General features: G+C 42.5%; 1 protein-coding gene across 1 annotated transcript; it reads right to left on the bottom strand.

The window, feature by feature from the left end:
* Positions 1-21929: 21929 nt before the first annotated feature.
* On the bottom strand, positions 21930-68798 carry SMS (spermine synthase). The gene is made up of 11 exons (XM_036840949.1): positions 68491-68798; positions 52287-52407; positions 48388-48478; positions 47743-47807; positions 42279-42454; positions 41086-41240; positions 40549-40638; positions 31095-31209; positions 30154-30233; positions 23804-23919; positions 21930-22447 (listed from the first exon to the last, which is right to left on the bottom strand). The coding sequence occupies exons 1-11, from the start codon at positions 68537-68539 to the stop codon at positions 22408-22410; spliced, it is 1098 nt and encodes a 365-aa protein (XP_036696844.1). The 5' UTR covers positions 68540-68798; the 3' UTR covers positions 21930-22407.
* Between the last annotated feature and the right edge of the window lie 42823 nt (positions 68799-111621).

Genomic DNA, 111621 nt, shown 5'->3' with positions numbered 1-111621 from the left:
TTCCTGCAATCTCAGCCCAACTCCAGTGGCCGGGAGGACAACTGAAAACGAGTCTATGCTAGACATGAGTGCATCTGGTCATTACTTGGATGTTTGGGGTCTTCTGTTTCCGGCAGTAAAATCCCATGTGGGCCACAATTTCAGTGAGAAGGAAGGAAATGATTCAAATCCTGAAAAATGTACTCATCCATCCCCTGGAAGGAGGAGGGAGGGAGTGAAGGGAAAAGAGGGAGAGAGAAGCTAAATGCTGAAAACTCAGAGCTGGGAGCTGTGGCAGGGCTCTGTTATTCGTTGGCAGGTCCATCAGATTAGGGAAGGTTCAAGTCCCAGGCCTTCCACTAAAGGGACTCATTACTTACATTATATCTGATCTTTTTAAACATCTTTCTTAGCTAGGTGTTCTGTGTCCTTTTGCAGATGAGGAAACTCAAGTTTGGAGCTATTAAGTGATTTGCCCAAGGTCACATAGCAGGTATTTGTCTTAAGGCCTGAGGGATTTCAAATTCCAACCTCTTTTCTCTGTGCCATGTTTCTTGATAACTTTGTTTATCTATCTCAGGTAATTAGCAGAGGTAGGTATAGCATATCAAAAAGACACTTGAGCTGAGGAAAAGCGATGATAAACTATGCTTCCTCTAATTCTCTTGTTAAAAAGATTAGTTATCACGTTTTATTTCCTTAACAGGAACAGCAGGCATAACTTAATATGGGGGAAAAATTTTTTTTTGAGTTGGGGAACAAAAATAGCAATACATAAAATATCTCCTGATTTCCTGCTGCTAGTAACTGAACATTAGGAAAGATATATAAATTTGAAAGGTATCTATCCATGAATTGTACTTGTTTACTTCTGAGCCTAAAGGGGACTTTTATTCCCTGATTTTCTCACCTCCTGGACCATACAGCTACTATTTCTTCAGTATGCCCTCCTTTTATGTATATTATCATCAGTCCTTATGGCAGTTCTATGATATAGGAATCTTTTCACAGGTTTTGAAGATAAGGACACTGAAGCTGGCAGAAGATAAGTAATATTCCCAGGGTCACCTGATGGGTAAATGACAGAGCCCAGCTGGAACTCAAATCTATCTGGCTCCTGTTTTGAGAGGTACCCGGGATTTTTTCTAAACACGTATGATAAGATGAAGGACACGGAGACAGGCTTCAAAAGAAGAGTGTTACTCACAGTTTTCAAGAGGAAGTGGCATGCCACGTCACAGAGGGCTGCAAGAGGAAACACCAGGGTTGGTCAGACGGCAGAAGGGGTGAGGGGAAAGTATGAGCAAAAGCCTTTATTGTGGTTTTCAAGGGAAGAAATGGGCGAGGCAGGGTAAGCAACTGAGCAGGTTTAGAACTGGAATAATTTCAGCAGGCTCTGGTCTATAAGAGTGGGCTCTAGTTGCCCAGTACCCGGCCCTGGGGTGAATTAGGGCAGGGGGACAGTGTCCTGGATACTGCACAAGCCTGATAAAAGGAGGCAGGTGGGGGCATGGACTTGGGATTGGTTGGTTTGCATTTCAGAGGCATGGTAGAAGGCAAGTCATTCACTATGTTTAGGAATTAGCTAACCCTTGGAGGGGCAGTCCCTCCCTGGGTCTGAAAGGAGTCAAGATGTCAAAAAATCATAAAATATAGAGAATAAAAAAATGATTAACAGCTACAAAACCCATGAGATTTTTTCCAAAGCACTCTACTGCATAACGCTTCTATTAAAATGTAATAACTATTCATCCAACTAGTGCTTACATACTACATCCTCAAATTGATCAGACCCACTCTGACCCCTCAGTTAGACTACTAACCTATAGAAGTTTGAACGTCTTTGATTAATTACAGACAACTGCTCAAGGACGGCTTACTCAGATGTTTATGAAGGCAAGAGGCATATAGAGAAGCGATTCTCAAATGTGAATGGTCAGGCACCAGAATCTTCTAGAGGGCTGGTTAAAATGCAGACTGCTGGGCCCTATCCCTAGAGTGTCTGATCCAGTAGGTCTAGGATGGTTGGAAATCTGCATTTCTAACGAGTTCCCAGGCGATGCTAATACCATTGGTCGGAGGACTACATTTTGAGAACCACTGGCTTAGAGAAACCACTGAATCTCTTTACAATGTATCAATAGTAAGGTGAACTCAAGAACTAACAAAACTAAACATTAAACTTAGGTACTGAAACCAAGGATGACATTCAAAATATTTAACAACCAGTATGGCATGGTGCTGACCAGGCGGCTGGGGCCAGTCTCAGTGGCCCCTGCTGTGGCAGGCTGTTATGACTCTGTTAACAATTGTGAGGTAGAGCACAGCGTGCCAGAGGGTTCAACAAAAGACCACAAGAGGAAGTACACAGCACACCTCGAGGGGCCGCACTGGGGTGTGTGCCTCTTAGGGTCCTCGGGTAGAGTGCTTTGGGGTTCCTGAGTAAGGCCAGATTGATCAATTCAAACCAAAAAGAGCAGGGTTGTGGTGAGCTCCACAGGGGTCTTATCTAAGAGGCAACAAGGGGGCCGGCCCTGGGAGGCAGGGAGACTGTTAATCACAAAGGCTGCTGGGGAAGTCATATCAGGAACTTCCCTTTGCTTGTGTCTCTGCAGGCTGTCATCTAGGGCACGCACTTGTATGAGGGGCGAGTATCAGTTTAAGGCTCCCACGGGCCACTAGGCTCTAAGAGTGAATGCTTCAGAAAGCAAGGCAGGGGACTTCCCTGGTGGCGCAGTGGTTAAGAATCAGCCTGCCAATGCAGGGGACACGGGTTCGAGCCCTGGTCCAGGAAGATCCCACATGCCATGGAGCAGCTAAGCCCATGCACCACAACTACTGAGCCTGCGCTCTAGAGCCCGTGAGCCACAACTACTGAGCCCATGCACCACAACTACTGAAGCCCACGCGCCTAGAGCCCATGCTCTGCAACAAGAGAAGCCACCGCAATGAGAAGCCCACCCACCGCAATGAAGAGTAGCCCCCGCTCGCTGCAACTAGAGAAAGCCGCGTGCAGCAACGAAGACCCAACGCAGCCAAAAATAAAATAAATTTATAAAAAAAAAAAAATCACCCAAGAAAAAAAGTGGACCAAAGAATTGAACAGACACTTCAAAAGGAGGTTATCCAAGGGACCAATAAACATATGAAAAAGGGCTCAACTTCATTAGTCACTAAGGAAATGCAAATGAAAACCACAACAAGGTCCCTCTTTTCTGGCCTCTTCTCTTCACCACAGACCCTCGCGGTTCTCCAATCCTAGTTGGTTGTGTTCCCATTGGTAGTAAGAACAGCCAGGTGAGAACATACACCTGTCTGCTTCCTCTCATCTCTGAGCTGCTTGAGGGCTGGGATCATGGTCTGGACAGCTTTTCACCTCTGGGACCGGAGGGAGAAGGCATTTAACATTGCAGGTTGAATGCAGCTGAAATCCCAATGAGATGACAGAAGCTGGAGATTTAGAATGTGATTCTGCAGCCGGATGAAGAGAAAGGACTAGAGAGGAGAAAGAACGGAGCCTTTCGCTTAAGTTACTAGACATGATCAAGGACAAGAGGGAAATCATTTCTTTCAAGATATTCGCTGACGCGTCTTGTTCACATCTCCTCTGCCATAACTCACCGTTGGATTCCTTAATGTCAAGTGCTCTCTGGGTGCAGCAAGCCTGGTTTTTATCAAATGAAGACATATCCCTGTTCTCTAGAACTTTCTGCCAATAGAATTCTCAGTGGAAAGGAAAAAAAAAGATGGGTGCACATTAAATAGGGTATCTTCTACAAATGGAGGAAGGGAACTAAGGTAAGATTTTGACATTTCAACTGATTATTTTCAGTTCTGTAATGCATTTGAAAGTTTACTCTAAAAAGAGCTTGTTGACACAATATAATATTTGCCATTATTCTTCCAAACATAATGAGTACTCACTATCCGTATTTTTTAAAAATTATAATACAGTTCCTCAAGCTCATTTCTACATTGTGAGACAAGAGTACAAATGCAGGTCCATCCACATATCATTTAAAGCTGGAAATCAGGCTACAAACTGTTAAATCAAGTACATTCTGTCCTCCTAACTTGTAAATATACCTCTTACCCACCTGGAAAGCCACGCTCCAATTCAAAATTCACAGACTGTGAAGTTCCATGCAAAAACACATTGGCACCCCCTTTTCTCTGCTCCCACCCCCACCACCACCAGAAGCCCCCCGAGTGCAGGCAGAACCTTCCATCATCCATCAGGCTGTGGGATGATAAACTGAGGAGGCCCCCACGGGCCCTGGAAATGGGCACTAAGCAGTTTGGACAGGACATTTCATGTCTCGGGGATACAAACTGTGTTCTAGAAGGGGGCAGAGGCACAGCCCCTTGGCACTTCGGACCCGTCCCTGGTGGCGAGGGGCACAGCTGGAGGAGAGCCAGAGTGAAGCCCTCTTGAAACCAGCACCCAGGGCAGGTCCCCTCTCGACCAGTTCTCAGGGCAAAACTGTAGTCCTTATCACACAGCTTACAATTTAAACCCTTTCACATCCAACCTACCCAAATAGATTTAAACTACAAGAATTTTTTTTAAAGAAGAGACATATAGACCTCAGGTATTGGGGATGATCTACCAACTGCAACTGAGGGCCTTGACAGTGAAAGGCAAAAGGAAAAGACCTCAGTTAGGCATTCTTAAATAATTTATGCAAGTTCATTTGTTTAAGGAGACAGTGTTTTTCAACGTGTCGAATTCCAGGAACATTTTATTGTGTCAGTATTGTATAAAATTCATCAGGTGATATATGAATTTCAAAAATGTAATACGTTATGCCAACAGGAAAGATAATTTGTCTTCCTAAGGAGGTGATAAATACGACATTACACAATAGACTGCCTCGCTGATATTATTAGCCATGAATTCCATTTGGAGTTTACTGCTCATCTCAAAGGCTTAGCATTATTTAACTGTAATAACTCCCAGTCATAACCACTCAGACGATCGATTCTGTTTAATCACTGACGTTCCTGTAATGGTGAAAAGGCTGCATTATTTTTGTTTGAAGCTAGCACACCAAGTCCCATGGTATGGTATAATTAAGAACAACTGTTTACTTTTTCTTAAATTCAACACCCCTCACCCCCACCTCAAAAGCTAGACATTAAAGTACTAAATATAATGATCTCGGTAAACCAAATTGCTATGTTCCTGGCAGCCCTTCCCTGCTGTTTCCCTTAAACATTTCTATCTGAAATGATGATGAATAAAAAAAGAAAAAAAAAAAGAAACCTGGAAAATATACAGCTATCCCTTCACTGTATCATCCACCTAACCATCAGAGTTTCCGTTCCAGTGCTGAAAAACACTCCCTCCCTCCTTTCTCTGTCCCTTTCTGGCCATTTTAGATTGTTACTTGCATTGTTTCAAATGTCCACGGGGCACACAATGCAGGATCATGAAACACCAGCCCGTTATTTTATGTCTGTGACTCAGTCTCCCCAAGTAGATTGGGGAACATTTTTGAGGGCCTTCAATCATCTCGGTTTGCTCGGTACCCCACCAGGGCCTGACCCATGGAAGTACCCATAATTTTATTGAACAAACAAATGATCACCTTGTTGCCCTCATGAACTACACAGTATTGAGTGTTATTCTGGCATACAGAATATCAGAATCAGTTCCCCACAGAAGTGAATTAACCCAGTGCATTACCACTATAGAGTTTAGAATCTAAAAATTAGAAAGTCTAGATATAAGATGATCCTGGATGATTTCATTCAAATCCCACCAGGTAGGGACTGACATACAGAGAACTCCCAGAACTTAGTGGCAAAGACAAGACTGACGAGGCATGCCCCTGTGAAATCTTTTTTAAGAGGCACTTTGTTTTAATTACATTTTGTAATCATCAGGAGACTAGCTTTGGCTATGCTTTGAGAAACTGTACAACACTGCATTTAATCCAAGGTTATTTTTCAGAGGCGAAATTGAAAAGACATCAGATCCTGGAAATGCTTAAGAGGGAATCATTCTGAATGGCATTGCTATAAGTGGTCAACACAATATGGCAGCTGATGCCTTTCATCTCCTCTTTTAAATGCGTTTCAACACTGTGAGCGGCCTCTGATCACTTTTGGGAATAGATGGGTTATAAAGTATGAACAAAGACAGATAAGGACTTCCCTGGTGGCGCAGTGGTTAAGAATCCACCTGCCATTGCAGGGGACACGGGTTCGAGCCCTGGTCCGGGAAGATCCCACATGCCACGGAGCAACTAAGCCCGTGCACCACAACTACTGAGCCTGCGTTCTAGAGCCCGCGAGCCACAACTACTGAGTGCACGTGCCACAACTACTGAAGCCTGTGCGCCTAGAGGCTGTGCTCCGCAACAAGAGAAGCCACCGCGGTGAGAAGCCCACGCACTGCAATGATGAGTAGCCCCCACTCGCCGCAACTTGAGAAAGCCCGCGTGCAGGAACAAAGACCAAAGGCAGCCATAAATAAATAAAATTAAAAAAGAAAAAAAGACAGATAACCACGTGGATTTTGTTGCTTAGCTAAGCACAATTTCGTGATCATCACCAACCAAGTCATGTTTCTTTTTTAAGATGGTGCATGGGGCCTGGCTTAACACATTTACTAGCATTTGAATTGTTCCCAAGATACAGCTTCTTTTTGGTAGATTTCATATGCTGAAGTGTTCTGTCCACAAACTTAATAATCTCAGGTATAACTACAACATTTGATCAAATGTTTTATTCAGAGCATCTTCGGTAATTTGTTATAATGCAATTATTTAGCCTATAACCGATCCCATGTAACTTAGCTGTTCATTTAAATGTTTACTGTTTAAAAATAAATTGTATAGTAGGCCATGATAAAAAAATTTCATCTAGACTGTGCTCAACATATTTTTCTTTTTTTTAATATTCTAGAAAGAAATACAATCCATTGGCATTCTGTGGCCATCTGCATATCTTTTAAAAGTACATTTCTGGCATAGTCCCACCAACTATCACTTTCTCAAAAGTGTTGGACCCAGAAACAGGCCCATGAATAAATGAGTAACTTAATGTAGGACAACAAATGCATTTCAAATCACTGGGGAATGAATGGACAATTTAATCAAGGGTATTGGGATAAGTAGTGATCACAATGGAAAAAAAATACCCTTACAATTCATAGCATACCAAAAACACAAAACAAAAACAAAAAACCTTCCTCACATGCTACCAAAAAAATGGGGTGGGGAATGCCAGCTAAATGAAAGACCTAATTATGAAAAGCAGAAGTTTAAAATACTGGAAAAAAAAGAAAAAAAAAATATATATATATGATAAAATCAGACTAGGTAGGGAAAGGTTTCTTAAAAAAAACACAATAAACAGAACCATAAAGGAAACAGACTGACAAATTTTGACTACACTCAAATAAAAAACTCGTGTGCATCAGAAAATACCATTAAGAAATGAAAAGACCAAGCATAGCCAAAGCTAGTCTCCTGATGATTATAAAATGTAATTAAAGCAAAGGGCATCTTAAAAAGATTTGACAAGGGCAGATTGGGAGTAGATACTTGTAACAATATAAGCAACACAGGATTATCATCCTGAAGATGTAAACACAATAGATCAATAAGAAAGTAAAAACCCAATAGCCAATGGGCAGAAGACAGGCATTTTTCCAAAGAGGAATACTGGCTGGCCAATTAACTTATAAAAATGTGCCCAACCTCATTCAAAATCAGGTGATGAAAATTTAAACCACAATAAGTTACCATTTCACACCTCCAGACTGGCAAAAACTTAAAGTCTAACAATGCCAAGTGTTGGCAATGGAGCAACTTCAATTCTCATGCCCTGATCTTAAGTGTGTAAATTGTTACCCCAGTTTGGAAAGCAATTTGGCAACATCTAATAAAGTTGAAGCCTGGAGAAGCAAACGTTCCATCACCTGATTTCTCTTAAAAGCAGCAGTAGCTTAACATAGCAGGCAGTTTGGTTGCATTAGTATAATTTCTGATTTTGAATTTACAAATGAAATTTTCAAAAATTTCATTTTTGAAAGCTGATACTTGCTGGTAAATAATAAAAGCTAACATCTGAGCACTTAGTCTGTGCCAGGCACCACTCTAAGCATGGATTCTTTCATTTGATCCTCATAATGATCCAGAAGAAGGTTGCTATAGATTGAATATTTACGTGTCCCCCAAGTTCATATGCTGGAAGCCTAACCCCCAATGAGATGGTATTAGGAGGCGAGGCCCTTGGGAGGTGACTAGGTCACGAGGGTAAAGCCCTCATGAATAGGATTAGTGCCCTTATAAAAGAGACTCCGGACAGCTCCCTTGACCCATCTGCCGTGTGAGGGCACAGAACAAAGACAGCCATCAATAAGGAAGAGGGTCTTCACCAGATGCCAAATCTGCTAGCACAACATCTTGGATTTCCCACACTCTAGAAGTGTGAGAAATAAATTTCTGTTATTTATAAGCCACCCAGTCTATGGTATTATTATAGCAGCACAAACGGAATAAGACAAAGGAGCCATTATTATTCCTATTTTACAGATGCACAGAGGGCCAAGGCCCCAGAGCCAGGATGTGGGAGAGCCAGGATATGAATCCAGTGGTCTGGGCCCACTTTCACATCCTGCATCCCATGAGTAAATAGTTTTTTTCAGGAGTCGGCATGGCTTGTCCTGAATGTGATGAGTAAATTGTAACATCACTAAGTATGTGTGAAGCACTACTGACTTTATGTCTGGAAAATTAGGATGATTTCTCAAGCCAGTCTTGATACTACTACAAAAGCAAGGAGTGGAGAGAAGGAAGAATGCTTGTAACTCTTGACTTCCATGTCCAAGGAGCAAATACAATTCAGTCTTCTGTTTCAGGCTTCCCAATTACCAGGAGAATATGTTCTCCAAATGGCACCCTTCCTAAGTTTCCAGAACAACGTTCCTTCCAGGAAGGCACAGACTTTGACATCTCATACCAGTGTAGGATGTCTGTGAAATTCACAGTATTATTTTACTTATGAGGTACCTGTTAGTGCTTTTGGTTATTTGCTTCAAAGGCTTTAGTAATCTCTTTGCTAATAGGAGGTCTTCTCTTGACTGCTTCACTCCAAGTGCCATACAGGGCTATAAGATTCAGTCTCCACATATTTGTCAGAGTCAAGGTGGATAATCTGTGCTCTCTCTCAATAAGACATTTTCTTCTTTCCTTAAACACCATGAATTCTGAACAGGAGACATAAAGCACTCCTTGGGTTTTACATTAAATTCTTAAGTCAAATGTGGTAGATTAAATTATTGTTCTCAATTCCTCACTCTCCTGTCATCCATATCCTGGCCACGGCTTCGTGGTTGACAGAGCATACTTCCTTGCCTCTCAGCCTTGGGCTTGGCCATGCAATGTGCTTTGACCAATGGGACAGTGACAGACACGGCACAGAGAGAGGCTGAAAATATGCCTGCATCATGGTGCTTGCCCTCCTGCACCCCCATCTTTCACCAGGAGAACATGTCTCAGGTAGCCACTGGTCCAAGGAGGAGGAGACACATGTGGAGCAGACCTCGACCCAACTTAACAGCTTAGAGCAGAGCCCAGCAGAGCCCAGCCTGGGTCAGCTGAACCCCAGCCAACCACAGATGGGTGAGAGAGAAATCAATACTTGCTGCTATAAGCTGTTGAAATTTCAAGTTTGCTTGTTATGCAGTATTACTGCAATAATAGCTGACTAGTACATAAACACTCCTCCTTCTGCCATCTATTTTGAAGATCACCTGTATTACTTTCCCGGGGCTAATGTAACAAAGTACCACAAACTGGGTGACCTAAACAACAGAAATGTATTGTCTCACAGTTCTAGAGGCCAGAAGTCAGAAATCAAGGTGTCGGATTGGTGCAGCTACTATGGAAAACAGTATGGAGGTTCCTCAAAAACCTAAAAATAGATTTGCCATATGATCCAGCAATCCCACTCCTGGGCATATACCCAGACAAAACTATAATTTGAAAAGATACATGCACTCCTATGTTCATAGCAGCACTATTTGCAATAGCTAAGACATGGAATCAACCTAAATGTCCATCGACAGATGAATGGATAAAGAAGATGTGGAATATATACATAATGGAATACTACTCAGCCATAAAAAAAAATGCCATTTGCAGCAACATAGATGGACCTAGAGATGATCATACTAAGTGAAGTAAGTCAGAAAGAGAAAAATACCATATGATATCACTTATATGTGGAATCTAAAATATGACACAAATCAACATATCTACAAAACAGAAACAGACTCACAGACATAAAAATCAGATTTGTGGTTGCCAAGGGGGAGGGGGAGGGGGGAGGGAAGGAATGGGAGTTTTGGATTAGCAGATGCAAACTGTTATATATAGGATGGATAAACAACAAGGCCCTACTATATAGCACAGACGATCTTTAGTACCCTATGGTAAACCATAATGGAAAGGATATTAAAAAAAGAATGCATATTTATGTATAACTGAGTCACTTTGCTGTACAGCAGAAATTAGCACAACATTGTAAATCAACTATACTTCAATAAAATTTTTAAAAAAAGAAATCAAGGTGTCGGAAATAACGAATGTTGGTGAGGATGTGGAGAAAAGGGAACCCTTGTACAGTGTTGGTGGGAATGTAAATTTGTGCAGCCACTGTGGAAAACAGTATAGAGGTTCCTCAAAAAACTGAAAATAGAATTACCATATGACCCAGCAATTCCACTCCTGGGTATATATCTGAAAAAAATAAAAATACTAATTCAAAAAGATACATGTACCCCAATATTCATAGCAGCATTATTTATAATTGCCAAGATATGGAAGCAACCTGTGTCCATCAACAGATAAATTGAAAAGATGTGGTATATATATATACACAATGGAATATTACTGAGCCATAAGAAAGAAGGAAATTTTGCCATTTGCAGCAACATGGATGGACCTGGAGGGCTTTATGCTAAGTGAAATAAGTCAGAGAGACAAATACTGTATGATATCACTTATATCTGGAATCTAAAAAATTAAACAAACTAGTGAATATAATAAAAAAGAAACAGACAACAAATGAATGTATATAACAAAAACAGAAGCTGAATCATAGATATGGAGAACAAACTAGTGGTTACCAGTGGGGAGAGGGAAGAGGGAGGGGCAAAATAGGGGGAGGGGAGTAAGAGGTACAAACTGTTAGGTATAAAATAAGATATAAGGATATATTGTACAACATGGTGAATATAGCCAATATATTATAATAACTATAAATGGAGTACAACCTTTAAAAATTGTGAATCACTATATTGTACACCTGTAACATATAAGATTGTACAGCAACCATAGTTCAATAAAAAAAAAAGAAAGAAAAGAAATCAAGGTGTTGGCAGGGTTGATTCCTTCTGAGGGCTGTGAGGGGGAATCGGTTCCACGCTTTTCTCCTTAGGCATTCCTTGGCTTGTAGAATGGTATTCTGCCTGTGTTTTCACATCATACGTGTTTCTTGGTCCAAATTTCCCCTTTTTATAAGGATACCAGTCATTGGATAAGGGCCCACCCTAATGACCTCATCTTAACTCGATCATCTTCAAAGACCCTATTTCCAAATAAGGTCACATTCACAGGTACTGGAGGTTAGGACTTCAACATCTTTTGGGGGGACAACTCAGCCCATAACACCATCCCAGATAACTTTCTGGTGGGGGAGAAATAAGACTGGAGGGGCCTGATGGCCTTTTGGTTAATGGAAAATCTAAGAGTTTCTCTTTTTATAGAGCTGTAGAAGAGAAAAATAGTACAGCTGACCCTTGAACAATACCTTTCAACTGCACGGGCCCACTTGTATGCAGATTTTTTCAGTGGTAAATACTACAATACTACACCGGAGTTGGTTGAATCTGAGGATGCAGAACTGCAGATACCGAGGGCTGACTCTAAGTCATACTTGGATTTTCAACTGTGTGCGGGGTCAGAGCCCCTAGCCCCCACATTATCAAGGGTCAACTGTATTAGGTTTTGCTGTCTTCTTGTAAATGTTTGGTGCTTTATAAAGCACTTGCAGTAAATCACCTCCATCCCTACTCATCCCTTACCTGAAACACGTGTGCTTTCCTTATAGCCTTCACCTTAGTCTACACTTACTCCTTCATGCTTCTATTTCCAGCAGCCCTCACAGTGCCCTGTTGCTTTTGAGCTGCTGTTTTCTGCTCATTTTTCTTTGCTGCTTAAGAGGGTGCCCACATGTTCTTTCCTCTACACATTGCCCTAAATATATCCCAAACATTGTGTTCTAGGACTCCCTCCACGGAGGCTGCGGCAAAAGTGGCCAATAAGTGCTCCTGAAAGCTGTTCCAGTACAACGTCAGGACTGAATCGTGTAACCTCTAATCCTTCCCCTTATTCTTCATTGTATTTTGAATAAACTTGCAAAAGACCCAAGAACGAATTAAAATTTGTTCTGGTTTTACCCTCCACAGAAATAAACAAATTTACCTAAACCCATGAAATCAAAGCATAATCCAGGCTTCAGTAAATTGCATGTTTAGCTGAATAAAAAGTATAATCCCTCATCCTTGTGTTTAGAAACTTCTAGCTGTCAGGGCAATGTCTGCACACTTAACAGGGTCTCCACATCCTTTCAAACTGCAGGGAGAACTTGAAAATATCTGCACTGATCACTGCTTCAAAGTCTCCACTAATTGGCCTCCATCCACCACCAGTTTTGTAATTTTTCAAATGCTGAGGGTGTAGATGCCCTTTGGTGAGTACTGGGAGGTTAAACTTGAGCCCCAGATTAATGGTTTATCCAATTGCCTTTTTAACACAGCCCATGAGAACATTCCTAACCCTTGGAAGTCAAACAGGAACTCATTTTAGCAATTACCGTGGCATCATCTATTGCTTTGGAGGCCACCTGTAACAATGCTGATATTTAAAATATTTTGATTCAGCAGTGATTCATGCAACAGCTTTCTGCGAGTTTTCCTGCAAGGCCACCCACCTGATTTTCCACTTACCAGTGCTCCAGCTCAGTACCACTCAGAGTGTGGTCCACAAACCAGCAGCATCAGCTGATGACTGTGAGAAATGCAGGCTCCCAGGCCCTGCCCAGACCTCCAGAACCAGACTGTGTTTTAAGGAGATCCTCGGGTATTCATCCAGTCAAGTTTGTGAAGTACTGCCCTCATTTTTCTATTCCTGTTTCTAAATAGCAGGGCAACTACAGTTCCAGCTGAACCTTTTTAAGTCCTCAATCAGTTTTCTCGTAAAACTAATTGAATAGTTTTTTTTTTTTTTTTGGCCGTGCAGCTTGCGGGATCTTAGTTCCCCGACCAGGGATCAAACCCGTGCCCCCTGTAATGGAAGCACGGAGTCCTAACCACAGGACCTCCAGGGATTTCCCTGAATAGCTTTTTTTTTTTTTTTTTAATAAATTTATTTATTTATTTATTTATTTTTGGCTGCGTTGGGTCTTTGTTGCTGCGCACGGGCTTTCTCTAGTTGCGATGAGTGGGGGCCATTCTTCGCTGCGGTGCGTGGGCTTCTCAACACAGTGGCTTCTCTTGTGGAGCATGGGCTCTAGGCGTGCAGGCTTCAGTAGTTGTGGCACACAGCCTCAGTAGTTGTGGCACACGGGCTCAGTAGTTGTGGCTCACGGGCTCTAGAGCTCAGTAGTTGTGGCACACGGGCTCAGTAGTTGTGGCTCACGGGCTCTAGAGTGCAGGCTCTGTAGTTGTGGCACACGGGCTTAGTTGCTCCACGGCACATGGGATCTTCCCGGACCAGGGCTCAAACCCGTGTCCCCTGTGTTGGCAGGCGGATTCTTAACCACTGGGCCACCAGGGAAGTCCCTGAATAGCTTTTTAATGTGACCCTATTTTCAAATTTAAAATTTTAAAAAACCGGTTTTGCCTTAAGTAAAAAGAAGACTTCAGTCCCACTCTCGCTCTCCATTCCTCTCTTCTGCCACATACGTGGGGAAAGAAAAAAAAAAAATCTAACCCCTCATGCCCTGCAGTGTATTAGCAGAAGCTCAGGAAGAAACATCTAACAGCAAAGAAACAGTGGGGTCTTTGAAGCAAGATCTTTGCCGGGGGCCTTCTGTCTCTAAGCCAGTGGGAGCCCCAAGAACCCGAGTGCAGACCCAGAGCCCAGTGGTGCGCCCTCCTCTGAGTCTTGCTGGCATCTGCATTTAGCTCCACCGCAGCAGACATCCCGGGCAGAGAACCGCTCCCCTCGGTCTTCGTGATCTCCTGAGGGAGCCCTCACAGGTACGTTTTCTTCTTTGTGTAGCAGTCAGAAAGCCTGAAAGACGTAATTTAGCCACTAGAACTTCTGCTGCCTCACGAACATCACATTTCACCGTCTCCTGTGCTAGATCTTAAAAGCAGCACATGCTTATTTGGGTGCTAGACAGGCCCCTTAAGCCTGGTTCCTCTGAGGTTTCTGATTCTGCGTCCAAAAATTTTGCTGTCACATCCCTCAGGCAGACAGCAGACCAACTGTGTCAACAGAATTCCTTTTTCTTAATGTTTAATGTTTTACTTGGAAATACTTTCAAACTTAGAGGAAAGTTACAATTAGAACTCATCAAGTTAATACAGATACAATACTTTATCAAAACTACCATTCGTATACCAATTTGTCAATTGATGCAATTTTACAGGATTTTTCCTCCAATACGGGATCCAGTGTCGGGTCAAATAACGCATTTATTTGCCTTGTCTCTTTAGCCTCCTTTAATCTGGAAAGCTTTTCACGGCCTTTTCTCTTTTTTGACATTGATACTTTTAAAGAATACAGGCCTTTTGAAAATAGAACATTTCTCATTTGGGATGTAATGTTTCCTAGAGGTTAGATCCAGGCACCTGTTGCCAGACCGGAGACCGCTGCTTGCGCTGAGAAGCCTCCTGTGGACTCTCCTTGGGTTGGTTCGTTACCCTCTTTTCCCTACTTTGACTAACCTGTGTTGTGTGCTAATTGTGTACAATAAACCAAGTGATTCGTGAATTGAAAAAAAAAAAAAAAACAAAGATCAGCTTCAGGTAATGCATTCTTAGCCTAATGCTGCATAGGTGATGACGGACCCTTCTCACGACACTGGAAGCATAGGATGTCCACCTGCCCCTTGTTGATTTTGATCACCCAGCCAAAGTGTTGTTCAGTTTCTCCACTAAAAAGTTATTTTCTCTAGCAACGTGTGGTAAGCTGAATAATCACCCCCTATGGATGTCAACATCCTAATCCAAGAAACTTATGTTACCTTATATCGCAAAAGGGACTTTGCAGCTGTGGTTGAGCTTCAACTGGGGAAGAGTATCGTGGATCATCCAGATGGGCCCAATGTAATCCCAGTAGGGCCTTACGACAGGGATGAAGCAGGAGTCAGAAAGACAAGGTAATGTGACTACGGAAGCAGAGAGATTTGAAGGTGCTGTGCTGCTGACTTTGAGACTGAAGGGCCCAGAAGCCAGAGAACGCAGGTGGCCTCTAGAAACTAGAAAAGGCAGGAAACGGATTCTCCCCTAGAGCCTCCAGAGGGAACCAGCCCTGCCAGTGCCCAGATCCGAGCCCTGTAAGACTCATTTCAGACTTCTGACCTGAAACATTTGTGTTATTTCAAGGAACTAAGTTCTCAGTAGTTTGTTCAAGTGGTAATAGGAAACTGATACACAACTCATAAGCAATCTGTGGGAGACACTTTAAAGCCACATAAATATGCTCCTTGTCAAAATTTTCCCACAGATTTGACATCAGGGGATGATTCTTGCCTAATTCAGTCTTCATTATGATGATTACACAATGCTGTTTTCAACTCCAGCACTCCCTCCCCCTTAACTAGCTGACACCCAGCTTTCTATAGTAAGTGTCTCATCTATATTTGTGTCCTCCACTTACTTGTATATTTTCCATATACCCTCATGACTTCCAATTTTTTCTGATGGTTTATAATTTATCATTCTGCTTAATTATTTTAAGGCATAAACACTTCTGGATTTATCCAGTGGGAGCCAAGGGTCAGGCTCAAACTAAGCGCAAGTGGCCAGGATCAGGGTCTAGTGCGTGGCCTTGCTGCCTGGTCTCCACGAAAACCCGAGCGACATTCCCCTGTAGGCTGACCCAGACCGAAGTGGAGGCCTGGAGTAAGAATTTCATCCAATGGGTAGGGAGTCACCAAGGGCAGAGACGTTCAAGGGTGATAAACGGTGGAGCGCAAACAAACAGGAAAGGAAGACTCGCAGCAATGGCTGACACCCAAACGGCCGCAGATCCTACACGTCGTTCCGGTTTTCTGGTGTGAGTGCTTGCTCTACACCTTTCTGAGTTTCTGCTCCTCTTCAGTCTTTGGGGGCACCAAGAAGGAAACCAAAAGACGCAAGCCCTGGTGAAAGGACCCTTCACCAACACAGCGCTTTCACCCGCACTGAGACTGCACCCTGCTAGGGCAGGCTGGACGTTCTTCCTCCTTCAGCACGTGAAGGTGGGGGGACTTCTCCCTTTACCATCACGGGCTGCTTTTCTTCTTGAACATGCCCAACCCTCTGTCAACTTCTTCACACCAGCCTTTCCTTGTACATTCCACTTGGAAAATGCAATTCTAAGAGTTCCCTTTTACTCTGCACTTTAACTTCATGCACAAAACATTAGACAAGCTGAGCAAGAGGTACCCGGTGACGGCCTTGGAGCTTATATTCTAGCCGTCTGTCAACTGCCCCCACCATGCTTCAGTTAAATGCCTCCAACCCTTACCTGGCAGGGTCAGAAACCACACTCAGGCGTGTTCTTTCCACCAGGACTCACCGTCTCTTCAGACATTAAACATTTAAATGTATGCGGACAATAGATAAGGGATGACGACTGTTGAATAAGACTGAGGAGAAAAAACGGAATCACTGAGTGTGAAGGGACCATGCAATGAATGCACAGGATATGTTGACAGAAGCTCCCCCTTAGCCCTGGGAGGAAGGACAGGGGTAATTTCATGTATCAAATTTAACTCAGACAACTGAAAGCAGGCAAAGGCAGAGTTGTCTAGAAAGTAGAGGACACGGAATGTCATCCAAGGAGCATTTCCATCTCTCTGAAACAAACTTAGAGCTGTCAGAATCACTTACTGAGAACCTAAGTCACCAACATAATCATCAACCGATATGTAAGACTATTTTAGCCCTAAAACAAGAAAAAAGGATTGCCTAATAGGCAGAACCAGGAATGATCTCTAACAAGTCAACTCCAGTGTCAAAGCCCATATCTACAGAGAACTGCCCCTTGCCCATCTTTACAATCTTGGGCCTTCATCTCTAGGCCCCATGGGGTAGGGCAACCCCCCCCCAGTCCTCTCTCTGGATACTGGAGGGCTATCAAAACAGATCTGGCTTAAGCTTACTTTACCCGGGAGAACCCCTGACTCATTTATTCTGTTACATTCCCTGCAAAGTTGCCCAAAGAGGGACCCATTCATCTGAAAGGAATCACTCATTGAAATGGCCACCACGTGACTGGTCATTGCCCCGGGATGTGGTCTGCATTAATGAACTGTGGCTGGGACCCCTAGATACAGGAGATAAGCACACCTGTCCAGTCACATTTATCATCTGATTTCCCAGGGAAATCACATCCAAGAGTATTCAAATAGCCTTCCAAAAGCACTGGGCTGTTTCTTCCCGTGTTCTACTTCTCATTTTTGAAATAATGAGTAAAGCAGAAATCAGTGGAACGACTGCACTAGGTAATTGAGATTTTAAATGGTTCTGGCCGAGGAGAACTGATCTGCCAGTACTGATTTGACGTTGTGACAGCAGGGTGAAGGGACCCAGCTACCCTTCCCCACCACCTAAATACAATGAAACAATGGAAGCAAAAACTGTGGGTCAGGGGTTCTTAACCTGGCATCTATGGACAGAATTCTTTGTGGCTCTGAACTTGGATGGGAAAACCTTTCTATCTTTATTTTCACTAACCTCTAACTGAAATCTAGCATGTCCTTTAAGCATGAGCATAGGTCACAATCCATGTTAGCACAGACAGTACCTATGACTTTGTCAACAAGAGAAGTCAGATGCGTTCTTAGCACATTTCAGTTGCTGCAGATCTTCTATTTATGCTCATTATGCTTCAAAATTACAATATTTGACCCACAACTAGATCCAGCTATGTAACAAGTTATTAAAGCACAAATATTAAATCAGACGTCTTTGAAAAACATTGTAACCTGTCTCCTTGTAATCATATCTACTTTATGTATTAGAAAACATGCTTCTGAGGAGGGGCTCACAGGTTTCACCAGGTTGCCAGACTTCATGGTGCCAAAAAGGCTGAGAAAGAACCCCTAATGTGAGCTTTCCGACAGCAAATTCAGAAGGCTGGAACCTAAATTCAGACTGCTACTAGCCACAGGACCCTTGGGCATGTTTCAAATTTTGACTGTTGGCCTACTCAGTAATAATCATAACTCACAAAGCTATTTTAAAAGCAAGAGAATGTAAAGGAAAGTTGTGTATTAACCCAAAGCACAGCACCGTAAAAGATTATGTGGTACAAAGACACTCAGCAACAGGGTGATACAGAAGGTTAAGTGTTATTTCAAGGCCACGTAGCAGCTCAAATCAAATAATGCTGCCAGGCTGGCCTCGAGGACAGTGCTACTCACAGTGCTGTTCCAAGACTGGGTGAGGAGCGCGCCCTGCGGTGGAGACCGACGTAATGCTTCGTTCACTGACGAAGGCTTGCTGCGAACAAAACACTTCAGCTGAAGCAAACGAAACAATGTGCTTAGAACACAAAGAGCTGGTTGAAGCACCACACTTTGAATAATACTGCTCTAGAGTCTTGGGTACAGGCCAACGATACATCACACACACACACAACCTTCACTCTCACCCTCGCCCTCACTCACACACAAACACACACACACACACACCCCCTTCACCCTCCACCCTCCACCCTATCCCAAAAGTCATGGGAACAGAATAAAACTGATCAATCTACTGAGACAAATGTAAACTCTGATGTCAGCAGTAGTTAAGCAAGAAGGTGTCTAGTCAACGGCACAGGAAGGCGCAGCACAGTTTTCTGTCGCTTTAGTAGCAACACTGTCAGCCCAGCCTTCCTCCCGCCCAGGTGGACCAATCACCATTAATCACATTTTTAAAATATCCAATCACATTTTCAGGAGAGGGCAGCATTACTTTTTTTAATAAACGAGTTCTTGACATCTGCTGATGTGTTGACTAGAATTTAAACTACAGCCACATTTGTCTTGTCTTTAATTAAAAAGCAGCTATATATTACAGTATATTCTATTTTAGAATATAAAGGAGACTACAACAGTAAATAACACTACACCCATTAAAGTAACGTAACAGTGCTTGGATCTTATAACATTTCCTTAAAATGCAGCAAAAGTAGAGGTTGTTTTTAGTTATCGAGTTCAGTTTGCATGCTTACAGTTACAAAGATGTTCAAAAAAACCAGGCATCCTTTCTCTACTAGAAAGTAATGATTGTGCTCAGAATTCACCATTATCACACAGAATAAAAAATTTCTTTCCATTCCCTTCTTCCTCCCATACCGCATCCCTTAGTCTCTCCTGAATGTGTCTTCCACGGCCTGGCCCAACCTGATCCATCTCATTCCTAACTCTCAGCTCTTGGCAGGACCTACCTGTGTGTCATGAAATTCATCAGCAGATTTCGCCTCAGCCTCAAGCTAGTCTTCAAGTATAAAGTTATGCCACATATTAACAATACCATAGCTAGACAGCAGATACACTTGCTTTCTTTTCTAAAGTGGAAAAAAAAAAGAAAACCCTGGGACTTCCCTGGTGGCGCAGTGGTAAAGAATCTGCCTGCCAATGCAGGCGACACGGGTTCGATCCCTGGTCCAGGAAGATCCCACATGCCGCGGAGCAACTAAGCCCGTGAGCTACAACTACTAAGCCTGTGCTCTAGAGACCGTGAGCCACAACTACTGAAGCCCACGGCGCCTAGAGCCCGTGCTCTACAACAAGAGAAGCCACCGCAATGAGAAGCCCGCACACCGCAACGAACAGTAGCCCCTGCTCGCCACAACTAGAGAAAGCCCGTGCGCAGCAACAAAGACCCAACGCAGCCATAAACAAAAATTAATTAAAAAAAAGAAAACCCTCTAATTCTATTTACCCCAAACTGTGTTCTAACAGTAGTAGTATCATCATTTTTAATCTTACACAGTATACAGAGACTTTGAAAGCATTATATAAGAGTCGGAGAGCGGGGGTTGAGTAGGATTCTTAGTGTCTATCTACCAATGCTGTTTTTAACCTCTATCACAAGAAAAACATTTGCTGAAAGCCAATCTAGTTCCCCCGTGAGTCTAACTCCTTTATTATTTTTCCCCCATGCCAATCCAACAAAAAAGAAAAAATGGACATATATTCATTTTTAAAGAATATCTGTTTCATACCATGAACCTATCTCAGGAGGAGGAATGTTCTCGGTTGACACTTACTGTCTCAAAACAGACACTGGATATTTCATTTTTAATGCTTTGCCTACTACAAATTCATCGTAAATGAACTCATTCCATTGATAAAGCATAAAACCTTTTAAAAAACAACAGGGGGACTTCCCTGGTGGCGCAGTGGTTAAGAATCCACCTGCCAATGCAGGGGACACAGGTTCAATCCCTGGTCCAGGAAGATCCCACATGCCGCGGAGCAACTAAGCCCATGCGCCGTAACTACTGAGCCTGTGCTCTAGAGCCCACGAGCCACAACTACTGAAGCCCACGTGCCCTAGAGCCCACGCACCGCAACTACTGAGCCCACACGCCACACTACTGAAGCCCGCGCGCTCCAGGGCCCGCGTGCCACAACTACTGAGCCCGTGTGCCGCAACTACTGAAGCCCACACGCCTAGAGCCTGTGCTCCGCAACAAGAGAAGCCACTGCAATGAGAAGCCCGCGTGCCGCAACAAAGAGTAGCCCCCACTCGCCACAACTAGAGAAAAGCCCGCAGGCAGCAAGAGAGAGCCAACAAAGCCAAAAATAAATTTTAAAAATAAAAAAAATTTAAAAATTAAAAAATTTGAAAAAAAAAGCAAAACAGGATAACCCAGGGCTTCCCTGGTGGCGCAGTGGTTGAGAGTCTGCTTGCTAGTGCAGGGGACACGGGTTCGAGCCCTGGTCTGGGAGGATCCCACATGCCGCGGAGCAACTGGGCCCGTGAGCCACAACTACTGAGCCTGCGCGTCTGGAGCCTGTGCTCCGCAACAAGAGAGGCCACGATAATGAGAGGCCCGCGCACCGCGATGAAGAGTGGCCCCCGCTTGCCGCAACTAGAGAAAGCCCTAGCACAGAAACGAAGACCCAACATAGCAATCAATCAATCAATCAATCAATCTTTAAAAAAAAAAAAAAAAAACAGGATAACCCAGTGATGTTCAACAATCCAGGTCAATATAACCTCACCTTTGATGTGGATTGTGACCCACAAGTACACTACCACGCTGTTACACGTACTTCCTTAGGTGAGTTTAAGCTGCTCTTGTGGCTGTGGGCCTCTCCACAACTGTCATCTATCTATGCATAAAAAAACTCAGAAAACGTCACAGCAGCATTCCAAAGTGGACTTTATTTTCACATCTAATATACCAATAAGAGTTGGAATAGAAAGAAGCTTCTGACTTTCAACTTTACAGTAAGGCCAAATCTTTTCCTATCCTTAGGTCAATTTTATAATGAAGAACTGGTGAATGTAATAGGTTGTGTGTCATTTACCACGGTGGTAAATGAAGTCATTACTGCTGTTCAAAAAAGGCCCTAAGGCCATCCTATTAGAAAGAGATAAATGGCACCGAGTGATATAACAGAACTAAAAAAAGACCAAGGAGACATCTTTGTTCTGTGAGATCAGAAGTGAGAAAGAGAAGACCTGGCTGAAATAAAACAACAGACACATGAAATTTCTCATTTGTAATTTTAATCGAAGCATTGCTATTTATTTTTTAAAGTCTTTCCTTATAAGCACCAAATTGTAATACCTAAGTCAATTTGGGGGGGAAAGAAACTCCCGTCAAGAGCTTCCCTCCAGAAGAAAACAATGATGTTCATTCCTCCAAACAACCAAATTCGAAGTCTACCAAAACAGAAACAAAAAAAGCCCACACAGAAAAACAAAAACAAAAATCACATTCTAGGGGTTCAGTGCATTTAGCAGCCTTCACTGTGCTGTCTAATCATCCTTCAGCTGACTTTCAAAAAAATAACACCCTAGCTCATCAAAATATACATTTTGCATTTGATTTTTAAATTAAAAAATAATTAAAAAAAGGAAACTTGAAGGAATTCACAATCAATTGCCTGACTCCTTTCGATGTCATGTACAGCATACGAAGGTCAGGAAGGCTATTTGCAGCACACATGATTAGGGGAAATTGATTTTCAAGGTTTAGCTTTCTTCCAAACAGTGTAAAATACCCACCTGGACAAGGAGTCAAGGAATAAGCACAAGTAATTCAAGGAAGAACAGGCATCACTTAAAATCTGTTTACTGGCCTACAAACTGGAAGATGGATGAAAGCTTCAGAGCTTACAGCACTGTGGTAATGAGAATGAAGGCCTCTTAAACAAGGGCACTTTGCAGCCAGGATGCCCACCACCTGTGACGTCGTGGGGGGGGGTTGGCGGGTGAGCAAAGAAAAGATTAAAGGGACAAATATTCTCTCAGGTAACACTTCTGCTTCCAAGGACTCTAAAATGTTTTGGGGAATTAGTACGAGAATGAGGAGGAGAGGAGACACAAAGACAAGAGGGGGGTGAGAAGTGGGGTGGGGGGATGGGAGGAAGAGAGAAAGGAGGGAGGTGGGAGAAGGAGAGGGAGCTAGGAAGGGGGAAAAAGGTGGAAGGATGGAGAGGAAGAGGAACCAGAGGGGAGCCAGAGGGCGAAAGCCTTTTCTCCAGGTGTCATCAACTGCCTTCTAAATTCTTTCAACGTATAAAGAAGAGCTGGCTATAACAAATGCTCGCCTGTTCGCCAGGGAGAGGTGTCAAAGCTCTCCACAGGCCAGGAGGAACCTGGCCGCCCCTCCTCCTTGGGGGGCTGTCATGGTCACAGAGCTCAGGCTAGCAGGCAGCCATGAAACCTGCTCTCACAGGAAGCTAGACCCCGCCACCTCCGGTAAGGTCTGCAGACCACAGTCCAGTTTTTAGGAGGAAGAAATGCACTATAAATTTCCAATGATAATGCTTTCATTTGGCTTTTCTCTGGGTTCTTTTCTTATTTCCCTGGACTAACTTTACTAAGTGGAACTAATGGAGAACATCAACATTAACTTTGTGATGCCCACCATTATTTTTAGCTCTATCTCTACTGCAAATCAGAATCAAGTGAAGTGTAGAAACTAATATTAAAGTAGGGTAATTTTAACATAAAAGGACAATGAGCTTCTTCAGTCAGCCTGCTCCAGCTGGGACCGTGTCTAGACTGGGGCTTCTGAAGCTTTAAAGTGCACATGAATCTCCTGGCAGGCTGGTCAAGACAGGTCACCGGGCCCCACCCTCCAGTGTTTCTGATTGGGCAGCAGGCTGGGGCAGGGCTCGAGAAACTAGTTCCCAGGGGATGCCACAGGTCTGGGGACTGCCTGTGAGAACCAGTGGTGCCAGACCATTAAAACCACCTGAGAAGCTGTGTCAGGCCACACCCCAGCATCTAGGGGGGGTGGAAATCAGGGCCTTACATGTACTATACAACTAATTCTGTTTCTTTAAAATGTTAAACAGGCATGGTATTTACATGGAGGTTCTGATTTGGCAACACAGTGATGTGGTCAAAGGATACAATTCCAAGTATGAAGGGACACAGACGATCTCCTTCGAGAATTCCACAGGACAATACAGGCGCCCCAGTTGTTCTTCATAGAGTGACAGGGCTTCCGTCAAATTGACACAGTTCCCCTAAATCAAAGAGAGAAAAGCAAACAATAGGATTCTTAAGTCCTACTGAGGGTCCCACTCATTTGAAGGTCTCTAATAAATGAGCAATTCTAGCTTTAGATAAAAGTTCATCTCTGAAAATGAGATAAGGCTTCTGTACTTTCACAAATTGCACTGAGTTCTATTTATAGATCCATTAGCTCATTATCCTTCTACCTCATTTACCAAGCCATTTCAAATTATTCGAGTATGAAGCAACAGAAAGCAGGAGACCAATTTCTCATTAGTGACACAGTCATTGTATCAACACCATGCAATTAGCAAAGATTCATACACATAACCCATTCAAAATAAGTTTTCCCAATAGTCACCACTGTGTTGAGAATGAAGTATCAAAAAGATAATGTTCTTGATTTCCAGAATAGCTTAAACTACAACCCTCTTAAGAGTCTAAGATGTTGACACAGAACTATATTCACACCTCTGTGCTTTTCCCCAAAATCTGTGATTTAAGGCATTAGAGGACAAAAGTCTATTCAGGATGTATACACTAAGGATATTCCCCAGTTCTACTCTTTATCAAACATTTTCTCTTGACTTCATTGTTCTAATTTTTCTCCCTTTTTTGCCACCCCTTTTCTGTCTCCCCAGCAGGTAGGAGTGCTCAATGAAATATAGTGGAAGTCTGCTGGGAAAGATTTATTTTTTGAAATGTGTTCTTTTTTTTAATTGTTGAAGTATAGTTGATTTACAGTATTATGTTAGTTTCAGCTGTACAGCAAAGTGATTCAGTTATATATACTATATATATTATATATAATATATATTTATCTTTTCAGGTTACTTTCCATTATAGGTTATTACAAGATATTGAGTATAGCTCTCTGTGCTATACAGTAGGTCCTTGTTGTTTATCTATTTTATATACAGTAGTGTGTATCTATTAATCCCAAACTCCTAATTTATCCCTCCTCCTCCCCTTTCCCCTTTGGTAACTATAAGTTTGTTTTCTATGTCTGTGAGTCTGTTTCTGTTTTGTATATAGATTCATTTGTATTATTTCTTAGATTCCACATATAAGTGATATTTGATTCTGGACAATCAAGGATAAATACAGGGATCCGGCTCCTTCAACTTTCTTCCAGCCTCCAACTTAGACGGGATATGTGGAGCTGCAGCAGCCACTCTGTGACCATTAAAAAAAAAAAAAAGGTGAAGGGAATCAGAAATGCTGGCCAAGACATAGGAGAGCTGCTGAATGGATACAGTACCTGCCTAATTCTAGAGCAGTGATTCTCAATCTTTAACGTATGTATGAATCATAGGGGGACTTATTAAAATGCAGATTTTCATTCAGTAGATCTAGGGTAGGGTTTATCATTCGAGCACAATTTCCCCCAAGAGCTTTTCATAATGGATTTAGAAAACAAGATGGGTATTTAATACCAACTATTTCCTCTTAACCTCTAAAATTCTTATATTTATTTATTTATTTATTTTATTTGGTTGCGCAGGTCTTGGTTGTGGCAGGCGTGCTCCTTAGTTGCGGTACATGTACTCCTTAGTTGTGGCCAGCAGGCTCCTTAGTTGCGGCTCACCAACACCTTAGTTGCAGCACATGTACTCTTTAGTTGTGGCTGGTGGGCTCCTTAGTTGTGGCTCGAGGGCTCCTTAGTTGTGGTTTGCTGGCTCCTTAGTTGCAGCTCACAGGCTCCTTAGTTGCAGCATGCGAACTCTTAGTTGCGGCATGCATGTGGGATCTAGTTCCCCGACCAGGGATCAAACCCGGGCCCCCTGCATTGGGAGCGTGTAGTTTTAACCACTGTGCCGCCAGGGAAGTCCCAACCTCTGAAGTTCTTAACATTTGGAAGACAACTGAATATATGCGCTGATCACATTCCTTCATAAGAACTTTGCTATCTGCCTCAAAATAGCCAAGTATAACGTAAGATGAAAATTATTCACAAATAAAGCAGCCTGTGATATAAGCATTCCTGAGGATGGCTTTCAAAACCAAAGAACCAGTCAGTCACGGGCAAGTGCGTAGACAGAACTATTCCAAGGGCTGGCCCGGGCGGTTTTAACCTAGCACATTCGCTCAGCACATCGTCATCTGTCAGTGCCAGCCTGTTTAGTAACCCATCATCTAGGGTCCTGCAGTGGGAACTGGCCAAAGTGCCCTTGGCCAGCATATAATTTGGTTTCAACATCAAGTTCACCATGAGAGTATATAAACACAAGTGTAATTTAAGATTCACAAATAGAAAACACTGCCCGGTTGTTTTTAGAACACCTCACTACCAGGGAAGCTACAGAATGGAAATGCCACCAAGGTTCACAGTTCAAGGTTTTCCTTGCCATCTTAAAAATGACACCATGCTCTCTCTTTATAGAGGGTATATGGGAAGTCCTCCTTACAAAGAATGTGGTAAAGAAATAGGATAGTTTCAATTTATGCTTCCCCAAAATTGTCAAAAAGCAGTTTAAAAAAGAAAAAAAAAAACCCACAGATACCTACCCAAAAAAAGTAATGTGATACATTTCACTTTTCTATATATTTAAATGGAACTACACTGTTCTTTTCTTAAGACACATGGGGGATGCATAATAACAATCTAATAGCAAAGAATTAAGAAGTTTCTCCTTGCCTCATGTTAGCTGTAGGTGACACTTGCTTTATTACTTTATAGATTTTAGTTCTGTTTGTATCTTTTAAACAGCTTGTGTGATTTCTGTAATATAAAAAGGTCTGGACTTCCCTGGTGGTCCAGTGGCTAAGACTCCACGCTCCCAAAGCAGGGGGCCCAGGTTCGATCCCTGATCAGAGAACTTGATCCCACATGCATGCCGCAACTAAGAGTTCGCATGCCGCAACTGAAAAGATCCCACATGCCGCAACTAAAAAAGAAGTCTGGAAGAACACCTCCTTAATGACACCATTTTTATCTAGTTCAAAAGCAAGCAAAAACAATATGATGATTTAGGAGATCACACGTGTGTAAAACATCTATAAAGAAAGCACAAGAGTAACTGAAACAAAAAAATCACACTAAAAATGGGTTACACTTCCAGAAGGCGGGAGGGGATTAGGGAGGAATGCAGACGAGTCAAGCGTACTGGTAACATCCACGACTATGGGGGGACGGGGGAGTTAATATCTTTGTATCATAACCAATATGAATGTCACACACATATTTCTGTACTTTGAAATAACCTACAGCTTTTTTTTTTAATGGGGGGGGGGGGCGGGGAACCTGCCTCCTAGTCCCACAAAAGCACTTCTCCCCTGGGTTCAAATTCCCCTGGCCTGCCCAGAGGTGGATCGATGGATCCCCACACATTCCAGGACGCCTTCCCCAGCTTTGTGGCCCACAGACAAGGCTGTCTTCAACCAGCCACAGTGACACTAGTGACATCATGAACTTGCCATTGTGATGCAAGCAGTTTTAGGCAGGAACATTTAGCTTTTGTCAGTCACCAAGTTAACAAGCCAAACGACATTTTTGTCCCATCTTTAACCTTACTCCATTTCTAAGCTACAGGCTCAGGGAAGGGGGGTGGGTGTGAATTAAAGGTATCTCCTGAGCATACCACGTGGTAGTTGAAGAAAGTATTACACTGTGGGAATGACATCAGTACCTACTGAGTCAAACCACACTGCAGCTCTTGACTACTGCTTCTTCAAAGGCCTACGCCCCCTTGGTGCATATGACACATTCAACCACCCAACATACTGTGGGATTCCCGGGTATCATAAAGAGAGATCGCCTTGAGTTTCCAACTATAATGAATGTGGGGGTGGGAAGCATGTCCTAATACATCTTTTGGACAATTGTTAGAAACCAGCACAACCTTGAGTATTTAAGGTGATTTTTAGTAAAAGTTGGTTGGCAAAGGCCAGGTTATCAAAGCCTGAATCATTAGTATTTAGGAATGGGCGGGGATGATCTGTCAAGTAAGCCTTTCTATTAGTTGTCCATACTGAGAAAGCAGTTCCCCAAGAAAGCAGTCTACCAGGTAAATACAACAAAAGAAAACAGTCGTGCTTTCTTCCTAACTGTACCTATTCTCTACTCAAACTGACTGGTTTTGCAGTAGATCCAAATTGTTTTCAGCCACTTTTGATTAAAGATGCCAGAGCCTCACATTCTCCCCAACTTAAGCTCCATGAGACTTCTATTTGCAGAAACATAAAAAGAACCAAATTCTATCAATATATGCTCTGCTTGAGAAATATCCAACTCACTGAATTTGGGTTGCTTTTATAAGAATAAGACCACTTGGTTTGAGCAGGTTTCATTGTAGAGTTCCTGTAAAGCAGGGGTCAGAACCCTTTACAGGGTTCCTGTAAAGGGCCAGACAGAAAATATTTTAGGCTTTGCAGATCATATAGTTTTCACCAAAAGTGCTCCAAAGCTGCCGCTGTAGCAAAAGCAGCCATGGACGCTCTATAATGAATGGGCATGACTGTGTGCCAAGAAAACTGCAAAAACTAGCAGTAGATGAGATCTGGCCCGTGGTTTACGGACCCCTGGACCCCTGGCTTTTAAAAAGTCAATTCTAGAATGTGTTTTAAAAATCATTCTTAAGGATCGGGGTAAAAAAAAGTCCATTCGTAGACAGTTGTCTGTTCCCTTGAAGCTTGCCAACACTTTCACCAAGTGCAAGGTCCAGGATTAATTACCCGTGCAGGGGGAGGAGGAAGAAAACAGGATGGGACGGAAACTAATTTAAGGTGTCTCTTAAGTTGCCAAGCTGTTTTCGGCACTATGAATCTCAGATCCCGTAAACTGTCTGGGGTCTGCTTAAAAATGCCTCCTCGGGAGAATAAAGTTAGGACCTTTCTAGTAGTTCTTGACATTTAACTATAATAATGCTTTAAAAAAGTTGGGGGGGGAGGTGTGGAATTCTCCTGAAAATGCTGAAGAATTAATTACAGGGACCAGAGTACAATCCTGTTTATCTTCTGCTTACGAATCAAGGGATTTTTGTACCAAGTAAAAAGACGGATCATCAATTAGCTGCTTTTGCTGTCATTTTCGAAGTGTTAAGGACTTTAGTAGGTTATATATATATGTATTTTTTACATATCAAGAAATACTAACTTCAGACCTTTTAAAATTAAGAATCCTCTAGAAAATGAGGAAAATACAATTTGCTTCCACCTGGTGGCAGCAGCTCATACTACAGCCAGAGCAGTTCATGAAATTAGGTTGATGGCTTTTCCACTAAGAATCTCCTAGAGGATGAGGGGAAAAACCACGGTCTGTGTCTCCATCTAGTGGCAGCAACTCATACTACAGCCAAGCCAAAGCAGTTTATGAAATTATGCTGATGGCTTTTCCACTAAGAATTTCCTAGAGCAGCGGTCCCCAACCTTTTTGGCACCAGGGACCGGTCTTGTGGAAGACAATTTTTCCACGGAAGGGTGGGGGGATGGTTCAGGCGGTAATGCGAGCAACTGGGAGCGGCAGACGAAGATTCGCTGGCTCACTTGCCACTCCCCTCCTGCTGTGCAGCCCGGTTCCTAACAGGCCACGGGCCGGTATGCCCAGGAGTTGGGGACCCCTGTCCTAGAGTTTGGGGATGGGGGTGGAAAATCACAGTCTGTGTCTTCATCTGGTGGCAGCGGCTCATACTACAGCCAAAGTCCAAGTTTAATAAATCGGAAGGTTGTGGTAACAGAACACAACAGAACTCATTAATACTCTAAAAATGACAGGCCAGCTATTTACAAACTTACTGCTTGAGAACATAATCCAATTATACTGGTCTGTCCTTGAAATTTTTCTCAGTACAATACGGCTTTATTTATCCACTTCTCTATTACATCTTCAACTACTTCCTTCCATATTGACAATGTTGGGGGTGACAGAATTAAAATATTGCATAATTGCTCAATTGCTTTATGCCACATTACAAATATAACAACCTCAGAATAACAGTACTAATACCATCACCACCAACATGATTACTGAAAATACACAAAAGATTTTTGCATATACTTGTCCCAGTCTCCCCCACTCACCACTATTTTTAGTAGTTGTACTATCCCTACATCGTCAGAGCATACAGCCATTACATACTATACGCACTCCCTTTTAACCTTCATTTAGTCTTAATTTTACAAGTAACTAAATAGTTAGTGCTACCATTAGTCTTTATGTCAATGTCTCCTTAAGTATTCTGGCTGTGTGAAGCACAAAACATAAAATTTGAGAATTCTGGGGAAAAAACACTTAAGTAAGTCTATACCTGTGTAAAATATTTCCCATCCTGTTTCAATACTTTCATTGAGAGGTCAAGAATCAGTCTGAGAAACTCCCATGTGGAATCTGGATGTAAAAAAAAAAATTAAGTTTTATAAATATGAGTTTACATACATCAGAAACAACATCTAAAGTCAAACATTCACATTAATATCAACAATACAAAAAATAAAAAAAAGAAATAGCCATGAGCTTCTTAAGATCCAATATTTGAGGGCTTATTCATGAATGACAGCATACTGTCACATATTTTGTGTCTTGGACACATGTGCACATTCACGCATACACAAGCAAGATCAAAAGCAAATGTGCATGTACGTAGCAGTGTTCTCACCATACCCATAAAGATTTGACACAAAGGCAGTGGTTGAAATCTGAAAGACAACAGCTTTAAGTAAGGGGGAAAGCAGCAACATCTCAAGAGAGAAACTGCAAGGGTGAGGGTCAGCGAGGGTCATCAGGTGGTGATCCGAGTCTGGAAACTCAGCAGGAAGACAAGGTAATAGAAGAAACATGAACACTGAAATCCTAAGCTAGCAGTGATTTCGAGTTGTGGTCTGAGAAGGGGAACTGTCTCTGGTGTTGCTTAGAAAGGTCACCATATTGTCCCAGTACAGGTTAAAAAAATCACAGTATGTAAAAATAAGTTATCCAACAAGCTAATGTCTCAATGGTATGATTATGAGTTATTTTATTTCATGCTTATTTCAAACAACTGAATTAATTTTGCTCATTTAATGGCAAAACAGGATTTGACCAAAGCCAAATCTAGCCATCTTTCCACCTCTGGCCTCCGTTTAACTACCTTTAATAAATGAAGGAACTTCACTAGACAATCTCTTAAGATCCTTTCATTCTCACATGGTGCCAAGAAAAACATTTCCATGAACATTATCTTGGTTAAAAAGAAAAAAAACAGAAATCTACCTTCTTCCGGAGATGTGGAGATTGGAACAGCTGTCAAATCATTAATCACATAATCAAACTCTCTCCCTTCTTTGGCGTACCTCTTCAGTACTGGAATACAGTCTTCTATTAGAACCTTCCAGAGAGAACAGGAATAGATGCGGGTGAGCCAACACATATGGAAGTAGTTAAACACTTGTAGAAGGAAAGGGGAGACGCATGCGGGGGCTGAGGGCCACAGCACCCTGCCGCACAAGCAAAAATGACTTCCACCCATACCTGCTAAGAGCTAAAATTCAGGACCTACTACTGCATGCTTTACAACTCCTCGCAGGTACTATTACCATCCCCATTTTACAAATAGAGACACAAATGAGAGAGGTCACAAAGCCTGCTCAAAGGCACCCAATAAGAAACGGACCCAAGAAGCACACCTAGATCTGAAAACCAAGTTCACACTTTTAACTCTCATCTATACTGCCTCTCCTACTACATGTATTTTCTTCTACTTTTAGTTTTTCTTTTGTACTAAGCACTGAATGACTTTGTTGTCTATTGATTTATTTTTTGCATCTTACCTCTAATACCTCAAGTACTGATGGTAATAAAGCCATGTGATAAATGCCAGCTCTCACAATCACAGAGTTATTAACAAGCAGAGTATAGCAGGTAGGAGCTGGAATTCTCATACAGACCCTTTACAGTAAATACAGGAAATAAGTTTGGGGTTTGCCGTATCTTTGGAGTATTGAAACTATGTGCTTAGGGACCCACCTAGCTGTAGGCAAATTCCTGAAGAAGAAAGGGGTTATTCTCCTTGTCTTTTCATTTTTCTACTTACAAAAAACATGTTCGTGTTAAACAAAAAAAAAAATGACATGTAACAAGTCAGAAATCGAGCTTGCCGCAATTCCCTAAGATAAACTATTCCAGATCTTTTCCTATAAATGTTCTTACACATATCCTCAAAACCACAATTCTTGAAGAAACTGGATCTTCCTGTCCAGTTGTTACATAACTTGTTTCATTTAATGCATCAAGTGCAACCACGCAAAGATCTAGAAGGCACTAACACCTCAGCTGCCTCCAACTACATATCAGTCTTGTTTGATATGCTCAGTTTTCCCTTGTGCTCAGATGAAGTCTTGTGCACGTTCACCCGCACATAAACACAAATGCTTGTTCTCGTTTGTATAACTAGGATTACACACATCGTTCTGAACTTGGCAACTTTCACCTAACACCATTCCAGGTAATGTTTTTTTAAAAATGTAACATACCACTAAAAATGCTATATATTCTTACCATCTTCAAGTCTTGGTCTCTACAAACACAGCCATAACAAACCTCCTGTATAGATGACTGTTGCCTGGATGCCCAAACACTGGGTTGCCAGAACAAAAGGCACGTGTACTTTAATTTTTAATTCTGAAGGCCATTCTTGCTCCAAAAAGCACCTGTGTCCTTGCAGCCTTCCCAGTACTGGATGTTGACCCTGTTGTTTTATTTTGTCGAGTCCCTTGCTAACTTTTCACAAGAACTTCACGCCACCAATAGGGGTAAGCAGCCTGTCATAAGTTTGCAGGCTATTTGACTTTCGTCTTCTGAAAAGCACCAATGAAAGCGAGTCTCCCTAAAGCCGAAATCCTCTGCCAATTTTATGATTAACCTCTCTATCCAAAACTTTATTCCCTTTCTTGTCCCACACCTGTTCCCCTCAAGTCTGAGGAGTATCAAAAAAGGTGGGGGTGGGGGGGTGTTGAAACTGAGCAGGGCCCTGCGGGCCCTCCTGAGTACAAAACCTTTCTGTATCCCTACACCTAACAATCTGATACTTAACTCTGGGATCTTCGAGACGAACTAAGGCCCCCACCCACGTGGAGGCTGGTAACTTCAGGCTGAGCACAAGCACATGGACCCCAGACTGGATGGAACCAGAAGACTGATGACTGAGAATCCAGTACCACCACCCACCGGGTTACCACCACCAACCAATCAGAAGAAAACTACACACCCTGCAGCCCTCCCCTCAAATTTGCCTTAAAAAACTCTTCCCTGAGGGGCTTCCCTGGTGGCGCAGTGGTTGAGAGTCTACCTGCCAATGCAGGGGACACGGGTTCAAGCCCTGGTCTGGGAAGATCCCACATGCCGCGGAGCAGCTAGGCCCGTGAGCCACAACTACTGAGCCTGCGCGTCTGGAGCCTGTGCTCTGCAACAAGAGAGGCCGCAGCAGTGAGAGGCCCGCGCACCGCGATGAAGAGTGGCCCCCACTTGCCGCAACTAGAGAAAACCCTCGCACAGAAACGAAGACCCAACACAGCCATAAATAAATAAATAAATAAATAAAAACTCTTCCCTGAAAACCCATTAGAGCTTGAGCTGCCTGTCCTTGCTTGGCCCTTGCAATAAACCTTTCTTTGCTCCAAACGCTGAAGTTTCAGTTTGTTCCGCCTCACTGTGTATCAGGCACACGAATTTGGTTTCACCAGTTTTGATGAGCCAGCCAAGAGCCTGTGTCCCTGAGTCCCCAACAACCACCAGAGCTCATTTCACTCAGAGGAACTTGGAGGGACTCTCCCTGGCGATGCCAGATGCCAGCCCTTTCGGCACAGGACTGTTTAGAACCAAGAAACATTCTGACCTACTGCCCACCTTAGGTATCGGTTTGGGGTGAGTCTCTCCAGCATGCGTGAGCTAGGAATTCTACCGGCTCCGTCTAGGTTCATTCCCTTTCAGGAAGTGAGCCACTCTGGGCTCATTGTGAGTCAATCTGATTCTCTTTTGGGAGTCAGACCAATCTGTTTGGAGGCCTCCATCAGGGAGTGGGAAAGCAATTTTGAACTATACCTCATCTGATCTCTTGTCTATGCGACCGTATTTGTTTTTTATATCTGTGTATCAGTCAGTACTTGCATTGGCTGGTTGAGATATCTCTGGTAATGGAGCTCACACTGACACCAGGGTTATTCTTCCCTATTGCACTGGCTTTGCCTACAGCAAAGAAATCTTCCCTTCTAGTTACAAAAAACATGTTCATGTAAAAAAAAAAAAAATCATATGTAACAAGTCAGAAATCGAGCTTGACACAATTCCCTAAGATAAAGGGACTAGGCTTGGTCATTTGGCTTCACCTCTGATAGGGCATTGGTTGGCTATCTCCCTTTCTGGGGCTAGGGAACTGTGACCCTGAGAGATTGCTCTGCATTGCACTGGTTTGCTCTTTGCTTGGTATTTGACACCACCAGCCATGAATAACTGTGGATGACCACAGCTCTGCACCATCCTGTAGTCCCCTAGAGTACATTTTGCAGAACTGGGAGATCAGCTTTGCTCCCATGAATGAAAGAAAATGATATTTCATCCTAACACTGCCTGGCCTCAGTACGCCTTGGGATCTGGACAACAATGGCCCTCTAAATTATAACAGCATCTTTCAACTAGAACTGTTTTATAAAAGGGAAGTGAAATGAGGTGAAATTCCTTATGTATAGGCTTTTATGCTATGTTGTATCTAAGTGAGCCTTTTGGAACTGGTTTGGCTTTTATTTTGGGTGTGGCTTTTATTTTGGGTGTGGGCATGAGTGTCTCGGTACACGAGTCCCAATCCTGTTCTCTCTTCCTGGTTTTAACCCTCATTAAGGGAGTCATGGTGACCTGAACGCTGATTCAAGTTCATCTGGGAAGGGAAGCATGTGAATGTGCGTGAGTGATATGTATTACTGTCTATTACTGTTATTGATTTAAACCGAAATGGCTACTTTAAAACTGAAGGAAATCGCACCCTGAAAATGGCTAAGATGGGGCTCTTTTGACATTCCAAAACTGGTTTCTGTGTGTGCAGTTAGTAGAGGTTAGCTACTACCTTCAAGATGAAAATGATCTACCTGGGCTCTCAGAAACTTTAATCGTCTGTGATCCCTGAGACCGGGGTGGAGGCGGGGGGGGGGGGGGGGGGGGTGGGGACACGACAGGGACAGGGAAGGGGGCTTTTTAACACAAACAGGAAAACTTTTACATCTGTGTCTATATAGGCATATGTATGTCTATGTGTACATTATAAATATGTGTCTATCTCCAAATGGCATTGCCAAGATTGGTTTGTGGATGAGTTCCATTTAACTGACCTAAAAGAAATTATGTGCTTATTTAAATTCTCAGAAATATAAAAAACTAGTTAGAGTAAATTTCAGGTTCATGTGATCTGGGAAATATTATTAAATTGATATTTGGTATTAAATCTAGCTTAAGCATGTTGGTTTAATATACACGTCTTTAGAGTCATCAGTATTAAGTATAATACTTTTATGGCATCTAGGGTTACTGCAAGTCAGTAAGTTCATATTGTTATAAAATTTGTCAACAAGAAAAACAACTTGATGAGACATTTGAGTAAATTAAATGTAAATTAAGTAAGTTTTCTAGGTGAAATTTTCTTTTCAAATGTTTAAAAAATAAGGGAAATATTTCAACATACAAGGAAAGTAGGATGTGTTTACAGTAAAAGAAGGTATGAAGAATGGAAGTGTGTTTTGTTAAAGGGAAAAAGGTAATTTTGTCCGAGAGCTGGTTGTTTCTGAATAGAAAAGAAAATAAAGGACAAAATAACATGGGTACAGAAAGTTTTAGAACGTTTGTGAAAAAGAAACACTTAGAAAAGTTTTGTACATGATCAGGATTGGCTAAGATTGGATTAAATTTAAGTAAATAAATTTTGTTATCAAGAATAGGCTGATGCAAGACTGGAGTTTGGTTTTTTGGTTTTCTCTCTCTGCTGGCAAAACAAAGTTTTCTTAGAATGCTAAACTGCTTTCAATAACAGATTGTGAGTTTTTTTGCCTTTCTGAGGGATCTGACTGTAACTTTCTATATTTGCCTTTGAGATCTTTTATTGTCATTTTGGTTAGGTGAATGGGTATTGTTTCACAATGACCTATGATCTTATTTGACCAGGTGTTTTGAAACTTTTTAATATTTTTGACAAACGTCCCAAATACCAAACTCTAACCGAAGTTAGAGTTTCGAAGTTTTGACCTCCAGCTAACTTTAGGATGCTTCAGAAGAACCCTAAGGCATCTCAGAGATTAAATGAACTAGGATACTTCAGTATGTTAAATTACATGGGAAGCATTGTCAAATGAATGTTAAGCCTTATCAGGTTATACGGTATGGGCAAATGTTTTTATATTCTTAAAATTATATGAAACACAACATTATAAATCAACTATACTCCAATAAATTTTTTTTTAATCATATGGAATTTCTCAAAGTCTGGTATGTCCTGATAAAATGTTACTCATAATTCTAGTTATTATAACCAAGTTTTTTGTCAATTACATTGGGATCAGGTGTTTAACTGTACCTTTTAAGTCTTGTCACTCAGACAGTTACTGTTTTACTGTTTTTGCAAAAGTGCTTCATCTTCATGAAGATTCATAGAAAGGACTTTTTGACATGTCCAAGTTTCATAAATTTCAGATCATATCGATGAACTGGATAAGCAATTACAGAATCCTAACAGAAAAACCTGGTGGCTTCATAAACACTGTTAACAAAAAGGATTACTGAGTGAACTGGTGAATATGGTTATAATTTTTATGGTTTTTGTCTAAAATACTACTGGTTTTGATCTGTGTTTTCCAGATATAAGGAAACACTTCCCCTCAAGCTAATTATGACTTACAGCAATGAAACAATGATTTTTTTTTTCCTACCTGAGCCCTCCAAAAATTGGCAACTCAGATTTCCCAGCAACCTTATCAAGGTGAACAAGAAAGGTCACTACCTGACAAGCGCAGGAGTCTCAAGATGTTTTGGAGACCTCTAGAAGAGAGGAATTCACCCAGGTCTACAGACATGGCAGGCAGAATCTGTGGCAAGCCCGTGGCATAGCTTTCCTGGCCCTGAGGGGCCTTTTAAAAATTCAGTCTGGGATTCCTTATGAAAAGTTCCAGCACAGCCAATTTAAAGGATCAATTTTGGCTTCTAGGGTTAATTTTGTTCTCATGCAGACGGACAGCCCATTATGTCAACATTTACTAAATCAACTAAATCTTTTCCCAAACTGAAAACACCTTAGTCCATATATTAGCTTTGTGTCTACACATACACCAAGGTGTGGGCAACTCTGTGCCATACTTCTATATTTGTCATCATCATACTTCCTATTTGCTTACTGTACTTCACAGTAAATTAATAAGAGGGCAAATCTCCCTTCACTGTGATCATTTTTAAATTTTTTCTTGGCTAGTCTTAGATAATTATGGTTTCAAGAGAACTTCAAAATCATTTGGTCTAATTCTAAAAACCCCCTTGGGGATTATGGTACTTTTTCATCTAAGAAATAACTTGTCTCTCCACATATTCACACTTCAGTTGCTTGTCTTTCAATAAGATCTTAACATAATTCTATCAGTCTCAAAATCATTCTTGTTAAATTTATTCCTAGTATTAACTGGTCATTATTTTGAAAAGGATTTCTGGCCCACACTCAATTTCCATTCAAACTTTTGCATTTAGAATAAGGAAAAAAGTTTTAGTCTGCCTTTCTCCTATCACTACACCAAATTCTCATGAATTCAACTTGTTTTCTAGATGAGTTTTCTATATTTTGTGAGCATTCATATACTCTGCAAGTAATGTGATTCTGTCTATGTTTATAATGTTTTCATTTTCCTACCTTACTGCATTAAGGACTCAAAAACAAGCTTAAACAGAGCATCCTCTTCTAGTTCCTAGTTTTAGTGGAAACCGCTTATGTATTTTGCCATTTAATACAGTATCTTTACATTTCTGATCGTTTCTACTATGTTTAGGTAGTTTCCCTTCTCTTGCAATTTTCTTACCAAGTTTTTATTAAGACTGCTAAATATTCTCAAATGGTTTGTCACCTGTTAATACCAAATTATTTTATTATTTTTATAATGGATTGTGTTGATAATAGATTTATGGATTGTGTTGATAACAGATTTAAGATTCATATCTTTATACTTAACTAAATTTTTTTTGAACATAATTGAAAATTCTTTAAACTGCTAGATTTACTGCTTGTAAATCTATTTTCTCAAAAAGGATAACATTAATTATGTTTTATAAATGATAAACAGTTGCAAGGACCTGGTATTTTTTTAATGGTAGTATTTTAATGGCTAAGGGGCTTGCGTACTGCTGTCCCATAGACCAGGAACCCCCACCTCTTTAGAGCTCCAGGAAAACTCTCAGCCTCAGAAGAATTTTTCAGACTCCCCCTGGTGGCTGTTCTGTTCCCGAAAGGGAACTCCACAGTACTGAAGGTTTAGGTTTGCGGTTCTTGTTATATTTTTTTCTTAATCCATAAGTCAACCTAAGGAGCCACCAGGGAGACATGAATTTGAAACATTCCTCTAAAGTTACCCTATAAATTGCCCTTTAAACTCTCTAAACTTACTGTCTTCATCTACAAAATAGAAACAGTAGCCGCTTGATACAGATGTGAGGATTAACACTTTAGGCAGAGGGTCTGGCTAACAATGCAAACATTTGCAAACAATGGTAATTTTTAGCTCATTGTGAAAAGTCTGTCATGCTCTGAAGAACCTAAATTCCCCCTCTTCTTTTTCATGTGTACAGCATTATATTTTGACTTCCGTGTACACTACAGTATGCTCACTGCCAAAAGCATAGTTTCCATCCATTACCATACAGTTTGATCCCCTTTATCCATTTCACTCTCCCTTACCCCTTCCCCTCTGGGAAGCACTACTCTATTCTCTGTATCTATGTATTTTTATTTGGTTTGATTTGTTCCTTTATTCAAAATTTTTTTATATTCCACATGAGTGAAATCAGTATTTTTACAGTATTTTTCTTTCTCCATCTGACTTTATGCTAAGTGGAAATAATACCCTCAAGGTTCATCCATGTTGTCACAAATGTCAAGATTTCATTCTTTTTTTATGGCTGAGTAGGATTCTATTGTGTATATATACACCACATCTTCTTTATCCGTTCATCTGTTGATGGACAGTTAGGGTGCTTCCATATCTTGGCTATTGTAAATAATGCTGCAATAAACATGGAGGTGCACGTATCTTTTCGAATTAGTGTTACCCTTTTCTTCAAATAAAACACCCAGGATTGGAACTGCTGCATCCTCCCTCCCTTTTTAAACTTTCCAACAGTGTAAGTAAAATATGTACTTTCTTTCCCTTTTGCCCATAAAACTATCACAACTGCATTTTAACATTGATATAATTTCTCTCTGTTTAAAAAATTAACACATGTACCATGAAATCAAATTTGGATACACACATATTAGAGAACATGGGTAGGTGTAGGTAATTTACATAACAAATGAAAGCATTCATCTATATGTTTATAAAACTAGAGGTACACATTTAAGATTCTGGTCAAACAAAAATATGCATTTGCTTAGTTATCTTGCTCTACCAAATAATGTAGGTATGGGCACCTAACATATGAATCCTCAAAATACAAAACAAAATGTATCCTACAAACTATAATGATCGGTCAACTTACAAGCACAGTAGAATTTAGGAATTTATTTGCTTAGCAAGAAGCAATTATTCCTACATCAAACATCGTCTACACCCTCTAATTAAATACCTGAATTCCTTCTCAAAGACCCAGACACAGAGAGACTCAGGCTAAAGAGACAAAAGTCAAAAGTGGTGGTTGCCAGGTCATAAAAAGGTACAGGGCATCTTTTATACAAGAATGAATTAATGTTATTAAATTCAAAGAATCTGGAGTTAGCAACTTCTTTCTTTCTTTCTTTTTTTTAAACTATATGTACACACCTTCCCTGAATACAAATGTATATAGAACTCCCATAAAGAGAATAAAGGATAGCAGAACAGGCTACCTCAAAATACGGTGCTTTGGCATATTGAACATTTTGAGCTGTAGGCACTTGAAAAACAGCAAATGTAGGGAGAGGCTTTCTCTGAACTCCCCTTTATCTGCCTAAAGACAGATCCTCCAAAAGGAATTCAACTGTCATAGATCCCCTGGCCGAGGAATTCAACCAGGGAAGATGGCCTCTTATCACAGCAGACGAGGCTGACACCACACCCAGACAAACTCTGTCACAAACTATCTCTTTTTCTACTCTTCTAAGGGCCCCTGTTCATTTTTCCTAAGTCATCTACTCTCCCTTAAGACACCTACGTCCCTCTGTCCCTATTAGGATCGTATTTAAGCCTCTGAGTTGCTCATTTTTCTGTGCATCTCCCATAAATACATGAGTTTAAAACATTTAATAACTTGTTTTTCCTCTTGTTACTCTTTTATTACGGGGGTCTTAGGCAAGTACTAGAAGGGTAGAGGGAAAATTTTTCCTCCCCTACAAGATGACCTATCATCTGGATTATTTATCTTCTTAACCAATTGTACTTAAAGCTGTTTTCAGAAGGCACATTTCTGATCAACATATTATCAATTGACATAATAAAAAACATTATCTGGTAAATATAATTACCTGATAGCAGTCTCCTTTAAGATTGTCTAGGACATCACCACATGTTTTTCGCATGTATTTCTTACATCCGTCAATCACCATTTGGTCAATGTTCGAAATATGTTAAGGAGAAATTTCCCCTGGATTTGGATGTATCAAAGAATTCTGAAATACACTTTTTAAAAAGGTTAAGATGAACATAACATTTTTTTAACACTAATTTGGGTATCATAAGTTTAAAAAACGATAAATGAGACAATGACTTCATTTGTGCACCAAGGACACTCAAAAGGAACTCAATTTTCTTCTAATGAAGAAGCCATTTCAGCAACTGCTGAACAGTAGACACAGTACAAAGGTTACTTGCTCTTGAATTCTCAACTCTGCTTCTTTGTTGGTGGCCATATAAAAAGGTACTGGTACTAAGTGGAAATGTTTGTTCAAGGTAGTCTTTATAACAAATTTACCTCGTAACATTAACTTGAGTCTTAAGACAAAAAATGAGGAAGAAAACAAACAAAGCCCACTTAACTTGATCTCTTATACAACAAAGGATATCTCTACCATAGTGACCATCTTTGGTTTCAGTTTGACTATTTCACATAATATGCCCCCATCTCCGCCTCCTAGAATCAGTACATCTTTGCCAGTGTAATCTTCTTTGCCGCTGCCCATGATGGCCCGGGTATACGCCAGATCACTTTCCGCCAAATCTAGGGAGAAGAAACATCCAAAATGGTGACTCTAACCAAAGCCATACACCACCTGACTTATCATACCAGAAAGTGCTAGAATCTACAAAATTCAGAATTTTTCATTTTCAATCTTTAAAAACAGCAGTATACAGAGGTGTTGTTTTTTGGTTTTTTTGGACTGTGGACTTTCATCAACCCTACTCATCTAACACCCAACATAAAATGTTCCCTACATAGATTATATACATATATACTTTAGTCAGTAGGAAGAAAATTCAGTCTTCAGCCTGTTCTGATATGATAATTAAAAAGCAATTGCATGTTTCCAGATGAAATATGAAGCAGAGTTGCTTCAAAAGAATATGAGAGGGAGAAAAGTAGACCAGAGTTCAGGGGAAACAAGATTGGCCAGGAGTTGATAATTGTTGGCACTCAATGGTGAGTATATGTGGGTTCATCGTACTGTTTTGTCTACTTTGGTTTGAAATTTCCCATCTAAAAGACTTCTTAAAAAATAAGCAATATAAAACAGATAACCAACAAGGACCTACTGTATAGCACAGGGAACTCTACTCAATATCTTGTAATAACCTATAATGGGAGAGAATATAAATAACGAAAAAATATATTTATATATATATGTATAACTGAATCACTTTACTGTACACCTGAAACTAACAACATTGTAAATCAACTATACTTCAATAAAAATTTTTTTAAAAAAAAGGCAATTACATTTTCTTTTGAAATACAATCTAAATACTAATCACTAAGAAAACTAAGGAAAAAAGAGTAACAAGACAAAATTTTCATGGCTCTACTATAAAACATGAAAGCCCAGACAAGCCACAGGGTTAATCCAATGTAAATATTCATCTCAAAAAAAAAAAAAAAAAAAAAAAAAAAAAAAAAAAAAACAAAACAAAACAAAACAAAACAACCCAGCAGGGCCATGGACAAATCTGGACAAATCCACAACGGTGGTATCTGTCAGGAAAACACAATCTAACACATTGTCACTTTGTCATGCGATTGGGGTAGGGATGGAATACTTACTAACATCCCCACTGAGGATGAGAATATTTCCAAATTGTTTTGAGTGTAAAATTTTAATGTTCTGGTAAGGTGAGTCTTCATCATATACCACTTCATCTATGTCGTACTCAACCAGGCGGCCATCTGCAGTGGGCCAGTATCTGTCAATGGCCCCTCCTCGAACTATGGGTGGTAATCTGGAAAAAAAGGAAAACAGGAATGAGCCTTAAAAGAAAGGCTGCTTAGGTGAGGCTGCCTTAAAAGAGGACCTGGGAACAAGCATGCACAGAAGCCACATGACCCCAGGCAGACTCCTCAATAGTACACGACCAATCTAAAACTTGCGCTTTGAGGTTTATACAAACATGGCCACTACCAAATTTCAACACTGTTGTACATTAAGAATTTACTTTTTAAAAAACCTTTCTGGCATACTTTAAATTTTCCCTAAAAAAAGCTGGAGAAAATGGCCATTGCAGACATCATCCTTCACCCCCAAATACTCCAGCAGGAATCTGTTAAGACTGCCTACATAGCTACTTTGTCACTACCACATCCATTCAAGTCCACATGGATGGAATACCAGCACCTAGTAAGGAATCCATGTTCAAGTATCCCCAACTGCCAATTATCTCCTTCAGAGCTATTCTACTTTTTTTTTTTAATATTTTATTTATTTATTTATGTATTTATGGCTGTGTTGGGTCTTCGTTTCTGCGTGAGGGCTTTCTCCAGTTGCAGCAAGTGGGGGCCACTCTTCATCGCAGTGCGCGGGCCTCTCACTATCGCGGCCTCTCTTGTTGTGGAGCACAGGCTCCAGACGCGCAGGCTCAGCAATTGTGGCTCACAGGCCCAGTCGCTCCGCGGCATGTGGGATCCTCCCAGACCAGGGCTCGAACCCGTGTCCCCTGCATTGGCAGGCAGACTCTCAACCACTGCGCCACCAGGGAAGCCCAGAGCTATTCTACTTTTGAATGAAGAATCATATACTGTATTTTGCTGTTGTCCTTTTTTACCCTCATTTAATCGAAAATAGTCCGTTGCAGGAATAGACACAGACAGAGAATGGACTTGAGGACATGAGGAGGGGGAAGGGTAAGCTGGGATGAAGTGAGAGAGTGGCATGGACATATATACACTACCAAATGTAAAATAGATAGCTAGTGGGAAGCAGCCGCATAGCACAGGGAGATCAGCTCGGTGCTTTGTGACCACCTAGAGGGGTGGGATAGGGAGGGTGGGAGGGAGCCGCAAGAGGGAGGAGATATGGGGATATATGTTTATGTATAGCTGATTCACTTTGTTATACAGCAGAAACTAACACACCATTGTAAAGCAATTATACTCCAATAAAGATGTCAAAAAAGAAGACAGTCTGTTGGCGTCATCACCCCTTCCCTGTGTGTTTCATGACATTCACATCACAGCAAAGTCCAGACCAGGTGTTCTGCAGGAAATCCCTCAAGTGGGTTTGCCTGAAGATCTCTTCAACAGAGTCAAGTTGGCATATTATGCAAGCATCACATCAGGGGCACGAGGTGTGTTCCTGTCCTATTACTGGTGATGCTAAGTGTGACCACATGGTTAAAGCGGATGCCCACGAGATCCCTCCACTTGCAAAGGTACCTTTTTTCCCTCTGAAATTACTAAGCAGGGTGTGGAGCGGTCCTGTGAAACTGGGTCAAGGTCCTGATCTCTCAACACACCTTCACCAGTGGCTTTGGCATCTAGAAGATTCTTGCCTGAACCAATTATTACGAGAATAGCTGCAAACTGATGATTTTCTCATTCAGTTCTTTTTGTTAATACTGAGTATTTTAGATAGGGTGAATGTACTAGAAACTAACAGCAGAGGACACTACATGACAAGGAAAACCAGACCTGGAAAGGGGGCTTGGCAAATCAAGTGGAACACAAACAAGATGAGAACTCACTGCATACATAACACAACCGTGGGCAAGTCCTGTGTTCTCAAGTACAGTGGGGTTTACAGTAAACAAGCCACAGGTACCTAAAATGCTGGGCTGGGCTACCTCTGACCCACTCTGATAAGTCTTTGCTCTTCCGCTCACCTGTTTCCAAGAATACAGTCTGAACCTGTTAAAGGTTCATTCTATGAGGAAATACTAACATCTGCAAAAAGCACTGACTTTACAAAGCAAATTCCCATAAACTGTCATTTAATCCTAACTCCTCCTAATTTAACCACTTCTTCATCTTCCAGGAGAACAAACTCAGCTGTTGGAATTAGGCAGATCAGAGGTTTTTCTTGTAAAATGTGGCACCCCAAACAGGACAAACCCCGAGAGTAGGCAAACAGGACTTGGGGGAAGCCTCTTCCACCTCTCGCTGATGGGTGGTGGGTGGCATGAGGTGGGAGCATGAGCTTACCTGTGACACTGGATGAAAGTAACAAATAGCAACTCAAGGGCTTTCAGGGGAGGAAACCCACCCCTCGGGGTCGACAGCCAGCCAGCTACAGGCAATTACTGAACTATGCACAAACCCAATGAAAACAATGTCCATTCTCAATTGTGTCAATGGTGCCTTGGGTGCAGGTAAGAGCTCTTTCCTCCACAGCAACACAGTGGTTTTTAAAGACATGCAAAGAAGCAAGGATCTTTAAGGATGGGGAAGCCATCCCCTTGATCATACCGAGCAGGACCCTGTGGGGCTCCTGGGCACAAAAGCCTTTCTGTGTCCCCCATTTCTTGATTACAGGAAACCGGGCTTCATTCAGCCTCCAAGACCTTCCCTGAGTGCCAACGGGCAGTTCAAACAGATGCTAATTAGGGAAGGGAGGGGATACAGAGACAAGGGAGGAACAGTCAAGAGAAACAATAGTGTAACTCTGGGGCAGGGTCCTGGTTCCCCCCAAGGGATACACACACTGTAACAGTATCTTTGAGCTGCTTTGCAGATACTGAAGCCCCCACCAGGTGGGAGAAGTTAACTTCATGCTGCCCACAAGCACGTAGACCCCAGACTGGTTGGAACCAGAACGTGGATGATACTGACGCCCACTTACCTCCACCAGCCAATCGGAAGAATGTCCATGAGCTGATCACGCTCTCCTTGAACCATTACTATAACATTTCTCACTACCCCCTCCAAGCTGGGACACACAGTTTTGAGGGCATTAGCCCGCTGTGGCCCCCTTTGCCTGGCAAAACAATAAACCTATTCTTTTCTACTTCACCCAAAACTCTGTCTCCAAGATTTAATTCAGTGTTGGGGTACAGAGGCTGGATTTGGCTTCACTAACATGAAGCGCATCTCCCTGAAATGGGCTTTGGGAGATATTCTGGAGCCCTACATAACTCTCTTTTCAACCTTCACTACAGAAAATTGAAAATAGATGGTAGAGAGAAAGACAGAATATGTCCTGGGCCTCAGGTACACCGTGTAAATTGCAAGAATTTTTCTTTTCAACAAAACATTACTGATGTAAGCTTGCTTTTCCTGTTCCTTTTCTTTTGAATAGTAGGATATGAAAATAAAGTTTCTAATAAATCCCATGGCTTCTTAATTCAGATTTAAATCATTGGCCACAGGGGAGTAATCATTTCAGATGCTACTGAGTCATTTGTCAATGATTCAGTCTCTAACAATGTCATTCCCCAGACAGAAAAGTGGCACCGTTCTTGTCCTTTTGAGGCCAAAAACAAAGGGCCTACAACAAAGTATTCCCAACAACTTCCTTCCCGCTCCACCCTGATTTTATGAAAAGATGTAAAAACAGTGACAAGGAAAAACAAGGCCTGTGCTGTGTTTTGAACTGAAAATCGGAAGTATAACTGCATTCTCAATTCAAAAACTCCCATACCAAAACCACGAAGGAACCAGACTTCTCATGAGTGCGGAAGCCCATAAATGCATTCCATCTATTTGCTCACTCCTAGAAGTAATCCCAATAAAAACCAGACCAATTTAAAAAAAAAAAAAAAAAAAATCAGGCATTTTGATGTTGGCCAATTCATTATCACCGAATTAAAGACACAGTGGGAACCAGTTCAATTCAGATGGACCAGGAAAGATTAGGAAAACTCTGTAAGCAGGAAAAGAGGGAAATTCCAGAAAAGAGTGTAGGTGTGGACAAGTTCTTTAAGGATGGGGAAGGGCCCGAGGACACGTAAGCTGAACTTGGGTGGGGTAAACAAGTCTGGGTGCTCCGACAGATTTCAATCAAGTGGCTGAGTTCTACACTGTGTCCTGCTCTCTTCACATGCAGTTTCCTGCTTTGTGTCCATGTTGGAGGTTAAACAACTTTCCAGTTATCTTACATCTGCCCTGGGGCTTTCCTCTAGGCTGATCAAATTTAGCAGGATGAGCCATTAAGTACTTAAACGTCCTTAAACAGCCAATAAGGACGCCCTCTGGTGGGAAGTGCCCTGAAATGGAGAGGTCTGTATTCTGGATGGTCACTTCCATCGGTGACGCCCCAACCTTACTAAAGTCTCTCTGTGTTTCTGCATCTGTGTGTTTGCCTTTATGAGCAACGGACAAGCCCACTTTTGAGGGCCTGGTAAGGAGCCGCCCAGGCAGGGCAAGGCCGAACCGCTCAGAATTACCTGCTGTGCAGCCATGATTAATTCCCAGGACCTACCAGACTCTATCCCTCCCAACAAATGTCAAAACTATTACTTTTATTTTTTATTTTACTATTACAAAACTATTATTTCCATGGAAATATGTTAATAAAAAAAAAAAACAAAAAAACTATTACTTCTATCAAAGCTCTTTTAACATCTGACACCACTGACAAATACCTCTGTTCTGTCCAACAGAACATTTCTGTCACCACAGAAATGTTCTTTATCTGTGTTGTCCAACATGGCAGTCACTAGCTATTAGCTAGGGACATGAGGTGAGACTGAGGAACTGAACTCTTTTTTATTAACTTAGTTTTAAATAGTCACATGTGGCATAGTGGCTGCACTCCTCAAGAAAGGTTAATGGTCTTCGTTTTCATCTGAAAAGAACCCACCAGGGGCTGCTCAAGGTGGGTGGCCTCTGAAATTCTTAGTACCTTACAATATCAATGTCATCTTACCTGAAAGCACTGAGGCAAATTTTCTATCATCCCATGCTGTCAAAATCTCTTAAAACTGCTTAATTCTACTCTGGGGCCCAGAACTCTGAGGAAAGACAAGACAATCTTTTCTCTTTACTGGACAGGGTCGAGGAGGAGTTTTCTAGCTCCCCTTTGAGGTGCCAGCTCCACCTAATTCTCTGCGTTATACAGTTCCAGCCCCTTGGAATCACTGTACACTCCCTTCTGCCTTTGTTCCACTTTGTCTAGCATCTCTCTCTCTCATATACAGTTAGTCTTCTGTTGTAAGGGCCCACTACCTCAGTCTACCAAGTGGCCAGAAGCAGGACTTTGATCTCTTCTATATCTTAGACACTGCTCAGGGATAACACCACCATTCTGATTATTTTATCGATTAACCAAATATAAAAGAACATTCAGGAGTGGACTTACCGCTTCACCCGCTCAGTACTGTCCTGACTCAATTCTTTCATTCTTTCTTCTACTTTGTTCAAAAGCTGCAATTAAAAGAAAAGAAATGGGCTTATCGAATAAGCTGAGTGGAACAGCTAAATTCCAGAACAGACCAGGAGGTTGAGGCCGTGTTGACAGAGCTGTGACACTGGTAGATGCCCAGATACACTTGTCCTCCCCAACCCCTAAAGCAGCCTGCAGGCCTGGCCCAATTCCACACTCCCACGCCAACTAGCCCAACATAGTGCCAACCTCACTTCAGCCTAAGGTACCAACAAAATAATGGCAAAGGGAAAGGCTCAAGGATATTGCAGCTGTAACATCCTAGATAAAGGTTTACATTCCCTCCAGTGCAAAGTAAAATCATAACTCAGTACTCAAGCAGTCAAGGGAAAGATGACAGCCAGGTTCCTAAAAACTACTGAGGAACAACTATTTTTCTTCTAAAATCACTTATCTGAAGGGAAGCAAGTTTAAAATTAAGTGAATATTTAAGATAAAATAGAAATTTTATTGAAAAAAAATTAAGTGAAAGTCAGCAAATAGGTGAAAATAATTTTTTCATTAAACTGAGCAGATTTTGTGATCCTCAAATACTTGAGTAAATAAAAGTGGAAAACTGACACTGTCAACTTCTTTGCCTTGCGCATCACCGTCGTAACTCTGAAGGTCCAGCAACACCAATCCATGCGGGTAAATTCTCAAATTGGCAAAGCTACAGAGGAAAGCATAATTTTAAGGTTAGGAATTGTATCACGGCACTCAAAAGAAAAAAGACACCAACCCAGTTAAAAGGCAAAACCACTGCTCTTTTTTTCCCTAAATTACATAATTATCCCTGTTGCTTTCTCATTAGAGCCTCTTCATGGGGGCAGGGAAGCCAATCATTTAGGGAAGATTTTAGAGAGAGCCATCAAGTGCTAAGGTTTTCAAAACAGGTTCTTGGGTCCAGAAAGTGATTCAGCAGCAAGTTCTATGAATCTGATTTTTAAGAAGGTTCCTCAGCAGTGATTGACTCCTCCTTAAAAGGAAGGGAGGGTGGTGAAGAGCAAACTGGGTTCTCCCAATTACCCTCAGAGTTCAAAACAGAGCCGTGGTTTTTCTTTTGTTTGTTTGTTTGAATAAATTTATTTATTTATTTATTTATGGCTGTGTTGGGTCTTCGTTGCTGTGCGCAGGCTCTCTCTAGTTGCGGTGAGCAGGGGCTACTCTTTGTTGCGGTGCACAGGCTTCTCATTACGGTGGCTTCTCTTGTTGCGGAGCACGGGCTCTAGGCGCACAGGCTTTAGTAGTTGTGGCACGCGGGCTCAGTAGTTGTGGCTCGCGGGCTCTAGAGTGCAGGCTCAGTAGTTGTGGCTCGCGGGCTCTAGAGTGCAGGCTCAGTAGTTGTGGCTCACGGGCTCTACAGTGCAGGCTCAGTAGTTGTGGCACGCGAGCTGAGTTGCTCCGCGGCATGTGGGACCTTTCTGGACCAGGGCTCGAACCCGTGTCCCCTGCACTGGCAGGCGGATTCTTCACCACTGCGCCACCAGGGAAGTCCCCAGAGCCGTGTTTTTCTGACTGCAAGCAGGTGGTGGCTAAATTCACTGAGCTCGGGGCCTGCAAGCCAGATCCAGCCCCCGGCATGTTTTGTAAAGCCTGCAGATTAAATATGTTTTTTTACATTTTTAAAGAGTTGCTTAAGAAAAAAGAGGGAGTATGTGACAGAGACCTTATGTAGCTCCTTACAGGAAAAGCTTTAACCTCTAATTTAGTGTATCTGACCAGCTTTTTTATGAAATAAAGAGTCTATCACACATGTGTAAGAATTATCTGAAGAAACTTTTCTTTCAATTAGACATGTATATTTGTATATATGCAGATGTGTATGTGCACATCTGATATAAAATCACTTCTTACTAAAAGGTGTGGTTAAAGAAACGTTTGAATGATACTAAATAAGATGAAGAGTTCTGTTTGGAGAATACGGGCAGTGTGCTTGGATTAAAAAATAAATACAACTGTGGGACTTCCCTGGTGGTCAGTGGTTAAGAATTCACCTTCCAATGCAGGGGACACAGGTTCAATCCCTGTTCGAGGAACTAAGATCCCACACGCTGCAGAGCAACTAAGCCCGTGCGCTCTAGAGCCTGCACAGTACAACTAGAGAGCCTGTGCTGCAACAAAAGATCCCGCGTGCTGCAATGAAGATCCTGCGTGCCGCAACTAAGACCCGATACAGCCAAATAAATAAAATAAATAAATATTTAAAAAAAAATACAACTAGTTAATTTTCACCTTCAGCCCTTAAATGGCCTCAAAATCAAGTTCAGGCCCAGGACACCACAAACTCATCTGCACCTGCACGAGCTGACCATCCCCACCCACCACCACCACCAGCCACACAAAGGAGAGGGGCCAGGGGTAAAGGAAGGAGAGAGAAATGCCACCTCTTAACCAGCTAGGTGGTTCTAGCAAAGAATCCCCCACCAGAGAACCTAGGAACACAGAGAATGCCGAAAGGTAGAGTCAAACCTCACCGGATTAAAACCGGAAATAAAGAAAGAGGAAGAGTTGCAAGGGGGAGAAAATGGAGACCAAGAAAAAAGGTGACTGAGGACCAGGACCACACACAAAGGGGTCATTAACCAGAAGTCAGGCCAGAAGCCCGGCTGGGAGCTGCAGTCCCTATCCTGAGCCGACAGGTGCCTGGGCGTGGAAGAGAGGAGTGAGGTTTCACGACAGGCCGCATGGGGATGGGTCCCAGCTAACCAACTGAGAGGAGAGGAAGACCAGTGTGGAAAACAAGTTTTTAAACTAAGCATATTAGGGAATTCCCTAGTAGACTAATGGTTAGGACTCCGTGCTTCCACTGCAAGGGGCCAAGTTCCATCCCTGGTTGGGGAACTAAGATCCTGCAAGCTGTGCGGCACGGCCAAAAAAAAAAAAAAAGTAAACTAATAAGCATGTTAATTTTTCTCTTTTTTTTTTGCTTTCAGAACCAACTTCCAACAGCTCTCATTACTCAAAAACTCCCTTCCAGGAAGAATCCTAAACCTTCTAGAAAACTGGGATTGGTGTCTAGGGCAGAAGATTCAAGAACTGAGGTAAAGAGGTTGGTCGCGCCCAGCTGCAAAGGCCTTTAGGAGGTGGTAAGAGATGCAAGGCTTCACCTGGAGTGGAGGAGGAACCTACCGAGCTGGGAGAGAGGCAAGGTCTGATTGCTGTGTCCCCAAATGACGGACCACAGCTAGGACAGTGAGACATGGGGGCAGGGAGGATGGAAAAGAGAGGCTGGAGGGTGCAAGGCCAGCTGCAGACCTCCGCTTCTATGGGACTCACCATTAACTGGGCCAAAGCCCGAGGACGGAGGCAGTAGAGGGTTTGGGTCACCCTTGAGAAGAAATCATTTTAGATACGTTGGAGGTATCTGCTACAGGCATATATGGACGTTTGCTACATAGTCAGAAACAACAATCACCACCACAGGGGTGAACCATGTACCCTTATAAAGAAAATAATGGAAGCGGGGCTGAGCTCAAAAGTACAAGTTTCCCTCACCTCACAGCATTGTCTTCTGGGCCTCTGTAAGATTGGGGGGGGGTCTTCTTTTAATTAGAAAAACAAGGGAGAGAATATAAGACATTAATGAAGCCACGTGGAATTCTAGAACTTAGAGAACGGAATGAAAGCCATCAAAAATACCCAGAGTTCACATTTTAAAATTAATAGTGCAAATTACTAAGAATCTTAACGGTTTTACACACAAGACAGTCTAGAAGATACAAACCAAGACTTATGGAAATGCAAAGAGCTCAATGCACCAGTGTCTTCTGTTATCAGTCATTTCCTTTCCCAGTCTTAGGTTGACTTTCATTTACATATTGATCAGGTAAAAAGTCTAGATCATCTATAAAGTCTTAAGGAGAAAAAAAAAAAAAAACAAAAACAGCACCTGGATCCCTTCAGCTTCCTGTCAAGCAACTTGCAGACTTTCTCATCCTGAATTTGACTGCGGTCTGCGTTAATTGATAACCACTTATTACAGGCTTCTCACAGTGGGGTCAGCTGACCGGCAGCATTGACATCCCCTGGGAGCTTGTCAGAAATGCTATTTGGGGTGCTGCCCCAGACCTGCTGCAGCAGAAACTCTGGAAGTGAAGCACGGCCATCTGGATCACTGCCTGCCGGTTCACACTGCTTATGCTGCCCAAGGGTTCTGGGTCTTGGCCCCACAGAATCACCGGGGGGTGTTTGGAGAAACAGCGATGCCCAGTGGCCTCAATCTCTGGGGGGAGTGCCTGGGCATGGATTTTGTGAAGGCATTCCCAGGCAATTCTACTGTGCAGCTAGAGCTGAGAGGCACTGAATTCTAGCCCCCTCCTCAAAGATGCCAAAGGAGGAAAGAAAAAAACCAGGACACCACCCCACCACCGCCCTTTACACACACATCCACCCACACACACAAACACACATCCCCCCCCACACACACACACACTGCTGAAGTGCTCAGACCTGAAGAGGAGCACTCAAGGCCGCCTCACCTGCCGTTTTTGTTTATGTAGGTCGCTAAATAGCCATGGTCCTGCCAGGTGTGCACCGACTCCGTCATCCCCCGCTCCTGGAAAATGGACTGGAGGCCTTTCAGAATGGTCTCACCATCAGCTGGAGAACAGGGGGAGAAGGCAAGATGGTCAGAGTGAAACATTCAGAAGCAAAGCCAGCGAGGCACAGTTTGATGAATGAACTTTTAAGAAAACCTGAACAGAGCTGCCAGCGTCGTTTATCGCCTTTGTCATGAACGTTCTGAACCCTACAAGGAGAGGCTTCAGATTACCAGGGAACAAAATAAGAATGCCAACACCAACCACAAAATAGCTGTGCCAAAAATGCAGACAGATATTCAGCAAACTAGAAATAGCCTAACAAAATATTCAGGCTAGCCAGAAACCAGAAAGACAAACACAATAAAAGACATTCCACTTTAGCTTAAGTAAGTTAATGAGAATACAAAGTACTAGAAAAAGAATTCCATCCACTGTTGATGGGTATCATAAACGACTTCAAAACTTTTGGCTTTGTGTTCCAGGTGTTGTACAATAAGGATGGCTTGCTTTTATTATTGGAAAAAATAAATGGCGCCACTCAGTAACCTATCTCTAACTGGTAGAAACTGAACAATTCAATATGGTACAAGCTGCTAGGCGTTGTGACCCCATCTCCCATCCCACCCCCTGCTACCAAAGTGGAGCTCTCAGGTCAAGGACTGAGGTCAAGGTTACAGAAATTGCATTAACCGCTGTAGGTTCACTTGAAGCCACAATCTTCAAGAACATCCATCATTATGATATTTAGGTAAAAACAAAATGCAATTTATTCTTATCTAGTTGTATCTGCAAAAGTGCTCACTCCCTGAGAAGGGTAAGATAAAGAACCAAGATGAGACAAAAGGAGCCCTCCACAGGCTGGTGCTTCTTCCACATGAAGGAAAAGAGTAGGGGCTGCAAAGCACCAAAACAAAGCATCCCTGTGACCTGAACCGAGGGCAAAAGAAAAAAAAACAAGATCCACAGCTGACCACAGTGTGGTTTCACAAGAAAATTACACTAGAATTCCTTCCATAAACTAAGGAGTGTCAAAACAGACTGGAAGGATTTCCTCAATCTATGCAGGAGTCCATCTCCAATGACATCTGAACTATGCTCCCAACACCTTCCGGTGCACGATAAGAACGAAGGCCACAAACTGGGTTCAGAGGCCAAACTGGGCAGCACATGTGTCTTATTCTGGCCTACGCAGACATTTTTAAAAATGTAAATTGCCACTTAAAAAGCAGATGATTTCATCCACCCCAACTGTCGTTGGTGGAATAGTGGCCCCCAAAAGATACGTCCACACCCTAAGCCCCAGAACTTGGGAGTGCGACCTGATTTGGAAAAGGGTTTTTGCAGATGTAGTTAATTTAAGGATCTAGAGATGGATCATCCTGGAGCATCCAGGTGGGTCCTAATTCCAGTTAAGTCCTTATTAGAGACTGAGGCCTAGAAGACACAGGGAGGAGGAGGGGGGAGGAGGAGGGGGGAGGAGGAGGGGGGAGGAGGAGGGGGGAGGAGGAGGGGGGAGGAGGAGGGGGGAGGAGGAGGGGGAGGAGGAGGAGGGGGGAGGAGACAACGACGACGACAACAAAGGTAGAGACTGGCGTGAAAATGGCCACAAGCCAAGAACACGTGGAGCCAACAGAAGCTGGAAGAGGGAAGCAAGGACTCTCCCCTAGAGCCCTTAGAGGGAGTGAGTGTGGCCCTGCTGATACTCTTGTTTTCAGACTCTAGCCTCCAAAACTGGGAGAGAACACGTTTCTGTAGTTTTATGTCACCCAGTTTACAGTACTTTGTTACAACAGCCCTGGCCGACTAATATACCCACCAAAAGTCCTATTTTAACTCTGCTTAACAAACAAAAGCAAATGGAGTAGCAAAAATGGCAGTGAAGGAGTAGTGATTTTTTTAATCTTCTCAACCTCCAAACACGGAGCAATTAGGATAGCACAACCAAACCTCACAGACAACATTTAGAACAAAACTAAATGACAGACTGCATCCCCCAACAGCACACCAGGAGTAGGTAGAGACAAGTAGCCCCGGCCCAGAGACCTGGTGGGGTACCAGCAAGTGTGAGAGAAGTGAGCAGAGTGAAGGGAATGCAACCCCCCCATAAAAATACCAACAGGGGTTCACCCAACAGGGAAGGCAGCGAGCGCCCAGCAGGCCGCGGGGACCTGGGCAGGGTCGAAGAGCGTGGGGGGAGCCACGCCCTGTGCCCGGCCAAAATGACCTGAGGCCCCTTCAGGAAGAAGCCCCGCATCGGGAAGGGACCACCGGAGCAGCGCCCACACCGCCGCCCCACCCAAGCACAAGCACCGCCCAGCACGAGCAGCGGCCTCCTGTCTCATTTGGGTCTCCCTCGTTCCCAGCAATACTGTGCCTTTGGGAAACTCATTTGGCAAAGAATAATCTAGCTGGCTTTGCTACTCTGGAACTGGTTTCAGGAAATTAAAAGGGGGAGGCCTGAATTATATCCCCCAGAACTGTGGTTTTAAGACTGAATTCAGCCCCTGAAAAAAATTTCAATTTCAAACTTGATACAAAGAACTGACCTTGTTCCATTTGTGTTTGTCAACGAAGCCTGGTGGGGTCGGGCCACCGTGGAAGTGACTGAGCTGCGGGGCGGTGGAGACAAGTGCGCCCAGCAGTACTTGAATTGTGACTAGGAAAGCCACTATGCAATTATTCAATCCCTCCCTGGCCAGAACAGATGTTTTCTGTTTTGAAAGTGTATAAAACAAATCATCACTCCCGGTAAACGGCCTCAAGACCGGGTTCAGCTGGCACATCACAAAACAGGACACAAAACCCCCATGCTGGTGAAGAGGGCTGTGCAGGCAGGGCCACCCTGCGGATCGCTGGCCAGGCTGTGCACCGAATGAGGGCCCTGGAGCTGAGCTGGAGCAAACTCTGTCCCCTGGGCAGGAAAAGGGGGTGTCTTTGTCTGATACACGCAAAGCCCTTGACTGCTGGCCAAGCCCAGCGTGGCGACCATCCCCTTTTTCAAACTGGCACAATTAGCAGAAAGGCACTGAGTGGGCTAATGGAGGCCCTCCAGCCAGGTTTCAAACTGAAGGAAAACACATTACAAAAGAGATCCAGTTTAGTGCTCCCTTATTCCTATACTGTGGGCTTACGCCCCCAGTTCAGTACAAACAGCCCGGGTCTGAATGATCCTGCTGGCTGTCGCCACCGCCCAGTCCCTGTGGCCAGAGTGTGCCGGCCCTGCCAGGGACATGGGGACCATGCCGTTCTGCCCACTGTTCACCTCACTTCATATTCACCTTCCTCCTGACCTGGGGGCTCCCCTGTCACCCAAGCTGCTCCCAGCCCTTGGAGAGGACTCCAGAAAGCAGAGCTGGAGCTGAAACAACTACCTAGCATCTCTTTTCCAGAACCAAGGTTTTAAGATGAAAACTGGAAACCAAAGAAATGAGATCCACTAGCCTTAACAAGGTAGCTTCCTTGGTCATCTTGATCTCAAGTGCTCAACAAATGTTTTGTGGGTAAATGAAAATCTCATCTAGCTAAATTAATCATCCTTATTCCTGTATCTCTGCAGAGCTTCTGGAACACCTAGACCAGTGGTTTTCAATCCTAGCTGTGCATTATAACCACCTGGGGAGTTATAAAACTTCTGATGCCACATCCTAGACCAATTAAAGAAAAATCTGGGGGTGGAACCCAGGCAACACTTTTTTAAAGCTCCCTGGGAAATTCTAATGTGCAGCCACGTGTGAGAACCACTGATCTAAACCACTAGATAAAAAAAGAAAAATAAACCCCCACTAACTCCAAGCTAACTACACTCCAGTCACCAAAAGGTTATAGAAAATATTCAACACAACAGGAGGCCTGAAAAAAGTCCAAACTCCCTGCCAGCTATAGCCACAGGTAACCCATGACAGGCCCCCAGAAAATGCTCTGAAATTAATTATCCAATTTCAACCTTTATGCCTGTCTAGTAAGGAGCACGTAACACGACCAAACAAAATGGGCTTGCTCTATCAGGGTTCCTCGACGCGGGTTGAAAATACAGTGTAAATGACTTTCCTGTTCCTTACAGGACTTTTGATAATCCCAGCCATACCCACTAAATACAAGAAGAGCCCGCCTTTGTTAAAATAAAAAAAAAAAAGACCCCACACCCCAATTTCCCAGGGGCAGAAGGGAGGCGGGCAATGCAGTCCCTTGAGAACTACTAGATGCTCTACACATGCGTGAGCAGGAGCCTGGGGTCAGAGCGCACCCAAATTTGGGAACACAAAATAGAGATGTCTAAGTGCCTATGAATCAGAAAATATGAAAATAGATTCAATGCTAAAAGAGATATAAAAGCACACTGCTTTCAGGTAGACATGGTAATCTAAACTAGGCTAATAAAATGTTGCTTGGCACAACTTCTTAGAAAACTCTGCCCAGGCAAGAATGATGTGCAACTAGTGAAGCACTCAGAGCCTTCCAAAGTGCTCAGAAACACAGAGACCTGTCCCAGGGCAAATGTGTCCTTTGTCCAATGGGCAACTCAGTGTCCTCGTTTCCAGACCACTGCCCACTTTGTGTGTGTTTATTCAACAATAACTTAAGAAGAATCAACTTGGAGGTCTATTGGAGGTCTAGTCCAAATTAAATATACCACCGTCAAAAGAAGACAAGGGAAGACAAGGTTTCATCTCCCTGCCTCATTTTGTCCCAGGGATCCATTTATAGGCCTCTCTTGGAGAATGAACCTCATTCCTCTGACCCTGGCCATCAGCTCCAGACAGCCGAATCCCAAACCTGTACATCCAGCTGCAACCTGCCTCTCACCCAAATGCTCACCACACTGTCCAGACTTCCCCACTCCTTCCCACCAATGGTTAATACCCCTCTGCCACTTAAGATCCCCCTTAACGGTCCCCTGAAGCTTCTCCCACAAGTCCCCCACCACAGCCTCTCTGCACCACTCAAACTCACTGGCCTCACTTACAGACCTCATTTCATCAAACATAAAATGGAGGCACCACTTCACAGGGTTCCTATAAGGAAGCCAGCACCAATGTTCGAGCCCTCCGTCCCTCACAGTCAGGCACTGCCATTTAATCATTACCCATCAGGTGGGCAGCCCTGTGGACATAAGTAGATTAGCTGTGCCCCCCAACCTTACTAGCCCAAGTAGAAAAGAGAGTCCCACCCAATAAAAATCTATACCAGGCGCCCTGCTTCAGTTAGATTCCCTCTTCCTCAGCTTCAAGAGGCTAAAATACTGTAACCTCCTTAACTAAGTGAATTCCACTAGAGAGGCTGCCCTCAGGAAATAAGCAATTCTCACACTTCCAGAAAAACTCTGGGACTCTCCACCCCGTGACCATGACTTGTGCCTTTAAGTCTTTTCCAACTTCAAACACTTCAACTAAGAAAACTCTGGACATAAAGTATGAGGGCTTTAAGCTACACAATGCCAAGTCTCTGCCGCTGCAGGGTCATCACCCTGCACCAGCTGCGGGCCAGAGCCACACTAGTCCCCTCTGCAAAATTAGGTGGCTGCATTCCTCTCTGCTCTCTCACATTTAAGCAGCACCTGGCTTATAAAATTAGAAGATGAATTTCTATTCTTGCTAAACGTTATCTTTATATGCACTGGAAATGCCACACTTCACCATCAAGGACCACCCCCCCCAGTTGTACTGTCTCCTAGGTCTCTCTCTCCCACAAAGCTCGGGCAATTTAAGCTCCAACAGGTGGTTAATTATTCCCATGCTTGCACCATGCCCAAGTGGTGAGGCCCAAAACCCAGCCTCCTTCCATCCCACCTCCCACTCCCCAGACCCTGGAATTTCCAGAGCCCCCTGATGTGCCTCCTCCATGCACACTTCCCATTTACCATCCAGGTCAGAGGCCCCACCCCTCCTCCCGACTCCCCCTCTCAGAGATCTGCGCTCAGTGGGAAGATGGCCCCGAAGCTGTTGGCAGATCCGTTTGCAGCTCCCTGCAAGGGGAAACATAAATGCAGGTATCCTTTCCCAAAAACCCCAGACTCTCATGTCACAGAACCTATGAGCCAGGCTTGGGTTGTGCAGTTTACCAGCTTTCTGGTCTTCTCGACAGACCCCTAAACCTAAAAGAGGAAGATAAGGAAAATGGACTCCAAATACAGTTTGAAATCATTCAAGTATCTGCTTTAAAAATCCTCTCAGATATTCTCATCTTCACAGTGGTGTGTTCACAGGACAGTATACATTGGTCAAAACTCAGAACTGTACACTGGGGACTTCCCTGGTGGCGCAGTGGATAAGAATCCACCTCCCAATGCAGGGGACACGGGTTCGAGCCCTGGTCCGGGAAGATCCCACATGCCGTGGAGCAACCAAGCCCGTGCGCCACAACTACTGAGCCTGCGCTCTAGAGCCCGCGAGCCACAACTACTGAAGCGCACGCACCTAGAGCTTGTGCTCCGCAACAAGAAAAGCCACCGCAATGAGAATCCCGTGCACCACACGAAGAGTAGCCCCCGCTCGCCGCAACTAGAGAAAGCCCGCGCGCAGCAACAAAGACCCAACGCAGCCAAAAATAAATGAATAAATAAATAAAAATTTTAAAAAAAAACGTACAACCAGCATCCTACTTAATGGTAATAGACTGAATGCTATCAGTAAGGAGACAAGGATGTCTCAATAAGGCCTAGAGGTCAAGATGTGCCCAAGGTTACATACACATTTAAGGCTTGTAAGTGGTAGAGCTAAGAGCTAGGATCCAAACTCAAGCAGCCGGGCTCCAAAGATCCAGTGCTTTTAATCATGACACTGTGTTGCCCCCTGATTAGTTAAATATGGGACAATAAGCCATTTGTCCCAGACACCAAAACATCAACAGGTTATCTACTTGTGATAAGATGAGAGATCTGGGTTTCCCCCTTTCTATTTCCCTACACCCTGCAGGTAGTCTAAAATGAGCACATAACTTAAACAAAAACATGTAAAAAGACAAATGCATAAACCATTATTTGAACAGCTTCTGGAGTTTCTTCAAGCAAAGCCATATCCTTCATCAAAAGAAAAAAATTACATGGGAACTCTTAACAAACAAAAAACATTCACAAAATGCCTTTTTTTTTTTTTTAAGACCTATCATATTCCAAAGGGAATAAACTGATAGTAAGCTCTTTTTCTCTCCAACCTAGACAAACCCCACTTAGGAACACTTGGACTGACAGGCCCATGATCCCCTTCCTCACAACCCCAGACCAACTGGGCCACTTAGCTGCAGCATTAAACAGTTCAAAAATTCAGTGTTAAACCATTTATAAAACCTACACCACTACTGTTTCCCCAAGTGTGATCCATGGCACTGGTTCTAAGAAAAAGGGTCCCATGAGTAAGTCATAGGATGTAATGTACAGCATGGTGACTATAGTTTTAATACCGTACTGCATATGTGAAAGTTACTAAGAGTAGGTGTTAAAAGCTCTCATCACAGGAAAAAATAATTTTCAACCTATGGATGGTGACAGATGTTAACTAGACTTATTGTGGTGATCATTTCACAACACATACAAGTATCGAATTACGATGTTGTAATTAGTTGTAGCCTGCAATACAATATTATGTGTCAGTAACACCTCAATAAAAAAAAGAGAACGGGCCCCATGTTGAACCCAGTTTGAGAAATCTTCTAATATTTTCTAGAAATTCAGAATGCCCATTATCCTATCGGTCTTGCTTGACCACTGTGATCTGCAGTCCTTCAGGAGAGACAATTTGGTGCTAAATGTAACAGTATCCTAGAAATTGCTCAGGATTCTCACAGGAGAAATTTCCATTCCAGGGAAAACAGTCATGCAACACAAACCCATGGAAGTGTTATCTTAAAAATCAAAATGTCTTCATAAAATTCTGCTTTAGTAACTTAGAGAGGTCCTTTAAGTAGACCAACCTTCAAATCACATGCCAACCCTTTATTTTCTGCCTCTTCTTCTGCCAGCAGAACTTTCCTTATCTTTCAGTAAGTGAAATTCACACCTCTTTATAACAGATCATCTTTACCCACTGGCACAATTTCAAAGTACTCAGCGCTAAGTACTGCAATTAGTGTTAAGTGTTTTATGTATCATTTGACACTCTTCCAAACATTTTATTGGACATCCCACCCAACAACACAGTGTGTGGGATATTGGTATCACTGGTGCCTTCACGCAAAGGGCGAAATTAAGGTACATGGGAAACTACCCAGAGGGTCAAGTCAGCTCAGGAACCCAGAACATGCTCCTGGCTCTTACCAGCTCCTTTTGACTTTGCCGCTTAGCCCATGAATGCCTTTGATCACAAGTGCGGCCACTAACTCAGGGGCTCATTCCAGAACACAGGTGACATCATCAGTTTAACGAACTGCAGGCCCACCACAACTTTGGGCTCCAGAGTTGCCTTTTTCCTGGGGTCTGGAAAAATGCCCAGTCGTAAGGGTTTAAAAGAGCATTTGTGCAATGGTTTACATACTTGGCTGGCAGAATTCAACTGAGGAGGTTTCCTGACTTTTCAAAAGAACTGAGCCTGTAATTAAACTACCATGAAATGGTGGTTGGAGCCGCAGCACACACCAGCAGGCTTAGGTTACAACTGCAGTGAAATGGTGGATTAAAACGCGCAGAGCATGCGTGACTCCAAAAACTAAACTCAATAATAGCTTTCTTGAACACGTTTTTAAACAGAGGCCCAACCACAATCCAGTAACTTTCGAGCTAATCCTTACGTGCCAAGGGTTAGTATAAACACGGTGGTCTCAATTCAAATTATAAAGCCCATAATGCCAAATCTTACCCAGGGTCCCAAGTCCAACACCAAAAGCTCTAACTTTTCAAAGCTATGAGAGACCACAGCACTTCAGTCTACCTCCCAAGAAGGTAGGGAAGGCCTTTGAATGCTGATTCAAATATGGCCAATTTCATTATACAATTAAGAGGATACAAAGATTCCAGGACTTCCCTGGTGGTCCAGTGGTTAAGAATCAGCGCTTCCACTGCAGGGGGCACAGGTTTGATTCCCTGGTGGGGAAACTAAGATCCCACATGCCAGGCAGGGAGGCCAAAAAAAAAAAAGAGGATACAAAGATTCCAAATTGGTAACTCCTCCAGTGCAAAACAAAACTGGCTTTCCCCCACAAAAACAAAACAGACAAAACACCCTAAAGACAAATCATCTACCAGTTGCTTATTAAATTGGAAAACACTCTTTTTAAGAAACATCACCTGCAGAGCTTCAGATTACTTGAAAAAATACCTCCCTTGTTAGCTGGGGTGATTGTTCCTAAATGCCTGGATTATGGAATCAATTTCTTAAACAGCTGTTATCCCTTCCAAAGCATTTAAAACAATAGAGAACTACCAAGTAGGAACTAGATGAGGCTTTTTGATATAAAGCACAAACTAATTTTACCATATACCACCTCTACAGGTTTAAAGACAGAGGTATAACTGCGGAACTATATTCTAAAAAACCATTAAGGTTTACACAATTTTTTAATGGCAAGCTCACAAAATGAATTCCCAGCAATGTGCAATTATTCAGCCTGGGGTCAAATAGAGCATGATCAGTGCAATTAAGAATCTTGCAGAGTTGGGGAAAAGGGAGTTTTTTTTTAAATCCCAACAAAGCAAAGGAGCATGCCAAATGTAGGCAGACTCTAACAAGGGACCTCCCCCAAGCAATCCAGAAAACATTTTCAAAGACAATTAAGGTATGAGAGAACACCTACGTCACACAGAAAAATACCTTCCCCAGAGCTGTTAGAAAATTCTGAGTCCAGGTTCTACTTGGAAGCACAAGGAGTGTGAGACTCAAGTGTGTGTTGGGTGAGGATGGAGAATCGGGTAGAAATGGACCTTCATGGACCTTGGAAGTGCTGATAAGGAGTTTCAACTTCATCTGTAGAGTAATGAGGACTCACAGGAGGGCTTTTAAATGGGAAAAGGGACAGGGATCTGTTGCGTTTCTGTTGACTGAGCCCTTCCCAAACAAGGGAGGGAGACAAGTACGGAGACTGTGGCCAAGGGCTGTAGCCAGGAAAAAGGTGAGCAAGGAATCTGAGAGGGCAGCAGGTAGAATCCATAGGACTTAATGACGTGGATGGGTGCCTCGAAGGTTTCTGATACACGGGGGTTTTTTGTTTTTAATGAGGATCCTATTATACTGGTTCTCATATAATCAGCATCAGAATTGCTGGGAGGAAAGCTGGTTAAAAATGTAAATTCCAGGTACTACCCTCCCCTCAAAGACTGTGATTCAAGTCAGTCTAGAGTGGGGCCCACGCATGCATTTTCCCATTCATCAGCCGCCCAAGGTTTCATCGTTAAAGCGGGTGTGGGTGTTCTCTATCACAGTGGTGGATAAAGTGTGATGGGACAATCATAATGCTGAGGGGGTAGGGAGAAAGCTTTTTCTACTCTTGAACAAAAGAACAAAAAAGCTAGATGCAATCAAAACTTGTTTAGGTTTTATGCTTATAGTTATAGCTATTTAAAATACACGAAGGTGGGCTTCCCTGGTGGTGCAGTGGTTGGGAATCCGCCTCCCAGTGCAGGGCACACGGGTTCAAACCCTGGTCCAGGAAGATCCCACATGCCGCAGAGCAGCTGGGCCCGTGCGCCACAACTACTGAGCCTGCGCTCTAGATCCCGCGAGCCACAACTACTGAGCCCACGTGGCACAACTACTGAAGCCGGCGCACCTGGAGCCCGTGCTCCACAGCAAAATAGGCCACCGCAATGAGAGGCCTGCGCACCTCAACGAAGAGTGGCCCCTGCTCGCCGCAGCTGGAAAGGGCCCGCGCGCAGCAACGAAGACCCAATGCAGCCAAAATAAATAAATAAAATAAATTTAAAATACACGAAGGCAGTGGGAGGGAGACGCAAGAGGGAGGGGATATGGGGATATATGTATACATATAGCTGATTCACTTTGTTATACAGCAGAAACTAACACAACATTGTAAAGCAATTATACTCCAATAAAGATGTTAAATTAATTAATTAATTAAGTACATGAAGATGATATGCTTCCGCCAGAAAGGAGCTCAATAAATACATGGAAGAGCGGGAGCTTGGTGGAGAGGTCCAAGATGGTTCAGGAAATGGGGGGGGGGGTCACCTGAAGCCACAGGCTTTGCTCGGTAGGAAGTGCTAACTGGCCCCAGTGCAAACCTCAGGGGAAGGTAAGGCCCATCCTCCTTCCCTGCACCACGGACACTTCCAAAAAGAACCAGGGAAATTTTGCTGATGATTTGTCATCCAGATCACTGCAACAACCCGGTTAGAACTTACACCGGGGATTCTCTACCCCAGCACCACAGATATGTTGGCTTGTCAATGCTGTGCACTGTAGGATGTTTAAAATCACCCCTGGCCTACTAGATGCTGGTAGCACCTCCCAAGGTGAAGAGACAAAAAAGGTCTCCATATAGTGATAAACTGGGGGGGGGGGGGCGGGGGGGGGGGGCGGGACACGCAGCCATTGCCTTAACTAAGAGGCTTCATGGTTGTGGAATTAACAAAGGACTTGGAATCAAATAGACAGGGCTTTGAATCACAGGTAGCCCACTTAAAAGGAGAAAAACTTCAATGGGCCTATTTATTCATCTTTAAAATGGGGATAAAACCCACCATAGGGCTGTTGTGAGGATTACATAAAATAATGTGTTATGCGCTTAGGGCAATGCGTAGCCCAGGAAGCAATTAGTAAACACTGGCTTTTTTGTTTTCAAAAAGATGTTTTGAAGAAGTGGGGACATTTGCTTACAGCTTTGGCCTGAGTGGAAACCTCCTCCCAAAAGGAACAATATAGAGAAATGACAGTCCCAGTTCTCTCTCCAGCTCCTGGGGGGCCTGAACCTGGGGTCTATGGACTCCCAAGGGCCAGGGGACACAATTCAGGGGCTCTGTGAACATGGATGGCAAAAAGTATACATCCTTATTTTCACTAATTGAAACTTAGCATTTTTTTCAATTATGCTTGTAAAACCACACATTATCAACTACCTGGCCATTGTCACAACAGAAGCACAGCTTTTCCTGATCAAATGACAGCTGAAATACTGATTTTCTCGGCTCTACTCCGAAATTACGGAAATTTGGAAATTATGAGGCCTGCAGCTAGACTGTATTTTAATATGTTATGAAAGAAGCACATATTACTATTTACTATGTCACATATTAGGGGTTTTATTTTGAGAATGTTATTTTAAATAAATGGGTTATTTTATGCATTTAAAATTCTTATTCTGAGAAGCGCTCCACAGGCTTCCCCAATGAGGGCCAAAGGCACACAACTTAAGAACCCTTACCCTCAACATTTTTCAGCTAAGCCCATAATTCCCAAGCAGGCTTATGGTTTTTTTGTTGTTGTTTTGTTTTGGGTTTTTTTTTTTTTTTGGCCGCGCAGCGCACTTGTGGGGTCTCAGTTCCCCGACCAGGGACTGAACCTGGGCCATGGCAGTGAAAGCCCAGAATCCTAACCACTAGGCCACCAGGGAACTCCCGTGTCCTTAATTTACTAAATAAATTTCTGTTATAAAACTAATTTGTTAATTTGAATGACACAAGTCACTCTGTTTCCCTACGTAAACTATAACTCAGTGATCCAAAGGACAGACACAACAGCATCAGTCACATCTCCTCACTCAGGAACCATCCTCTCAATTCTAAAGGTAAATGTGTGCCTTGTTTTCCCCTAGTGGACTTGAACTAGCTTTCCACCTTTATCATAACATCAATCAGGTCCATTTAACCAGTACTTCTCAAACATCTATGATGTATCAGAACTGTGTCCAGGATACAGACCCTGGAGGTCACCCTTCAAAGACACTCCCAGCCCGGGGAAGAAATGGACATGGAAAGGAAGACTGCAACCCTACCCTTCCAGGGTGGGCAGAGGTCGTGCGTACCTCACTCGGTCTACGCAGAACACTCGCTGGCTGCCTAGCATAAACAAACCACGTGTCCTCCACCTGCCCAGAGATGCTTAAGCTATACTAATGTGGGACATGTTTATTCTTGCTAGCCTCAGGCTGAGAAGTCACAAAATGTTTTCTGGGCTCAAGAGCCTTCACAGTCCAATACTTCACTTATGAGAGGATCAAAGGTGAGATTTTTTTTCAGCAGAAATTAAAATTTCCTGAGTTACCTCATCAGCCAGAACTAAACAGGCACCGCCAGGCCCAACCTATAATTGCCCTCAGTGGCCCAGTGGCTGCTGGGTACTAGCTGGCTTGCACTGGTAACCAAGTTATACAGAATCGCAACATAACATAACTAAGTGGTTCAAGTTTAATTCCATTAAAATCACATCATGGAACTGGAGCATGAGGAAGGATTACTGACAAATGAGAAAAAGAACATAATTCCAGGCTCCACAGGCATTTGACTCACCCTTGAGTCACATCCAATACTCACATGCCAAGAGTAATGCCTTTTGACTCATTATTATCAATTAAAATAAATGTTTTTGAAGACCTCACAGGTGGTAGACTTCTCACCAAGTGCCCCTTAATGAAAACCAAAAACAGATCCTAGTTTAGCCAGATCCCCTTATTCTACAAGGGTGGATACCTACAGACAGCAAGGGCATCATGCCTCCCCCCAAAATCAAGTGATGGGGGGAATACAATAAGAATCAGGGTCCTCTTACTCCCAAAACAGTTCTGTAGGGACTCAAGATCTAATACAGATGCATACATACATGTCCCCTTAGGATCTCTTTCTAGAATGTTCACCTTGTCATCAAAACTTTCTCATCTTTGAAAACAAAAAACAAAAAACTTTCTCATCTTGAAGATCAACAATCTGGGAATTAAGAGTAACTGGCTGGGGGACTTCCCTGGTGGCGCAGTGGTTAAGAATCCGCCTGCCAATGCAGGGGACATGGGTTCGATTCCTGGTCCGGGAGGATCCCACATGCCACCGTGCGCCACAACTACTGAAGCCCGCGCGCCTAGAGCCCGTGCTCCGCAACAAGAGAAGCCACCGCAATGAGAAGCCCGCGCACCACAACAAAGAGTAGCCCCCGCTCGCCTCAACTAGAGAAAGCCCGCGCGCAGCAACGACGACCCAACGCAGGCAAAAAAAAAAAAAAAAAAGAGTGACTGGGAATTCTCAATTTTTTTATTTTTTACTTTCTCTTCACACGACTAAATTATTTAGATGCCACTTCCACACCTCGCCAACTTCGAGCCCGCCAGCTTCTCCTGCTCCCTTCCAAACTGCACGTCCATGGTTCTCTCTCCCTCCCTAGCCGGTGCCTGCCCAAAACGTTCAAGTTCTCTCACTTTTTCTTCATACAATTAAGGGAAGGTTTTCCCGGCTTCTACAACAGAATACAGAAGTCCATTGGGAGCAACCATTTCAACAGACAACACCTGAATTTAGCTGAAAGCTGTTTAAGGCTTCAGGCAAGGACACTCAGGCTGAGGGAAGGGCCAGAATCTTCCGGCCTCATCGCTACCCTCCTTAGAGCCTGGAAAACCCACACTCAATAAGCACAGGTGAGCGCTCACACAAGACTGCCACCAGAAACTCAACTCAGCAGCTGAGTGGCCTTGAACCACTATTTCTTACTCAAGCCTCACCCTGCCAGTGAAACTGGCAGGCTAATTACTCAAGAAAACCTTTCAGCCGGCTCCAATCACCATTTTATCTCCTGATTCTCCCCAGCCGCCTCCCTTCCCTCCAGCCTCACCTAAGAAAGGAGGGAACTAAGAAATGCTTTTTCTCCTAGTCACTTCCCCACCACCCAAATACACTGATATTACTTCACAACCCTGTAGCGTTTTCCAGCAACTCCATTAACATTAAAAGCCCCGGGGGATGGGGGTACCCAACGAAGTGCGCCCTACCCTTCCCCCTTTTTACCACAGGGAAGAAGCAGCTCAGACAGGTTGAGAAATAAAGCCAAAGTCACAAGCAGAGCCAATCAACACAGGACACAAAACTAGGTCTTGTCCAAATCCCTGAGGTCTTTTTTTTTTCCCCTCATCTTATGCCTTCGAAAATCCTTTAAACTGGAGGAGAAAATGCAAAGTGATTACTCAGAAGTTTAAAAAAAGGGGCAGGGGAGAAAGAAAGTGTGAAAGTAATGTTTTCAATGGTAACAGAAAAGGTGGCTCCAGCCAATTGGAGAAAGACACTGAAAAAGCAAGACCTGGGTGAGACGCTCCAAGTGGGACAAACCGGAAGCGCAGATTCAAGTCTGCGGCACTCACAGGTTTAAAAGCCACCAGAGGGACTTCCCTGGCGGTCCAGGGGTTAAGACTCCGCACTCCCAATGCAGGGGGCACGTGTTCGATCCCTGGTCGGGGAACTAAGATCCCGCATGCCGCTGGGCCCGGCAAAAAAAAAAAAAAAAAAAAAAATCCACCAGAAAAAAGACCAGCAGTCCTACCCCTCCCCCCTCCCCCTTAGACGCACCCAGGAAAAAAGGACGCAAAATACCCTTCCTCTCCACAATTTCTGCAGTCGGTCCCGACTTTCCCAGCCCTCTGTTCTGGCCGGCTCGCAGTCTCCCGAGCCTCCCCGATTCGGAGACTTATAGTTCCCGCGCTGGGACTTCACCCCCCACCCCCCCCCCCAATAATAATATAATCATCGTTTCCTTTTCCCGTGCCCCGTCCCTTTCCGGGGGATCTGTCTCCTACGCAGTCGGCTGAGAATTCTGCGAGCGCGGCGCGGTCCTGCCCCAGCCCCGGCTCGCACGAGGGGAGCCCCCACCCCCGGGGGAATTTACCCGCCTCGGGGAACGGGGAAAGCCCCAGGGGGGGCCGCGGCCACCCGGACTCTTCCTCCTGCGCCCAGGGCGCGAGGGGACCCCCGGCGGGGGCGGCCGAGCCCGAGGAGGGCGCGGGTGGGCGACCCGGGCCCCGGACGGCGGCCCGGTCGGGGTCGAGGAGGGAGCCGGCGCGGCCCCCCCGGGCCCCGCGCTGCCGCCGGGACGGAGCGCGGCGGGAGCAGGAGCGCGGCCTCCACGCGAGCGCCGGTGCAAGCGGCAGCCCGGGAGACGCCAGCGCCGGGGCCGGGGCCGCGCGGCCGTCCGCATTGTTCGGCCCGCGGCGCGCGCCCCGCCCGGCCCCGCCAGCCCCAACCCGCCCGGCGGCGGGAGCGACGGGGCAGGTGGCGGGCGCGCGCCCTCACCTTTGGCGCCGAGCATGAAGTCAAGGGTGCTGTGCCGTGCTGCTGCCATAGTGAGGCGAGGCCCTGGGCCATGCCTGGGGGAGGCGGCCGGGGAGACTGGGGGGCCGCGCGGCGTGTCAGGCTGCGGCCGGCGGGGAGTGCGCCGCGCCGGGGAGGCCGAGGGTAGGAGGTAGGAGGGACCGCCGGGAGCCACCCGGGGCGCGGGGGCGGGGTCGGGCCCGCCTCCGGGAGGGAGGAAGCGAGGACGCCCGCAGCCCCGGACTCCGAGCGCCGGGTGTGAGGCCGCGCTAAGGCAATGGTGGAAACGTGGGCGCCGTGCTCCCCGGCGTGCGTCACCAATGGCCGCGCCCCGCGCTGAGGATCGGGCGGGCGCTCCCGCCATCCGTTAGGTCACCTTAGGTTTAAACCACGCAGCACGACTTCCGGGGGGCCCACCCCCTGCACTTCCCCCAGACCGGCCCCCCGAGCCCAGGCCCCTCTGATTTCCTGGCCAAGCCAAGAAAATAAAATGCTGGGATCCACCCTGGAGTCTAAAAGTACTGCCGCCTTTTCCTTAACTCTTCAAATGCTACAACTTAATCTATTAGAATTGTCATTTCCATCATCTGTAGCCAGGGCCGGCTCTGCGTTTCGGCACAGAACAGAAAGCTCTTGGGTATTCAAGTTAGTTGCCTACGTTTTTGCGAAAAATGGGAATGGGGAAGAAGCAAGTGAGAGGAAAACGTTGTTAATGTTGACTTGAGAAATTACAGCTTCTAGAGTTGCTCGTCCACCACTGATGTCTACATTCGTGGCAGTGAACCTTTTCGCTGTGAGCTTGTCTTTGACTTCGGGGTTGTAGCTGGTGATCAACAAGATGTGACAAAGGAGAGAACATCAGTGTCTGGGCACTAAAGCCCTCTTTATGACACTGACAGTATCACTGGGCAAATGCCTCCATCATCCCATCAGTCCTCTGTGCCTCTCTAGGCGTTCCCAGGCTCCTCGGGAATTGCTGTAATGGCTGGACAAAGTCTAGATCAGTGAACTCTTGTACCTCCACAAGGGCAGGAGGAACCTAGATATTAAGCTTAATCTCTCCTGCAAACAGTCCCTAGTGGCTGTTTTGCTGAGTCCTTCACCTTTCCACAGGAACTGGGCAGTGTCTTCAGAAGTGTCCTTTAATAGACCATCCTGTTAAGAACCGGGGCCCCTTTTCAGCCCCCACATTAATTTTCTCCAGCCCAGGCCACCTGTTTGTTGCCCTGCATGTTTTCCTTTCTTCTGTGGATCCCAGGGTCCTCAATTTCCATAGCTCTTCTGCTATCTCAGCCTTCAGTCTCTATTCTTCAGACTGCAGCTCTTGCTTGCTTCCTGGGACGCTCTCCAGTTCTGGCCATTCCTCCGGAGTCAGGTCCCCGGGAGCCCAGTTGTCCTTGTCTGCCACACTGCAGGGGCAGCAAGGCTCCACAGGCCTCCTCAGGCTCAGAACGACCCTGCACTTGGTTTAACTTTCTGCTCTCGCTGTCTTGAAATTGTGAATAATTTTTGAACAAGGGGCCCCGTGTTTTCATTTTGTACTGGGCCTGCAAATTATGTAGCCGGTCCTGCTCAGCAGCTTGTGTCCTCCAGGGCAGGTGGCAGTGACCAGCGATAGTGCCCCGCCTTGCTTCTGCAGGTGCAAAATAGATGGAGATAAAAGTCCCTGAGATACTCTGCCATTAACTAATCAGAAAGCCACAACAAAACCCTAACGCTTCATAATGTTAGCATAGCATCAGAGATAAATGGGCCTTGAAATGGAGCCGGCACTGTTGGGTAATTTTAAGCATGTTCACAGTGCCTGTATTACCTACCAATGACACAATCCTGGCGAGACTGTTACAGGTAGGACATGGACAGGAATCAAGGGCTTGAGGCCTTTTTAAATACCTCCAACTGGGCTGTGGGTACCTATTTGGATTCTGTAACGTGTTCTCTTTGCCTGGGTTTTATAATCTAGGCCCCTGGCTTCAAGGCCTGTTAGAGGACAAATAATCACTTTGTTTGTGGGAACTGCTTGTGTTAGAGTTGACCAGTGTATCCTGTGCAACTGTTACCACATCAGAGAATTCAGCAACTTATCCTGCAACAAAAAAGCAGGAGAGACTTACCCAACGCCAGCCTGCATTTCCTCATCAACAAAATCCTGGCAGTGGTGAAAATGTAGATATCATGGATTAATGTCCTCTTGCCTGCCCTCGTCTGCTCTTGGCCCAGAGGAGGCCTGAGACAGAGAAAAGCAGTACCTGGCATCCAGCAGGAGCTGGCCAGGTGCCCTCCTGTTGAACATAAACAATTCCCCAGAACCCTGACATCAGACAAGGCCACTCTGTGACCAGGATGGGACGGAACAAGAACAAGACCACTCCGTAATCATGTCAAAACACGGACAAAGCAGGAACTTGTCCAAACCACCAAAGTCACCCACCCAACGTCCCTGGGTCCTGGCTCCTAGGAGAGACTGCTGCTTCTTCACCAATCCCAGCCTTTGTCTGGTCTTCCCCGCTTCTCGGGTGAGATGACTTAAGACTCCTGATAAGGACTCACCCCTACTTCCTGACAGCATCCAATCCAGAGCGACGCCCGGCTTCCTTAAACGCTCCCCAAAGCACCAGACACAGGCCCCACTGCTACGTGTGGTCCTTCCTGACCCCTCTCGCTGTGATGCCCCGCGGGTCCCCATGGTACACGGCTGTTCCACTGCAGGTGCTCCTGAGGGGTGGGGGGGAGTGGCTGGAGGGCAGTGAAAATAAGCTGAAGTCAATACTTAGAGCGGAAAAGTGACCTCTTAGCAAAATCCTACTCGATGTTAGATATTACTCTTATCCAAAACTCACATTCACATGGGCCCATCTGCTTATTGGCAGTCAGGCCAACTTGCACGTCTGCAACAGTTTTTAAAAACTCAGAGAAAGAGCCACACTGTCCTGCACAGTTAGCAACAATAACTATCTCCTGGGAAGAAGAGGATGGAAAACAGAAAAGATTTCTGTTAAAAAGGAGAAGATAGTGGCCGTGGTAGGGTAGTTGGGGTGCTATCTGGAAACTTCCCCAGCTGGAAGAATGCACAGGCCATTCTTTTGGGCTGCAGTCCAAACCTCCCTTGTGAAGAGAGGTGGGGGAGAGGCAGGGACAAGCGCTACCCAGTAGCCGTTTGTTCTACTGTTTTGTTTTTTGCTTTTTCACCAGTTCACTTGGGACCCTAGGAGACATTCTGCCTCCCTGCCCCCTGTGTGCAGCTGTGGTGAAATCACTTCCTCTCTTAAAAAAAAAAAAAAAAAGAAGAACTGGCCTTAGCTGTTAGGGTTACAATGTCTGACAGATATCTGGATCACTAGCCCACCATTTCTCAGATGAATGTGGGCCTGGCCTAGCTAGTTAAACACGATTTAAATTTCTGATTAAAAAGAGCGTATAACCGAGAGGTGCCTGGAATCTTTGATACAATGATTCTCAACTTTGGCTGCACACTGGAATCACCTAGGGAGCTTTAAAAGCTATTGCTGCTGCCTGGGCCCGGACCCAGGTGCAGCTCAGGCGTTGGATTGTTAAAATAAATATATAAGAACCCAGGAGATTCCAGTGCAAAGTGAAGACTGCCGCTGCCAAACCCCAAAGCAGTGTGAACCCCAATAGATAAAGCCATGAGGCTGGCTCTGATACAAGTAAATAAATACATTTTAAAAGCGAGAAAATAACAAGTGTTGGCGAGGATGTGGAGGGATTTCTGGTAGGAATGTCAAAGAGCACAGCCACTGTGGAAAACAGTTTCCATGCAACCCAGCCGTTCCCCTCTTGGGTGTATTGTATACCCAAGAGAATGGAAAACAGCTGTTCAAAAAAAAAACTTGGGGGCTTCCCTGGTGGCGCAGTGGTTGAGAATCTGCCTGCCAATGCAGGGGACACGGGTTCGAGCCCTGGTCTGGGAAGATCCCACATGCCGCGGAGCAACTAGGCCCGTGAGCCACAATTACTGAGCCTGCGCGTCTGGAGCCTGTGCTCCCCAACAAGAGAGGCCGCGATAGTGAGAGGCCCGCGCACCGCGATGAAGAGTGGCCCCCGCTTGCCGCAACTGGAGAAAGCCCTCGCACAGAAACGAAGACCCAACACAGCCATAAATAAATAAATAAATAAATAAAAATTTAAAAAAAAAAAACAAACTTGTACACAAATGTTTATGGCAGCACTATTTACAATGGCCAAAAGGTGGAAACAAACAAATTTCCATCAACAGATGAATGGATAGACAAAATATTTTCAGCCACAAAAAGGAATGAAGTACTGATACATGGCACAACCTAGGTGAACCTCGAAAACATTATGCTAAGTGGAAGAAGCTAGTCATAAAAGGACAAATACTGTATGATTCCACTAGAAATGTCCAGAATAGGTAAATGCACAGAGACAGAAATCGGGTTAGTGCTTGCCAGGGGCTGGGAGAAGGAGGGAAGTGAAGTGACTGCTTAATGGGTATAGGGTTTCCTATTGGGGGGGATGAAAATGTCTTGGAATTACATACAGTTACCCCAAATTGTAAATGTACTAAATGCCGGTGAATTTTTCACTGTAAAATGGCTACTTCCATGTTATGTACATTTTACTTCAATTAAAAAAAGAAAAAAAAGACATGTAGCCAAACCAAGTTTGTAAGGTAAAGCTGTATAGAAATTAAGTGAACTTCATCACCTGTAGCAAATTCCAAGTAAATGCCTGATGGGGTGGACTTGAAGTGAGATGTTTGCAAAAAGGAGCAGGATTGAAGGCGGCTGCGAAACCAGCCTCGTGGTTGTGGTTTTCCCAGAAAGAAGCATTCTTCAGCCTCGAATGCTAACTTATTTAATCCTTACAATAGCCCTAAGAGGTAGGTGCAATTATCCCCATTTTACAAATGGATTAACTGAGGCACAAAGAGGTTAGGTAGCTAGAAAGTGCTGGGGCCAGGACTCAAACCCAGGCAGGTGGCTCCAGAGTCTGGCTACTCACCCCTTCATGGTGCTGCCTCTGACTGCCCTGCCTGTTGCCTCAAAGTGTCCCCGCTTTTCTTATACCTCCCCAAACCCGAGGTGTGTGAGTCTGCCCGCCTCCCACCAGCAGGCGCCCCCTCCCCATCACGGAGTGTGTGATTGGAGAGGGTGTCCTGCCCCCCTCCTCTCTGGAGCCATCGCCTATCTCCACCAATTTCTGAGCTGAATCCCTACCCAATCTCTTACTAGCTGTGTGACAGTGAATAGGTTCACCGACCTCTCTGTGCCTCTTTCCCCTCTCTGTAAAATGAAGCTAATAACAGTAGAGCTGTGTGAGGATTAAATGAATAACTATATGACAAGCGTAGAGGGCAGTATCGGACACATGACAAGTATTCAGTAAATGGCTGTGCCGATGAGGATGTTTGATGTTATTACTAAGGCACGCCCTACTCTGGGCACTGAGCTCCTTCAGGGCTCTTGACCTTTCATCCTTGGGTTCCCAGTGCTTAGCACTGTGCCTGGCACACAGCAGGCGCTCCATATCTGTGTCCTTTGAAGTGAACTGAGGAATAGAGCATCATGCTCAACACCTCAAAGGAGCCCAAGCAGAGACCCAGTTCTCAGGAGTCCTATGTCGGGAAAGGGAGATGATGGTGACAGCCAACCCACTCTGTTCCCCACTCTGGACTTCCCCACTCTCCTCCCAGTCATTCAACTCATACAGTTGGCCCTCCGAATCCGTGGGTTCCACATCTGTAGATTCAACCAACCTCAGATTGAAAATATTAAAAAAACAAATTCCAGAAAGTCCCTAAAAACAAAACTTAAATTTGCCTCTGTCTGGCAACTATTTACATAGCATATACATTGTATTTATAACTATTTACATAGTATTTACATTATATTAGGTATTATAAGTAACCGAGGGAACTCCCTGGCAGTTAAGACTCAGCGCTTTCACTGCCAATGGCCCAGGCTGGATCCCTAGTTGGGGAATTAAGATCCCACAAGCCTTGGGGCACGCCCAAAAGAAAAAAAAAAAAAAGTAACCGAGAGACGGTTTTAAGTATACTAGAGGGTATGCCCAGGTTGGTTAAATGGAAACACTAGGCCATTTTATATAAGGGACTTGAGCATCCTCAGATTTTGCTGGGGTGGGGGGGGGTCCTGGAACCAATCCTCTACAGATACCGGGGCAAACTGTATTCCTGACCCCCTGGGTGCCAGGCAGTTCACAGCCCATTCAGAACCTCCTTAAGAGTTTGTTGGTAGAACCCTCTGGATGATTATTTAAGAAAAGTAAATGACAAAATAGGTTTTCCGCAAGACATTTCAAGCCAGCACCCCGAGTGCCAGTCATAATCCTCATTTGTGTCCCCGCTGACCCTTTTAGAATTAGCATGTAGAACACAAAAGGATGAGAAGTCGATTCCTATTATTACCCTGCAGCCACTTTCCTCACCCTTGCAGAATCGCAGTGCCCTGAGATATGTCCGCACACCGCCCGCCCCACCAAAGGGTTCCTCCAGTTTGAGAAAGCCTGACTTAGAGGGAAGATTGGCAGCCTGAGGCTCCATCACTCAGCCCAGAGAAGACACACTGGTCCAGCCTTCCTTAAGAGAATCTCCACTTGAGACTCTTTACAAAGCCCACATTGCTCCAAGTAAAATGCTGTCCAACCCATTCCACTTCCTTCTTTTCTCTCATTTCCAACAAAGAATGGCGCATTAGGGGGAGGGGAGACTGAAGTGTTGTAAGGCATTACCTAAGCGCCTATGCTAATGACACAATCAAAATTGTTACCAAAGCAAATAATAGAGCATGTTTTGGTACCAAAAGTAATGCCCTGGCTTCTCATCTGAAGGCAGCATTTCCTACAGCTATACTCAAAGATGTGACTAAATTCTCAACTGTTAGTGCTAGTTAAATATATACTTTTCTGTTGTAAAACAACTATACTTCGATTAAAAAATTATGATATATATATATATAAATATATATGTTTTTTATTTTATTATTATATTTCTCTGTAACACTGATTCCTTACTTCCTCAGTCTCTAGGGAGGCAGCCTGCAGAATGGTTAGGATCAGGGGGCCTGGATCCTAATTCTGATTCTTCCATTTCCTTGCAGGTGACCTTTGGCAAATGATCTAATTTTTCTAACTTTCTTTATCTGTGAAGGAAGTAACACAACAGCACCTCTTTCACACGATTGTTCTGAGAATTAAATAAATTAATAGAAGTATAGCACTTCAACAGTGCCTGACACATAGAACACACCATGGAACGATTCGTTATTATTATTAGTGAGTTAAGACTTATGTTTAACTGGTAGTTTCCTTTGCCCCAGTCCAAATGGTGAGTACCTGGGGTTTACAGGGCAACTCCCATTTCAGTTAACATTTCCCTAGAGTAGAGCTAAAAGATTTCCAAAGCCCACAGAGGGTCCACTTGTCTTAGATGTATTTGATACAACTCAACAGTCAGAGGTAGTCCCAGAAGCTGACTGCAGTGGGGTTGGATATGAGCCGCCATTTTACAGCACCATGCTCTTTCACGTGCCGGACACTTGGGTCTTTGTCCTCACCTGAAACACCTCCTTTCTCCAGTGGAAAAGCCCGCACGTGAGCACTGAAGGCCCAGCTCAGGTGCCACTCCTGATCCAGGCAGAGCTGATTGCTCGTTTCCTTGCTCACCTGTGTTCCCACAGCACAGCAGTCAGCCCTCCAGTGAAGAACTTTCCACCTTGCATTAGTGGCAGCATGCTAGCGCCCCTCCAACTAGACCTAGTTTCTCTCCAGACAACACTTCTTCCCTAATGGGACAAAAATCCAGAAAGTTTGAGGGACCAGCTCAAGCTTACATGCTTGTTAGTGAAATGAAGGCTCAGGGACCAGGACTGTAAGCAGATAGGGTAGGGGGTCCCCAGAGAAAGAGAACCAGGCAGGGCTTTCTTGACATAACACAAACCATCTTTGGCCTAAGCCATTTTGTGATCTAAGCCTGGCCACAATGCTTGCCCTTGAACAGGTCTCAGTAAGTAATGATTTTAAGGGAAGTGAGGGAATGCAGGAACAAAGGAAAAACAGTCAAGAAACAATAGTTCAGAGATAAAACAGAGTCCTAGTTCCTCCTTAAGGGATGTACATAACAATCTGATACATATCTTTGAGTTCTTCAGGAACTAAGACCCCCCACCCAGATGGAGGATGGAATGAGGATGTTGACCTTTTCTGACCCTTAAGACTTTGATCAACTACAGCTTGGACTCTGTCAAGCTTTACCCCAATTCTATGCTATAGTCACCTCTGCCCAAACCCCTTCACGAATATGCATGTACCCTTAGCTTAAAACTTCCCCAGTTTTGGTGTTTGGGGAGACATTGCTTTGGGAAAGATCCCCAGTGTTCTCCTTACTTGATGCAAGTAGTTAATCTTTCCTTCTCCCAATCAATCTGTTGTAGGAAAGGGGTCCCTTCCAGGGCCCGAGAGTGGGCTCTTGTCTAACACTTGGAAATGAATTGTCCAAGGAGACACACGTGCTGACAAAGCAAGAGACTTCATTGGGAAGGGGCGCCGGGGCAGAGAGCAACAGGGTAAGGGAACCCAGGAGAACTGCTCTGCTACATGGCTCGCAGTCTCGGGTTTTATGGTAATGGGGTTAGTTTCCTGGTTGTCTCTGGCCAATCACTCTGACTCAGGGTCCTTCCTGGTGGCACTTGCATGGCTCAGCCAAGATGGATTCCAGCAAGAAGGATTCTGGGAGGTTGGTAGGACATATGGACTGGTGTCTCCTCTCTCCTTTTGACCTTTCTCAAATTCTTCCGGTTGGTGGTAGCTTGTCAGTTCCACGTTCCTTACCAGGACATCCTGTTGTAAGAGAACTCATGCAAGTGGTTACTATTGGGCCTGGCTAGGGCGGGTGGCTTCAGTCAGTGGTTCCCCTAATAGATCTTTGGCTTGGTTGTGTCTTTTGACTTGACACCCACCAAGAGATGAACCCAGTGTTTGGGTAACAGAACCCTGGTGCCCCAGTTCCCAGGCCAGGGCTCTTTTCTTTAAACTACATTGTCCTTATGTGCAGCTTCCATTATTGAATGTCCACTATGGGCCACAGTATTTGTAAAGTACTGTGAGTTCTTTACATATGTCATTTCTAATCCTCCCCACCCAGCAAGGTTCATTCCTTGTATAAAGACATAGACACTGAGGCCAATTGCGGGCGTCAGTCTGACTCCAAAGTCAGGAGACTTCTAGTCTATCATGTTGTCGCTCAGTACTGGAAATGAGAGCAGAAAAGAGCACTGAATGGTTCATTTAAAACACACTCATTCTACATGCAGACAATTGCTGCTTTAAGGGAAGGGTAGAAGAAAAGGAGAGATTACATTTTGGCATGCAAAGGCAAAACAGTAAATATTCTTTTTTCCTGTTCCTGGATCCTACTGCAGCTTCTTCAAAGCAAGTGAATGTGTGCATGTTGACACAGCTCTTATTTTAAAATCTTCTTTGGCTCAGTTTTCAGCTTCTTCTTTCAACCAGTCCCATGACTCCCCTCTGTCAGGCTCTGAGAATCTGCCTAAAATCATTATGCAGCAGTTACTGTTAAGATCCACTCTGCAAAAATAATTCACTTCTCTCCACTTCTTCTTGTTTTAGAGTATATTACCTGGCATGGCGCCATGTTAATCATAAAGGTCTTGCACTTTCAGGATACTTTAATATTAATATTTAAAAAATAGGTTCATTCCATCAGAAAGTTTATCCTTTTTTCTTAATTATTTACAAGTATATAGTTTTCTCATTTTTGTCTGAAATAGTACATTTTTTTTGCCCCCGCCCCCACCCCTGCCCATGCCTGCCGGGTCTAAGTACATTTTGCTTTAACCTAAGTATACTGAGACTTGCCTGGTGGTGCAGTGGTTAAGAATCCGCCTGCCAATGCAGGGGACACGGGTTCGAGCCCTGGTCCGGGAAGATCCCACGTGCTGTGGAGCAACTAAGCCCGCGAGCCACAACTACTGAGCCTGCGCTCTAGAGCCCACGAGCCACAACCACTGAAGCCTGTGCGCCTAGAGCCCGTGCTCCGCAACAAGAGAAGCCACCGCAATGAGAAGCCCGCGCACCGCAACGAAGAGTAGCACCCGCTCGCCGCAACTAGAGAAAGCCTGCACACAGCAACGAAGACCCAACACAGCCATAAATAAATAAATAAATAAATTGATTAATTAATTAATTAAAAAAAAATCTAAGTATACCTGTTGACGTTAAAACTCCACAAGTAAAAATGAATGGATAGGGAATTCCACGGTGGTCCAGTGGTTAGGACTCTGCACTCTCACTGCCAAACCCTGGTCCAGGAATTATAAAAATCCCACAAGCCGCGAGACATGGCCAGAAAAAAAATGGATATTATTTTAAACTTGCTTCCTTAAAAAACACCAGGTTATTGTACTTTGGTTATTTGCAAGTAATCAAAACTAATTTAGAAACTTCACATTATCATGGTTGTGCAAAAAAGAAAATTATACTGCAATGCAAGATGCCTGCCAAATGGGAAAAATAAAGCTCAAAGAACGTTCTATTGCTGTTATAAAGCAATGGTAAGATCTCCAATTGGGCCAAACTGACATCATGTGCCTCCTGCTGGGATGCACTGAGAAGGACCAAACATCCCTTCTGTGGTCTTTTTGCCAAAAATGCACAATCTGAATCTAATCATGAAGAAACATCAGATAAACTAAAGGACCTTCCACAAGATGAATGACCTATATTCTTCAAAAAATGTCAAGGTCAAGAAATACAAAGTAAAGTTGAGGAACAGTTCCACATGAAAAGAAACTAAGAAGACAAGACAACTAAATCACAATTTGTGAGTCTGGACTGGATCCTAGACCAGGAAAGGAAAATAGCCATAGGAGACATTACTGGGACAATTGACAAAAGTAGAACAAGGACTGTGGATTGAACAATAGCTTTATCACAATGTTAAATTTCCTGACTTTGATCAGTGTACTGGGGTTGCATAAGAGAATGTCCTTGTTCTTAGGAATTATAGCCTGAAGCATTTTGGGTAAAGGACTATAACATCTCCAACTAACTAGTGGTTTGGGGGGGGAAAAATGCATGTAAACATAAGAGAGAGAGACTGGGGCTTCCCTGGTGGCACAGTGGTTGAGAATCTGCCTGCTAATGCAGGGAACACGGGTTCGAGCCCTGGTCTGGGAGGATCCCACATGCCGCGGAGCGGCTGGGCCCGTGAGCCACAATTACTGAGCCTGCGTGTCTGGAGCCTGTGCTCCGCAACAAGAGAGGCCGCGATAGCGAGAGGCCCGCGCACAGCGATGAAGAGTGGCCCCCCCTTGCCACAACTAGTGAGAGCCCTCGCACAGAAACGAAGACCCAACATAGCCATAAATTAAAAATAAATAAATAAATAAAAATTAAAAAAAAAAAGATTAAAAAAAAAAAAAGAAAGAGAGACTGATAAATAAATGGAGCAAAATATCAACACTAGTTGAATCTGGATAAAGGGTATAAAAGAATTCCTTGTACTCTTTTTACAGCTTTTCTGTGCATGCATTTAAAATTATATCAAAATGAAAAGTTATCGAAAACTGTGAAGGTATAGAAAATGTAAGAATATAAGAAAAAGGAAAAAAAGAAAAACAATGCTCCTGAATTATATATGACACAGCAGCATCTAAGACATGTTTAAAGCTCTCGATAACAGGCAAACTTGACTTAAGGGAAACAAAAGGTCTGCCTTTTAAAGTGCAGGGTTGAAGAAAACAGGAAGGTGGCCTTTTTGATACTTTCAGCCCATTGTTCACAGAGTTAATAAAATAACCCCAGGAGGTACATGCCTCATCCAGCCCAGTCACTCTCTACCAGGCCTCCAGGTCTCAGCTCACTTTCACTGACAACTTTTTTTTTTAAACAAATTTATTTATTTATTTATGGCTGCGTTGGGTCTCTGCTGCTGCACGCCGGCTTTCTTTAGTTGCGTCAAGTGGGGGCCACTCTTCATCGCGGTGCGCGGGCCTCTCATTATCGCGGCCTCTCTCGTTGCGGAGCACGGGCTCTAGAGCGCAGGCTCAGTAGTTGTGGCGCACGGGCTTAGTTGCTCCACAGCATGTGGGATCTCCCCGGACCAGGGCTCGAACCCGTGTCCCCTGCATTGGCAGGCGGATTCTTAACCACTGCACCACCAGGGAAGCCCCACTGACAACTTTGACACCTGTGTGACCTCAATTCAATGGCTGCCTCATTCTGGGTGGAGTTTCTGCTTCTCTGTGGAAGATTCAGCCGAGGCCCTGTCTCAGTTCCTTAATCCCCTCAACTCCAGCACTTCTGGATACTTGGGGCAGGGCAGGAGGAGGAAGCGGTTTCACGTAAAGGCCGCTCAGAATATGTATGCTGTGCCCGCTCCTTGATCATATCAAGACCTTCAGTCCCAAACCACCTTATCTCCCTTCACATTATCACTCACCTTGTTTCCATTCTCTCCCCATGGTTAATCATCGCATCCTCAACCTCTCAAGCCCCTGTCCTTTGTCCCTGCAAACTCCCAACCCTGGAGCAATCCAGCCTTTTGCCTCTTCTGGTCCTTCCCACTTGTTGTTCAGGATAATGGGAAAAACCTCATGTTGGTGCTGACTGGTATGTGCGTGTACACACACACACACACACACACACACGCGTGTGTATGTGTGTGTGTGTTTCCCCCAACATGATTGGGCTTTCACCTTATTTGGCAATCTTTTTTCACCTTTTCTCGGTTCTTTTATTCCTTGAACTTATTTCATATTGTTGAAACCTCCTTTTCCCGTGGCTTCCATGACATCACTATCTTTGGGTTCCCACTGCTTCTTTGCCCTGCTCTCTGTTGTCTCTCTAAATGTTGAGTTTCTGCAGGATTCTATCATTGGCATGTCTTTTTTTCTTACCCTGTACCAGTGGTTCTCAAACCTGGCTGCATATTAGAATTGTTACAGCAGGCAGGTAGCTAGATATGAGCAGAAAAATGGGGGCATGGCCAGATGGCAGGAAACCACGCATCTTGTAAACAGCGGGGGGCCCATGGGCAGACAAAGAAAAGCAGGACCTCCAGACTGACAGGAAACCACACATTTTGGGGTGATAATTGTTCTGAAGGCAGACAAAGAAAGGTGGGAAAAGGCGGGAATCTCCAGTGTCTGGATGTAAACTTTTGCTCACTATGCTCTCATTACAATAAAATTAGCCTTGCAGATAAGAAGTACCCATCATGCACCGAAGCCATGACACTTCCAATCAAAGCTAAATAAGGACAAAATCCCTCCTCCCCTCGGGAAGGTGGTGGTGGGGTGAAAATCAGAGAATACGCCCTCCAACCCCTCCCTCCCCAATGAATATTCTGCCCCTTCATTTATACACCCCACATAACCAGCTTGCCAAAGAAACTCAGGGCAGCTATTCACCTGAAACTGCCCGCTCTCATCTCCGGAGCATACAATTGCTTAAATAAATCCTCACTTTACTTATTTTACTGACCTCCCTGTCTCGTTTCTGAATTCTTTCTGTGATGAGACAAGAACCTTTCACTGGGAACAGAATCACCTGGGAAATTTAAAATATTATCATGCCTGGGTCCCACCCCTGATTTGATTTGTTGTTAGGATGGCCTGGGCATTGGGGTTTTTCAGTCTCTCCAAGTGATCATAAGGTACAGCCAAGGTAGAGAACTTCTTCATCCAGGTGATCTTATCTACTCCCACAATTCTAGCCACCTATATGCAGAAGATTCCTAAATCTCCATTCCTAGCTCCCACCTTTTCCCCTGAACTTTGGACCTGTCTATTGGTTATGTTCACCCCCTAGAGAGTCAAACTCAAATGACCAAACTGAACACTTGACGTTCCTTCCCAGCTTGATCTTTCTCAAGTAATCTCAATCTTGAGACATTTACATGTTAGTAAATAGTGATAGTCTGTACCACTGCCGTTCACTGAGCTGACCACATCAAAAACTTCGGACTCATTCTTGACTCTACCTTCACTTCCCACACTCCACCAATCTCCAAATCTTTCTTAAATCCATCTCATCGTTTCCCCCACCACTTATTTCCAATTACCTAAACTTGGGTGTTTATTCTTTCTATTCTGTATAGTAATAACTGGCTTCCTGCGATTCATGTCCCACAGGCTTCAATAGTTACCTTTCCAGAATACAAATCTAATGATGAAGAAAAACCCCTTGCTAAAACTCTTCAATGGCTGTCAATTGCCTGCAGAATAAAGATCAAATGCTTAAAGACTTCTCATAGCTTGGTCTTAGACTTCCTTTTCTGACTCAACTGCTATTATTCTTCCAAAGACACAGGCTCAAAACCTGCTGAGTTACTACAAGTCTCAGACATATCATGGTCTTTCATGAGCCAATAATATAAAGAAAAATTATCCAAAATTTGGGAATAAGATTACTTATCAAATAATAAAAAGACTATTCTGTGCTCTTTCAGCGTTGTACTGGAGAATGTCAAATAAGTACGACTATGGTACCTGATGCAGAGCAGTGCTGTCCAATGGAGCCACATATGCAGTTTTAAATTTTCTAGTAGCCATATTATAAAAAGCAGTTAAAAAGAAAGTAGAGAAATTGATGTTAATAATGCATATTATTTTACTCAGTATGTCTAAAATATTATCCTTTCAATATGTAAGAAAAAAGAGTACCAAAACTCATTTTCCTTTAATATTTGCATCCACACTGATAAAACTAGTTTATTTTTTTCAAAGAATTGATTTGACCTTAAAGTTAAAGCACGTCAATTTCAAAACCACATCTGTCCAAGTTAAGCAAATGCACTTATTTGTGTCAACTTAGTATTCTTAACGTTAAATCCAAAGGGGTAGTGTGCTATTTGAGAAGGAATTCTACATTTATCAATGTAAATGAGGCATTCTTCAAATTTTTCTTCCAGTATTTACAGTCAATTTACAAAATGCTATTAAAATTAAAATCTTCTACACATTGATTCATGTTAGAAAAATGTATAAAGTCACTATTATTGCTTTGAATCATTGAAAAATTCCAACTTTAACATAAATTCTTATACCTGTCTAGCTAAATCACAAGTTTCTCCTTGGACTTTCAAATTTATCTTGTTCATATGCAGTGTGAAATCCGTGAGAAAACATGTAAGACACATTGCCTTTTTTTTTTAATTTGTGAATATTTGGCAAGCATTACTTTTGTTTCTAGAAAATCTTGAATTGGAGTTAACAGCACAGTAAAACTCTTTGTGGCTCAACCAAGGAGCATTGGCAATGAATACAAGATCATTAAATTTATTTTCTACTTCTTTCAGCATTTCCATAAACTGGTGATGAGTCACAGTATTTGCATGTATATGCTGAACAGTTTTAACAACTGTATCCATGACGCTTTTCATAGAGTCTGTTTCAGAGAACTGAGCACAAATATTTTCAGTGTGTATCATACAGTGATATGAAGTCACCAGAAAAACATCAGTCTCTTGTTTTTAAAATTCCAACAGATCCAGAATTTTGACCTAACAGCTGGAGCACCATCCGTTGTGATATATTTTTTTCATATCTAACTGAATTTCTTCTTTGACAGATATAAAAGATTCAAAAATATCTATGCCATAGTTTTTTAGGCTATGAATTGGCTTTTTTTTTTTTTAAGGCAAATATGGCAGTACTTTGAGACAAAACATACCGAAAGTATTAATTAGACAGTGTCTTGTATCACATGAATCATCTAAAACTAAAGAAAAGTACTTGCAATTTTTCCAATTTTTGAATCAATTTATCATGGTTACTGTTAGAAAGGTCTTGTAATCTACAGGCAATTATTTTGCAGTTTAATTGAAGATCTTTTTTTTTTCTAAAATATCATTTTTAGTCTTTCCTTTACATTTTTAAAACAGAATTTCCATAACAGAAATAATTTATTTTACTATCACCATCTAAAACAGTTCTCTATTATGTGCAAGAATCCAACTCATTATAAAGATGGCCAACATTAAAAAAAAAGCTGACCAAAGTTAAAAGTTCAGAGGCTATTATCATTTTTTTAAGCAATATTCACTGGACATTCATTTTGAATGTTGGCAACTAATTATATTGACTTCTTTTTTTGGACTGTTTTCATTAAACTCACTCTGTACTTACTGAAAATGTCCCTTAATATTATCCACTTTACTATCTTTAAACAATTTTTACGCAACAGCTTTTAAATTTTGCAAATTACATGAAATTTACAACATGCTTTCTTCCAATCTCTCTGTTTTTTTTCCTCTTCTGATATAGTGCTAATATCCACATCTCCACTCAATTCTGCCTCAGTAGTATGCCTTTGTTTTAAATTTAAAAATTAGTCCATACTTATTTTTTATTAAAAAATAGCTTAATTATATTATCATTTAAAGCATAAGAAGTATCTCAATTTAGTTACCAATTATGATTCACAAAGGTATCACTGTAAACGGTGCTGATTGCATAAAATGTTCAAATAAACACATTTCAGTGTTACATTAATGCATATAAAAAAATAATTTGGGGCTTCCCTGGTGGCGCAGTGGTTGAGAGTCTGCCTGCCAGTGCGGGGGACACGGGTTCGAGCCCTGGTCTGGGAAGATCCCACATGCCGCGGAGCAACTGGACCCGCGAGCCACAATTACTGAGCCTGCGCGTCTGGAGCCTGTGCTCCGCAACAAGAGAGGCCACGATGGTGGGAGGCCCGCGCACCGCGATGAAGAGTGGCCCCCACTTGCCGCAACTAGAGAAAGCCCTCGCAGAGAAACGAAGACCCAACACAGCCATAAATAAATAAATAAATAATTTAAAAAAATAATAATAATAATAATTTGAATTGATTCAACCCATTGACACTTACTAGAGAGATGATGAGTTTACATGTAATTCTGGAGACAACTCTTGAAATACAGTACAGCAATATCCATGAGATGCAACAGTTAAAGTGAAATGTAGTCCTACGGAAACAATAAAGTTGAATTTAATGGAAAAATATTTTACACTGCTTCAGTTTTACATTTAAATTAAAATTGAGTAAAATTTAAAAAAACTAAAACTTCAAGCCTTTTTTCACCCAAGTTTAGCAACACTGGTTATCCTAGGTACTTGCCAGCTAATTCAAGTACTACTTTTAAAAAATGATGATGCTGGTGATGACACTGGGACTGTACAGTTCTCTGCCTTTTCTATAACTATGCTAGGTTCTTTCGGCTGCTGACTGAGATGCTGTGCTTTTTTTGCCCTTCCCTATGAATAAATTTTGATGTGCCTAAATTGTGAATAATTTGACAATGCCTTATAAATACAACAACAACAACAAACCCAGTGCACATTTATATCAGTGCCTGCCTCTCCCCCCAGGATTTATAATTCGTTGTTTATGTTTCTCTCTTTCCATCTAGCCAGTGAGCCCTTGAAGCAGGGGCTGTGGTTTATTAACCTCAGTGGGTCAATGCCTAGGAGAATTCCTGGCACATAACAGGAGAGTGGGCATGATATAAATCTGTGAGGAATGAATGAAAGAATGGGAATCCTCATGTATTCATCTATTCATGTGTGTACACACTCAGGCCCTATTTGCTAACCTAGGCATGAGGGATATAGCCATGAACGTCTGTAAGTTTGGAATATAAGAGGACCATGACTTAATTGCTTGAATATGATTAAATAGTATATTTAAAAGCAGAAATTAAGAGATATGGAACCAAGAAGGCAACATAGACCCGACTAGTTTTATATAGTGGGATGTTCGTCCTAACTAGGAAACAACTGCATTGCTGTCAAAGAGAGAAGCAGTGTCCTTAATAGACTTCTTTCTCAGCAGACACCCGATCCTAACTCCATTTGAAAAGCTTAAAATAAAAAGACTGCTCTTTGCTTTTTTTCTTTCTCCAAATCTCATGATTTGGGATCAGAATCACCAGTTGGCAAACCTACACACAGTTTGTAGCATTCTGTTTTAAGCACAGACTCTGTTGAACTACAAATAGAATTGAATGTTTTCATCACAGCTGGATTTCCATCTTTTTATGCCAGCTGTGGAGCCCACTCGCTGGGTAATCAGTCACTGGAGCTCACCTTCTGTCTGTATTCCAATGGCATTAAGGCAGGTATTTCCACAGAGAAAAATGTAACTCTGAAGTAGGGTCCCTTGACTGCTATTGTTACGGTGGTCTTAAATCCATGTAGCAACAGTTACTAAAGAAAGAAGATGAGACACCCCACAGATTACTTATTAATGAAGCAATCTGGTAGACAAGACTTTAACCAAATGATACAACTTTTCATCACTGTTAATGGGACAAACTGACATCATGTGCCTTGTGATATAATGCCATGGTGTCTGGGCTATCCATTGCTGTCTGATAAACTACCTCAGAAGTTAGTTGCTTAAAATAACAATTGAAGGGGACCTTAAAATTGAACACAGGGGACTTCCCTGGTTGCACAGTGGTTAAGAATCCGCCTGCCAATGCAGGGGACAGGTTCAAGCCCTGGTCCGGGAAGATCCCACGTGCCGCTGAGCAACTAAGCCCATGAGCCACAACTACTGAAACCCGCATGCCTAGAGCCCGTGCTCCGCAACAAGAGAAGCCACCGCAATGAGAAGCCCGCGCACCGCAACGAAGAGTAGCCCCGGCTCGCTGCAACTAGAGAAAGCCAGCACGCAGCAACGAAGACCCAACGCAGCCAAAAATAAATTAAATAAATAAATAAATTTATATAAAAAATTGAATACAAACAGAAACAAATGAACTACGGCTTTTTTCAAATAAATAACATAATAACATTGGGGAGGGAGTATTAATCCAAGTAACTTTGATACACAAAATGCACACCACATGCCCTCAGGCTAAAGATAAAAAGAACTCTAAACAAATATTGAACTCTCTAGTAAGAAAGCTTTTTTTTGGATAGGCAAAAGTTCACAATTCTGAAACTACTTTCTATGCATTCTAGGATTAGGCCAATAAGTAAATATATTCTGTATAATGGGATCCAGGTTTTCCTGTTTTGGAGAAGGTAGTCACAATTATGGAAAGAGGAAGGAGTAGATTGAACACTGCTGTGTTGGAATGGAACTAGAGGTATCAGTCAGATAGATAGATAGATAGGTACATAGATAGATACATAGATAGCTTGATATGGAAATGGATATAGATATGTGTGACTACGTATATGTATTCACTACATATATACATCTATTTCCCAGCTCTGTCTGCTGAGAGGGTCTAGAAGTAATGACACCCCAGGAACAATGAACATACCCAGGACCCAGATCATAGTTCCCAAATAACATTCTCCACTAAAAGGAACCAGGGATCCTTGGAGAAATGACTGGAGCAAGGAAAATACAAACTGAACCTAGATCATCTTGTGCTAAAAAATAAAGGAGAGCTCAAGAAATGATGGGGCATGTTAAAAGTTCACAGAAGCCAGCTTGAAGAACTCCTTCTGGCTAACTCTGGAAAAATCTGAGCATAAAAGTAAATAATAACATTAAGGGTTATAATTTATTGAATAAAGTAAGAATCCATGAGTCCACACTTAACTGAATGAACAAACAAACAAGTAAATAAATAAGAAGAGAAAGATTTTTCTTACAGTAGAAAGTCAAATAATAAATGTAGAAGGAATGATGGAAATATCAATATAAAAATCACCATTTGGCCACTATCGTAATAATAGTCGATTCAGACAAGAATCATCAATGTGTGCTAAAACCAGTAGGTGAAATTTGAAGTAGTAACAGGATAGTTACAGTCTCAAAGCATCTCTCCAGAAGAAATTTGTTTACTACAAAGAGGAAAGCAGTAACTTTATAGTTACTGGCAGATGCTAGCTTAACCCAACAATCAAAATTAACATTCTCAGTAACAGGTCTAATTGACAGGAAGTGCCTCTTGGTAGGATGCCCTGAGAAGAACTCAGCATCACTTCTGCGGGATTCTTGCTCCAAATACATGATCTGAATCTGATCATGAGGAACAGCAGACAAACTGCAAGTGAGGGACAATCTACAAAATAACTGACCTGCACTCTTTTAAAAATGTCAGTGTTACAAAATAAAGAGAAGACTCAGGAAATCTTCCAGATTAAAGGAGACTAAACAGACATGGTAACTGAAAACAACATGTTACCTTGGAATTTTCTGGGGTTTTTTGTTTTTTTGTTGTTGGCTATAAAAACAAGTCATTGAGGGCTTCCCTGGTGGCTCAGTGGTTAAGAATCCGCCTGCCAATGCAAGGGACATGGGTTCGAGCCCTGGTTCGGGAAGATCCCACATGCCGCGGAGCAACTAAGCCCGTGCGCCACAACTACTGAGCCTGCGCTCTAGAGCCCGCGAGCCACAGCCACTGAGCCCGAGTGCCACAACTACTGAAGCCCGTGCGCCTAGAGCCCCTGCTCCGTAACAAGAGAAGCCACCGCGACGAGAAGCCCGTGCACCACAACGAAGAATAGCCCCCACTCGCAGCAACTAGAGAAAGCCTGCGTGCCGCAACAAAGACCCAACACAGCCAAAAATAAATAAATAAAATAAATAAATTTATTTTTAAAAAAATCATTGAGACAATTGGTTAAATCTTAATCAGGTATATAGATCAGGCTATAGTATTGTATCAATGTTAATTAACTGTGTTTTATAATTCTATATGATTACATAAGATAATTTATTTTTAGGAAATACTGATATATTTAAGGGTAAAGGAGCATCATACTGCTACTTACTCTTATATAGTTCAGAAAAAAACTAGCGAGAGAAATACAGATAGTGATAGATGACAGATAGACAGAAATTGAGAGAAGAATAAAGCAAATATAGTAAAGCATTTGGAGACAGAAATTGAGAGAAGAATAAAGCAAATATAGTAAAGCATTTGGGGGCTCAATAGCTGGGAACTCATTGTACTATTCCTGCAACTTTTCTGTAAATCTGAAATTATGTCAATAAATAATTTTTAAATACATTATTACCTCTTGTAAGTTGACTGGGCTCAGCTGAGCAGTTCTTTCTTAGGGTCTCATATGGAAGAGTCATTGCATGATCTTTGATTGGATCCTGGGAGAAAAATAGCTGTAAAAGTGACAGCTGGGGGATAGTTGGGAAAATGTGAATGTGGACTGTACACTAGATAACATTGTTGCATTAATGTTAAATTTCTTCGATATGATAATTTTGTGACTTTGGAGGAGAATATCCTTACTCCCAAGAGGTATAGGCTAAAGTACTATGTTTCAGGATATGGTATCAGAATGTCTGCAACTTATTTTCAAATGGTTCAGCAAAAGTAAGAAGAATAAACTTAGGGGGGAGGGACAAATTAGGAGGATGGGATTAACAGATACATACTGCTATACATAAAATAGATAAGCAACAAGGATCTACTGTATAGCACAGGGAATTATATCCAATATCTTGTAATAACCTATAATGGGATATAATCTGAAAAAAAAACAAACCCAAATCACTATGCTGTGCACCTGAGATTAACACAATATTGTAAATCAACTATAATTCAATTTAAAAAAGAGTAAACTTAAATACGTGTGTGTGTATGTGTGTGTGTATGTGTTTGGACAGAGAAACAAATGTGGTAAAATAATTGCCAATCTTGGTGAATGGTATAGAGCATTTATTGTACTATTCTTTCAACTTTTCTGTAGTTTCGAACTTTTCCAAAATAAAGAGTCGGAGATAAAAATAAAAGAAGAGCATTTCTTGAAAACATCTGCCCCCTCTAATACTATACTTATTTATTTGATCCACGTGCACATCATAGAATCTCAGAATCTGAGCGTCCTTGGAGTTCATCCAGTCCAATGTTTATCAAACCATGAGTTTCAACTCAATCCTTGGCCATAAATAGCAGATCACTGGCCAGCATTTCTTTGAATGGAATAGAATGGCATAGAACAAGAAATACCAGTGGGCCCCATCACTTGTTAAGAGAAGTCTGTCTGGGAAAACCTATCTTTGAATTGCGTATATGTGTATGCATGCATGCTTGTGATGAATTCCAATGAAAAAAAATCTATTTCTTACCATGGGCTGTGCTCAAAAAGGTTCGAAAGATTCAGCTGCTCAGGACCTCTGGACGATATTGGTTCAATTCAAGGCTGGGCATTCTGTTCTTTACCAGGCATTTTTGAATACTTATTTTTTTGTATTATTATTATTATTTTACTGTTATTGTTATTATTGTTCAAACACCCAAAATTTCAGAGATATAATTAAAAGAGCCAGTATAGCACATGAGTGGATTGGCACAAGAATTTAAAAATTATATGCTCAAGAAGTAGATACTAGGGCTTCCCTGGTGGCGCAGTGGTTAAGAATCTGCCTGCCAGTGCAGGGAACACGGGTTCAATCCCTGGTCCGGGAAGTTCCCACATGCCGCGGAGCAACTAAGCCCGTGCGCCACAACTACTGAGCCTGCGCTCTAGAGCCCACGAGCTACAACTACTGAAGCCCGCACACCTAAAGCCCATGCTCCGCAACAAGAGAAGCCACCGCAATGAGAAACCCGCGCACCGCAACGAAGAGCAGCCTCTGCTCACTGCAACTAGAGAAAGCCGGGGCGCAGCAACGAAGACCCAATGCAGCCAAAAATAAATAAAATAAAATAAATACATTTATAAAAAAAAAAAAAGTAGATACTAGTACAATACATTGGATAATCTAATACATGATAAAGGAGGCACCATAAATCAATGGTAGAGACATGAATTCAGTAAATTTTTTGCCATATTTAGTTAATTATTAGGTTTAAAAATATTTTAGAGCCTTACTCCAGAATGCATATTATTTTAAAAGTCAAATTAGGGAATTCCCTGGCGGTCCAGTGGTTAGGACTGTGCGCTTTCACTGCTGAGGGCCCTGATCGGGGAACTAAGATCCCAGGAACACCGGGCAGAAGGCAGAGATGGTTTAAAAGCAACCTCCCTTTTCCAAGCTCCCTGAGGAATATGTGCTGAGTAGAGAGAGGCCAACTGCATAGACTCCATCAATGTTTTTTTTTAAATTAATTTTATTTGAACTCATCTTACATATTTCACATAAAAGATTCCTCACCTTTAAAATGAAGAGAGTATTAACCTAGGCATTCTCAACCTGGGGTTTAGTAGATCAGTGAACTTCAAAGAAAAAAACATTTCCTCTTCACTTTCAGTGATCTCTAACAAAAGTTAAATGTTTCCTTCAACTGCGAATATAAGTATCAAAGCACAGTTGTGTTAGAAGGACCTGATTTTCACCAATGGAAATCACAAATATTTTCGTATCACATGACAGTTGTCACAGATGCCTTGAAATATCATTTACACTCATTGCCACTTCAAAATCATGGGTAGTTATTAGACTGCTGCTAGATCTTGTTATTTAATAAATTAAATACAGAAGTACATCTATCACACATTTATAATATTTAATACTTTGACAATCACATTTTCAATGTAGTTGGCTTCCTTTGTATTCCTATGTATGAAGCTTTATGCATTCAGAAACATTATTCTGAGAAGGCAGATTGAAAGGGCCCCTGGGTCAAAAAACATGTAGAGCCCCTGGACTGAATGCTCTCTGGCTTTCAACGTGCACATTGGTACATACCCAGTATCTCTACTTGTTCCTCTTGGAAAGTGACTCACAACTTAGATAATCATCTCTGTGACAAGGTTACAGTGATATTTTTATCATTCCATATATGACTTGAAGTACAACCTCAGGCCGAAACATCTGCAGGCTGAAACTTTCAAACTTAACCTTCCAGACAAACCCTTTTATTAAGATTATTCTCTAGGATTTTCACGGCAAAATGTAGGAAAACAGCACCAGAAACTGAACCAGAAAACCCACGTCTTACTCCCAGTTCTGCTATCTGATCCTGGGAAAGTCATTTAACTTCTCTGAACCTCATCTATAAACACATTTAGATGAGCTTTAAAATCTATAAGTTCCCAGCGGGGGGTGGGGAGGGGTGGAGGGATGAATTGGGAGATTGGAACTGACACATACACACTACTATATATAAAATAGATAACTAATAAGAACCTACTGTATAGCACAGGGAACTCTTCTCAATACACTGTAATGACCCATATGGGAAAAGAATCGAAAAAAAGAGTGGATATACGTATATGTATATATATAACTGATTCACTTTGCTGTACATCAGAAACTAACACAACGTTGTAAATCAAGTATACTCCAATAAAAATTAATTAAAAAAATAAAATAAAATCTATAAGTTCCCTTTACTATATGTATAGAATATAGTAAAATTCTATACTTCTGAAATTTTCTGCCTTTCTGAGGGGTGTGTTCTTTGGAATTGAGTTCTTAGTATTCTATCTTTAATTAGTTCATTCACTTATCAAACACTGAGGTGGGAATAACTAAGCAACTAAGTTAGAGAATTCTGGGAAAATTTTCTAATAAGTCATATTTAAGCTGGGCTTCAAAGGCTGAGTAGGAGTCTGTGAAGAGAGGACTAGGACATTCCAGGCAGAGAGGACATTGCTAATGCCCAGTGCGCTCAGGGCACAGAGCACACTGAGGGGCTTGATAGGAGTTCAAAGGAGACCAGATTTGTACTGAGTCTGGGCTCCTTGCCTTATAAGAAATGGGAAGAAAGTATATAAACGTTAGGTGAAGTGATATGGCCACGTATGTGTTTTGGAAAACAGCCCTGAGAGGAATGTGAAGCATGGGAGAAATTGAAATCACAGCGATCAGTTAGAAAGGAGGGTACTGCAACATTTGAGGTAAGAGATCATGGAGACCCGAAACAAGGCACTGGCACAGAGAAACGAACGCAAAGAAGGAAGTAGCAGATCTTTATGAGAAACTGGGTGTGGTGACGAATGAATCAAGGGCAATCCTAGTTTCTAGTGAGGACAACCATGTGAAGGGTGATGTTGAAAGGTGCAGTTCTTTTTCTTTTTTTTTAATTTATTTGATTGAAGTATAGTTGATTTACAATTTTGTGTTAATTTCTGCTGCACAGCAAAGTGATTCAGTTATACATATATGTACATTCTTTTTCATATTCTTTTCCATTATGGTTTATCACAGGATGTATTTTTAGAAATTTTTATTGGAGTATAGTTGATTTACAATGTTGTGTTAGTTTCAGGTGTACAGCAAAGTGAATCTGTTACACATATACATATATCCACTCTTTTTTAGATTCTTTTCCCATATAGGTCATTACAGAGTATTGAGTAGAGTTCCCGGTGCTATACAGTAGGTCCTTATTAGTTATCCATTTTATATATAGTAGTGTGTATATGTCAATCCAAATCTCCCAACTTATTCCTCCCCCCCAAAAGGTGCAGTTCTTAACTAGAATAGGAAACACAAGAGGAAGAAAAGGCTCTCTGGGGAAGAAAGCTTAGCTTTGAAATGTTGAGTTTGAGGAGGCTCTTTGATCTCCAGAGAGAAATTCTGGCCAGCCCTTGGAAGCATGGGCATGGAATTCTTGGGAAAGGTACACCTGGAGATATAGAATTATAAACATCACATGAGGTAGCTGAAGCCCTTTCTTCAGCTTCCCCATCACCACCAGCAGCACCACCATCTGCCTGGTCTTTCTGCAGGGAGAGAGACCTTTCCAAGCCCCTCCAATCCTGATGCCTGAGCTTGCTATTAAGGCTTAAAACAATTGCTTCCTCCTCACTCCTACCTTTCCAACTCACCTTTCTTACTCTATAACACATCTCTGTATTAGTTAGAGTACAGGCAAAGTTGCTGTAGCAAAGGAACCCCAAAGTGCAATAGCTTATCTATGATAGGAGTTTCTTTCTTATATAACAGTCCAGGGCCTGCAGGGCAGCTCTGTTCCATGACATACAGGAACCTAAGCTGGTGGGCAGCTCTGCCACTCTCAGCATCCCTCTTAGCACTGAAGCGATTGTTCCAATCATCGCCATTTCCCAATTGGTGGGGAAAAAAATTCATGGCAAGCAGCTTCATCTTTATGGAGATAATACACATTGCTTCTGCTCATATTCCATTGGCCCAAACTTGGTCACACGACCATACCTACCTTTGAGGGAGATCGGAAATGTAGCATCTTGCTGGGCAGTTGTGTGGTAAGCTCACACTCAGAGAGGTTCCTTTACTGAAGTGCAGAAAGGGAAAATGGACACTGGGAACAATTAGCAAACTGTGACACTTCTAAACCCCTGGCTGTCTAAATACCCATGCACACCCTTACTTCCAAGACTAAACTACATTCATCCCTCCCCTCGGGAGATAATCCACAGTACGATCCATTTACTGAGTACAAAATGAAGTCTAACATCTCTGGGTAATGGGCAATCCTCTCCATCAAGTCTAGTCCAGCTATCTGTATAATAACAGAACGTTATTCCCCCACCACAACTCAACTTTCAGTATGTAATGTGAAGCAGAAACAGGATATCTACAGTGAAAACTCCCATTTGGAAAAGAGAAGAAAGGAAAGCACTTAGCAGTCACTGGTGCATAGCAAAAAAGAACCATGTTGGACAAGAAGTGCAGATTCCCTGCCCCAGAGTGAAGGAAGTTCTCGTGTCAGGACTTGGATCTGCTCTCTGGGAGGAATGCTCTGTACCTGGTCCTCTCTGGACTTTGGCTTTGCCTTTGTCCATTATTCTCCATGATCATACCTGAAATGGGATGTAGAGAGATTAATATAGCTGTATCAGCTTTCTTTTAGTTAACAATTGTGGGGTAAATGTCATTTCTTTTCTTTCTATCTTTTTTAATTCTCATGTATTTATTTAATTATTTATTTATTTGGCTGTGTCAGGTCTTAGTTGCAGCACGGGGGATCTTCGTTGCAGCATAGCGGGCTCTTCCTTGTGGTGCGCAGGCTCCAGAGCGTGCAGGCTCAGTAGTTGCAGCGTGTGGGCTCTCTAGTAGAGGCTCTCTTAGCTCCCCAACCAGGGATCGAACCTGCATCCCCTGCATTGGAAGGCGGATTCTTAACCACTGGACCACCATGGAAGTCCCACTCTTATGTTTTAAACGTATCTCTTTAAACAACAGATAGTTGGGTTTTGTTTGTTTGTTTTCCATCTCATGATCTTTGTTTTTTCACTGGAAAATTGAATAAATCAGACAAAGACAAATATCATATGATATCACTTATATGTGGACTCTAAAAAAAATGATACAAATGAACTTATTTACAAAACAGAATCAGACTCACAAACTTAGAAAACAAACTTATGACTAACAAGGGGGAAAGGTGGGGGGAGGGATAAATTGGGAGGTGGGGATTAACATATACACATTACTATACATAAGATACATAATCAACAAGGACCTGCTGTATAGCACAGGGAACTCTACTCAATACTCTGTAATAACCGATATGGGAAAGGAATCTGAAAATGAATAGATATATGTAAAAAAAAAAAAAAAAAAAAGAAAGTTGGGTTCACTTATATTCAATGTAATTACTGATATATTTTTGTTTAAATCTACTGTCTTATTACATCCGTCTTTTTTCCCATCTGCTCTGTGTTCCTTTTTCATTTTTCCCTTGCCTTCTTTTGGATTAATCATTTTTATCATTCATTTAAAAAAATCTCTTTTAGTTTAGAAATCATGTACTCTTCTTCTATTCTTTTGGTAGTTATCCTAGAATTACAACATGTACCTTTACTTATCTAATGTTAATTGGTATCTTTCCTCTCCTCTAAATGTGAGAACTTTAGAACATTTACCTCCACTTAACCCCCTCCCAAACCTTTATGGTATTATTGTCATGCATTTTAAATATCTACCCATCTATCTATCCCCACAGGACATTATAATAATTGTTCCACATAGTCAATGTTCATTTCGATTTACCCAGTGGAATCCCTTTGTGTCTGTTTTGTTGTTTATTTTTCCTAGTGGTTCTTGCTCATGGTTTTCTGTCTCCTATTAAGGCTTAGTTATCTTTGATTGTGTACAGATTAGTTGTATAAATAATTTGATACCCAGGTTGATGTATCTTCCTCTAGAGAGGATGTTCATTTGCTTTTTCCAGGTTTGCCTTAATTCAAGATTTGAGATTCTGTAAGCAAGCCACTTCCAATTCACCTTTACTTTTAGGGGTGTGTGTGTGTACGATGGGGAACGTTTTACCAGATCTCCACCTTGGCAGGTCCTGATCCAACTTTTGTCCCCCTAGTCCCATGAGATTGTTACAAAGACAGCTCACCCTCTCAATTGTCTCTTCAAAATCAGTTCATGACCCTAAGGGAAAGAAGTTTAAAATTAGGCAGCCTCATCCCTCTGAATTTCTATTCTCTTCTGGATCTCATCCCAGTAATTTATCAGTATTTTCTTAGCTTTCTGATGCTTAAAAAAATATGTTTAATAAATTATGTTCAGCAAGAAGGTTGATCTGAATTAGCTAGTGTGCCATTACTGAAACTGGACATGTTGCTTCCCTACAGCTCCTAGAACAATGTTTCTCAAGATGGGGGTCCATGGACTATGTGCATCAGAATTACATTACGTTTGTTAAAAACTGAGAGTCCAACGCTGCCACCTCTGACGTCATTCAGAACCTATGACACTAAAACCTAGATATCCGCTCTTTTGATAGGTTCTCAGGCTATAATTATGAAGACTTAAGTTTGAGAAATTTTGCCCCAGAGCTTAGCCCAACACTCTTAGTAATAGGCATTCAATGAATTGATTTGATTCTTGTTTAAAGGTCAGGTAGGGAGAACAGTTCTCAGAGCTTTCTGAGATGCTCTTCCCAGGTTCTAATCCTCAAACAAATTTGGCTCGAACAAAATTTCCCATTTCTTAAATGAATGAATGAATGAATGAATGTCAGGTAAGGCAGAAGAAAGCTGAATACATGCCCCAGTCAGAATTTGGTCAATGTTCAAATCTCCTATCTGCTCACCTTTTGAAAAAATCCTCCTTAAGACAAGAGGATCCTAAAGAAAAACTCTCAAGAACCAAGCCCCTATCTGGAGCTAAAGTCTAATCCTGTCACATTCACCTGTCTCATTTTGATCATTTTGAGTAGGATTCATTTTGATCATTCATGGATGACAGGTACTTCAATGTGCCTGTTAGTCGCTAATGAAAGGTATGAGAAAGAATTTACCTAAAGATATCTGGACCCCAAATCCACTGGTAAATCCAATTATGAACTAGCCTCAAAAAAATAGTCTGTGAAGCCCCATCTTTTATGAAATGATGGCAATGATAAATAGTAAGGTTTTTTCCCCCAGTATTATTATTTGGCAAAATAAGAAGTTAACACCATGTTAGCTTTCAATATTATTTTGAAAGTTTACTGGTCCAAGAAATCTGTAGATTTTGGAATCACTGACTTAGAATTTCTCAGACCACTCCAGGCTCCAGTATTCAAGAAAGCTCTCCGCCTGAATGCTAAAGTCTCTGCAAATAGCAGGCGAATCTGCATTCCACACTGTCAGGAACATGATTGATTATCTGTTCGGGTTAGCCAGCAGAATCTATGTTGCCATGTTTCTGTGACAGTTACTTAAATTTCTTAGTTTTGGTCATACTTCTGGGCTACAATGCTTTCCCAAATGCTTGTTTTTGCTTTCTTGCAGGAAAACAAACAAACAAAAATAAAAAAACACAGCCAAACAGTCAGTGAGCAACACCTTTAGATTTCTCATTTCTGCACCAACATGCAGTGTCTCAGATTTCTTCAACTTTTAAAGGAAAATGTTTATGTGAGTTCTTGTATTTTCCACAACTGAATAACCTTACTATGGAAATGTGCTCATGTTACATACCATAGACTTCAATAGAAAGTTTCAGAGAATTTGAGCTTTTTAATCAGATGATCTTACTCTCAGAAAATGAAATTCCATGGGGAGACTGCTACTCAGAGCAGGCTTTGTTCTTTTATAATATTCGTTTTCTTTTATTTCTCTTTAACCAAGAGGATACTTCAAAAACCATCTAAATAAGGAGGATGGTATTACAAATGAGCTGTTATGAGCTTTTTAAAATTCAGAACTATTTTGGAAACTACTATCAGTTGGAGAGTGGGTTAAATGTGAACTGGGCTAAATTCCTTAAAGTTAAGCCAACTCTGAATATGCCTTATCCATGAAATAATGTTTGTCACTTCAGTAACCTAATAGACTAGCATACATTTCATGGGCTGTGGTGACCTACATAATGCAAGATGACTGAAAATTATCACATGCCCTTATGGTTTCATTTAACCAGATTAATCTGCTTTTAATGGAATCATTTAGGCCTAATTAAATCAATCTAGATATGAATCTAAAAACAGAAAGGGTAATTTGTGAGTAATAAAATATCTGTAAAACTGTAAGTTTGGAGCAACATCACAATTCTATGTTTTTAAAGATACCTATTCATTTGTGTCTCTAAAGCAGAAACCCAGACTTGCTTTAAATGCCTATCTTCTATTTCTGTAGGCTCTTTATAAATTCATTCATGGCTCTTTGTTCCAGCAGCTGTCACCAGACTGGGTTCGTGTCTGTTAAGGTGGATGGGGTGTATGTAGTGTTTGACTATGTTAAGAAAAAATTACCTAACATTTGGAAACAAGGCAAAAGGATGACTGCTTGTCCTTTCAATGGGGGACTGAAGCTTTATTTAAGGGCCTTTATCTAACAGGCCCACCCAAGCATTCAGTTCTCCGTGGGAATGCCCTGTGGCTTGATTAAGGCTCAGACAGTTAACTTGTAGATTTTTGTCCAGTAGAGATGCAAAAGATTTCTGTGCAGAAGTGATAGCCCCAAAGATTATGGTTTTATTGCCCTGTTTTGCTTCTAATTTAGCAAACTTATTTCAGCATTCTTTTCCTTTTTGAACATATAAATCTGTCTCCTGAATTCTCTTTTGTACCAGATTTACCATCCTGCTGGCTCCCCCATTAATGCATAAAACCTGTGACAAGTATTCACTTCATATTTTCATCAGTTTTGTTTATGTTTTTTAAAAACCTTAAAAAAAATTTTTTTTTAAATTACACTTTGTCTCTATGAAGATAAGAGATGGATCTCACAAGACATCCAAGAAAATGAATCTCATCGCTTTAGTTCATCTAATTTCACCTCTCTAGGCAACACATTTTATAAGAATTAAACCAATGCATTTTGATTCCCCCCTTTAAATCCTATTTCCTGGTAGCCCTCTGACAGAGTCATCAAGCTTATTGTCCCAGGAAAGAAAGGACAGACAGGTGCTGCCCAGAACAGAGAGGCCATTCATCAGCTTTGAATTTCAAAGTTGATTTTCTTGACCTCTTTTTAGTAAGACAATGTACATAAAACCCAGGCTTTCTGAAGAAAGGGATTTCTAAATAACAAAGCTTCCTTTTTAATGCATAGGCTCTGTGTGTAGAATAGAAGGAAGGCCCCCCCACCCCAGGCTGTAAAGAAGAGAGGGGAAAAGCATCCCCTCAATCCTTCTGGACTCACTTGTAGGGGAAAAAAAGGGGGGAGAGGAGCCTGGGAGGGAGATCACAGGGAGCAACTGTCCTGATCTCCTTGTTCCAGGTTGAAGTACTAGGGCAGGAGGTATGTTAGCTAGGTTGCTGGGCAAGCAGAGGACAGGAAGAGGCGTGGGGTCTGGATCCTACGTTTCTTTGGCAGTATTAACATCTGCCCTTTGCCATTTTGAGGTCAAGGAAACCACATCCCTCCCTCACACACCCGGATGCCTTCTATGAGGGGAGCAGAGGGAGGGGCGGAACTCTTACCGGTTGAGCACTTAACTGAATCATCCAAGTAGAGACTGTTTACCTACAAAGGCATTATAAATTATGGGATTGAATTGAGGTTAATAAATTGGACTTGATCTTATTCCTCCCTCCCTGCTTCTACCTAGAGGAGGGGAGCTTGTCAGGTAAATCAGAGCAGACTTAGAGAACTAAGCTACATTTTTAACCTAGTTGAGTAATCTTGAGCAAATTTGAAAGGCTGCCCCCTATGTATGCATTGCATGCTCTTCTATCCTCTTTCTGTCATATACAATTAACAAATGCATTGGTGGTGGTGGGATGAATTGGGCGATTGGGATTGACATATATACACTAATATGTATAAAATGGATAACTAATAAGAACTTGCTGTATAAAAAATTAATAAAATAAAATTCAAAAATTAAAAAACAAAACAAAACAAAAACCAAATGCATTGCTGCTTTTTGATTTCACAAAGAGCATGTCCTATTCTCTTGTGATTTCTGGTCTCCACCTGACACATCTGTGCACTTTCTTCAATTCCTGTACCTAACAAGATCAAGTTGGCCACAGACTCCAGTAGCAGGTGCCAGAAGTACAACCACTGTGATTACAGATTTACTATAGGAATATGAAAAATACATATAAGCAAAATTTTCAAAAAATCACCTTCTAATCCCACCACTCAAAGATAACCAGCCAAAAAAAAAAAAAAAGATAACCAGTCTTCTTTGGGGAGACTATCCTTACAGACTTATATTCATGCATATAAACATTTTTATCTCTTCCTATTCTTTTAAGGGATGTTTTAATGTATGCACTTTTTTTAACCTGCATTTTTTTCACTTAATATATTGTGAACATGTTGTCAAGTCAATAGACATGTTTCTACATCATTTTATTGGCTGTTCATTTTTCTATTGTATATTTATACCATAGTTGACTTCCCTAATCCTTTATATTTGAGTTGTTTCCAATTTTTTACTAAAAAACCATTAAAGTTGTTTCTACTTTTTTTGCATGGTGATTAATTTTATTATAGCCAATCATTTCCCTAGGATCATCTCTTAGAAGTGGAATTTCTGGGCAAGCAGCTGTTTTTTTTTTTTTTTTTTTTGGCTGTGTCACACAGTTTGCAAAATCTTATTTCCCCGACCAGGGATTGAACCCGTGCCCCCTGCAGTGGAAGCACGGAGTCCTAACCATGGGTAAGCAGCTTTGATTATACCATCTTATAGGATTTTGCTTAATTTCTTTTCTTATGCTATTATAGTCATGCAGTGAACAAAGTTTCATATCCTGTTCTCTCTCTCTTTTTTTTTTAACAGCTTTGGTTTTTTGTTTGTTTGTTTTTAAATTTTTATTGGAGTATAGTTGATTTACAATGTTGTGTTAGTTTCAGGGGTACAGCAAAAGTGAATCAGTTATACATATACATATATCCACTCTTTTTTAGATTCTTTTCCCATATGGGTCATTACAGTGTATTGAGAAGAGTTCCCTGTGCTATTCAGCAGGTTCTTATTAGTTATATATTTTATATATAGTAGTGTGTATATGTCAATCCCAATCTTCCAATTTATCCCTCCCCCCCCACCCCCTGGTAACCATAAGTTTGTTTTCTACATCCATGACTCTACTTCTGTTTTGTAAATAAGTTCATTTGTACCCTTTTCTTTTAAGATTCCACATATAAGCAATATCATATGATATTTGTCTTTCTGTGTCTGACTTAATTCACTCAGTATGACAACCTCTAGATCCATCCATGTTGCTGTACCTGTTCTCTTTTTTAATGAAAATATCTCCCAACGTTATCACATGTGTTCTGTAAAACAATTTTTTATAGCTTTATGGGAATATAACGCTGAGTCATTAATCAATTTAATCTATCCAGTCCACTATTTTGGTTGTTGGGTAATTAGGTAGTTTCCATTTATTCACTGGGGTAAATCACACTTTTAGGAACATCTCTTTGTAGAAAGCCTAGTGTGTACTTAGGATAAATTCCCAGAAAAGGAGTTATTGCCTGAAAGGCTATAACCGAGCAGGACCCTATGGGGCCATCCCACAGGCTTTCCCCCATACCTTCTGCTTTAGCTCCTCTCTGAAGTACCTAGATAATAGTAGGTGATGCAAATTTCCTGAGTTGTTTTGCAGATGTGAAAACCCCCCACCAAACGGAAGATGTTAACTCCTTGATGACCATGAGCACATCGGCCCAGGCCTCCTGGAGCCTAAGAACTGATAATGTGAACCCCTGTGACACCACCTATTCCCTCACCATCAGCCAGTCAGAGGACTGTGCACGATCCCTGTGACGTACCCCCCTCCCCGGCTTTTTTTCTTTATTTGGCTGCGCAGTGCGGCTTGTGGGATCTTAGTTCCCTGACCAGGGATCGAACCCGGGCCCTCAGCAGTAAGAGCTCAGAGCTCTAACCTCTGGACCACCAGGGAATTCCCTCACCTGGCTTTTAAAAATGCTTTGCTGAAACTCTTTGAGGAGCTCAGGGCATTTTAGGGCATGAGCCACCTGTCTCCTTGTATGGCCCTGCAATAAACCTTTCTCTGCTCCAAACTCTGACGTTTCAGTTTGTTTGGCCTCACTGTGTGTCGGGCACACGAACTTGCACTAACAAGGCCATGAACAGTTTTGAGGTTAGTTGATAAATATTGTAAATTGCTTTCCAAACTAGTTATATCAATCTACATTGTAATGTGTCATGTCTTATCATGATAAATTATAGGCTAGATGTTAGAACAGCCTGATAGACTGCAGAACAATCTTCCTTAGAGATCTTCAAAAAGAAAACAAATTTCCTTTTCTGTGTTCCAGGTCAGACTTTCAAAGACATAAAAAAGGGTTGCCAACTCTCAATTCAAAAAAAAGACATTTAGGGACTTCCCTGGTGGCGCAGTGGTTAAGACTCCACGCTCCTGATCCGGGAACTAGATCCCACATGCATGCCACAACTAAGAGTTCGCATGCCACAACTAAGGAGCCTGCCTGCCGCAACTAGGGAGCCCGCCTGCCACAACTAAGACCCGGTGCAACCAAATAAATAAATAAATAAAGACATTTAAATCATAAACACCAGGAAGGTTAACATGCACTTGGTGTTCTTTACCTTCTCTCTTATTTCAGATCTTAGATTTGGATGGTAACTTTCTTTTCAAGTGAAATGTTCTCACATTATCTCTAAGCATAAAGTAGGTACCTATTCTATGGATAGGGAAATACTGAGGCACAAGAGTTTTTTAAGTGACTTTCTTTTTTTTTTTTTTTTTTAAGTGACTTTCTTATAGCCATATAATTTACAAGGAACTCATATCTATAGTCCATACCTTGGGGAGGACCCTTTGCCATGCTAGTCAAGTTCAGGTTCACCTCCGGAAAGACTAGATAAAAAACAATATTTTTAGAGAGGGGGTTCCAGGAAGAAAGGCTTCATCTAAGTTCTGTTAAAAAACAAAATTCAACTGAGTAAATGTGAAGATCTAATTGACTGTGCTCAATGATTCATGAATCTGGCAGCATCCCATCTAGTAAACAGAAGGGTATTGTGAAGGGTTGTACAAAATGGAAGGTTTTTATAGGTAGAGGCGGGTGGGGCAAGAAGGCATTGGCAAAAGCAAAGAAAAGATCGTTTCAGGCCAGGCCAGTCTTCTTTTTGGGGGGAAGGGAACAGCAGGGGTCTTTATCGTGCAGATTACCTACCTCACTAGTGTTGATCAAGAAATTTCAGATTGTCTACTTAAAGGTCACATTCCTGGAAGTGGTTGAAACTGCAAGTAAGTCTTGGTTTGCTGTTATCCCTGGGGGCAAATGATTCCATTTTGGGCTTGTTATTTCTTTTTAACAATTCCCTTCTGATCCAACTCACCCTAATGGAGAGATGTGATAAAAGTTTAAGGCATTAGCACCACTCTCAGCTACTGCTCTGTAGTTCCCACAGCTTTGTTGATCCTTGGTGTGGTATCCACAGGTCATGACTTTTTGTTTAATCCCCGTGACAGTCCCAGGTCACAGTCCCAGGTTCATAATCCTTAAATCTGTCATTCTCTTCATTCCCTTTTTGACAGTCCTGTCTTTAGGGAGATCATTTGCCTGGTGGTTAGTGGCTGTGAACATGCATTTAAAGCTTTTGAGAGGATACAATGCTAGGGAAAACATTATGATAACTATAAGCAGGATAATTCCCTATATTAGGAGTACACTTTGGAGTCTCTCTTGACTGAAAAAAAAAAAAATGCACAAGCTAAAAGTTGAGAATTATGTTTAATTTGGTGGACTTTCTGAGGACTCAAGCCCTAGAGGTAGCCTCTTAGATAGCTCTGAGGGACTGCCCCAAGAGGTAAGGAGGAGCCAGGAGATATAGGAGTTTTGTGACAAAACCCAGGTAGTCAGGACATTAAAAGATGACTGCTAATTAAAGAAAACCACACATTCCAAGTTAACGAATGTAGGGCTATTCTTTGTATGGGAAGATGCAAGAGTCTGGGCTCAATGAAATCCTTCCTTTGCTATGCGCCTCAGCTATCTGGGGCCAGTATCCTGTGCTTTCCCATCCTGAGTCCCCTCAGGGCACGCTGTTGGGGGTGGCTGCAGTGGCTGAGGGCTTGGCAGCAGGCGTCCTGTTGGTCTCCATCCTGAGATCCCTCAGGCTCACTGTCAGGGGTGGCGGCAGTGGCTGACAGCTTCATGGCCGCAACATCCTTTGTTTGCTGAGATGGCGGACAACATCTTTTACCCACATCCCCAAGACCCAAACCAAAGAAAGACCCCATTTTAAGCCACATGGCTTGTTCAGTGATCTTACATAACTGAATTTCAACTTCCCCAGAAATATTGATCCAGGTTGTGGACAAAGAATGTTGCCTGCCTTATCAGTAAACAAAGAATGTTGAGGCCATCCAGCCATCAGCCACTGCAGCCACTTGGACTGTGTGCCCTCAGAGGATTCAGGATGGAGAAAAGTAAGATACTAGCCCTAGATAGTTAAGGTGTATACCAAAGGAATGATTTCAAAGAGCCCATACTCTTGCATCTTCCCATAAATAGAAAAGCACTAAATTCGTTAACTGGGGATGTGTGGTTTTCCTTAATTAACAGTCATCTTTTGATGTTCCAACTACCCGGTTTTTGTTGCAAAAATTCCTATATATCCTGGTTGCTCCCTTACCTCTTTGGAGCAGTCCCTCAGTACTGAGAGGCTGTCTTCTGGGCTTAAGTCCTTAGAAAGTCCACAGAATAAAACATAATTCTCAACTTTCAGGTTGTGCAATTCTTTTTTCAGTGGACAAGATGTAAGCCGTTATGGTAGGGGGTACCTGGAGAAAGAGAACCAGGCATGGCTTTCTTAACATAAAAGAAACATTTCTGGCCTAAGCATTTTGATATCTAAGCCTGGCCACAATGGTTGTCCTTGAACAGGTCTCAGTAATTAATGATCTTAAGGGAAGTAAGGGAATGCAGGAACAAAGGAAAATCAGTCAAGAAACAATGGTTCAGCCATAAAACAGAGTCCTAATTCCCCCTCAAGGGATATACATAACAATCTGATACATATCTTTGAGTTCTGTGGAAACTAAGGCCCCCACCCAGGTGGAGGACTAAATAAGTTGACCTTTTCTGACCCTCGTGACTTAAATCAACAAAGCTTAGACTCTGTTGACCTTTGCCCCAATTCTATGCTGAATTCTCCTCTGCTCAAGCCCCTTCATGAATATGCATGTACCCTTAGCTTAAAACTTCCCCAATTTTGGTGTCTGAGGGAGACACTGCTTTGGGAAGGATGCCCAGTGTTTTCCTTACTTGCTGCAATAAACCTTTCTGGAACGGAGCAGGACCCTGTGCGGCTTCTAGGCATGGAAGCCTTTCTGTGTCCCCTGTTTCTTGTTTATAGGGAATAGTCTTCAGCTTCCGTGACCTTCCCTGGGTTCCAAAGGTCAGGTTCAAACATTTGCTAATCAGTGAAGAGAGGGAATGCAGAGACAAGGGAGGAGCAGTAAAGAAACAGGAGTTCAGCCTTGGGGCAGGTTCTGGTTCCACCTCAAGGGATACACATAACAATATCTTTGAGCTCTTCTGCAGAACTAAAACCCCTAACAAATGGAAGATGTTAACTACTTGATGAAACATTCTTCATTCCAGAGAGAAGGTCACAGTTTGATAACCTCGAGAACCACAGAAGCCCATCAGGAGACCCCCTGAGGCCAGATTAAAGGAATGCAGTCCCTGCACACACCCTGATCCTTATCAGCAACCTTGCCCTGAACCATTGCTATAAAACTCCTCTCCAAATCACCCAGGTTGGGACACAGAGTCTTTGTTTGTTTGTTTACTTTTCATTTTGGTCCTGCTGCAAGGCTTGCAGGATCTTCGTTTGCCCACCAGGGATTGAACCTGGGCCCATGGCAGTGAAAGTGCTAAGTCCTAACCACTGGACCACCAGGGAACTCCCTGGGACACATAGTTTTGAGGGCATTAGCCCACTGTTTCTCCCTTTGCCTGGCAAAGCAATAAAGTTATTCTTTTCTACTTCACCCAAAACTCTGTCTCCGAGATTTGATTTGGCACCAGTGCACAGAGGCTGAATTTTCGGTGTCACTTCCTTCTCCTGTATCTTTGACTTGGTTGTGTTTTTTTGGGTCAACACCCACCAAGAGGTGAACTCAGTCTGGGGATAACAATTTTGGCCACAGCACAGACACCTTGTTTAGCTAAAAGATAATCAAGGGCTATCCTATTATCAAAAACAATCTTGGCCAGAGAGCCTAAGGAATTTGTTGGAAAGCTAGTGCTTTAGCCGTGGATTCTACAATACTTTCAAGAGTTAAAGAGAGACTTCCAATCATAGTCTCATTTATATTTACTCCTAACCAGGGAAGTAGGGCTCGCCAAAGGAAATGATTCCTGAATCATGAATGTCTCCTGGTAGGTCCTTTTTAGCACAGTTAAGGGCACAGTTAGATAACCCAGAGGAATCTAATATCTACAAAGGTATAAACATGATTTTTCTTCCTACAATTACCCCCATTTTTTACCAAAGATAATCACTGTAAAAGTAATTTGCTTTTATTAAACTTTGCCTGATTATTTATGTAAGTAATGTAAGCAAGAAAAGTGACTGATGGACTTCCCTGGTGGCGCGGTGGTTAAGAATCCACCTGCCAATGCAGGGAACACGGGCTCAAGCCCTGGTCCGGGAAGATCCCACATGCCGCGGAGCAACTAAGCCTGGGCACTGCAACTACTGAGCCTATGCTCTAGAGCCTGCGAGCCACAACTACTGAGCCCGCACGCCACAACTACTGAAGCCCACACACCTAGAGCCCGTGCTCTGCAGCAAGAGAAGCCACCGCAATGAGAAGCCCCTGCACCACAACAAAGACTAGCTCCCGCTCGCTGCAACTAGAGAAAGCCCATGTGCAGGAACGAAGACCCAATGCAGACAAAAATTAATTAATTAATTAGTTAATTAATTAAAAAAGTAAAGAAAAGTACTGACCATTTAAGTTCTTTTTAAGATGACTTCGTTGGAACTTTTCATAAGGAGTCTCACACTTTACCTGCAATACCATTGTAGTCAAAGTCTGCGTACTGTTTTCAATTGTGTGCTATTGTGTCTTATTATATGAAAATAAGAATACTCATCGAGAGTTTCTGAATTCTGGAGGGACCAGGTAAGGAGAAAAAGTAAATGTTTCATCTTGGCTTAGAAAAGTATATCTTACCAAATTGTTGAGTAGCTTAAGAGAAAATATATCTTTAAACTTGGAAAAAACATTAAAGAACCAGCAATATTTTAAACACAAAGTCATAAAAATTATAATCATCCTCATCAGTCCCATGTTATTAATTCTTGTTCTGCTTGAATCCAGCTTTTGCATTAGCTCTGTTGACCTTACCTGATAATTGCAGGTGACAGGGACAGTGATAATTCCAAGAAGTTTGCAAGGTGCTTGTTAAGGCTTGTATGATTTGCTCAGTGTAGTGGGTGCCTTTATCACTGGAGACTGTGGAAGGTATACCCCAAGTGGCAAACACATTTTTTTTAACAGTTTCTTTGCCACTGTCAGAGCACCAGCCTTGCAGCAAGTGAGAAGCTTTAACCCATCCAGAAAACATGCATACAATAACAAGAACATATTGGTAACCCATGCTAAGTGACAGTTGAAAGAAGTCCTGTTGCAGGTGTTCAAAGGGTCTAGAGGGAGGAGGTCTGAGGCCTGTAGGGACAAAAATAGTTTTTCTTAAATGCACTATGGTGGGTGAAAGAATGCAAAAACCAAAAAATTGGATTTGCTAGGGAGCCGGGAGGAACCAAGTGGCTGTCTTTGGTTTCCCATAGCCCTGTTTGTTTAATTTACAGCTATTGTTTACCCATCTTTTTTTTTTTTAATAAATTTATTTATTTTATTTATTTTTATTTTTGGCTGCGTTGGGTCTTCGTTGCTGCACACGGGCTTTCTCTAGTTGCGGTGAGTGGGGGCTACTCTTCGTTGCAGTGTGCGGGCTTCTCATTGCGGTGGCTTCTCTTGTTGCAGAGCACGGGCCCTAGGAGCGCAGGCTTCAGTAGTTGCAGCACGCGGGCTCAGCAGTTGTGGCTTGCGGGCTCTAGAGCGCAGGCTCAGTAGTTGTGGCGCATGGGCTTAGTTGCTCTGCGGCATGTGGGATCATCCTGGACCAGTGCTTGAACCCATGTCCCCTGCATTGGCAGGCAGATTCTTAACCACTGCAACACCAGGGAAGCCCCCATCTTTTTAAAATTTAGTTTAATTTATTTATTTTTGGCTGTGTTGGGTCTTCATTGCTGCGCGCAGGTTTTCTCTAGTTGCGGCGAGCAGGGGCTACTCTTCGTTGCGGTGCGCAGGCTTCTCATTGTGGTGGCTCCTCTTGTTGCAGAGCATGGGCTCTAGGCGTGTGGGCTTCATTAGTTGTGGCACGTGGGCTCTAGAGCGCCGGCTCAGCAGTTGTGGCGCATGGGCTTAGTTGTTCCACAGCATGTGGGATCTTCCCAGACCAGGGCTCGAACCCGTGTCACCTGCATTGGCAGGTGGATTCTTAACTGCTGTGCCACCAGGGAAGCCCCTGTTTACTCATCTTAATTTCTCTGATTCAGGAGCAGACTGCTGTCATTACAAGGACATCAGGATGGCAAAAGTCTGGCAATGAGGGGTCATTTTTTTGTAGAAGGAGAATGGACTTCATCCACACGTGCCAAAACCTTTTTAGATTCTGTTGCTGTTGCCTTTGCATGAAAGTCAGCCATGGCATTTCCCTGATAATGAGGTTCAGTCCTTTTAGTGTGAGCCTCAATTTTGATAGCAGCAATTTCAGAAGGTAAGAGAATAGCAGTAAGAAGATCATTTACTTGTTGTTCATTTCTGATTGGGGTCCCAGAGGACATCCCACAACATTTTAATATAATAACTAGGATTACAACTGACATTATACCAGGATATATCATATTTCTAAGAATTTCACAAAATTTCTAGAACACTGATATCCCTATACAACATAAAATAGGCTTAGTACTACTTCTTATTTGACAATGCTTCCCATGCAGTTTAACACATCAAATGAGCCTAACTAGTTTAACAAATCTTTTGGAATATTCCAGGGGCCCTCTGGAAATTTTCAAAGTTGGTTTGTGGTCAAAAGACTTCATTTGGAATTTGATTTGGGGAAGTTTATCAAAAATATTAAAAAAAAGTTTTAGAACACTTGCCTAAATAGGATCACAGATCATTATGAAACTTGATACTTAATTACCTATTAGCAAAACCTAGGACTCGGTTTTCCTAAGTAATCAAAAAGCTGATGAACACAGCAAACACAGGAAATCATTCTGATAAAACATAGAACCTTTGTTTTCTAGGCAGATCACTTAAAAGGTAACAAAAACCTTTGTTTACAGTTTCTTTTTTTTTTTTCTTTATTGGAGTATAATTGCTTTACAATGGTGTGTTAGTTTCTGCTTTATAACAAAGTGAATCAGCTATACATATACATATATCCCCATATCTCCTCCCTCTTGCATCTCCCTCCCACCCTCCCTATCCCACCCCTCTAGGTGGTCACAAAGCACCGAGCTGATCTCCCTGTGCTATGCGGCTGCTTCCCACTAGCTATCTATTTTACATTTGGTAGTGTATATGTGTCCATGCCACTCTCTCACTTCGTCCCAACTTACCCCTCCCACTCCCCATGTCTTCAAGTCCATTCTCTGTGTCTGTGTCTTTACAATTTCTTATTAAGAGCAGACCAACAATCCAATAAAACTTTGTCCTTTTATCAGATGAAAGAAAACCAGGTTTTAGTTTTACATAAGAATATTACTGATATGAAAGCTTATTTTTAGCACTCATATATATCTATTCTGTTTTAGCCACCTTGATTACACAAGGTAAAATTCTCTCTTTTCCTCTCTCTCTACAACTTTTTGTATACATTTAGTTTGCCCTTCATAACCAGAAGTTCTAGTTTAAACAAAATTATTCTCATTTCCCTTAACAAAATTATTCCTCATATTTTTTTGTAACCAAAAACACATACTACTTTCCTTGCATACAGAGTTGTTTCCCTTATTATTTCTAATAGTTTTAATTACATATATTAATTAGAATTCTTAGAAACCTTAATTTCTAGCAAAAACTAAGTAAGCAATTATGAACCATCTTTTACGTTACCATTCTGAAGATTGGTAAACTTATAGAAGTATTTCTTTTCTTTTTTTTTTTTTTCTATAAACAGAAGAAAAAACAAAGATTGGTAAACTTATAAATACTTTTTATAATGTGCTTTCTCACAGAAAATTTCTCAGCTTTGCACCAAATATGTTTACAAACAGACCCAATTTTATCTTTAGTTTTTCTGCAATAGGAAGCCAAAAGTGGATACACCTATGTTCAGTAATTAATGTTTGACTATTCTATCTTATTTGGAAATGATCTAGATAATTAATAAATTTCTATCAGTTATTTTAACTTAGCAAAACTGAAAAGGTTCAAGTTACCAAAAAGATTTTGGAAGCTAATTTTAAGTATACTTAAAATATAACTGTTTCTAAAAAGTTTATCTATAAACTCTTATCCTACTTACATTTATCTAAATCATTTAATACTGTAAGCAGATAGGGTAGGGGGTCCACAGAAAAAGAGAACCAGGCATGGCTTTCTTGACAAAAGAGAAGCCATTTTTACCTAAGCCATTCTGTGATCTAAGCCTGGCCACAATGCTTGTCCTTGAACAGGTCTCAGTAATAATGATCTTAAGGGAACAGAAGAACAAACTGTTATCAGGCAGGAGAGGAAACAATAACAAAGATAAGAAATCAATTGTAAAGGGCTTCCCTGGTGGTGCAATGCAGGGGACACGGTTCCCCTGCCAATCCTCCTGC

This window comes from Balaenoptera musculus, chromosome X, assembly GCF_009873245.2.
Source record: "Balaenoptera musculus isolate JJ_BM4_2016_0621 chromosome X, mBalMus1.pri.v3, whole genome shotgun sequence".
Lineage (NCBI taxonomy): Eukaryota > Metazoa > Chordata > Mammalia > Artiodactyla > Balaenopteridae > Balaenoptera > Balaenoptera musculus.
Note: the sequence above shows the minus strand (reverse complement) of the source record. Positions and strands in the feature narration are given on the sequence as shown.

Bases quoted from the DNA above. Each gene is read 5' to 3' on its own strand.
- SMS (XM_036840949.1), bottom strand. From the start codon at position 68,539: ATGGCAGCAGCACGGCACAGCACCCTTGACTTCATGCTCGGCGCCAAA. The intron at 52,408-68,490 runs GTGAGGGCGCGC...CCTGTTCTCCAG, and splicing joins CTTCATGCTCGGCGCCAAAG to CTGATGGTGAGACCATTCTG. The intron at 31,210-40,548 runs GTAATTATATTT...TCTCTCTGGAAG, and splicing joins TTAAAGGAGACTGCTATCAG to GTTCTAATAGAAGACTGTAT.